Here is a 144,179-nt window from a genome sequence, read left to right as displayed (position 1 = left end):
GCCTCACATTTCTCTTTCTATTCTGGTTAGAGCCAGTTTGCGCTGTTCTGTGAAGGGAGTAGTACACCGCGTTGTGCGAGATCTTCAGTTTCTTGGCAATTTCTCGCATGGAATAGCCTTCATTTCTCAGAACAAGAATAGACTGACGAGTTTCAGAAGAAAGATCTTTGTTTCTAGTCATTTTGAGCCTGTAATCGAACCCACAAAGGATGAAGCTCCAGATACTCAACTAGTCTAAAGAAGGCCAGTTTTATTGCTTCTTTAATCAGAACAACACTTTTCACTTGTGCTAACATAATTGCAAAAGGGTTTTCTAATGATCAATTAACCTTTTAAAATGATAAACTTGGATTAGCTAACACAACGTGCCATTGGAACACTGGAGTGATGGTTGCTGATAATGGGCCTCTGTACACCTATGTAGATATTCCATAAAAAAAATCTGCTGTTTCCAGCTACATTAGTCATTTACAACATGAACAATGTCTACACTGTTTTTCTGATTAATTTGATGTTATTTTAATGCTTTTCTTTCAAAAACAAGGACATTTCTAAGTGACCCCAAACTTTTTACGGTAGTGTATATTGAATGAAGATCAATAAATATTATGTTAAACCTAAAACAAATATGCTATGAACATCATAAAAACGGACTTATTTGGAAATTGTGGAATGTGTAACATTGTGGGAATGTTCTGTGCAACCTATGTGAATATCACAAGAATATTCTTGCAACATCCCAGACAACTCCCATAACTTAATTAAATGTTCTGAGAACCTTTAAACAACATAGACCAGGTGTTCTGTTAACATGCTAGGAATGTCCTGTGCAATCCAACTTAAACATTGCATGAATGTCATCACAACTGAGCATATTTTGTGTTTTAGGAACCGATTTACCCACAATGTTCCCACAACCTAAATAAACATTATGGGAACCTTTAAAGAACATACTAAATGTGTTTTGGGAAGGTTCTTGTAACACCAGGTGAATGTTTTTTGCACCCTAAAAGAAACGTTGTAGAATTGTCCAAACAACTATACATTTTTTGTGTTTTGGGAACATATATTTTGTGATGTCCCCACAATGTTCCCACCAGACTGTTCCCACAACCTAATAAAACATTCTGGGAACCTTTAGTTTAAATGTGGTCTAGGAATGTTCTACAAACATTCTATAATCATCAGCACGACTAGACAGTTTGAGTTATTAGAACATTTGCTGCGACCTAACGAATCTTTTGGGAACTTTCACAGAATCAATTTTGGTTTGATGGGAAGACGTCAATATTCTTGTTGTCACGTCCTGACCAGTTTAGGGAGTATTTGCTATTGTAGTTTGGTCAGGACGTGGCAGAGGGTATTTTGTTTATGTGTTTCGAGGTGGTGGTGTATGTAGTAGGGTATTTGATTTATTATTTCCGGGTTTTGGTCTATGTTCTATGTTTTGTATTTCTATGTTCTTTCTGGTTTGTTGTATTTCTATGTTTAGGTTGATGGGGGGTTGGACTCTCAATTGGAGGCAGGTGCTTTCTCGTTGCCTCTGATTGAGAGTCCTATATATGGGTAATTGTTTGGTTTGGTGTTGTGGGAGATTGTTTCTTGTTTTGCCTGTGTGAGCGTGACAAGACTGTTTTGTTGTTTGTCTATTCTGCGGTTTGTTATTTTGGTGTTCTCTTTATTTAAAATAAATAACAAGATGAGCATCCACATTCCTGCTGCGTTTTGGTCTTCTGTTCCCAACGACAGCCGTTACACTTGTAATGTTTTTTGTATGAAATATCATAAATTACAAAAATGTAGCATGTTCAGAATGTGTTATTAATTACGAATAAATGCAGAAACTCCTGCAAGTTAACTCAATAATATTTTTTATCGTTTGGCAGCCCTAGTTATTACCCTAAGACCATGTACTTACCTGGTCATTTCTGTACTGTACCATAAATATAACATTTGTCAATCAAGAACATAATAAATCTATCTTAGCCTGTAACCGGCCATGAGGAGCAAAGGCAAAGTCATGCTAAAGTACCTAGACAATATAACAAATCTCTCAGCGCCGTTGCATCCTCAATAGCTCTACAAGCATCTGACTAATTTCCAGTGGCAATTAGGAGCCTATATACATTCCAAACTGCACTGCTCCTACAGCTGCTACCTCTGAGGGAATATAAGGAGCTTAAACATTAGATGTGTTCATTGGAAAGTGAGATATCAAGCCTTTGCCTCATCACATTAGTGCCAGCCCTTAAAGTGACTGTTTACCATGAGGTAGTGTTCACGGCTTTTAATGAGCTCTCTGCATGTTCTAGTATCATTCCAATTAGGCCCTCTTCTCAGACTACGGCATGATTACCACCATATGAAGCCTCAGACACCATTGTTTTAGGTACAGCAGTGAATGGAGCCCAGACTGTTTTCCCTGTATAAGCCAGCACCTGGTGAATTACACATAGTAGCATATGATTAAACAGGTATTGGTTAATTAATACCGAGGAGAGGAGTATACACATCCCTTAGGTCACATCTGTGAAAATTCATATGCGAATTGAATATTATTTTCTAGAATTGTAATTATAGACTACAGGTTGATGGAGGTTACATGCCACCACATGTTTAATGTGTTGAATGCCTCCTTTCTTACAATGAGATGGTATTCTCAAAAGAATATGGATTGACTGACGTTAGTAGTATAGATTTTGAATGACATCATTACATGTCTCCTGAGTGGCGCAGTGGTCTAAGGCACTGCATCTCACTGCTAGAGGTGTCACTACAGACCCTGGTTCAATTCCAGGCTGTATCACAACTGGCTGTGATTGGGAGTCCCATAGGGTGGTGCACAATTGGCTCAGTGTTGCCTGGGTTAGGGTTTGGCCATGCTGTAGTTGTAAACAAGAATTTGTTCTTAACTGACTTGCCTGGCTAAAAATAAAAGATCTCTGATGTGATAACAAACCATCACTAAGAATAGGCTGATCTGATGTGGTACAATTCTGGCCACTGCCATATCCCCAGCTAGCAGAAGCTATTGTGTTTCTGATCAAAACACAGGCAGGAGGAGAGTCAGCCATTTACACTGACAGCTTGCTGCTCTCACATCATGATGGCTGTTATATGTGCCCTTTATAGGACACTACTTTTTATCAGGGCCCGTATGGATCTGGTCAAAAGTAGTGCACTATATAGCACTATATAGGGAAGATGATGATTTGTCAAGAAACACACTACCCAGACAAAGAATGTATATTTTGACACAAGAGAATGCTGTGGGAGAGTATGATGGAGGACAACATTATATAGGCTACTTTAGTTATTAGCTATGTTAGTTGCCATCATCACTGACAGAAAGCAGTATTAGAATTTAATGTATAGTAGCCTATAATTCCAGAAAATGCTATTTAAACAGAGCAAAACAGGAGACATTGATAATGGCTAAACCAACACCAGATTTAGATTTAGCCTAGATTTGACACTCTTCACATGAAGAAGAGACAGGGGAAAAAATTATACAAAAGAAAGACCTTAAAAGAATCAATTTGGCAAGGTGTCTGGGAATGTGACTTCATACAGCACTGTGATTCCAACTGTCTTCCAGAAAGAGTGGGATGACTGTCTCTCTTCCACACTGACAGGCAGGCCGGGGCCAAATTGACAGTTCTTTAAAGCAGCTGACAGAAAGCGGAATTAATGAAGTCATTGCTGGACTTTAATTGTGTTAAGAAGTAAAAAAAGAAAATAATCTAATATAAGAAAAGGTTACCAAGTCCTCCATGGTGTCAGATTATCTACTTTCTATGAATATTAATGTGCCTAATGAAGACAATCTTTGCTTCATTACCTTCATTATTCTGTATTCAGGTGCCAAGCTTCCACTGCCATTGATTTGTTGTTAAAGAACAAATATGTCACGGGAAAAATGACAGTCTTACCTTTTATCTGAAATGTATCAAAATGCCTTTCTTTTCAGATGATGGGATTTTTTTGGTGTGGATTTTTTTCCATGCATATTTAATTTTCAAAAACAGATTTGAGTGTGTATGTAATCGTGGCACACTTGCAAGTAGGCTATATTGGATAAACTGGATAAGCAATATTATTTTATGGTGAATTATTTAAAGGGGGCAGAGGGAATGTAAATTCTATATGGACATTATACACTCCATTCCACTGGACAACAAATAAACAGGAAGCCACTAGAGCAAAATTGTTATAAGGGTCAATTACTGTTTAGACTTATGTTAATATTTTTTATCATACTATACTATACTATATTTCTTTCCTGATTCCAAAAGATAAACACAGCGATTCTATTGCGTCTAAGCAAATAGATATTAGAGGACAAATAGAGAATATATAAGTCTGAGGATCATCAGCTTTGCAAGGTGGGGGAATGCAAATGTTGGCCATTGTTGGCAGATACCGTTATGTGATAAGATGTTTGATGACAAGTTACGTGCTCCTTCTGCATGCTACAATATGGGCCGTGGGGGAGGGAAACACCAAGTGCTCCCCAAACTTCAATATTAACCGAGTATTATGATCGCCAGTTTCATTGAAGAGACAGAAACACAGAAATTAAAATGAACCTCGTTCTCCATGACAAGGCTACCTGAGTCCTTGTGAAGGATGAGCTATGGCTATTTCTGGAGAATTAAGTGCTGAGTCTTTGCCACAGGGCAAACCCTGAATAGCCAGGGCTGGAATTACTTGAAAAGGGACAGGACTGATGTACTCTCTACTTGTCATTGAAGGAGTGTCTTTTTTCCCAGAACTCATAGATCAACATGGAAATCGACTGACTGTACACGAGGACTGATATGCAATGGTGAAATCTTTTGTAGAAAATTATCCTCCCAAAGTCAACAAATATACAACGAGGAAATGTATGTTCCTGGTAAAAATGTATGTTTGTATGCAATATAATGTACATCTACAGTACATGTTAGATAAACTGTATGCCATTTGGTAACACATTGTGCACTCAATGTGAGTTGTAAATATAATCATCATGACATCGTTTTTGAAGGTTTTCTCAGGAAAATCTAAAAACGACATGGAAGATTGAAATCCCTGTTTTGTTCTAAACATGTCTGGCTGAGGAAGGATATACTGTCGTAATATTGATATATTATGACAGTAAATATTCATATTTGTCCAGATGTCTTTCTTTGTCCTGAATGGTTAATAAAAAGAAATAATCACCTTAGCTAATGTATGTCTTGGCGTGATGTATACAACTGTGTGAAGGATGGGAAAGTATGTACCTCTGGTCTTCGTTTTACTGCAGCTGACAGATTACTTTTTAATGTTGTGTCTTCGTCTGTACTCTGTATGTGGGAGTTCCAACTACTAAACTAAGATATTTAGTCAAACAATAAACTTTGGCCATCATCATCATCTGAATTACTGATGATGATTTGAAGTGGGTTTTTGGGAAACAGTAATTCAGGCCAAGATGATTGCGTTTGTGGACCCAATAATTTTGGAGGATCATGATTTTTTTGTGTAGTTTTATGTTTCAGCTGTCTGTGTAACAAATGGAACACACAGCACACTAATCTTAAACAATTTGGAAGAGATAACTAAGTCATGAACAATATTTAGCTTCATTGGAATGTTTGACTTTCACCATGCACAATGGCTTTTGTTTGAGATGCTGCTCAACCTCAGCCATTGTATGGCACAGCAGTCTGTGACAAATTGATTATTTTGATTCAGATACCGTTATTCTGTATTCCTGTTGAAATGTTTAAACATTTACTTCGTGTTAAGTTTAAAAAGGTTGTTCTCCTTTTCCTCATGAGGAATGGTTGAATAAGTAATTTTCTCAGCATGTTCTCAAGTTTATTGACTTCCATGTCACTGTAAATACCATTAGAATTTACGAGGAATATACAGTACACTGTATTGTAAACAATGCAGAATATCTCATCATCTTACAGTTTATTTACCTTCTTATGAATGTATGAATTAGTAGTAGTGTGCCGTTTGTTTTTCCCTCCGATCTCTGCAACGCCACAGACGACCCAGGAGACTGTAGGAAGCGCCTGATCTGAGAGAAAAGTAATGATAAGTCCTTCAACAACGCTTTTCTCTCTTCCACAAGCCTAGTCTGGCCTACCTATTAACACTTCCTTTAAATTATTCATGCTGATGGATAAAACACTTCCACAATTAATTGCATATGAGCCACCAGCACCCTCTGAAAACTACTGATAGGGCAGATACTGCAGTCACCGCATAGCCAACACCCATTCATTTACTTTGAGGCGTTTTCAGGATTTTATAGGCTCATTTGTTGCAAAACAAATATAATAGCAATTTGATACTAACACTATTATGTAAACATTGCTTTGGACTCTGAAATGAATTGTATCAGATATTTGGTAGGCTACAGTAGATACACACTGTAAATTAAGGTCTGATGGCCTCCTCCACTAATAATAAGCATTGAAGAGATAGAAAGAAAGAAAAGATAGACCCTTAAGATATGAAACTTTCCTAGCTTGTATACTGTATTCTGTTTCATGGACAGAACTTCAGAGAAAATGAGCACCACACGTCTGACATGCTCATGTAAATTAGATTAGATTAGAACCCCAACCTTGAGCCCATCCGCTATGCAAAAGGCATTTCATTTCATATATTCATTATAAAACATTCAATGGATGCAGTATTAATTGCCCTACTTATTTAAACATCTTAAAGATGGTCTGTTGGAGAGTTTTGGGATCACACTTCATACTATATACATGTGTGTTCAAATCAAACTCAGTGGGGCATCATTTTTCCCCACACCATGTATCTATCTTCTCTAAAAGCTCATATCTGGACAAAACTTTCAAACATGTCCATTTGAACAGTACCTTAGCTAATTGACTTCAGTGACCAACCACTTTCATGTAGAGTGGCAGGTAGCCTAGTAGTGTAACGGCTGTCTGGAAGAGGGAACCAAGGTGCAGCAGAGGATGTGTTCATCATTAGAATTTTAATTAAAAAAAACAAGAGAACACTACAAACTGAACAAAAACGACAGCAAACAGTCCTGTTAGGAAAACACTCTAAACAGAAACAATTACCCACAAAACCCAAAGGAAAAACATGCTCCTTATGTGTGACTCCCAATCAGCAGCAACGAGCTTCAGCTGTGCCTGATTGGGAGCCACACACATGGCCCAAAACAAAGAAATACCAAAACATAGAAAAAGGAACATAGAACGCCCACCCAATGTAACACCCTGGCCTAACCAAAATAAAGAACAAAAAACCCCTCTCTATGGCCAGGGCATTACAAGCAGTTAGAGCATTGGGCCAGTAACCAAAAGGTTGCTGATTTGAATCCCCAAGCTGATAAGGTGAAAGATTTGTTGATGTGACCATGAACAAGGCACTTAACCAACATTTTCTCCAGGGGCGCCATACTACTTCAGCTGACCCTGTAAAATCCCACATTTCCCTGCATATATCCGGTGTGCATATATCCAGTGTATGTGACAATAATAAAACATCTTTAACATCTCAGATGCAATTAAACATAAATTCACTCAAACATTTGAACCGTGATATAGTCAATGTTGTTATTAACAGTTAATAAACAAAACTTTTCTTTAGATTTCTTCCGCATTATGGGCTGTAGATTCTGTATCATCAGACAAAATACACAAGACATAAAATAATTGTATTTTCAACGACAGTATGCATACCCCCAGCTAAGGCTAATGTGTAGCCCAGCTTTCTATTGCCGTGCTGCTGAGTGCAACACCATGCATGCAGCCCAAAAGGCTTCAAATCATTGGGGAGATTGTTAGGCTTCTGTGGAAATTATGGAAATGCAGGGGGAAATGGACGAGCAACACTTCATAACAATTAATCAGAGTCCGCTGATTAATAAAGTTATATCTTTTTTTATTCTCGATGATTCAGGGGATTATCAAAAGGACACTGTCCTTGTCATATTGATTAAGAGAACGCCTCTGCAAGAGGACGATGCGCTAAAGGGAGATGCTCTCTCTCTTGCCTGTAAAATAAATATTAAATGAGAATATTAACTCGTTAACCTTGACAAGTATTTGTAATTTCCATAAGGGGGGAAAAGTGTAGCAGATTCAGCACAAAAAATGCTGTGTGGGTTTAAGAAAGGGATGGCAGAGGGGAGCAGGGTGAGAGGGACGACGACAACACACAACAAATTACAGAGAATGAAGAATGCTACTGCATGAATCCTGTCATTTTTATGGGCTGAAATGATTAATTTGTTTGTTCAAATTCTCAATTAAGGCAGGAGGAACTGTGGAGAAATAGAGGATGAGAGCACTGCAGTGCAGTGCGGTGCTGTATTGGCTTTGCTATGACCCAAGGGAAAGATACCTGATTCAGTGCATTCAGAAAATATTCAGACCCGTTGACTTTTTTTGTTATGTTACAGCCTTATTCTAAAATGGATTAAATAAAACCTTTTCCTCATCAATATACATGATACCCCACAATGACAAAGCAAAAACTGTTTAAAAAAACAGAAATAGCTTATTTACATAAGTATTCAGACCCTTTGCTATGACACTCGAAATTGAGCTCAGGTGCATCCTGTTTCCATTGATCATCCTGGAGATGTTTCTTCAAATTGATTGGAGTACACCTGTGGTAAATTCAATTGATTGGACATGATTTGGAAAGGCACACACCTCTCTACATAAGGTCCCATTGTTGACAGTGCATGTCAGGCACAGATCTGGGGAAGGGTACCAAACATTTTCTGCAGCATTGAAGAACACAGTGGCCTTCATCATTATTAAATGGAAGAAGTTTGGAACTACCAAGACTATTTCTAGAGCTGGCCACCCAGCCAAACTGAGCAAATGGGGGAGAAGGGCCTTGGTCTGGGAGGTGACCAAGAACACAATGGTCACTCTGACAGAGCTCCAGAGTTCCTCTGTGAAGTATGGTGGTGGCAGAATCATGCTGTGGGGATGTTTTTCAGCACCAGGGAGACTAGTCAGGATGGAAGGAAAGATGAATGGAGCAAGGTACAGTGAGATCCTTGACGAAAACATGCTCCAATGCACTCAGGACCTCAGACTGGGGCGAAGGTTCACCTTCCAACAGGACAACAACCCTAAGCACACAGCCAAGACAAAGCAGGAGTGACTTGGGACATGTCTCTCAATGTCCTTGAGTGGCCCAGCCAGAGCCCGGACTTGAATCCGATGAAACATGTCTGGAGAGACCTGAAAATAGCTGTGCATTTGCAAAAATTCCCCAAAACGTGTTTTTGCTTTGTCATTATGGGGTATTGTGTGTAGATTGATGAGGGAAAAAACTATTTAATCCATTTTAGAATAAGGCTGTAACGTAACAAAATGTACATAGGCCTTGGGTCACGTAAGCTACATATGTCCATACATAGGCTGAAACAGGACTAAAAATGTACATTCATAGGCTGAAACAGGGATAAATATGTACATACATAGGCTGAAACAGGGCTAAATTTGTACATACATAGGCTGAAACAGGGCTAAATTTGTACATACAGTGATATAGGCTGAAACAGGGCTAAATATGTAATACAAAGGCTGAAACTGTCACGCCCTGACCTGATAGAGACGTTTTTCCTTGTTTAGTTAGGTCAGGGTGTGATATGGAGTGGGCATTCTATGTATTTTATTTCTATGTTTTGGCCTGGAATGGTTTCCAATCTATCGTTGTCTCTGATTGGGAACCATACTTAGGCAGCCTTTTCCCACCTATGTTTTGTGGGTAGTTGTTTTCTGTTTTACCTGACAGAACTGTGCGCTTTCGTTTCCATTGTTTATTATTTTGTTTAAGTGTTCTGAGTAAAAATAAATATCAAGATGAACACTTACCACGCTGCACCTTGGTCCCCTCATTGCGACGGTCATTACAGAAACAGGGATAAATATGTACATACATAGGTATTCATATGGTATTTTTTTTTGACATAACATAGTAATATGTATATGTAAGATCAAGCAAATACAAATCGTTTTCATTCCTCATGTCATTCTGCCTACTATATTTATTTGTCCAGGTTTCTCGATCAGTTGTCTTCTATTAGAAATAAAGTGCAGATCACCACACACACACACACACACACACACACACACACACACACACACACACACACACACACACACACACACACACACACACACACACACACACACACACACACACAGCAGCCTTGGCATCACATGCACAGAACATAAAATATGTAGCTTGCACTTCTTTTTCCCCAGGGGGCCAGTGCACTTATTATTGTCAGAGTGACAGATGTTTTTCAAATGACCCGTCCCATGTGTGTTGAACCTTTACCGAAACCGTGAGAGACTATAGAATCCTCTACACAATCTGATTGAAGAAATCTCCATGAAATAAGGAGTCTCATGTGTCTGCTGGAAGTTCCACTTCTGTTGGATGCACTCGGATTGTAAAGATCTCCAGCAACCAGCAGGAGATCTCTTGACTGCAGGTCTTACGGAGGAACAGCAAATTCTAGTGAGAATATCACCAATTATACATGGACAATACAGCCACTCTTAGCTTGTACATTGGATGAGGCAGGTGCTCATATGTTCCTAGAACCTCTCTGAGATAGAGACTTCACATCGTTCTTGTCACTGATTTGACAACAATGCTGCATTTCGATGCTTATAAATGCTAAGTGTCTGTTGGGCAACCTGCCCAAAAACCCAAACAACAATCCTTTACTGTCCACTGCAAGCCTTACTCTTACTTAAATCATCAAAACATTTCCTGACAGAGGAAGTTATTGCATTTGGCATACACTACAGTTTTTTTAAGACAAAGCGCAACTCCGTTATAGTCTTTTAGACCGTTTTATGATTTTCCTAATGAAATCACAGTGTGTTTTCCAGATCAGTGCCTGCATTTAATGGTGTTGGCCACTTTTTCCTCCAACAAGGTGTCCTCTAAAAATCCAGAACGGATTGACTGGAGCCAGCACTTCACAGTGAAGTGAAAATGCTTATTAGTCAAACAATGCCCATGAGAATAATGCCAGCGTCAGCCAGTAGTGAAGGATAACTCTGTCTCCATGACACTCTGGAGCCTGTGTTCCACACCAGTCCTGCTTGAGTACACAGAGTACACACATTATGTATATGAGTAAACCATACAGTACTACAGGCTAGGCCAAGGTAAAGGACAGTCATTTTTAGCAGCACAGGCCTCTTATGAAGTATGAATTTCATGAATTTGCATACGTTTTTACTAATTCGGCTATTAGATACCTAAAGACATATCACGCTATTCATCTTGTACATCTCACTATGATTCTAATACACCAGTCCCTTGTTTGCACATGTTTAAAACAAAGAGGTATGTCAAAGCACTGCGTATTTATGGGGAACATTTGCTGCGTACGGAAAAGATGGGAATCAATTTCCCGCTCCTACTGATAATTGATGGCTTTTCTGAGTGTGCTCCTAGAGAGAAAGATGACAAGCCAGGTCTATCATAGTTGGAATGGTAGTAAAGCTGCCAAGGCCTCATTTCCTGGAAGCTTCTGACCCCTGGGCAACCCAGTGTCTCTCTTACTGCCTAGAGCCAACACTCATTCATCAACCAGGCCTGGAACAGGTCCAATGTGTCAATATCACTGTCACACATATCCTTCTATCTATATGGACTGTATGTATCTACTGTAGGTGGTGTATCTATGAATGAATCTATTGGTTATGGTAAATGTGTAAAATCACAGATTATAGATATGCACAGAGTATACAAAACATTTAGAACACCTTCTCTTTCCATGACATAGACTGACTAAATCCAAGTGAAAGTTATGATCCTTTATTGATGCCACTTGTTAAATTCACTTCAATCAGTGTAGATAGATTGCCTTGAGACAATTGAAACATGAATTGTGTATGTGTGCCATTCAGAGGTTGAATGGGCAAGACAAAATATTTAAGTGCCTTTGAATGGGGTATGGTACTAGGTGCCAGGTGCACCAGATTGAGTGTGTCAAGAACTGCAACGCTGCTGGGTTTTCCACGCCAAATATTCTGAATCAAGAATGCTCCACCACCCAAAGGACATTCTGTCACGCTTGCTCCCGCTCCCTCTCTCTGGCGCTCGAGGATGCCAGGCAGCCCATCATTACGCACACCTGTCACCATCGTTACGCGCATCAGCGCTTCATGGGACTCACCTGGACTCTTAACTTTTTGATTGCCTCCCCTATATCTGTCACTTCCTCAATATCTTCCCCGTGTCTGCATTAATGTCGTTTTGCTTCAGCCTGCGTGTTGGGCATCCATGCCTCAGACAGCTCGTCTGGCTCCCACGCCTCGGCCGGTCTGTCAGCCTCGGTCAGGTGGGACGCCGGGTGGTGCCTCTAGTGGTGGGGGTACTGTCATGCTTGCTCCCGCTCCCCCTCTCTGTTTCATGTGCGTTATTTATTAAATATTCACTCCCTATACTTGCTTCTCGTCTCCCAGTGTCTGTCCTCACACACATCCAGCCAAGTTGACACAACAGCATTGGAGTCAACATGGGCCAGCATCCCTGTGGAACACCTTGTATAGTCCATGCCATAACAAACTGAGGGTGTTCTGAGGGCAAAAGGGAGGGTGCAACTCAATATTAGAAAGGTGTTCCTAATGTTTGATATACTCAGTCTAGTTTTTCTGGTTTTACGCATTTACCGTAACATATCTATATATCTTTCTATCAATCTATTCATCGATCAATGCACAATCTATCTCTAAGAGTGGAGTTTAAAACCATAGGTTAGATATACTGCATTTATGTTTGTTTAAAAACCTCTTAAGGATCTGACCCATTTTTCAATCTTTGCCTAAAATGACATACCCAAATCTAACTGCCTGTAGCTCAGGACCTGAAGTAAGGATATGCATATTCTTGATACCATTTGAAAGGAAATTTGTGGAAATGTGAAATTAATGGAGGAGAATATAACACATTAGATCTGGTAAAAGATAATACAAACAGAAAACATGCATTTTCTTTTTTTTCTTCCATCGTCTTTAAAATGCAAGAGAAAGGCCATAATATAATATGCAGTTTAGGCACAATTTAGATTTTGGCCACTAGATGGCAGCAGTGTGTGCACAAAGTTTTAGATTGATCCAGTGAAGCATTGCAATACTGGACAACATTTTGTATCAAGTCTGCCCAAATGTGCTGAATTGGTCAATTGATACATTTTCAAGTACAAAACTATAGAGAACATACAAACATGATATGGTAATACAAAATGTAAGTTTACACAGTCCCAGGAATGTCATACATGATGGATCATTAGCTTATACACTTACTTTCACACATCTAGATGGCTGGGCAGGGTGGGTGTGGAGCCAGAGACAGCAGGGGTTCAAACTGTAGAACCAGTTCCTATATTTGAATATAAAAATGGATTTTATCAAACAAAACTATGCTACATTTTATCTCTGGGACCCTCAGGATGACGAATTAGAGAAAGATTACTGAATGTACAGTGAGAGAAAAAAGTATTTGATCCCCTGCTGATTTTGTAAGTTTGCCCACTGACAAAGAAATGATCAGTCTATAATTTTAATGGTAGGTTTATTTGAACAGTGAGAGACAGAATAACAACAAAAACATTTCCTGAAAAAACGCATGTAAAAATGTAATAAATTGATTTAGATTTTAATGTGGGAAATAAGTATTTGACCCCCTCTCAATCAGCAAGATTTCTGGCTCCCAGGTGTCTTTTATACAGGTAACGAGCTGAGATTAGGAGCACACTCTTAACCTTTTGGGGCTAGGGGGCAGTATTTGCACGGCCGGATAAAAAACTTAGCCGATTTAAACTGGTTACTACTCTTACCCAGAAACGAGAATATGCATATAATTAGTAGATTTGGATAGAAAACACTCTAAAGTTTCTAAAACTTTTTGAATGGTGTCTGTGAGTATAACAGAACTCATATGGCAGGCCAAAACCTGAGAAGATTCCATGCAGGAAGTGCCCTGTCTGACAATTTGTTGTCCTTCTAGGGCATCTCTATCAAAAATACAGCATCTCTGCTGTAACGTGACATTTTCTATGGCTTCCATTGACTCTAAGAAGGCGCCAGAAAGTGGAATGAGAGCTCTGCAGTCTCTGGGCGAAAAACAGCAGGAGTGTTTGTGAGTGGTCAGGCAGCGAACACTGACACTGGAGCGCGCGTCCACGAGAGGACTCAATTTTTTTCTTTCTCTCTTTGAACGAATACAACGTCGCCCGGTTGGAATATTATCACTATTTTACGAGAAAAATAGTGATTTAAAAAAAATGATTTTAAACAGCGTTTGACATGCTTCGAAGTACGGTAATGGAATATTTTTTGTCACGAAATGCGCTCGCGCGTCACCCTTCGGATACTGACCTCAACGCACGAACAAAACGGAGCTATTTCAATATAACTATGGATTATTTCGAACCAAAACAACATTTGTTGTTGAAGTAGAAGTCCTGGGAGTGCATTCTGACGAAGAACAGCAAAGGTAATCCAATTTTTCTAATAGTAAATCTGAGTTTGGTGAGGGCCAAACTTGGTGGGTGTCAAATTAGCTAGCCGTGATGGCCGGGCTATCTACTCAGAATATTGCAAAATGTGCTTTCGCCGAAAAGCTATTTTAAAATCTGACACCGCGATTGCATAAAGGAGTTCTGTATCTATAATTCTTAAAATAATTGTTATGTATTTTGTGAACGTTAATCGTGAGTAATTAAGTAAATTCACCGGAAGTTTGCGGTGGGTATGCTAGTTCTGAACATCACATGCTAATGTGAAAAGCTGGTTTTTGATATAAATATGAACTTGATTGAACAAAACATGCATGTATTGTATAACATAATGTCCTAGGAGTGTCATCTGATGAAAATCATCAAAGGTTAGTGCTGCATTTAGCTGTGGTTTTGGTTTTTGTGACATACATGCATGCTTTGAAAATGGCTGTGTGATTCTTTTTGGCAGGGTACTCTCCTGACATAATCTAATGTTTTGCTTTCGCTGTAAAGCCTTTTTGAAATCGGACAGTGTGGTTAGATTAACGAGAGTCTTGTCTTTAAAATGGTGTAAAATAGTCATATGTTTGAGAAATTTAAGTTATAGCATTTATGAGGTATTTGTATTTCGCGCCACACGATTCCACTGGCTGTTGACTAGGTGGGACGCAAACGTCCCACCTTGCCCAGGGAAGGTTTCGTAAAGGTTTCAAGGCTGACGTTTGGCAACTCGAACCTTCAGCTCCCTCCACAGATTTTCTATGGGATTAAGGTCTGGAGACTGGCTAGGCCATTCCAGGACCTTAAGAACGGGAAGCATATAAATAGCGCACATAGAACATGTCTACCACTTCTTAGACTTGCTTTCAATGAGAATGACAGACTACATTTCCATGTGAAATTTGGTCGGGTCTCCTAAAAAGTTAAATATTGCAGCTTTAATGATTTTTTATATTTATTTTGTTGTCATGAAAATAAAATAACCATCACAACTGTATGCATATATTATTATTTTTTCTGGAGAGGAGGGGCGACCAGGTGACTGAAGACGGGATGACCAGGCAATTAATGCGGTTGAGTGTGTTTCTGCAGTAAAATTGACTCTTAATAACGTGATGAAACTTTGTTGCTCCTTGCTGAAACAAGCAAGGTTGTTGTAGCAAACGAGTCTTCAGTTGCCTAGACAACGCACCCCTACCCGCAGCAGCACATATAGAAATAGAATGGATAGAGGGGGCTTGAAACCTCTAACCCTGGCAATTTCACTGGTAAATTCATGGGTACCCTCGCAATGGCTGCATGGTATTGTGAGTCACAAATTTCTATTGTAATGTAGAATGTTTATTCAAATGATGTTAACTGATGTGGCACATGCATTGGAATGTATTTTTTGTAATGTCAGTTGAGTTGAATCAACAAATCCCAGCACATATTGATGGGTACACTTCCTGCTTTTACTTCCTGCTTTGCTACTCGCAATGTCCGCCAGTCCACCAATTATGCCATCATTGACTTGAATGGGGACGCCGGTTTTATTCATTCTATTTTTGTGGCAGCACATGCAGCCAGGAGCGGAGGAGAGGAGAACATTTAAAAAAAAAATGTTTTATCCATGACCGTCACAGCCCTACTTATACTGTAAATGAGCGTTGATGTACTACAGGATTACTAGTCTTTAGATGCTAACAGAACAGTACCATCATATAAAGAAGTGTTGAGAAAATATAATTAATTGTCTTTGGGGCTTACAAGTAAAAAATTCAGGAGTGTAAGTTGGCGTTTTCATTATAGCATTGGTAAGCTTCACAAAATGACAGTCACGTCTTTCGGCTCTAATTTTAGGTATGTTGTCAGGTCTGCTTCATCTCTTTGATGGCATCGCTGACGATTAGCAAGACAGTGCCACACAAAACCATCTGGACAGACACACATCTCTCACTGCTGAGGGAGACAGTTTTGGGTCTGACAAAAATAAATTTCAAGGTCATCGTTGTTGTCACTTTAAAAGTATCAGGTTCCCTTGGAGACATACATATTTACTGGATGACATTGATATTGAGATGGCAGACTCACTTGATGAAGTGTTTTGGAAAATGTTACGTTTTGTTTTTGCATCTTTTACTTTCGCTTTTGTACACCAGCTTTAAACAGCTGATGATACAATCTTTTCTGTGATGGAAAATATTTTTCCCAGTGGTTTAGATGGTACAATGATTCTCTACACTATACTTGCTTGTTTTGTCACTAACTGAAATTAGGAGAACTATTCGAATTTAAGCAATCAGGAAATGGCAGAGCGATTTCTGCATTGTCTATCTTTAAGTGTCACCAACTTGGTTAGAATGAAACACCAACCAAACCCATGGCTGTCCCTGCTGATTGCATTACGTACAAAACAACCATATGACACTTCAGACTGACATGTGCTAAAGTGCATTATAGTTATAGCTGGGATAAAGGTCACGTAGCCTGCTGTTATAAATTAAATCGGACAGCTTGAGCATACATGCAGTGTCAAGTCTGAAGGAAAATCCCTTGGATCTTTTAGGGACAGACGTAGACAGACCTCGAAAGATCTCTCCTTCCTTCTTTGTGAGTAGCAGACACTTAATCATCAAATTGAACAGAGAGAGAGAAGTATTTTAACCAGTTCATTACATAAGAGATAATAGACAAGACATGGAGATGTTGTGCCTCTGTGTGAAAATGTGAAAATGCCCTTTTGATTTTCACTACTGTCTTTCTGAACTAGAAGGTTTGAAACCTGCCAGGGGTCATCAGTATTCTGCATCATGCAGGAACAGTCAACGAACAGTTCATACTGGCTAATTCATCTTTCCTTCATGATATTGTCTGGTCATCATGTAAATTTGGAGGTCTTATTTATTCTGTTTCTAGAATGTAGTATATCTACATATTCATTGCAGGCGTAATGGTCTGTCAGCTACCCTGTCCGGAAAAGGCTGTATAAGTGTGCGAGTAGCAGACTTTTGCTCAGAGGGAGAGAGAGAGACTTGAAAGGAAGGAAGCAAATTAATGCAATGCCTCATTAGCATGGTTTTATTTGACCATGCCTGCGCGGCCAATTAGAGAGCATATGTAATTTAAAACATTCAACCTAAATAGAACAAACTTAAACCAAAAACAAATTTTTCTCATGGGACTCCATCTTTGCCTTGTTTTAATTCAAATTACGTTTTCCCAGTAACACAATTTATGACGTTACTGAAGTGTATGCATATAATATTATGGGTATATTCAGGCTTAAATGCATGTAGATGGCTTATCTATGTATGGTGTAAATACCTTTGTACATTAGGTCAAGGTTAAGGCCAGAAATCACTAGGCTCACGTCTGGCTATAGCTGACATGTTTGGCTATTGCTCTTTGTAATCAATACCTTACATCCTGTCTTAAGAAACGGATGCTTGGCTGAAATATCTGTGTGCCGCACTAACGACACAACATGCAGCTCTCAGCTCAGCCCTAACGACACAACGTGCAGCTCTGACCTAACGACACAATGTGCAGCTCTGCCCTAACGACACAACTGCCCTAACGACACAACGTGCAGCTCTGACCTAACGACACAATGTGCAGCTCTGCTTGAGACTGAGTCGCAGTCAGAAATAGATTGACAGCCAGTTCGCCGATGAATCATTCCCTTACTGAAGATTTAACAGAGCATACATCACAATCACAAACAGAGACAGCAGGGACTGAAAAATGTATACAAGTAAAAGGCTGCTTGTACATAAGACACATAGCAACTGATCTGCACCAATGATAGCCTTACGACCAAAGCATGATCCAGGTCCCAAATTTTTACTGTGCAGTGGACTCAGAGCCTCAGCCACGTGAAAAATAGTAACACCTGTATTGCTTATACTGGTTGTTAAGCATTGGAATAAAATGTTGAGCAATATGCATAACCAAATGCTGGAATAATGAGACATCTGCATGTGTGGTCTCCTCCTTGGAGATGCCAGGAACGGAGCCATCTGTGAGGCTGCTGCCAGCTGTTTTCGTTCTTATAACATGTTTATTAAAAGCTGGAGTTGTTGTCCTCTTCAAGAAAAGGAAAAAAATATAAAGTATGGGTGGCAATGTCTGTCTGTGATCGGATTGTCTCCATTGTCTTCATTAGAAAAGGAGTTGGGATTCATTGTCTCCACTGTCTTCATTAGAAAAGGAGTTGGAATTCATTGTCTCCACTGTCTTCATTAGAAACGGAGTTGGGATTCATTGACTCCACTGTCTTCATTAGAAAAGCAGTTGGGATTCATTGACTCCACTGACTTCATTAGAAAAGGAGATGGGATTCATTGTCTCCACTGTTTTCATTAGAAAAGGAGATGGGATTCATTGTCTCCACTGAACTCATTAGAAAAGGAGTTGGGATTCATTGTCTCCACTGTCTTCATTAGAAAAGACGTTGGGATTCATTCTCTCCACTGACTTCATTAGGAAAGGAGTTGGGATTCATTGTCTCCACTGATTTCATTAGAAAAGGAGATGGGATTCATTGTCTCCACTGATTTCATTCGGAAATGAGTTGGGATTCATTGTCTTCACTGACTTCAATAGAAAAGGAGTTGGGATTCATTGTCTCCACTGTTTTCATTAGAAAAGGAGATGGGATTCATTGTCTCAACTAACTTCATTAAAAAAGGAGTTGGGATTCATTGTCTTCACTGACATCATTAGAAAAGGAGTTGGGATTCATTGTCTCCACTGTCTTCATTAGAAAAGGAGATGGGATTCATTGTCTCCACTGAACTCATTAGAAAAGGAGTTGGGATTCATTGTCTCCACTGTCTTCATTAGAAAAGAAGTTGGGATTCATTGTCTCCACTGACTTCATTAGGAAAGGAGTTGGGATTCATTGTCTCCACTGATTTCATTAGAAAAGGAGATGGGATTCATTGTCTCCACTGATTTCATTCGAAAATGAGTTGGGATTCATTGTCTTCACTGACTTCAATAGAAAAGGAGTTGGGATTCATTGTCTCCACTGATTTCATTAGAAAAGGAGATGGGATTCATTGTCTCCACTGATTTCATTAGAAAAGGAGTTGGGATTCATTGTCTTCACTGACTTCAATAGAAAAGGAGTTGGGATTAATTTCCAACTCCGATAAAATATGTTGATCTTTTTAAGAGATCGATACAAAATAATTCAGAGCCACTGTAAATACAGACATAAAAACTGGACAAATGTAAATCAAATATCCCTTAAGACTTATGATTGCGTTTGTATTATACTACTATATCAACTGAGTCATATCTTCATTATGCATGCATAATTATGAGATCATGAGATCAAATCAAATTACTTTCTATTTTCAGAGTCAATTAGAAAAATATTGATTGGCCACAATCAGGCAAGTGTTTGCACAGCAGGCATCCACCAACCTAAACTTCTCAAGTTAGAATCAGATCAGAACTCCCATAATTGAGGGTGGCAGAACTGCAGACCACCCTCTGTAGCTGTCAACAAGATGCGTCAGGGATGCATCCTGCCATCCTTCCTGGGCTGGGTGATGGACATGGAGAAGGAGCACTGGAAATGTCCATCAGCATCCTTTAGCCAGTGCCATGTGCTGAACAAGACAGCTCAGGTCTGAACAGACACTGACAAACCCAGGGTGGACACACTGTCGACACAGACTAAAGCAATGCCAAGAGACAAGTGACAGGTTGCTTTGATGCCTTACCTAACTGCCCACTGCAGTAGGCCCACATGCAAACAGGGAGGCAGAAATAGGCACACGGAGTGGATGCTCGCATGCTCACACACACACACACACACACACACACACACACACACACACACACACACACACACACACACACACACACACACACACACACACACACACACACACACACACACGTTATCATAAATATACCCTAAAGATACATACAGGCCATCACAAACGTTTAAACTGCAGAAACTCAGGGAGAGGCAAAACGATGTACTAACAGCAGGCCTACAGTTCAATAACATGTGCATTACATTGACATACAGCTCTAGACTAGGTAAGATGTAGAGCTCTAGATAGTGTGTTCAATGTTCAGTACTTTAACAAACAAATGCTCTTTTTCCTTTTTAAGCAATTACCTGCCACAGGGTGAACCTTATAGGATCAAGTGAAATGTTTGAGATAAATCATTAAAGACACTGACAGGGCATTTATCTTCACTCCTGCTTTACTGTCTCAAGTGCACAACACACACACACCGACATACACACATACCGACACGCACACACACCAACACGCATGCACACACACACACACACACACACACACACACACACACACACACACACACACACACACACACACACACACACACACACACACACACACACACTCCCTGAACCCAATGGGGTGTTTTTGAACAGCCCTGCTGCTTAGTCCCAGTGTGCCTCAGTGTGTGTTCTTGTAAGAACACCGTTGCATGTGTCAATCCTCCAGTGGATCCATGTTCTTAAAGCGCTTCATTTTGAAATCAAGCATGAATAATTAATTAATTTCACAAGGCTTCCTTAACGATATATTACAGGAGAGGAAATAGGTCAAGCGGCTCGATGGTAGAAATATCTTTTGAAAATTATATTATTGGGTTAAAAAGACACACTTTAATCTGGTAAAGAATAACCTAACTTCCACACTTTCTCGCTTCTCAACACCACAACCACCTTCAACCACCATAGTAAAAAAATGTACTAACATGTTTGATGTAGCCTATGCCAAAACTGATATATTAGGATTTATAAACTGGGTGGTTTGAGTCCTGAATTCTGATTGGCTGAAAGCCATGGTATACCACAGGTATGACACAACATTTTGTTTTACTGCTCTAACTACGTTGGTAACCAGTTTATAATAGCAATAAGGCACCTCAGGGTTTGTGATATATGGCCAATATACCACCAGGCACCACGTTGCGTTGCGCTTAAGAACAGCCCTTAGCCGTGGTATATTGGCCATATACCACACCTCCTCGGGCCTTATTGCTTAAATATTATCCTAAAGATATCAAGGCCATTGTTTAGTCAACTTAGATAATAGACACCAAATTTAGAATTAAAAACAACAGAGATATTTAGATCCAAATACAATATTCTTGGACATTGAGCAATGTCATTCTCTAACATGTTAGTCTTGGCAAACTTTGACAAGGATTTCTCGCAGTGAAGCGTTTGCTTCAAGGTTAGCAATCAGAGCATACAACAGTTGTCATAAATATGTGCATTTCAAATTACTCCAAATTAATATACAAAGTTCTCATGCAGCTAATTGTAATATAGTTTGATATTTTATTGAAGCTCTTTGTTCTTTTAGCTAGTTTTTTTTCCTAACTGGTTTCTATATTTGATTTTGAAATGGGCATCTGCTGTTAACAGTATGCATATGTTGTTGTTCTACCTTGAAACCTATGACTCTCAAGATGGATCACTGGCTGTCCGTCTCACATGAAATTTCAGCTTTGAATCAAAAACAGGTTTGGATTCCCTAGGCCTTCCTTCTTTCATCACGACTAGAACATTTTAATTAGACTGGCTATGCTGCTCGGTTTTGTAGCCAACCTGCGTAACTAAATAGTTGAACCAAAGATGCAAATGAGTACTGGGTTGTTGGGTTGTTGCAATATTGGAAACAGTCAGGAGGTGAAACTAACTGCTCTTAGTGAATTCCAGAACACTGAATTCCTTAAATAAGAAAACCCATGTTCAACATGAGGTCGTGGTCAAAAGGTTTTGTTTTGTTTCACATACACTATATATACAAAAGTATGTGGACACCCCTACAAATTAGTGGATTTGGCTATTTCAGCCACGGCCGTTGCTATCACACTTATCTTCGTCTTCTGACGATATTGCGAAATCGTCGTCTGAAAAGGTAGACCAAAACGCAGCAGGCATGCGGTTGTTCATTTTGAACATTTAATTAAATCAAAACGACCACAAAACCAACAAACAAGAAAACGAACGATCTACTGACAGTCTGCAAGGCACAAGGCTAACACAGAACAATCACCCACACCCACACCTAACAAACACAAACACACCCTAATATATGGGACTCTCAATCAAAGGCAAATAGACAACACCTGCCTTCAACTGAGAGTCCCAACCCCAATTAACCAAACGTAGAAACAGACATACTAGACTAAACATAGAATACATGAAAACCAAACAGTGCCCAAAAACCCCGGAATACTTAAATCAAATGCCCCTTCAACAAACACACCACCCCGAACCACATAAAACGAATACCCTCTGCCACGTCCTGACCAAACTACAATATCAATTAACCTTATACTGGCCAGGACGTGACAGTTGCTGACAGGTGTATAAAATCGAGCCCACAGCCATGCAATCTCCATAAACAAACATTGGCAGTAGAATGGCCTTACTGAAGAGCTCAGTGACTTTCAAATTGGCAGTGTCATAGGATGCGGCCTTTCCAACATTAAACAGTTTTTTTTTACAGAGACATTTGAGAGATTTTTGGACAAAAAAATGTGACTGATTGATGTCAAAGTGCATGTTTGTGCTTTTCTTGTGTTTAGCGAACATCGACTACATGTTTCATCATTGAATGAGTACATGTGAGCAACATCATTTGCAACTGGAATATGTGATTTGATTTTATAATGTTGGGGCTTTGATATCCTCAGACAGACAAAATTCTAACTAAGTATACACACATCAATGTGTCTTTGTTTACGGCCTTCTCAGCATGCAGGCAACACAATGCATCTAATTGCTGCAACACTGAAAATGATGGAAGCTTGAAGCCACAAGTGTCCACAGTTAAAAACATAATCCCACTAAAACTGGTTTGTTACCATATGTTATGGTGGTGGATCATCAGCTATGTGGTGGAAAATCCATAAGCAGCCAAGTAAGAGAGATGCAGCCGTGTAACACTGAAATGCTTGACAAAAAGATGTGAAATTGTACTATAGTGTAGACTAGTAGCAATATACTGTATATACACTGATTGTACAAAACATTAGAAACACATGCTCTTTCCATGACATAGAGTGACTAGGTGAATCCAGGTAAAAGCTATGATCCCTAATTGATGTCCCTTGTTAAATCCACTTCAATCAGTGTAGATTAAGGGAAGGAGGTTAAATATAGATTTTAAGCCGTGAAACAATTGAGACATGGATTGTGTATGTGTGCCATTCAGAGAGTGAATGGGCAAGACAATATTTAAGTGCCTTTGAACGGGTATGGTAGTAGGTAGTAGGTGCCAGGCGCACTGGTTTGAGTGTGTCAAGAACTGCAACACTGCTGGGTTTTTCACGCTCAACAGTTTCATGTGTGTGTCAAGTTGGCTGGATGTCCTTTGGGTGGTGGAGTCAACATGGGCCAGCATCCCTGTGGAACACTTTCTACACCTTGTAGAGTCCATGACCCGACAAAGGTGTTTGTACACTCAGTGTATAGCAGAGTGTATATCCCATAGACATCAATGCATGATTCACGCATGCACGCACGCACGCATGCACACACGCACACACACACACACACACACACACACACACACACACACACACACACACACACACACACCACACACAAACACACACACACACACACACACACACACACATCAATGCATGATGTACACACACACACACGCATGCACACACATAAGAACACACACACACCCCTGAACTGAGGGGAGCTGGGTGGCGGTGTACACACACACATGCTTCTTTTGAAACACACAGCCGGGACCGGGGTGGGTGTTAAAAGCTGTCAGACAGGTATGGCTGGGGTTGCATCTAAGCCGTGATTGATCACACCGGTTCAGGCCGAGTTCAGGGGAGGTCGCTGGCATTGTGGGTAAGATGACTGATATCCACATCAATGGCATGATGGAATATTATTATGAAGCCATTTGTAATGTGGGGACGGACTGGCCAGGGCAAACCAGTTTCTCCGAAAGGGTTTGTGAGATCATGTTGCACTGTGAGGACCACCGAAGTCATCCATCATATTACCTAAACCTAGTTTCTGATTATGTCATGAGTAGCTTCTCTATGTAATAGGAACACAATTTGTCTAAACATACAGGTACCTACTTACCTCAATAATCTAGTAAGGACATTTCTGGTGAAGCAGTTGGTCAAGTTCTCCTGCAGCATTGCAATTCTCAAACAGAAATTGTAGAAATGGGCGGAGATTAGACATAATTATCACTGTACAAGATATTTCCAACATATTAGAGCACAATATTACAGCACAAAACGTGTTTTTGTGAGGGTGAATGTGAAGTTGATGAACATGATGCTACGCAAGACTGAATCACAGAATACAAAGACATGAACAGGTGTTGTATACTTCTTATACAACTCTATAACCTCATAATATAGCATTTACTATGTTTGGAAGAAATTTCAGTTTTGAAATGCCTATGTCTTTCTTCCAACACCTCAGCAAAACATTGTAAAAACAAAAGGGAATTTAAATCAATGACGTCCAGTACCTTTTTTACAGTTTCTACCGGGCCATATGCTGGTGTTTTCTCTGGCCCCTGTCCCTTTAATAAGTTATTGAGCGTAACAAATGTCTGGTTTCCACTAGCTTCCATAGCCATAAAACGAAAATTGGCACAAAATAAAGTAGCTTTTTGGTCTTACTTTAAGGTTAGGCATAAGGTTAGCAGTGTGGTTACGGTTAGGTTTAATATAACATTTTAATAAGATGCATTTTAGAAATGGGCGGGGTTTAGACATAATTATGACTTAGTGGCTAGTGACGACCAAATGTCTCACTGCCATCATCAAGTCCAGGCGAGGAGGGAGGAGTTTTTAATGTTCAGTTTGTACTATGTATCGATGTTTGCTGGCATCGCCTCACCCTGCCTGCTCCTTGCGTGATATAGCCTACTGTACCATTACCCAAACGTTTTACGCTCTTCCTTCCATATATGCTATTCAATACAGGGTGCTCTCAGAACCTGACTGGCATCTATCTGACGGACGTCGTCCTATGGCTTTAGTGGACCGAAACGGAAAGAAAAGGAGAAGACAATCCGCCCTATATGATATAGGAACGGTGAAAAAAGAATAATTGTTTTGACACCTGCATTGCCCAGGCAACGTTTTCTGACTCTGGATTTTATAGTAAGAGGAAAGAAGTAGGCTACTCTGAGAGCAAAATAGAGAGTCGCTCGCTCTGCATGGACTAGTTTATTAGACCGCATACTGATTTCACCTGGACAGAGTGAGCTACGTGAACTACGAGTTAAAAATGCCTAGGAGGAAACAGCAGGCGCCGAAAAGGGCTGCGGGTAAGAGGACATTCACACGTATATTGGTCTTGAACAATATTAGATGTTATTCTTATCAAACTGATATAGCCTCTTTACTGACCCAAAGCGAATATCAAAGTGACGGTAATACGAGATGACAAAGGTGCAATTTATTCAAATATACTCGAGTCTTTTTTTATTATAAGTTAAAGTTTTCTGTTTTTGAATAAGAGAGAAATGCATAGGCTATTATGCGCACATATGTGGGGGTAATTTCATTGAATTAGTCTACTTTAGGGTTTGTAATTTAGTCCAAGTCATTCGAAAATAGTTTTACTAGAAAGCAAAAGTGGTGTGTATTGCCATAAACGATTAAGACGTGCGTAAAAGTATATTTCAGATGTGTGCTTCGGGTAGGCTATCTGAAACAGTTTAACTTACAAAGTATTTGATATCACAGACAAATGGAGAACAGAGTGAGAAAGAAGCATTTATTTTACTTTTTGGCGTGTGTGTGTCTACTGTGTTATGTGTTTTAAACAAGATGGAGAACACCTGAGACAATCATTGACAACCACTGTAACAGTGTAATGCAAATGTTATGTAAATAGTTATACCTGACTGTCACTCAGTAAACTGAATACATACAGTAGGCCTACATCATCTACAGTGCAAGGTGTAAAATATGAACAAAGCTCTGTTGCCTAAATGTAGGTGTTAGGGGTCATCAGGAAAAATATATGCACATCTTTCAAATAAGGCTAGAGTTTGTGTTGCCCTTAGTTTTTGGTGTGTGTACTTAAGCATATGTTCTCAGCGTGGCCTTTCTTCATGTCATGACCAATAGTGAAATAGTACTGTAGTGTTAAATGTCATCAGTGTGCCAATACTTGGTTTGTTATGGTGACCAACTAATTTTAGTGTTTACTAATCGGGTTACTTAAGCCAGATCGATCATTACCAAAACCATAAGGCTGTCCTACTCCTTCTTTCATCCTTTGTTACCTCACTCTGCTAAATAATTGGTGTTAATGCTCAGTAATTCAGGCCATATACGTCACTTGTATGATTAACCTTAACCTTGTTCTTTGACAGTGTTTCCACCATTGTAATAACGCACTGTAGTGCAGACCAGTGGCGTTATTAAAATAGGGACTGAAAATAATTAAGGTGATGGATATGAATTGATTGATAAAAGGTATTGTCAGTGGAGGTGGCAGGATGGGGTGGGTATAATTTGTGGAACGTTCCAACAGGAATCTGTTCCAAAAACGTCATAAATAACAAGGTTGCCAACAAACAACGCATACCAAGTTGTATAGCGGCCGAATAAGATACCGGGTACGGAGTGGGCTATTTCATCAAGTTTTCACTTACCACGTTTATTCAGAAAAATGTCTCTGGTAGCCTATGGACAAAGATTAAGAATAAGCTACGTTGGTGAGTTTATGCATATTCGGCAGCTAGTTAGCTAGGTGAATTGATCATGCTACTTTGATCATGCTACTTTGTATGTGTTGTTTGTTGGCAACCTTGTACTTTATGAAGTTTGTGGAACAGATTCCTTTTGGAACGTTCCACAAATTATACCGACCCTGCAGGATGCTGTTCAGTGGGTCACTCCTTATTATGATTGCGGATGTAGGCACCAGATGGGGATTGTTCTCTGCCAGTAATGGCGGATCTATATAGTCGCTTAAGATAGTGAAACCCTTATCTAATAGACACCCACTCAAGTGTATGGACACACACACACACACACACACAGACAGAAAATCACCTCCAAACACACACACTCATCCTTATATATATATATACAGTGCCTTCGGAAAGTATTCAGACCCCTTGACTTTTATCACATTTTGTTACGTCACAGCCTTATTCTAAAATGGATAATAAAAATGATAAAAAATCACTCTACACACAATACCCCATAATGACAAAGCGAAAACAGTTTTTGTGACATTTTTGCTAATTTATTAATAATAAAAATAGAAATGCCTTATTTACATAAATATTCAGACCCTTTGCTGTGAGACTCGAAATTGAGCTCAGGTGCGTTCCCATTGATCATCCTGTGTTTCCATTGATCATCCTTGAAATGTGTTTTGACAACTTGATTGGAGTCCACCTGTGGTTATTTCAATTGATTGGACATGAATTGGAAAGGCACATACCTGTCTATATAAGGTCCCGCAGTTGACCGCAGTTGACCGTGCAAAAACATAGCCATGAGGTCAAAGGAATTGTCCGTGGAGCTCCGTGATGGTATTGTGTCAAGGCACAGATCTGGGGAAGGTTACCAAAACATATCTGCAGCATTGAAGGTCCCGAAGAAAACAGTGGCCTCCCATCATTCTTAAATGGAAGAAATTTGGAACCACCAAGACTCTTCCTAGAGCTGGCCGCCAGGCCAAACTGAGCAATCGGGGGAGAAAGCCCTTGGTCAGAGAGGTGACCAAGAACCCGATGGTCACTCTGACAGAGCTCTAGAGTTCCTCTGTGGAGATGGGAGAACCTTCCAGAAGGACAACCATCTCTGCAACACTCCACAAATCAGGCCTTTATGGTAGAGTGGCCAGACGGAAGCCACTCCTCAATAAATGGCACATGACAGTCCGCTTGGAGTTTGCCAAAAGGCACCTAATGACTCTCAGACCGTGAGAAAGAAGATCCTCTGGTCTGATGAAACCAAAATTGAACTCTTTGGCCTGAATGCCAAATGTAATGTCTGGAGGAAACCTTGCACCATCCCTACGGTGAAGCATGGTGGTGATGGCATCATGATGTGGGGTTGTATTTCAGCGGCAGGGACTGGGAGACTAGTCAGGATTGAGGGAAAGATGAACGACTCAAAGTACAGAGAGATCCTTGATGAAAACCTGCTCGAGAGTGCTCAGGACCACGAAGGTTCACCTTCCAACGCGACCACAACCCTAAGCACACAGCCAAGACAACGCAGGAGTGGCTTCGGGACAAGTCCTTGAATGTCTTTGAGTGGCCCAGCCAGAGCCTGGACTTGAATCCAATCGAACATCTCGGGAGAGACATGAAAATAGCTGTCCAGCAACACTCCAAATCCACCCTGACAGAGCTTGAGAAGATCTGCAGAGAAGAATGGTAGAAACTCCCCAAATACAGGTGTGGCAAGCTTGAACTGTCATAGCCAAGACGACTCGAGGCTGTAATCGCTGCCTATCATGCTTCAACAAAGTACTGAGGAAAGGGTCTGAATAGTTATGTAAAATAAATATTTCCTTTTTTAATTTAATGTTTTATACATTTGCAAACATTTCTTAAAACCTGTTTTTGCTTTGTCATTATGGTGTATTGTGTGTAAATTGTGTGGGGAAACGAGTTAATACATTTTAGAATAAAGCTTTAACGTAACAAAATGTAAAAAAAGTCAAGGGGTCTGAAAACTTTCCGAATGCATTGTAATATACATACCTACATACACAAAACACCAGTCTCAACGTGAAGAGTGAAGAGGCGACTCCGGGATGCTGGCCTTCTTGGCAGAGTTGCAAAGAAAAAAACATATCTCAGACTGACCAATAAAGATTAAGATGGCCAAAAGAACAAAGACACTGGACAGAGGAACTCTGCCTAGAAGGCCAACATCCCGGAGTCGCCTCTTCACTGTTGACGTTGAGACTGGTGTTTTGCGGTTACTATTTAATGAAGCTGCCAGTTGAGGACTTGTGAGGTGTCTGTTTCTCAAACTGGAGCCTCCCACTCCTCTTTCCTTCCTGGTTAGAGCCAGTTTGTGCTGTTCTGTGAAGGGAGTAGTACAGAGCGTTGTGCGAGATCTTACATTTCTTGGCAATTTCTTTCATGGAATAGCCTTCATTTCTCAGAACAAGAATAGACTGACGAGTTTCGTAAGAAAGGTCTTTGTTTCTAGCCATTTTGAGCCTGTAATTGAACCCACAAATGCTGATGCTCCAGATACTCAACTAGTCTAAAGAAGGCAGTTTTATTGCTTCTTTAATCAGGAACAACAGTTTTCAGCTGTGCAAACAGAATTGCAAAAGGGTTTTCTAATGATCAATTAGCCTATAAAATTATTAACTTGGATTAGCTAACACAATGTGCCGTTGGAACACAGGAGTTCTGGTTTCTGATAATCTGTACGCCTATGTAGATATTCCATAAAAAAATCTGCTGTTTCCAGGGATAATAGTCATTTACAACATTATCAATGTCGACACTATTTCTGATCAATTTGATGTTATTTTTATGGACAAAAAAAATTGCTTTTCTTTGAAAACAAGGACATTTCTAGGTGACCCCAAACTTCTGACCGGTAGTGTATAATATTTTGGCCAATTCCTCCTGACAGAGCTGGTGTAACTGAGTTAGGTTTGTAGGCCTCCTTGCTCACACACACTTTTTCTGTTCTCCCCACAAATTTTCTATAGGATTGAGGTCAGGGCTTAGTGATGGCCAGTCCAATACCTTGACTTTGTTGTCCTTAAGCCATTTTGTCACAACTTTGGAAGTATACTTGGGGTCATTGTCCATTTGGAAGACCCATTTGCGACCAAGCTTTAACTTCCTGACTGATGTCTTGAGATGTTGCTTCAATATATCCACATAATTTTCCTCACTCATGATGCCATCTATTTTGTGAAGTGCACCAGTCCCTCCTGCAGCAAAGCACCCCCGCAACATGATGCTGCCACCCCCGTGCTTCATGGTTGGGATGGTGTTCTTCGGCTTGCAAGCCTCCCCCTTTTTCCTCCAAGCATAACGATGGTCATTATGGCCAAACAGTTCTATTTTTGTTTCATCAGACCAGAGGACATTTCTCCAAAAAGTACGATCTTTTTTCCCATGTGCAGTTACAAACCGTAGTCTGGCTGTCACGGGCAGATAGAACACTTGGAGGATGAGTCAGGTGCAGGAGACTGAGGTCCGTTTGAACAAACGTAATTTAATACTGCCAAGGTGCAAAATCCACATATAAGGCAGGGTGCACAAAAGTCAAATGACGAGAGGGAAGCTCCACTCTAAAAGACAAACGGGGCGCAGCCCGGCAACCCTAATGCCTAAACGATACGTAGCAAATGCAACTACGTTAAATAATTACAACCCTTACCACACGTAACATAAAACAATCCCGCGCGAATCCTAACTAAACACAGACAAACTAAATACCCCCCCACTAATGACAAACACGAAACAGGTGCAACCAAAAACAGACATAACTAACAGACACTGAAACATAGATCGGTGGCAGCTAGTAGGCCGGCGACGACGAACGCCGAGCACCGCCCGACCGAGGAGAGGCGCCACCTTCTGTGGACGTTGTGACACTGGCTTTTTTATGCCGGTTTTGGAGCAGTGGCTTCTTCCTTGCTGAGCGGCCTTTCAGGTTATGTTGATATAGGACTCGTTTTACTGTGGATATAGACACTTTTGTACCTGTTTCCTCCAGCATCATCACAAGGTCCTTGCTGTTGTTCTGGGATTGATTTGCACTTTTCGCACCAAAGTATGTTCATCTCTATGAGACAGAACGCGTCTCCTTCCTGAGCGGTATGACGGCTGTGTGGTCCCATGGTGTTTATACTTGCGTACTATTGTTTGTACAGATGAACGTGGTACCTTCAGGCATTTGGAAATTGCTCCCAAGGATGAACCAGACTTGTGGAGGTCTACAATTTTTTTTCTGAGGTCTTTGCTGATTTCTTTTGATTTTCCCATGATGTCAAGGCACTGAGTTTGAAGGTTGACCTTGATATACATCTACAGGTACACCTCCAATTGACTCAGTTGATGTCAATTAGCCTGTCAGAAGCTTCTAAAGCCATGACATCATTTTCTGGATTTTTACAAGCTGTTGAAAGGCCCAGTCAACTTAGTGTATGTAAACTTCCGACTCACTGGAATTGTGATACAGTGAAATAATCTGTCTGTAAACAATTGTTGGGAAAATTACTTGTGTCATGCACAAAGTAGATGTCCTAACCAACTTGCCAAAACTATAGTTTGTTAACAAGAAGTTTGTAGTGGTTGAACGACGAGTTTTAATGACTCCAACCTAAGTGTATGTAAACTTCCGACTTCAACTGTGTGTGTGTGTGTGTGTGTGTGTATATGTGTCTGTATATATATGCACACACACACGCGCGCGCATATATATACAGTTGAAGTCAGAAGTTTACATACACCTTGGCCAAATACATTTAAACTCAGTTTATCACAATTCCTGACATTTAATCCTAGTAAAAATGGGTATGACGCTACAAGCCTGACACACCTGTATTTGGGGAGTTTCTCCCATTCTTCTCTACAGCTGTTTTCATGTCTCTCCAGAGATGTTCAATTGGGTTCAAGTCCGGGCTCTGACTTGGCTACTCAAGGACATTCAGAGACTTGTCCCGAAGCCACTGAACCTTCGTTCCAGTCTGCGGTCCTGAGAGCTCTGGAGCAGGTATTCATCAAGGATCTCTCTGTACTTTGCTCCGTTAATCTTTGCCTCGATCCTGACTAGTCTCCCTGTCCCTGCCACGGAAAAACATCCCCACAGCATGATGCTGCCACCACCATGCTTCACCGTAGTGATGGTGCCAGGTTTCCTCCACACGTGACCCTTAGCATTCAGAGCAAAGAGTTCAATCTTGGTTTCATTAGACCAGAGAATCTTGTTTCTCATAGTCAGAGTCATTTAGGTGCCTTTTGGCTAACTCCAAGTGGGCTGGCTACTGCCTTTTCCAGAGGAGTGGCTTTCATCTGGCAACTGTACCATAAAGGCCTGATTGTTGGAGTGCTGCAGAGATGGTTGTCCTTCTGGAATGTTCTCCCATCTCCACAGAGGAACTCTGGAGCTCTGTCAGAGTGACCATCAGGTTCTTGGTCACCTCTCTGACCAAGGCCTTTCTTCCCAGATTGCTCATTTTGGCCAGGAGGCCAGCTTCAGGAAGAGTCTTGGTGGTTCCAAACTTCTTCCATTTAAGAATGATGGAGGCTACTGTGTTCTTGGGGACCTTCAATGCTGCCAAAATGTATTGGTACCTTTCCCCAGATCTGTGCCTTGACACAATCCTGTCTCGGAGCTCCACGGACGATTCCTTCAATCTCATGGCTTGGTTTTTGCTCTGACATGCACTGTCAACTGTGGGACCTTATGCAGGTGTATGCCTTTTCAAATCATGTCCAATCAATTGAATTTACCACAGGTGGACTCCAATCAAGTTGTAGAAACATCTCAAGGATGATCAATGGAAACAGGATGCACCTGAGCTTCATTTCAAGTCTCATAGTAAAGGGTCTGAATACTTATGTAATTAAGGTATCTGTTTTTTTATTATTCATAAATTGGCCAAAATGTCTAAAAACCTGTTTTCACTTTGTATTGTGTGTAGATTGATGAGTAAACTTTTTTATTTAATCCATTATATAATAAGGCTGTAACAACAAAATGTTAAAAGTTCAAGGGTCTAAATACTTTCCAAATGCACTGGGTATTTATTATTATTATTATTATTATTATTCACACACTAAATATTTTTGTCCCACAAAAATCCCTTTTCTTAAAAACAATTTGTCCCCAACCCACTATTATCCTGGGAACTTTTGAGAAGATGCCTAAGATCCCTTTACACGCTCTCAGCTGCCTCTCCTGTAATCTGGTAAATGTGTCAGCCCTTTAGAGAAATAAGCCTTCCTGAAGAGTTTCTTCATTGTTGAGGTAATTGTCTCCACTTTGACAGGCACATTCATCAGTGGCTTAATGGTCAATCAAAAGTTGGCAGGCAGTGTGTTTCCATTCTTTCCTATCCACTACATTAGGAATACTTAATCAAAATGTCTACCGGTAATGGTTGTAAAGAGTTCATGACTGACTGATCCGTTGTCTGTGCCGATAGAAAATTAACAGCTCGGCACCAGAGAGATGTTGGCCTGCAGATAAACAAATTGTGCATTAATATTTCATCTTCAAGACCTGGGATGTGCTAGCAGGCAGCTGAATATTCCTGGGCGGTGTTGTCATTTCTCTCACTCGCTTTTTTCCCCCTCTGTATTCTTGAAGGCTCTTTGCAGCTGTAACTCATTTCGCTTGATGACTTTACTGGGGCTACAGAGAGTGACGACAAATTGATTACCTGGCAGAGCAAGAATGGTGCGAAGAGAGACACGGGCTGACAGTCATGGTATAATAATATGTTTAATGATGTGTGGAAGGGAACAGGGAGAGAGGGCTATTGAAATAAGAGATGCAAGGATTAGGTGTTTTTTTTGTGTGCAGATGTAGTAGGCCTATACCTCCAGTGAAAATGTGATTTTGAAGGTGTAATGAAGAGATTGTCCTCAGCTACAGCCCATTCATTTATGGGACATTTTGTTTGAGGCGACAGACATTCATGCGAAGTCCAGTTACAGTATTAGATTTGCTCATCATTCATTGAACGTAAGGGTAACTTAAAGTGACAATTCCTTCCTGGCACACTGCAAAACACACTAAACTTTTAGATTTAGATTTAAGTCACCATACGCCATTGTGGAAACGTTAAGGAATATGGGATGGAGTATAGGAAAGCATTTCAGTGTTTTGTTTCATATGTTGCAGACACAACCCTATGACTGGAATAAATACTGTAGCTCTAGCTGTGCCTCAAACCGTTAGCCCAATTTGCTGTTAACAAGATACATTAGACAACAAACAAAGGCTTTAAGTGCTGCAGTGCCAGTAAGTTAGTGACAGTAGCTTGTGGGGATTGGCAAACTGAAAGTGATTTGTTCTGGAAACATCTTATCATCAGGGCAGATGTTGTTTATTCTAGTTCATGTAAAAAGACAAGGATGTCCAGTGCAGAAGTTTGATTTGAGTGACAAAAGATGAAAGGAAGGGCACCACCAAATATAGAAGTGATACATTTTCTGGCCTATTTTTCTATAGAAGATTATAACCTTTGCTAATTATTGTGTTTTGTACCAAAACGTGTTGACTTTGTCGAAGGTCTTGATGGCTTAGTTTTGCTCTCCTATTGAGTTGTCCTCATATTTGGTATAAGAGTAATATGGGGTGTGTTGTGTGATTTAGTAATGATAAATGCCATTTAGCAAATGTTTTTTATCCAAAGCGACTTACAGTCATGCATGCATACATTTTTCGAGTGGGTGGACCCAGCAGGAATCAACCCACAATCTTGGCATTGCAAGCACCATGCTCTACCAGCTAAGCTATAGAGATCTCATTACATTTCACGACAGTGAGGTGAGGTGACAGCAGGTGTGGATAGGTAATAGTCTGAGAGGGAGTCAGCAGGGGGGCGCACTATCTATGTGATAAGAACAGAGACTCCTATGCCCTCCAGCGGACTGATCTCTCCTCACTCTAGCTCCTCTCCTGTGTGGAAAACAGACTGTTGTGATTGGTCTCAAGGCGAGTGCCTGACTGCCTGTGCAGTGTTGCACCGTACCGCCTCAGTCTCAACGCAACTGCAGCCTGCAACTGCTCATCCACCTTGCGTTCCCTCTGAGACCTGCGCTAGTTTCCAGGCAAATTACACAATTTGATATGCCATTGGGCTGGGTGATTCATGTGGATCATGTGATCATCGGAGCAGAATTTTTTTTTAATTGTTATATTTTTTTCCTCATTAAGGCAGACAATAACTAGAATATTGGGAGAGTTTATTGTAAGCGGGCTAAATCTCAAGGATCAAGGAAATTATGCCACAGCACTGTGCTTTGTCCAGGTTCCAGATACAATGGTTTAAAGACCGAAATGGGGAAAAGACTGAAGAGTAAGGGCAGTTCATCTAAATGTACTTTGAAGATGAAAATGGGGAAGGACTAGTAGCGATAATGTAATAACACTCTGTTCCTGCTGTGTGAAGGACGTTTGTATATGAAGTACAGTGGAGGATTTCCACTTGCCGAGAGCACTGCATTCTTATAAGTATGCAAAAAGCACATTTACCCTGTACATCACCTTATAAAACACAGTTTACTCCAACACAGGAAAGACTAGGACTACCTGAGAGTTGTTGAATGAAATGTATGGTTGTAGACCTACTTTTTGGACATATGGCTCTGAAGGCAGTGCTGGATCAGGTATCTAGCGCCATATGCCTCTCAAATGGATACATCCATATAAATTCATATCTGTTCTATTTGACCCAATTCACAGAAGAATATCCTGTGTTGTATATACGATGTTCTCTCATTTCAGTTGTATACACATAATATTGTGTACGCCACATCATATTGTAAGTTACTTTAAATTGTAAAATAAATAAAAAGTAGTTGTGTGTGTAAGATTAGCATAGAGAAATTTCAAATTTGACGACAGAACCTCGAGAAACTATACCACATTTGAGCGATTCAGTGCTTTTTGAAGTTGTTTCGTTTTGAATCTTATTTAGATTTTTTGGGGTTTCGATTATATATATATGTGTATGTATGTGTGTATGTATGTATGTATGTATGTATGTATGTATGATGATGAGTGTGTGTGTGTTTTACAGAATGCTCTATGTGGATTGAATGCTGTAACAACACAGAATAAAACAACTTAATACCAGTCCCATGATGTTAGTGTCTGCCCGTTACTGCTAATCGGTTATAACCCATAATTTATTTATTCACATTACTTTAATCAAATATTTCAGTAGTTGTGTATATTACATTTGATTTATTTGATTACTTCATTATTTTATTCTCAAGTCATCAACTCATCTCTATAGAGCTGCTGCCTATACTGTCTGACAAAATCATAATTTTAGTAGTTCTTCAAAGTAAATAAGGCGTACTTTTATGACTGCTGAATACCTACTATCAATCACTTAGATTGGGTATTTTCAGGTAGAGAGACCTCGCGAAGTAACTGCTCTCTATCCCTTTCCATCATGCGTTCTTCTGTCTCTTCTCTCTCTCTCTCTCTCTCTCTCTCTCTCTCTTTCCTTTTCTTCCCCACACTAACCTAATGTGGCAGGCGTAAAAGAAACACACAGACCAGACAAGTAGGCGTGCAATGGATTATGGTCATTGTAGTTAGTTTAGCGCAGACAATGTGGTAAATTATGTCGAATTATTGGTCTGTTGGAAGCTACAACTCCCTACAACATCACACAGTTCGCAGTAGTGATCTGATTTATCTTTAGAGAAACTGTGCAATATGCACATTAAGCTCACTGAAAAAACAGACAAATAATTGAACTGATTGGTTCAATTAGTTGTTTTAAACAAAAAAATTATAAACATTTTGGTTAATTGCTCCGTGCCACTGAATGCAATAAAATCTAAAACACAGTGAAAACATTCATCTGAAGTTATCTGCGGTGTACCTGATTTGCTTCTAATCAAATCCTTAATAGGCTTAAATTAAGATGTATTATGCAAATGAACTCTCAGCAGTCACTGTCTGCAGTATTAGGAGCTAGGACAATATTGTGCTAATGGTGTGATCTGTAACAATTACAAAGGTAAACTGACTTCATACTGTGGCTTTATGCTTTTCCTAGAGGTCAAAAGGCAGTTCAATTTGCATTTAAATGTTGTTCATATTTTAGCATAGACTCTTACAAAAAAGGGTTCCAAAAGGATTCTTCAGTTGTCCCCATATGAGTAACTTTTAAAGAACAATTTTTGTTTTCAGGTAGAACCTTTTTGAGTTCCATGTAGAACCCTCTGTGAAAATGTTTCTACATGGAACGCAAAATGATTCTACATCGAACGCAAAATGATTCTACATGGAACGCAAAAGGATTCTACATGGAACGCAAAATGATTCTACATGGAACGCAAAATGATTCTACATGGAACGCAAAAGAGTTCTACCTGGAACCAAAAAGCTGACCTCCCTGGCCTATGCTCTCCATTCTCTAGACTGGGGTCAAACGGAGGCTTTTACGTTTGAAAGAATTTCACCAATTCAATCACATTTCATGTCTTGAAGAACGACTCTTGTACATTAACCTCTTAGTATTCAACTATTCAGGAATATAAAGTGGGCAAAAAAATCATGTTATTTTCAATGTCAATTACTGTATAGTGCTGTATTTGACAATCAATTCATTGATCAATCAATGGACTAAACAGAACCGTATATCGGTTTCTTCTGATTTTGGACATTTAAAACTATTTTGCTATGGTAGCTTCAGTGTATATAATGTCAGTTGATGGGCCTCTTAGTAACATATTGCAATAAACATTCATACTGAACAATATTCCTAAAATTCAATACAGCAAATGTAGTATGGTTACTCAAATCAGACTGTTTTTTCGCTCTTCACTTTCCGTTGGTGTGCATTTCAAGCCTTGAGTTATTTGCCTGCATGTGCTGAGCCAGTCTTTTGAAACCAACATCTTAATTGAATCTCATTAAATAGCACTGACAGCTTGGGTGTTCGTGTTGAATATAGAATAATTCTGCTGTGCTTGCAACTTGATTAAGAGGATTCAAGAGAACATATTATTGTATGCCTTGGTTTACTCTGGTATGTAAAATTAATAAGTCAATCATTAAAGGGAATAACTTGTTTAATTACTTTTCACCAGGCATGTACTTACTAGGTAACAGTTATGTTACTTACAGTGCATTCGGAAGTTATTTAGACCCCTTCCCCCTTTTCCACATTTTGTATTCTGTTTTTCCTCCTCAATCTACACACAACACACTATGACAAAGTGAAAACAGGTTTTTAGAAATGTTTGCATATGTATCAAAAATGTTAAAAAACAGAAATACCTTATTTACTTAAGTATTCAGATCTTTTGCTATGAGACTCGAAATTGAGCTCAGGTGCATCCTGTTTCAATGTATCATACTTGATGTTTCTACACCTTGATTGGAGTCCACCTGTGGTAAATTCAATTGATTGGACATGATTTGGAAAGGAACACACCTGTCTATACAAGGTCCCACAGTTGACAGTGCATGTCAGAGCAAAAACCAAGCCATGAAGTCTAAGGAATTGTCATTAGAGCTCTGAGGCAGGATTGTATCGTGGTACAGATCTGGGGAAGGGTACCACAAAATGTTCGCAGCATTAAAGGTTCCCAAGAACACAGTGGACTCCCTCATTCTTAAACGGAAGAAGTTTAGAACCACCAAGACTATTCCTAGAGCTGGCCGCCCGGCCAAACTGAGCAATTGGGGGAAAGGGCCTTGGTCAGGGAGGTGACCAAGAACCTGATGGTCACTCTGACAAAGCCACTCAGTAAAAGGCACGCGACAGCCTCCTTGGAGTTTGCCAAAAGGCACCTAAAAGGACTCTGACCATGAGAGTCCTTTTAAGCGTCACATCTGGAGGAAACCTGGTACCATCCCTATGGTAAAGCATGGTGGTGACAGCATCATGCTGTGGGGATGTTTTCAGTGGCAGGGACTGGGAGACTAGTCAGGATCGAGGGAAAGATGAACAGAGAAAAGTACAGAGATCCTTGATGAAAACCTGCTCCAGAGCACTCAGGACCTCAGACTGGGGCGACGGTTCACCTTCCAACAGGACAACGACCCTAAGCACACAGCCAAGACAATGCAGGGATGGCTTTGGGACAAGTCTCTGAATGTTCTTGAGTGGCCCAGCCAGAGCCTGGACTTGAACCCGATCAAATATCTCTGGAGAGACATGAAAATAGCTGTCCAGCAACGCTCCCCATCCAACCTGACAGAGTTTTAGAGGATCTGCAGAGAAGAATATGAGAAACTCCCCAAACACAGGTGTGCCAGGCTTGTAGTGTCATAACCAAGATGACTCGAGGATGCTACAGACCTGCCAAAGGTTCTTCAACAAAGTACTGAGGAAAGGGTCTAATTACTTATGTAAATCTAATATTTTATTTTATATACAGTTGCAAAAAATGTCTAAAAAATATTTATCATTATGGGGTATTGTGTGTGTGTGTGTGTGGTGTGTGTGTGTGTGTAGGAAACATTGAATCAATTTTAGGACAATGCTGTAACGTAACAAAATGTGGAAAAAGTCAAGGGGTCTGAATAGTTTCCGAATGCACTGTACGTGCCTATTAGTACTTACATTCTCATTTTCCAAGAAAATACAGTACTAAACAAATAATTGAGCATCTTAGACAATTACTGCATGAGTTCATATGTTTTTATTATCTTGTAGTACTGTATGTAATATCTTGTAGTATGTTATCTTCTAATATCCTGTTACTTTGTTATTCCACTGGAACAATGTTACCTTGGAAACTCAACATGCACAACAACAAAGTACTATGCAGTAACAGGACAGTTTGCATGCAACCCAAAATGTGAATCATTTTCACTTTATTATTGCATTTATTCATGCAGGGCACAATATATTATCTTAGCTACAATAACAGAGTCCGTAGTAGACAGAGTTATGAAAAATATGCATCCTGTATCATCTAAGCTAGCAATAAAAGGCAATTGGAATTGGTCTGTCCTTGTAATGAGAGGATGACGAATGGTATAATTTAGGGAAAGGAAATGAATGCGGGCAAACCAAAGAAATAATGATTCTGCTGCATTTTTTATTCGCCATGAAGATTCACTAATTCTGCTAAATATACCAGGAAATGTATGATCGCCAGTTAATCATTACGTATTTTCTAACATTGTTATAGTCTGGTAGTAACACAAATGATGTATGGACAATGTAGATTTGATAGATGAACAGAGCATAGATACTGTGTGTATGAAGACGAGTAGGCTACACAAATATTTTCTAAATTGAATCCATTTCTTAGCCCACTTTTTCTTCTTTTGCCCCCCCCTCCTCTTTTTTACCATTAACTCAGATTGTACTTAAGGACATTAATCATTGCAGATTCCAGTACTTGGCCCATGTATGATCTCAGATTGCAGACCTCTGATTAAACCACACAATTCAAATGGAGTGCTTTTCACCATTTTTAAGATCATGAAAAGGGGGGGATTTCCGAAGGAGATGGATCTAAAGCTCAATAATTTTGTCCTCACATGATTAATAGTAGACAGGGAGGGCTTTGTACAGGAAAGAGCTACATCTTATTGTGGGCCAAGTGTATCTAAGTGAAAGAAAACATGATGCCAAAGGCTTCCGTATGAAGTGACATGACTAATCATGAAAGGTTCACGTGGGTGTTGGATGCTGTGATGATGTCACAGATGAGATTTTGGAGACTGCAAATGTTTCATGACTGATTGGGCAAATGCGTTTCTGGCATTTCCACACAATCCTAAAGAACACCCAGGCAACTTTTTCCAAAGAAATGTTGTTAGTTGAAAAGGCAGAGGTGTGTGTGTGTGTGTGTGTGTGTGTGTGTGTGTGTGTGTGTGTGTGTGTGTGTGTGTGTGTGTGTGTGTGTGTGTGTGTGTGTTAGGGTTTCCGGTAATAGCCGGCTTTTGGCGTTTATTATAATTATTTTGGGCTAGAAATAAAATTGGTGCCAGCCAATTGTCCGGGAGAATAAGAAAAAATCCTGTTGCGAAATAATGCGTTTTAGCCTCTTCATTGATGTAAATACCAGTCGATGTAAATACATTTGACTGGTAATGCTATTCGGTCTATAGGTTAATTTGCATAATTTAGTGGAATTAAAATGGCGCGTGTGTACACAGTATATTCGTTATGTATCTTATTTATGACACTCGTACAGCATGCAGATACTGCTGCCACATCTCAAACAGCACACATATGCAATAGAAGGCAGGCTTCATCACTTTGCAATGAGCTGTAGGTAGTACGCATTTTGAAAACATACACTACCGGTCAAAAGTGTTAGAACACCTACTCATTCAAGGGGTTTTCTTTATTTTTACTATTTTCTACATTGTAAAATAATAGTGAAGACATCAAAACTATGAAATAACACATATGGAATCATCTAGTAAAAAAAAAGTGTAAAACAAATCAAAATATATTTTTGATTTTAGGTTCTTCAATGTAGCCACCCTTTGCCTTGACAGCTTTGCACACTTGGCATTCTGTCAACCAGCTTCACCTGGAATGCTTTTCCAACTGTCTTGAAGGAGTTCTCACATATGCTGAGCACTTGTTGGCTGCTTTTCTTTCACTCTGCGATCTGACTCATCCCAAACCATCTCAATTTAGTTGAGGTCGGGGGATTGTGGCCAGGTCATTTTTATTTTATTTATTTCACCTTTATTTAGCCAGGTAGGCCAGTAGAAAAATCTATGTACAATGTGTGCAAATGTAGAAGAGTAGGGAGGTAAGGCAATAAATAGGCCATAGAGGAAAAATAATTACACTTTAGCATTAACACTGGAGTGATAGATGTGCAGATGATGATGTGCAAGTAGAGATACTGGGGAGGAAAAGAGCAAGAAGATAAATAACAACAATATGGGGAAGAGGTAGTTGGGTGTGCTATTTACAGTTTGGCTGTGTACAGGTACAGTGATCGTTAAGCTGCTTTGACAGCTGATGCTTAACGTTAGAGAGGGAGATATGACTCCAGCTTCAGTGATTAAAAAAATATTATATATTTATTTTTTTGCAATTCGTTCCAGTCATTGGCAGCAGAGAATTGGAAGGAAAGGCAGCCAAAGGAGGAATTGGCTTTGGGGATGACCAGTGAAATATACCTGCTGGAGTGCGTGCTACGGGTGGGTGTTGCTATGGTGACCAGTGAGCTGAGATAAGGCAGGGCTTTACCTTGCAAAGACTTATAGATGACCTGGAGCCAGTGGGTTTGGTGACGAATATGTAGTGGGGCCAGCCAAGCATACAGGTCGCAGTGGTGGGTAGTATATGGGGCTTTGGTGACAAAACGGATTGCACTGTGATAGACTGCATCCAATTTGCTGAGTAGAGTGTTGGAGGCTATTTTGTAAATGACATCGCCGAAGTCAAGAATCGGTAGGATAGTCCATTTTACAAGGGTATGTTTGGCAGCATGAGTGAAGGATGCTTTGTTGCGAAATAGGAAGCCGATTCTATATTTAATTTTGGATTGGAGATGCTTAATGTGAGTCTGGAAGGAGAGTTTACAGTCTAATCAGACACCTAGGTATTTGTAGTTGTCCACATATTCTAAGTCAGAGCCGTCCAGAGTAATGATACTGGGGGGGCAACAATTGGTTGAAGAGCAAGCATTTAGTTTTACTAGCATTTAAAAGCAGTTGGAGGCAGTGTCCAAAGAAGGGCCAGATGTATACAGAATGGTGTCGTCTGCGTAGAGTTGGATCAGAGAATCACCAGCAACACGAGCGACATCATTGATATATACAGAGAAAAGAATTGGCCTGAGAATTTAACCCTGTGGCACCCCCATAGAGACTGCCAGAGGTCCGTACCACAGGCCCTCCGATTTGACACACTGAACTCTATCTGAGAAGTAGTTGGTGAACCAGGCAAGGCAGTCATTTGAGAAACCAAGGCTATTGTGTCTGCCAATAAGAATACTGTAATTGACAGAGTCGAAAGCCTTGGCCAGGTCGATGAAGACGGCTGCACAGTACTGTCTTTTATCGATGGCAGTTATATTGTTTAGGACCTTGAGCGTGGCTGAGGTGCACCCATGACCAGCTCGGAAACCAGATTGCATAGTGGAGAATGTACGGTGGGATTTGAGATGGTCGGTGATCTGCTTGTTAACTTGGCTTTCGAAGATTTTAGAAAGGCAGGGCAGGATTGATATAGGTCTGTAGCAGTTTGGGTCTAGAGTGTCTCCCCCTTTGAAGAGGGGGATGACCGTGGCAGCTTTCTAATCTTTGCGGATCTCAGACGATTCGAAAGAGAGGTTGAACAGGCTAGTAATAGGGGTTGCAAAAATTTTGGCGGATAATTTTAGAGAGGGTCCAGACTGTCTAGCCCAGCTGGTTTGTAGGGATCCAGATTTTGCAGCTCTTTCAGAACATCCGCTGTCTGGATTTGGGTGAAGGAGAAGCGGGGGACGGGGGACGGGGGCTTGGGCAAGTTGCTGCAGGGGGTGCTGAGCTGTTGGCCAGGGTAGGGGTAGTCAGGTGGAAAGCATGGCCAGCCGTAGAAAAATGCTTATTGAAATGATCTATTATTATTTTCGATGCTAATGCAGAATGCCACGGGATGTTTTTGTGCTGGTCAAGGGCAGTCAAGTCTGGGGTGAACCAAGGACTATATCTGTTCTTAGTTCTAAGTGTTTTGAATGGGGCATGCTTATTTTAGATGGCGAGGAAAGCACTTTTTAAAGAATAACCAGCCATCCTCTACTGACAGGATGAGGTCAATATCCTTCCAGGATACCCGGGCCAGGTCGATTAGAAAGGCCTGATTTGCTGAAGTGTTTTAGGGAGCATTTGACAGTGATGAGGGGTGGTCGTTTGGCACAGACCCATTAGACGCACGGGCAATGAGGCAGTGATCGCTGAGATCCTGGTTGAAGACAGCAGAGGTGTATTTAGAGGGCATGTTGGTCAGGATGATATCTAAGAAGGTACCCATGGTTACGTATTTAGGGTTGTACCTGGTCGGTTCCTTTAATAATTTGTGTGAGATTGAGGGCATCTAGCTTAGATTGTAGGATGGCCGGGGTGTTAAGCATATCCCAGTTTAGGTCACCTAACAGTACGAACTCTGAAGATAAATGGGAGGCAATCAATTCACATATGGTGTCCAGGGCACAGCTGGGGGCTGAAGGGGGTCTATAACAAGCGGCAACTGTGAGAGACTTGATTCTGGAAAGGTGGATTTGTTTGGGAACAGACCTGGATAGTATGACAGAACTCTGCAGGCTATCTCTACAGTAGATTGCAACTCCGCCCCGTTTGGCAGTTCTATCTTGTCGGAAGATGTTATAGTTAGGGATGGACATTTCTGGATTTTTGGTGGCCTTCCTAAGCCATGATTCAGACACGGCTAGGACATCAGGTTTGGCAGAGTGTGCTAAAGCAGTGGATAGAACAAACTTAGGGAGGAGGCTTCTAATGTTAACATGCATGAAACCAAGGCTTTTACGGTTACAATAGTCAACAAATGACAGCGCCTGGGGAATGGGAATGGGAGTGGTGCTGGGGGCTGCAGGGCCTGGGTTAACCTCTACATCACCAGAGGAACAGAGGATGATAAGGGTACGGCTAAAGGCTATAAGAACTGGTCGTCTAGTGTGTTCGGAACAGAGAGTAAAAGGAGCAGATGTCTGGGCACAGAAGAATAGATTCAAGGCATAATGTATAGACAATGTTATGGTAGGATGTGAGTACAGTGGAGGTAAACCTAGGCATTGAGTTACTGTGAGAGAGGTTTTGTCTCTAGAGGCACCAGTTAAGCCAGGTGAGGTCACCGCATGTGTGGGGGGTGGAACAAAAGGGCCATCTCAGGCATATTTAGCAGGGCTGGGGGCTCTACAGTGAAACAAGACAATAATCAGTAACCAAAACAACAATAGACAAGGCATATTGACATTAGGGAGAGGGATGTGTAGCCGAGTGATCATAGGGTCCAATGAGTAGCACTAGATGAGTCAGGGAGCCAATTCAGTAGTATCTACTATGCTAGGCGAGCTGGTGATACGGTGATTCAGACAGCGGGCCGGGGATAGCAGATGGGCATCCGGCGACGTCGCAACAGAAGAGCCTGTTGAAACCACCTCGGACAGTTACGTCGGCAAACCAGTCATGATGGATCGGCGGGGCTCCATGTCGGCAGTGAAGGGTCCAAGCCAATTGGCAAAAGAGGTATTGTAGCCCAATAATTGGCTGGTGGACCTCTTTGGCTAGCCAGGAGATGGGCCTAGCTCCAGGCTAACTGGTTCGGGACAGAGACGTTAGCCAGGAGTAGCCACTCGGATAGCAGCTAGCTAGCTGTGATGATCCGGTGTAAAGGGTCAGAGCTTGCGGTAGGAATCCGGAGATGTGGTAGAGAAAAAGCAGTCTAATATGCTCTGGGTTGATGTCGCGCTGTGCAGACTGGCAGGATTTGACCGGGCTGAGGCTGGCTGATGTCCGAGTTAATGGTGAGGACTGCTAGCAGTGGCTAACTGACTACTAGCTAGTAGCTAGTTAGCTGGCTAGCTTCTGATTGGGGTTCCGGTTCTGAAGTATAAAATAGCAGATCCATACCACATTGGGTGAGGCGGTTGCAGGAGAGTATATTCAGTCTGTAGCTGGAAAGTGAGATTAAAATATATACGAAAAAAATGATATATACACGGGAAAAGGCAAACACCCACGTCCGACTGCTACGCCATCTTGGATTAAAATAACCTTGGTCTTTTACCAAATAGGGCTATCTTCTGTATACCACCCCTACCTTGTCACAACACAACTGATTGGCTCAAACGCATTAAGAAGGAAAGAAATTCCACAACATTTAGCAAGGCACACCTCTTAATTTAAATGCATTCCAGGTGACTACAGTACCTCAGGAAGCTGGTTGAGAGAATGCTAATAGTGTGCAAAGCTGTCATCAATGCAAAGAGTGGCTGTTTGAAGAATCTCAAATATGAAATATAATCTGATTTGTTTAACACTTTTTTGATTTTGACATGATTCCGTATGTGTTATTTCAAAGTTTTGATGTCTTCACTATTATTCTACAATGTAGAAAGGATTCAAAATAAAGAAAAACCTCGAATGAGTAGGTGTTGTAAAACTTTTGACTGGTAGTGCGTACTTTGTTTGAAACCTGAACGTTTTACTACATATTATGAGGCATGTCTTACCTTGCTTCAAAGTAGCCTAGCCAAAATCAGACCATATCCGTTGAGGCAATTATTTTCTGTTATAAACTGGGTGGTTTTAGACCTGAATTATGATTGGCGGGCAGCCGTGGTATATCACACCGTATACCACAGGTATGACAAAGCATTTAATTTGACTACTCCTTCAAAGTGCGCATCAGAATTTGGTAAGAAGGACCGCACATCGTTGCACCCTCGACTTGCATGTTCTGTTTAATATTAATACCATAATCAAAATGAGATCTCTGTCATTCTGAACACCATGGGTGGACGCCTACTCAGGTTACACACCCAATGCATACGGGTCAGGTACATTTCTCAAATGACCGGTAAATTTAAATGTTCCCGGTCAATTGTCTGACGCCACATTTTCCTAACGAAAACCCTGGTGTGTGTGTGTGTGTGTGGGAGGCAGGGCTTTCGGGGATCAGCAGTGTAATACATGCCATTACATTGCCAGGGGGAGTCATTAAGGGTTAGCAGGATCCTGTTCCACATCATACTGCAGTCAAATTAATTCTGCGGTAAAATGATAATATGCATTTCAGTGGAAACCAGACCTTAATGTTCTCAGGCATTTCCACTGTTGTTCCCTGAACATACAGTGTACATATTTATTTCTACCTTACTGTTTTTCAATAAAATGTCAAATGGAAAGTGGAAAAGGGAAATATCAATACTTATTGAGCTAACAGTGATGTGATCAGGTACTGGTGGGAAGTCTTCACATTCAGATGGAATGTTAAAATGAGTCCAAAAGCCACTTTAGCTGTAAAGGACAATATTTTTTTCCCCTCCCTCTCATATCCTGAAAAACATGCTGACTCAGCATTTCCTTTTTGTTTTGATCAAAGTTCATAAGTTGTATATTTTTATCTTTAACTCTGCATTTTTGGAAAAGGACCTTTCAGTAAGTGTTTCACTGTTAGTCTACACCTGTTGTTTACGAAGCATGTGACAAATACAATTTGATTTGAATGATCTCACAGTCCCCTCAGGTAATTTTGTGAAGGAGATCACGGCCATTTTCTCCATGACAGTCTGTGGTGTAGTGTTTGGATAAGAGGGAAGCCATTGTCTGGTGGTGAAGGTGATCATGTTGGGAGTGAACCACGAGCCAGTCGTCTCCTTGGCCATAATAAGCCACAGCAATTCTCTGTCTGTGAGTCTGAGTGACATGACCAGAGCTCAGGGCTGTGGGAAGATCATCTCCACGACAATGTAACAGAGGTCACACATAGATCAAAACACGTTGCCCAGAGCCATGACATCAACACTGGACAGGCTCTTTGTCAGCTGGACAGGGTACTGCATATCTCTTCATATCTACTGGAAACATACATCTAAACAATCTGCTCCTCTATCATTGTTATGAACTGAGCCAGACTGTTTCAGTTCTGTATGTACCCAACAACAATCATTGCCTTTCTCAGTAACTTACAGTATATGCATTCATCCACAGCCCTGTAAGGCTGGCTGAACAAGGCTTAGAGACAGGGGTTGATTCAATTTGAAAAAGGGACTTTGTGATTGGCTGTTTGATACGTGAAACTGTATATCAGATGTCATATGGATGATGTAAGCAGATTAATTTATGATGTCTATTTAACACCTATATCAGTCAAGGAGTGAAGTGTTTTGGGAACACATTTGATGTAGTTTATATAGATCTGACTTTCTGTTTGTAAACATTGTTAAATGTTAAGTGCATTTCCCTTGTATTTTGACAACACCCCCTCCCCCTTCAGAATAACTTTGACTCTGAACCCCTAACCCTATTTGCCGCCACTTCCATTTGCTGAAACACAAAAGAGGCGGATCCAGAAGCGCTGAGTTATGACTCATGACTTCCTGTCCCGTCCACTCTCTTACCTTGTCAATCTAAGAGCTGTCTGCAGCTGTCAGGACACATGTACGATGGCCAAAATAACAGCTGCTATACATTTGTCTTAGAAAATCTCTTATCCTTATGTTGTTGTTGTTTTGTAGTGTGTTTGCATGTATGTCTTGTGCTCTACTGTACATATGCATTTGCAGTCCTTATACATTGTCAGTGACGTGTTTGCACACTTGTTTGTGCGTACATATGTGTTTATTTTTGCATGTTCCCTACATGCGCTATGGCAGCCCTACCATTCTGGCATGGACCCAGCTCAGAAGGTTCCGGAAGTGTCCAGACGCATCCTTTAGGGACCTCATCAGGCCCTGAATCCCCTCCCCCCCTCCCTCTCGCCTGCCGGAGGGCATTCATATTCATTTCCTCCTCTGATTTGGGGGAAACGATAAAAGGCGAGTTTCTTCCCCCCACTCTTATTTCCTGCCTGCGTTACTTCCAACACAAACCTGCACACTCATTCACATTTACATTTTTCGTATTTTTTAAATATATTTTTCAAATGTATTATTTCCCCCTAACCCTACCACCCCTCCTCTAATTGAAGTAAAGTAATGGACAACAATACTTAGGCTTCTACTTCCAGCTTATACATTCCCATTTGATTTAGACCCTAGACTGTTAATGATTGTCATGCCATGTCAGAGGGTAGGAAGAAGGAAAGCTCCATGTTAGGAGCTGCGATTACTGAGTGTAGTGTTAGTGAACTCTTTGTTGGGTGTTTTTTTTATGACATTCATCACTCCAGATATCCATATCTTAGTTGCTTCATATACTAGTACACTTTTGTGTCATCTTAAAGATGTGTTTCTCATCCTGAACTGAAAAAACCCTCTAAATTAAGTTATTAGTGCTCGATGATATAGAAATTTTAAATAAATTACTATGATTAGACTGCTGGCTGTATATTAATTTTCTTACTGAGGACGTTGAGGAAATTAATGGTAATGAAAATAAGTCAGTCATGTAACTCAACTCTGTAATTACTGGCATACTTTGATGGTGCTATATGATACAGACAGAATACGCATCTACCTATTTATCCAAAACTCAGGTATCATTACATCTTATCCAGAGCGACTTACGGGAACAATTAGGGCTAAGTGCCTTGCTCAAGGGCACATTGACATATTTTTCACCAAGTGAGCCCAACGCTCTTAATCACTAGGCTACCTTCCACCCTATCATTTACACAATATTAAGTATCCTTCCTCTAAATATGCAGGCCTGGGTGGGGTAGCTTAGCTATAGCTCTGTGACTCTGTAGGCTGTAGTCTGTATGGTTGCCATGTCAACTCTAAACACACATACACACAACTGCAGCACCTTTAGCTTTGAGAGGATGATCTCCACCTCTGGCTCAGATCATGAGGGGTCTCTGTCTCGGCTCTGTTCAGTCAGCGAGGAATGTGCTCCCTGCTCTCTGCCTCCCTCTCGCCTACAAGCACATTGAGCAGAATGTGTCTGCGGGCTTCAAACAGCCCACATTGATCATTATTCATGACAGAAAGTCATAGGAAGGTTTATGCTTATTCTAATGAGAACGGAACAGTGTGTTTCGATCTGAGTAACAGAAACGTAACTTTTTTAGTAGATAGGCATAAACCACAGTTACTGTAAAGACACCCACTTCTTCTTGTAATAGGTGGTGCGATTCATATATGCGATTGAAGTGTGGATAACGAAATACATTTCCAAGGTTGTTCATTATCTTATTTGCACATACTTTCTCTGTGTGTGTGTGTGTGTGTGTGTGAGAGAGAGAGAGAGAGAGAGAGAGAGAGAGAGAGAGAGAGAGAGAGAGAGAGAGAGAGAGAGAGAGAGAGAGAGAGAGAGAGAGAGAGAGAGAGAGAGAGAGATGTATGGGCAGCCTATACTGTATACGAGCTCTGTTGGGATGTGACTGTGTGCACCATCTTGAGTCCCCTCTCTGCAGGGGCAGCAGGCTGGCTTATGGCATCAGTAAGGCACTGGGCTAGCTGAGATTCCAGCCTGTGAGTAATTGACTTGCTCTGGTAAACTCCTCTGAATGACACAGGCATAATTCACCCTAAAAGTTTGCACTGTCACCAAGATGACCTAACTGTCTCCCACAAATATATGGGTGCAATTTTCGTAATTGGGTTTATAGCAATTCTTGGGAGAGGAGAGTGAGATTGCGATATTACTGACTTTATTACTGTAGCTGAACACCATCTAGCACCTTTCCCCTCAGTATCTCTCTATTCCTCTATTGAACACTATTGTGAAGGTTCACATGGCCCATACATTTGAGATATTACCAAAGCGAAGATTTTAAATGGTACTTACGTACAATACAGAATAGGAGGATGAAAAGTCACCATACATAATGTCTTATTACCCATGCCTACCGTATATTCTATTACTGATGTAATAATGTCAGAAATTGTGTTCCAGTTTCCTGATCCTCTGGTACATTACTGTAGTTGCAGCCCTTGGTTATTGTGGTGGTGTGTCTGCTAGCATGACCTTGTTTTCACCATTATTGGTAATTTTAAAGTAGAAATTGTGCACCAGTATTGAATTTTAAGACCACATGGAGAATGCAATAAATGTGAAAGCACGCTAAAGTGCCAAAATGCTGCATTTTGACATGTCCCTGTGTCACTTCTAGGAAGTTATGAACTCACTTTATCCCAAAATGTCACAATTATTGTAAAGCCCTAGTTGCTTTGACAAAATTATCTCTGAAGATGATTATTTATTTAATGTGATTAATTTACATCTGTCCCGCATTTTACAGTCAACCCTGTTACGTGAACTGAACACTCGTTTTAATATTGTGAAACTATTCATTTTAAAATATATATTTTTCAAAAGACACATTTGAACATCTAGTAGTCAAATCATAGAGTAAAATCAGGTGAGCTGGTTCTACTCTTTGGCAATCTCCTGGTGTTGTTGGTGGAAAACTGAGCGGGTCTAGCATAACACTGTTACACATAGGCTAGAAATGTTTTGAACAATTTCTTTGTTGTTGTGAAGGTTTCATTCAGTTGCCACTCCCTGTTGCACATAAGATTCCATTCCCCCTGTTTTTATTTAACCTCTTGAGATTGGAAAACTAGTTTTTTTATGAAGTTGAACATGTGCTCTTATTGTCAGAATGTTCAAATTAGTTGAAATCAAAAGGTTTTTTGACCAAGTTGCACTTCTCAAAAGGCAAAGAATTGGTGGAAAGAGCCATTAACATTTGAGTTGGCTTGTATTATGTTTCATGTTTGCCTTTTAGTAGTCCGGACTAAAAAGGCAAACACGTGGTTCAGTTGGTACAGCATGGCACTTGCAACGCCAGAGTTGTGGGTTCGATTCCCACGGGGGACCAGTACAAACAAAATATAAAAATGTATGCACTCACTACTGTATGTCGCTCTGGACAAGAGCGTCTGCTAAATGACTAAAATGTAGAATGTAAGAACCACAAAAAAATACACATTTTTCTGAAATGAATGATTTTACTTTACACATACAAAATAAGAATTTGTGCCAAGGACTACAAAGGATTACAAATGAGATCATGATGTATGAGTTCTTGTTGTTGAGCTATAAAGCAAAAACAAAATGTATTTAAATGTCATCTACAAAAACTTTCCCTACTAAAGCAAACAGGTTCTTTATCAATCATGGTGCATTTTCAATCGTCTTTTTTATTAAAATCAAATCAAAGTTTATTGGTTGTGTAGACAGCGTAGCAGATGTTTTAGCGGGTTCCGCGGGATGCTTATGTTACTAGCTCCTAACAATGCAGTAACATTTCAAACAAGTACAAAAAGTATATATATATATATATATATATATAAAAAATATTAATTAAACAAAATCAAGAAATGTCTGAACAAATCGAATTAACAACCCAAGTAATCCAAATGCAATCTTTACGTATATAGACCGGATGAATTTCCACAAGATACAGTTGAAGTCAGAAGTTTACATACATTATATATGTATTTCAAGGCCTACCTTCAAACTCAGTGCCTCTTTGCTTGACATCATGCGAAAATCAAAAGAAATCAGCCAAGACCTCAGAAAAAGATTGTAGACCTCCACAAGTCTGGTTCATCCTTGGGAGCAATTTCCAAACACCTGAAGGTACCACATTCATCTGTACAAACAATAGTACGCAAGTATAAACACCATGGGACCGCACAGCTGTCATACCGCTCAGGAAGGAGATGCGTTCTGTCTCCTAGAGATGAATGTACTTTGGTGCGAAGAGTGCAAATCAATCCCAGAACAACAGCAAATGACCTTATGAAGATGCTGGAGGAAACAGGTACAAAAGTATCTATATCCACAGTAAAACGAGCCCTATATCGACATAACCTGAAAGGCCGCTCAGCAAGGAAGAAGCCACTGCTCCAAAACCGCCATAAAAAAGCCAGACTACGGTTTGCAACTGCACAAAGATCGTACTTTTTGGAGAAATGTCCTCTGGTCAGATGAAACAACTGAACAAAAGAACTGTTTGGCCATAATGACCATTGTTATGTTTGGTGGAAAAAGGGGGAGGCTTGCAAGCTGAAGAACACCATCCCAACCATGAAGCACCGGGGTGGCAGCATCATGTTGCGGGGGTGTTTTGCTGCAGGAGGGACTGGTGCACTTAAAAAAATAGATGGCATCATGAGGCAGGAAAATGATGTGGACATATTGAAGCAACATCTCAAGACATCAGTCTAATTTCTACTAATTATTCTGACATTTCACATTCTTAAAATAAAGTGATGATCCTAACTGACCTAAGACAGGGAATGTTTACAAGGATTAAATGTCAGGAATTGTGAAAAACTGAGTTTAAATGTATTTGGCTAAGGTGTATGTAAACTTCTAACTTCAACTGTTTACTAAGAATGATATGTACAGCAGTAGATGCAGTATATTGCAGTGAGCTATGTCAAGAATCCAGTATATAAATAATGTAACGTACAGTAGTAGAATGAACAGCTCATTGTTGAACCCTCTCATTGGATAATTTCCCCATCTTTACTCATGTGCCAAAACATAATGTGAACTCATAAAAAATCTAATATACATAGGCTGTATAACACATCCGATAAATGGATTTTGACTCAAGCGTTTGAACAAAAACATCACTGTTACATTGCCCATGTTAGAGAGCTGATGCCACTCCCCTCTCTGGCTCCCTGTGAATACTCTCCTTTAATAGTGTGATGGTTGGTAGCTGAAAAGGTAGCTTACTTTGTGGGTTGAGGGAGAGGAGAGGTAGGATGGGGTTTCTGTGACTGGCAGCAATCAATCACTTTGTGAGTGCAGGCTAATGAAGCGGCCTGTGGTTTATTAAAGGCTAGCAGGGAAAAGATTACTGCTGGGCCTGGATTTCTCGACAGACAGACAGACAGACAGACAGACAGACAGACAGACAGACAGACAGACAGACAGACAGACAGACAGACAGACAGACAGACAGACAGACAGACAGACAGACAGACAGACAGACAGACAGACAGAGCTGCTATAGCTGACGGTTAGAAGGCCAGCCATAAAGCAGTCAAGGTGTTAACTCAACACTGGCTCCTACTATGTGACCTGGGTATATATGTGAATGCAAAGCTTTATACATTCTGTATTTTAGTAGGAGAGAGAGAAAATAAAAATGTTAGGATTTTTATTAGGATCCCCATTAGCCGACGCAAATGGCAACACATAATGACGCCATCCTGGGGTCGACACATAATGAAAAATTAATTACAGACAAAAAGGCTTTACAATTGACAAACATTTAAAATCGAATCAAATTTTATTGGTCACATACACATGGTTAGCAGATGTTAATGCGAGTGTAGCGAAATGCTTGTGCTTCTAGTTCTGACCGTGCAGTAATATCTAACAAGTAATCTAACAATTTCACAACAACTACCTTATACACACAAGTGTAAAGGAATGAATAAGAATATGTACATATAAGTATATGGATGAGCGATGGCCGAACGGCATAGGCAAGATGCAGTAGATGGTATCGAGTACAGTATATACATATGAGATGAGTAATGTAGGGTATGTAAACATTATATAAAGTGGCATTGTTTAAAGTGACTAGTGATACATTTATTACATTCAATTTTAATTATTAAAGTGGCTAGAGATTGAGTCAGTATTTTGGCAGCAGCCACTCAATGTTAGTGATGGCTGTTTAAACTGTCTGGGCTAGGGGGCAGTATAAACATACCCAATTTAAACAGGTTACTACTCTGGCCCAGAAATTAGAATATGCATATTATTAGTGGATTTGGATAGAAAACACTCTGAAGTTTCTAAAACTGTTTGAATGATGTCTGTGAGTATAACTGAACTCATATGGCAGGCAAAAACCTGAGAAAAATCCAAGCAGGAAGTGGAAAGTCTGAGAATTGTAGTTCTTCTTTTGATTCTCTATCGAAACTACAGTGTCTACAGCCTTCAGAAAGTGGTTTGAGCATTCTCCTGTCACTGGGCAGATAATAGGAGCTCAGTTTCTGAGTGGACACCCTGGCAACAAAGGGATTGGATACGCGCAGTCACGCAAGCGTGCCGTTCCTTCTTTTTCTTCTTGAATGAATATGCTATTGTCCGGTTGGAATATTATCGCAATTTTACGTAAAAAATACCATAAAGATTGATTTTAAACAGAGTTTGACATGCTTCTAAGTACGGTAATGGAACATTTTAGTCTCTGGTTCAGCGCTCACGCGTTATGCCTTTGGATAAGTGATCTGTACGCACTAACAAAACGGAGGTATTTGTACATAAATATGGATTATTTAGAACAAAAACAACATTTCTTGTGGAAGTAGCAGTCCTGGCAGTGCATTCTGACGAATATCAGCAAAAGTAAGAGAATATTTCTAATACTAATTCTGAGTTTAGGTTGCCCCGAACTTGGCGGGTGTCTGAATAGCTCACCGTGATGGCTGAGCTATGTACTCAGAATATTGAAAAATGTGCTTTCTCCGTAAAGCTATTTTAAAATCTGACAAAGCGGTTGCATCCAGGAGTAGTCTATTTTGTCAACGTTTATGATGAGGAGTATTTTTGTAAATTGATGTGCACATTCACCGGATGTTTTGGTGGGAATACATTTTCTGAACATCACACGCCAATGTAAAATGCTGTTTTTGGATATAAATATGAACTTTATCGAACATAACATACATGTATTGTCTAACATAATGTCTTAGAAGTGTCATCTGATGAAGATCGTCAAAGGTTAGTGCTTCATTTAGCTGTGTTTTGGGTTTTATTGACACATGTCCTTGCTTGGAAATTGGCTGTGTGATTATTTTTGTCTATGTACTCTCCTAACATAATCTAATGTTTTGCTTTCGCTGTAAAGCCTTTTTGAAATCAGACAATGTGGTTACATGAAGGAGAAGTGTATGTTTGAGAAAGTTAAATTATGACATTTTGTTGTTTTTGAATTTGCCGCCCTGATATTTCACTGGCTGTGTCCCGCAGGTGGGACGCTAGCTTCCCACGTAGCCCATAGAAGTTAACAGTCTGATGGCCTTGAGATAGAAGCTGTTTTTCAGTATCTCGGGTCCAGCTTTGATGCACCTGTACTGACCTCACCTTCTGGATGATAGCGTGGTGAACAGGCAGTGGCTCGGGTGGTTGTTGTCCTTGATGATCTTTTTGGCCTTCCTGTGACATCGGGTGGTGCAGGTGTCCTGGAGGGCAGGTAGTTTGCCCCTGGTGATGTGTTGTGCAGACCTCACTACCCTCTGGAGAGCCTTGCGGTTGTGGGCCAGGCGGTGATACAGCAAGACAGGATGCTCTCGATTGTGCATCTGTAAAAGTTTGAGTGTTTTTGGTGACAAACCACATTTCTTCAGCCTCCTAGGTTCTTCACCACGCTGTCTGTGATGTGTATGCCGAGGAACTTAAAACCTTCCACCTTCTCCACTACTGTCCCGTCGATGTGGATAGGGGGGTGCTCCCTCTGCTGTTTCCTGAAGTCCACGATCATCTCCTTTGTTTTGTTGACGTTGAGTGTGAGGTTATTTTCCTGACACCACACTCCGAGGGCCTCACTTCCTCCCTGTAGGCCATCTCGTCGTTGTTGGTAATCAAGCCTACCACTGTAGTGTCGTCTGCAAACTGATCAAATCAAATCAAATGTATTTATAAAGCCCTTCTTACATCAGCTGATATCTCAAAGTGCTGTACAGAAACCCAGCCTAGAACCCCAAACAGCAAGCAATGCAGGTGAAGAATCTCGGTGGCTAGGAAAAACTCCCTAGAAAGGCCAGAACCTAGGAAGAAACCTAGAGAGGAAATAGGCTATGAGGGGTGGCCAGTCCTCTTCTGGCTGTGCCGGGTGGAGATTATAACAGAACATGGCCAAGATGTTCAAATGTTCATAGATGACCAGCAGGGTCAAATAATAATAATCACAGTGGTTGTCGAGGGTGCAACAGGTCAGCAAATCAGGAGTAAATGTCAGTTGGCTTTTCATAGCCGATCATTCAGAGTATCTCTACCACTCCTGCTGTCTCTAGAGAGTTGAAAACAGCAGATCTGGGACAGGTACCACGTCCGGTGAACAGGTCAGGGTTCCATAGCCGCAGGCAGAACAGTTGAAACTGGAGCAGCAGCAGGGCCAGGTAGACTGGGGAGAGCAAGGAGTCATCAGGCCAGGTAGTCCTGAGGCATGGTCCTAGGGCTCAGGTCCTCCGAGAGAGAGAGAAATAAAGAAATAAAAATTCACACAGGGCACCGGATAATACAGGAGAAATACTCCAGATATAACAGACTGACCCTAGCCCCCCGACACACAAACCTACTGCAGCATAGATACTGGAGGCTGAGACAGGAAGGGTCGGGAGACACTGTGTCCCCATCCGACGATACCCCCGGACAGGGCCAAACAGGCAGGATATAACCCCACCCACTTTGCCAAAGCACAGCCCCCACACCACTAGAGGGATATCTTCAACCACCAACTTACCATCCTGAGAAAAGGCCGAGTATAGCCCACAAAGATCTCCGCCACGGCACAACCCAAGGGGGGCGCCAACTCAGACAGGAAGATCACGTCAGTGACTCAACTCAGTCAAGTGACGCACCCCTCATAGGGGCGGCATGGAAGAGCACTAGTAAGCCAGTGACTCAGCCCCTGTAATAGGGATAGAGGCAGAGCATCCCAGTGGAGAGAGGGGAACCGGCCAGGCAGAGACAGCAAGGGTGGTTCGTTGCCTTTCCATTCACCTTCACACTCCTGGGCCAGACTACACTCAATCATAGGACCTACTGAGAGATGAGTCTTCAATAAAGACTTAAAGGTTGAGACCGAGTCTGCGTCTCTCACATGGGTAGGCAGACCATTCCATAAACATTGAGCTCTATAGTAGAAAGCCCTGTCTCCAGCTGTTTGCTTAGAAATTCTAGGGACAGTTAGGAGGCCTGCGTCTTGTGACCATGGCGTACGTGCAGGTATGTACGGCAGGACCAAATCGGACAGATGGGTAGGAGCAAGCCCATGTAATGCTTTGTAGGTTAGCAGTAAAACCTTGAAATCAGCCCTTGCCTTAACAGGAAGCCAGTGTAGAGAGGCTAGCACTGGAGTAATATGATAAAAAATGTTGGTACTAGTCGAGATTCTAGCAGCCGTGTTTAGCACTAACTGAAGTTTATTTAGTGCTTTATCCGGGTAGCCGGAAAGTAGAGCATTGCAGTAGTCTAACCTAGAAGTGACATGATGATTGCGTTAAGGCGTGCATGGCCACACAGTCATGGGTGAACAGGGAGTACAGGAGAGGGCTGAGAACGCACCCTTGTGGGGCCCCAGTGTTGAGGATCAGCGGGGTGGAGATGTTGTTTCCTACGTTCACCATATGGGGGCAGCCAGTCAGAATGTCCAGGACCCAGTTGCACAGGGCAGGGTCGAGACCCAGGGTCTCGAGTTTAATGACGAGTTTGGAGGGTGCTATGGTGTTAAATGCTGAGCTGTAATCGAGGAACAGCACCCTTACATAGGTATTCCTCTTGTCCAAATGGGTTAGGGCAGTGTGATTGCGATTGCGTCATCTGTGGACTTATTGGGGCGGTAAGCAAATTGGAGTGGGTCTAGGGTGTCAGGTAGGGTGGAGGTGATATGATCCTTGACTAGTTTCTCAAAGCACTTCATGATGACGGAAGTGAGTGCTACCGGACGATAGCCGTTTAGCTCAGTTACCTTAGCTTTTTTGGGAACAGGAACAATGGTGGCCCTCTTGAAGCATGTGGGAACAGCAGACTGGGATAGGGATTGATTGAATATGTGTGGTAAACACACCAGTCAGCTGGTCTGCGCATGCTTTGAGGACGCGGCTAGGGATGCCGTCTGGGCCGGCAGCCTTGCAAGGGTTAACACGTTTAAATGTTTTACTCACGTTGGCTGCAGTGAAGGAGAGCCCGCAGGCTTTGGTAGTGGGCTGTGTCAGTGGCACTGTATTGTCCTCAAAGCGAGCAAAGAAGTTGTTTAGCTTGTCTGGGAGCAAGACATCGGTGTCCGCAACGGGGCTGGTTTTCTTTTTGTAATCCGTGATTGACTGTAGAACCCGGCCACATACGTCTCGTGACTGAGCCGTTGAATTGTGACTCTACTTTGTCTCTATACTGACGCTTAGCTTGTTTGATTGCCTTGCGGAGGGAATAGCTGCACTGTTTGTATTTGGTCATGTTTCCGGTCGCCTTTCCATGATTAAAAGCAGTGGTTCACGCTTTCAGTTTTGTGCGAATGCTGCCATCAAACCACAGTTTCTGGTTGGGAAGGTTTTAATAGTCACCGTGGGTACAACATCACCGATACAGTTGCTAATAAACTCGCTCACCGAATCAGCTTATACATCAAGACCTGACCACGGGCGTTTCCTGTTTTAGTATCTGTCTATAGGCAACAAAATGGAGTCGTGGTCAGATTTGCTGAAAGGAGGGCAAGGGAGGGCTTCGTATGCATCGCGGAAGTTAGTAGCAATGATCCAGAATTTTGCCAGCCCGGGTCGCGCATTCGATATGCTGATAAAATTTAGGGAGCCTAACATTGACATTACAGACTTAAATATAAAAATATTTGTAAACTGCTACTAAAGACACAAATATACCCCTCCCCCAAAACATACAGAAACATTGTGTCGTAGGCTGGAGTTCAAAATTATAGTTGACACTGCAGATTGATGGTGTCTACACTGGGAAATTCAATTTAAGATGGCAAAAGATGTTAAACTAATCACACTAAGTTGGTTATTTTATTGGTTTCTCATTTCATGTAATAGTGGTGTACACATACAGATGTAGGATCTTAATTTTAGCCAGTTTGCTACAGCAGGAGAATAATCCTACAGCAACAGGCAATGTAAATTATTATGTGGATTATAATTAATATACTTTTTTGTAGCGGTTGATACATTTTTTGTAAGGGAAAGTGGATGTGGAAATTACAAACTTCAGAAGCCTTTTTAACCTCAAATATACAAGTAAAAAAATGTCCTGCATTGCAGGAAAGTTATCATGCAACAGAGTGATCAAATTAAGATCTGACATCTGTATAGCTGGATCAGGTGTGTGAGTGTAGTACTTTTCCATTGTACAATTAACTTCCTCTGTTGAGGGGTTTTGGAGGGGCGCAATGTGTGACTTACGTGTTTTCCGTTTGCTCCCGCAGTATTCTTAAAGTTTATGTAAATTTTGCAGCAGAACTGTATTTATTTTCCAATATTAGTTTAGTGATCCCTTTCCGTAAAAACCAAGACTACTTTGCTTTGGAATGTCAGCATGTCGACGAAACATAAGGCCAAAAACATGACTTTGAGAAAACCCGGCCTACAAGACCCACTCTTATCACCACCCTCTCCTGAGTCTGAGGGCCCGGGGACTCACACTTTACCTGGAGGTACGGCTTGGCCTGGCGGCTCTGAAATGAACATTCTCGAGGCCATCAAACTACTACACTCTGAGGTAGTTGAAATGAAAACAGAGGTAGTTGCTACGATTGAGGCCCGAATACAGGAGGTTTCTGATACTTTACAAGCAGGTTTAACCATCCTGCGGAACGAGACAGTGCCAGCAATCACATCACTCAAAACTAAAACTGAATTGCACACTACAACAATTTCAGCACTGGAGACCTCTGCTACCAATGTTTCCGACCTAACTACCTCCCTGGAAGCTGATGTGAAACGCCTGGCTGCGGATCTGAAAAAGGTGCAGGAGAGGGATTCTCGGCGAGGGATTCTCTCGCCGCAATAACCTGAAACTGGTATCGGTCCCAGAGTCAGCGGAAATGCCTCGCGCCACAAATTCCGTTGCTGGGCTCCTGAAGGATGTTCTTGCCATGGATGAGAAGCCCCTTATTGATCGTGCCGACCGGTCGCTCCGCCCAAAGCCCCGGGATGGTGAGAGGCCCTGTGACATCATTCTTCAATTGCACTTTTTCCATGAGACGATGGAGATTCCCGCAATACCACTCTGAGCTTTCAAGAACAGAGCTTCTCTATCTACCAGGACTACTCCCCCACTGTTTCCAGGCAGCGCACAGCTTTTGGGCAGGCCAAACGACTACTACGGGACCATCCAGGTGTAAAGTATGGACTGCACTTCCCGTACCATTTATGGCTTTCTCATGATGGTAAAGACTACACATTTGATTCTCCGGATGAGGCTATGGCTCACATTCAATGGCACATCAAGAAGTCTTGAACTTGCCCATAGATCAGCAACTGTTGCTTGCGAACTGTGGATAGTAAGTAAGTAGCCCACCTATGGTACAATTATGTTTAGTTATAACGTACTATTCTTGTATAGTTTGGGAGTTGGCGAACCCATTCAGGCTTATTTGATGTGATCTAATGTTTTGATCATCTAGTGTGCTTGCCTTTACAAGCATTCAGTCATTTTAATTTCATTGTATTAAGGTTTTACTTAACTCCTTTGTTTCCAGGCTGTCTCATTCACCTATTCAGTTTGTTTACATGGTGTCTGTGACCTCAAAATATATTTGGTTATTTGTTTACTGCATCCGTTTGTACTGACCCAGTAAACAGTAAATATTCTGAGGTTACATGTTTTTGGGGGTCTTCACTTCAATTTTAAAGGTTTTGAACGTCATTTATGCCCAGCAAACTTTCAACGTTCCACACACGTAGTTTTTTTGGTCTTAGCTGTAAGTTGTCTTATCATCCAACTAGACAATTATAATTCTTTGATCGTCTTACTATGATTTGCTTACTTCAAATTAGTTTTTTGGCTGAGAGCCTTGATATATTTATTTTATTTTCTCTCTCAATGCCTGTTATAAGACTGGGAATATGATTATATACATCAACAAGTGGTGCCTTTGTAATATCAATTGCACAAGGGATTCACTTTTAATTTTTTTTCTCTCTTTTTGCTGTTTGATCCACTAACACAAAACGTGACTTTAAAGAGCGGGACTGTGGGTTTGGGTTTAACACCGCACTCTCACAGACATACTGTGCGAAGAAAACATGTTCTATTTACGCTTGTACCTCGTTTGGGGAGGTACTGTCTGGGATGGGGGGAGGTGGTTGGGGGGAGGAAGGAGGTTGAATTTTTCAGTTCTAATCATTCTATCTTTTTTTTTTTTTTACTGTACTTTTTCAAAGTATCTTACACCGTACATTATTACTCTGAGACTAGTTATTCTGGGGTTTTGGGGTATTCATTGCTTTTCCACTCTATGCTCTAATGATGGGGTTGTATAATGGGAGTGCTCAGGGTGCCCGAAATAATACGATCAAGTACATTTCGTGGAACATCAAACAACCCTGTGAAGCGTAAGAGGGTGCTGACACACTTAAGGGGTTTGAATGCAAATGTTGCATTTCTACAAGAGACTCACTTGAGGACTGGTGAGCACTTTAGGTATGACCTTCTCTACCATATGGGAGTCTCTCAAAGCATACTTACGTGGCCAAATTATTTCTTATACGGCCAACCATAACAAAGCTCGCTCTCAGCGACTTCAAGACCTGAGCGAATCCATAGCTACATTGGATGAGAAGTATGCTACAGATCCTCTGATCTACATAAAGAGCGCCAACTACTCCAATCTGAATTTGATGAGCTTTCTACCAGGCAAGCTGAACAGCTACTCTTGCGAGCTCGATACAGAGTGTATGAACAAGGAGACAAGGCCAGTAAACTCAGATCCGTAAATCTGATGCCTCACGGTTAATCCCACAAATAAGGATCCTGTCTGGTGCCACCACATTTATACATAAAGAGATCAATGATCAATTCAAACAATTTTACTCTACGCTATACACCTCTGAATCTCCTCAAGAACCTTTGCTGATTGATTCATTCTTTAATGGTCTGAATATGCCTTAAATTAATACAGACTCCAATGACTGTTTAGAAGAAGAATTTAGACTTGAGGAGATTGCAACAGTAGTGTCCGCATTGAAAAGTGGTAAATCACCGGGTCCGGGTGGTTTTCCAACCGAATTTTACAGGATGTTTTCTGGTCTGCTTTGCCCATTCTTGTCTCGATTGCCTTAATATCTCAAAGCTATCGCCTAGTCTTTATCAGGCTTCAATTTCATTACTATTAAAGAAAAACAAAGACCCCCTGGAATGTGGATCCTATCGCCCAATCTCTCTTTTAAACTGTGATTACAAAATCCTAGCCAAGCTCTTAGCCATCCATATGGAAGGCTCGCTGCACCAAGTAATACACCCTGACCAGACTGGCTTTGTGAGAAATAGGCATTTGTTTTTCAATATTAGACACCTTATGAATATACTGTACTCCCCAGCATCGGGGAACCCGGAGGTGGTGGTCTCGCTCAATGCTTTTGACCGTGTTGAGTGGGATTACCTAACAGCTGCCCTTTTATAGATTTGGCTTTTGCCCCAAATTCATTGCGTAGATAAACATTCTTTATTTTTCTCCCACGGCTTTGGTACGGACTAACAACTTGTCCTCTAACTATTTTCCCTTTCACCATGGATGCAGACAGGGTTGTCCACTCTCCCCCTTGTTGTTTGCTTTGGCAATCGATCCCATCGCCATCGCACTATGCTCTAATCATGCCATTCAAGGTATAATCAGGACTGGCTTAGAGCAGAAAGTCTTGCTATATGCTGACAACCGCCTTTTGTTTATCTCCAACCCTGATACCTCATTGCCACGTGCCGTATCTATTCTGAAAAAGTTTGGATCAATCTCAGGGTACAAGCTGAATGTAGGCAAGAGTGAGCTTTTTCCTGTAAATATGGCTGCTTTAACGTGCTATTTTACAAGTTTTCAGTTTAGGATTATCCAGGATCAATTCACCTACTTGGGAGTTAAATTAACAAGGAAATATTCAAATTTGTTTCAGGAAAACATTGTTGTTCTAGCAGACAGTTTGAAACTATCTTTTACTTTTTGGAATTCGCTACCTATTTGTCTTATTGGAAGGATTAATGTCATTAAAATGAATATGTTGCCCAAGTGTTTATATTTCTTTCAATGTTTACCCATTTTTATTCCAAAATCTTTTTTTAATTCACTGGATCAAACATTCATGTATTTTATTTGGGATGGCAACGGATTGGTATAAAACATTTACAGAAGCTGAAAGCATTGGGTGGTTTAGCTCTACAAAATTATCAAACATACTATTGGGCTGCAAATTTCAGAGCCCTTTTGTACTGGCTGCAGACTGAGCCTACTGGCCCTAGACCATTCTGGGTCCAGATGGAGTCTGAATCGTGTAAACCTGATGCACTTTCTTCTGTGTTGTGCTCGTCTCTCCCAGTGTCCCTAGGCAGAAGGTGTGTCAACCCAATTGTAAAGCAGTCTCTTAAAATGTGGAATCAGTTCCGTTTAGCCTTTACCCTCCGAGGCTTTTCTCTATCGGGCCCAATCAATCAGAACATTTTATTTCATCTGTCTTTAAATGATGGGGCTTTTGGCATCTGGCACTCGCTAGGCCTCTCCTCACTAGCCCAATTATTCTTTGATGATACATTTGCCTCACTTTCTCAGCTACAGGAAAAGTTAAACCTCCCCTAATCCCACTTTTTTCGCTATCTCCAGAATAGGAACTTTGTCAGAGCTAATCAAATTATTATTATTTTTTTTTATATAGCCCTTCGTACATCAGCTGATATTCTCAAAGTGCTGTACAGAAACCCAGCCTAAAACCCCAAACAGCAAGCAAAGCATGTGAAAGAAGCACGGTGGCTAGGAAAAACTCCCTAGGAAAAACTCTCTAGAAAGGCCAAAAACCTAGGAAGAAACCTAGAGCGGAACCAGGCTATGAGGGGTGGCCAGTCCTCTTCTGGCTGTGCAGGGTGGATATTATAACAGCTAACACACCTGAATTTCCCCATAGGCCTGCGAATACAGCTTTAGAGAGCATCTTTGAGCTGAACAAGCTTCCTAGGGGTGCAATTTCAGATGTATATGCAATCATTAATGACTTACAGAACCCTTCTTTGGTGCCTTGAAAGACTCGATGGGAAAAGGATTTGGGGGAGGAACTTGGGGAAGACACTTGGGAATCTGTGCTGCACAGATGTGTTGTGCTCTCTGAAACTAGAAAAAATTAAATTCAATACACGTGGGAACCCCAAACTGTTTTATGAGGCTTGGGCTCCATTCCGGTCTTACTTTAAACAGTCCATCCTCTGATGGCATTCATATTAAAACAAAAATAAGTCTGTATTTGACTCCCCTGTGACTTAAGGGCTGATGAGCATTTCTTTGTGGTTTTTTTTTTGGGGGGGGGGGGGGGGGGGGGGGGGGCATTAAGGTTGATGATGTGCCTATTGAATGTGACCTGCGGGTGCATTTTTCACCTTGCCCTGTCAGAGACTAAAATGTGAGCTTGTTTTACCTTGTTTTTTATTTTTGGTTTTGTTCACTCTTACATAAAATGATCATAATTATTTTTTTTTTTAAAGCATTGTAAACTTAGTTTTTTTGTCCAGTGGATGGTCGGTCTGTGGCCATGACTGTCTGTGAGTGATTGCATTTCTCCACCCCTATCCCTTGTCTGTTTACAGGAACAAAGGTGAGGTGTCTGCTCTGCTCCTGTACTACAGATTGCCCTTTAACCTTGGTAGCCTTCTGCCCGGTGTGTTTAACTTGTCCAAAGTACGGTATCTTTAAAGCTATTATTTTTTATATTTTTTCTAGTTGAGTATATTATTTATATTGTTTTGTGTTGTCCTGTGTGTAAAACTGAATAAACAGTTTAAAAAAAAAACATTCATCTGTTGAAGTTTATAAAAGTAACTTTTTCTTGTCATTTTTTTTCAACAAAGAGAGCATTTAAATCAAGGCATACAAATATAGTTAGGAAGACAAATGAGTAGCAAGAGAGTGAAAAATGCAAAGCAGATATTTTTCTCTTTATTTTAATGGTGGGGAAACATTACTGATGCCATTACAGAGACCTTTTATTGCCTTCTTTTTGTCCCTCAACCCGCTCGCCCAGAGGAAAGAAAACCCTTGTGGTGCAAAGTAGCCTCTTTACTTTTAAGAGATAATTTGAAGCCATTTCCAATTCATTCCCTTATCTGTCAGCAGGCTTAACAGGGCTTCCGATGCAATTACTCTACTAACTGAAATAAGGTAAAGAAAGATAACTCTGAGGTAAATCTATCGTATTAGTTGTCTGTGTTTAGATTGATACCATCAACTGAAAATGGCTCTTGCTGATAATGAACTGTAACAAAAAATGGAAAATCCTTTGTAAACAGAGATATAGGGTACATAGTTACAACTTTTCTAAAGCATTATAAATGATAACGATCAAACAAATTCATTATAACCACCAAACAAATTTTCGTCAGACATTCTAACTACATATCCTGATCGGATTTACATGTGGTGTGTGTGTGAGTCATACGTTTGCTCCCAGTATCAGGTCCAACCTGCAGGTCTCCCAGGGGTCTGACTCTGGGATGGGGTGAGATGAACTATATGGCTCCATCCCATAATCCAGACGGTAGTATATCAGCGGAATCGCAGCCGCATGGGCGTGTGTGTGTGTGTGTGTGTGAACATGCTGCTCATAAATATCCCCTCCCCCATAGGGGCCCCTCTGATGGTGATGGCGAAAGGATGTTGCTGAGTGATTGAGTGCTCCTGATCCTGGCCCTGGGCACATCCCTGTACTCAGCACCCAAATGGGAGGCCTACCGCTGAGCTGAGCAGAGCACTGGGCTGGCTGGCTGGCCTGAGGGGGCTCTTCTACTAACGCAGGCCGATCAGTCGCAGACATACAGCTACACACACAGCATAAAAGCTGCAGAAACCCTTTCTCCCTTTCAGACCTCAGACAAAGGAACACTTGCAGTGCAGCCAGCTACACCGTGAGCACAGTGTGAATGGGGTATTGTCTCATAGAAGCCTACATCTGTGGGGAGAAACATACATTAATTTATGAAATGTGAAACTTGGTGTGCTGAATTGTTTTCTTTTAGTGGAAAAACATGATACCATTTTTTTGGGGTAGATCATGTGATAAATGTGTCTTCACGTAACCTCCTTAAAGGCGTCAGCAGACTTCAGTTCGGCTGGCGGCTAGGCGAACCGAACGAGTATGCTCGCAATACTCCCTTAAAAGATTCAATAGTACTGTTTGTCCATTTTGAGACGCCATGGCCAGCATTCACTTCCTCAAAATAATCAGAATTAATCTAAGATATCTCAAGAAATCTGTCATTCATTTTTTGCGGAGTAGATCTTAGTCGCACAATTTTACATTTAACTAAGATGTTTGGTGCAGTATTTCAATAAAAAAATGTCCCTCGTTGAATGACAACAAAGAAGAATCCCTAATGTTGACCAATCACCGACGGAAGGGCATAGAAAAATGTTTGTGTGTCGGAACTGCCCTAAACAAACTCACTGAAGTCCAAACAAAAACGCCACAAAATGTCATCATAGTATATGCACAAACTCTTCTAAGCGGTTTCGGCTGGGAAGCATGCATGCTCCTTAAGTACTGTAACATTATCAATACAGTATTGTGTGCCCTGCCATTAACTTTCAGATAGGAATCTCCCCCCTCTCTCGCTCTCTCTCTCCCCTCTTGCTCTCTCTCTCTTTCTCTCCCCTCTTTCTCTCCATCTCTCTCTCTCAAACCCTCTCTCTCCCTCCTGTCTGTCTATCACTCACTCTCACAGGAATCTGAGATAATCAAGGAGCGGTAATTAGCCTTACTTGCTTCATGGTAATTGGGGGCAGGAGGATGTTGATCTTTCTCTAATGTTTTTCTTTTGTTTCTGATAATTATGTACTTTAGGTTGCTCAAGACAGCTTTTTTCCTTCAGTCTTCTCCTCAACTCGTCCCGCTGAAGTGGATAGCAGCCGTTTTATGGGCTCATGACCAATTCTGCTGTTTGGTGTGTTTTTCTACACTGATCTTAACCGTTTTGTACATAATGTCTCCGCCATGATTTCCTATGACCGAAAAGAGCTTCTGGACATCAGAACAGCTATCACAAACCTCAATTTGAATGACAATTTCTATTTCAACGAGTTCGCAGCTCTGGACGTTATGCTTACTTTGGACCAGGCCCTAATCCCTTGGACTCGAAAGAGGAAGCGACGGCGCAAGAGAGGCAGGCGAGCCGGCATCCTGACGAGACTTCGTTGGCGAACAAATAAATCACTTCTACCCTCCGTTCTATTTGCGAACTTACAGTCACTAGAGAACAAACTGGACAAGCTTGGTTCGAGACTATCCTATCAATGGGACCTGAAGAACTGTAATATTCTATGTTTCTTTTTCAATGCAACGTCAAGACTGGTCGGCAGCCTCGGGTAAGACAAACAACAGCTGGTGTGCGGTCTCTAATTAATGTTAAGGAAGTCTCAAGTTTCTGATCACCTGAGTTAGAAAACCTCATGATAAGCTGCAGACCATACTATTTACCAAGAGAGATTTCATCTACCACCACAAACTGAGGCTGACACTAAGACCGCATTTTACAAGCTGTATAGGGCCATAAGCAAACAAAAAAATGCACATCCAGAGGTGGCGATTCTTGTGGCCGGTGATTTTAATGCAGGGAAACTGAAATCCGTTTTAACACATTTTTACCAGCATGTCACCTATGCAACTAGAGGCAACAAAACTCCAGATCACCTTTACTCCACACACAGAAACACAAAAGGCAAATCTGAACATAACTCTATCCTGCTGATTCCTGCTTACAAGCAAAAACTCAATCAGGAAGTACCAGTGATGCACTCAATACGGAAGTGGTCAGATGAAGCGGATGCTAAACTAAAGGACTGTTTCTCTAACACAGAGTGGAATATCTTCCTGGATTTATCCGATAACATTGAGGAGTTTACCACATCAGTCACCGGTTTCAGTAATAAGTGTATCGGCAACGTCTTCCCCACAGTAACCGTACGTACATATCCCAACCGGAAGCCATGGATTACAGGCAACATCTGCACTGAGCTAAAGGCTAGAGCTGCTGCTTTCAAAGAGCGGGACACTAATCCAAACGCTTATAAGATATCCCGCTACGACCTCCAATGAACCATCAAACAGGCAAAGCGTCAGTACAGGACTAAGATTGAATCCTATTAACTGGCTCTAATGCTCGTTGGATGTGGCAAGACTTGCAAACTATCACGTATTACAAAGGGGAACCCAGCCGTGAGCTTCCCAGTGACACAAGCCTACCAGACTAGCTAAATGCCTTCTATGCTTGCTTCGATGCAAGCTACACTGAACCCTGCATGAGAGCACCAGCTGTTCCAGTTGACTGTGTGATTTTGCTCTCCGTAGCCGATGTAAGACCTTTAAATAGGTTAACGTTCTCAATGTCGTGGGGCCAGACAGATTACCAGGACGTGCACTCAGAACATGCGCTGACCAGCTGGCAAGTGTCTTCACTGACATGTTCAACCTCTCCCTGACCCAGTCTGTAATAACTACATGTTTCAAGCAGACCAGCCTGCCCAAGAACACTAAAGTAACCTGTCTAAATGATTATCGCCCTGTAGCACTCACTTCTGTAGCCATGAAATGCTTTGAAAGGCTGGTCATGGCTCACAACACCATCAGCCAAGAAACTCTGGACCCACTCCAATTTGCATACCGCCTCAACAGATCCACAGATTATGCAATCTCTATTGCACTCCACACTGCCCTCTCCCACCTGGATAATTGGAACACCTATGGCAGAATTCTGTTCATTGACTACAACTCCATGTCAACACCATAGTGCCTTCCATGCTCATCACTAAGCTCCATGCTTCTGGTTGGGATATGTACATATGGTCACTGTGGGGACACAGGGACTGAACAACTCCCTCTGCAACTGGATCCTGGACTTCCTGATTGGCCGTCCCCAGGTGGTGAGGGTAGGCAACAACACATCCGCCACGCTGACCCCTCCAGTACTCACTGTTCACCCATAACTGCGTGACTGCGCATGATTAAGTTTGCTGACGACACGGCAATGGTCACTGTTAGTCTACACCTGTTGTTCACGATGCATGTGACAAATACAATTTGATTTGATTCTTTTATGTTTGTTTTTTACATAATGACCCTTGCATTTCATCATCAGTCAGTAGCAGCTCAGGCATTTGAGAAAGGTTAGAGTTCAGGTATTGAAACCACTGTCTATTCCTTTTTAGGTTTAGTCAGTCAGTGCCTCAGTCCTTATGCTGAGCTTTCAGCCTGAGCATTGACACTGTCCAGGTCCGTCCCACTTGGTAAGAGACGCTGCAATAGAGAAAGGGAGAGTTTATTTCCTGTTCTTGCGAATCATATATCAGTACAAATCCCCTCTGTGCTGTTTGGCAACAGCATAATGAAGGGTGTCATTTATCATACAGGTTGAAAGAGGCTGTGGGAAAATGGATTTGAATTTTTTCTGAGGTGTGTGGATTCTCCTTAGTGGAGGATGATTAAATGCTGGAGTTTTTCAAGCGGGGATATAAGTAGCACCTTGTCTAGATGTTACTTTGTGCCCTGTTGTATTGCTTGGCTCAATCACTCATTGTATCAGAAAATGAGATTTAGATGGTTTCGTATGGCGATGAAGACAGAAAAATTGTGACATGTCGTTAGCAGTATTATTTTTAAACCTACTAGTAGGTTCATTAATAGACATTGCAGTATTTATTTGGTTGGCAATCTACAGCATTATGATCAATGGCAACCCGTCATTCAGGCCCCCACCTGTTTAGCCTAAAAAATTATAATGTATTTATTTTTGTTGTTGCCTGTTTTGCATGTTATTTTGGTATTAATATGTGTCACATATAGGTCTGCAAAAGTGTATGTATGTGTGTATGTGTGTATGTGTGTGCGTGCGTGATATATATATATATATATATATATATCCTGGACTTCCTGGCTAGACAATCTGGCCGGGCTAGACAATCTGGACCCTCTCTTTCTAAAATGATCTGCCGAAATTGTTGCAACCCCTATTACTAGCCTGTTCAACCTCTCTTTCGTGTCGTCTGAGATTCCTAAAGATTGGAAAGCTGCCGCGGTTATCCCCCTCTTAAAAGGGGGAGACACTCTAGACCCAAACTGCTACAGACCTATATCTATCCTACCCTGCCTTTCTAAGGTCTTCGAAAGCCAAGTTAACAAACAGATCACCGACCATTTCAAATCCCACCGTTCCTTCTCCGCTATGCAATCTGGTTTCAGAGCTGGTCATGGGTGCACCTCAGCCACGCTCAAGGTCCTAAACGATATCTTAACCGCCATCGATAAGAGACAATACTGTGCAGCCGTATGCATCGACCTGGCCAAGGTTTTCGACTCTGTCAATCACCACATTCTTATCGGCAGACTCAACAGCCTTGGTTTCTCAAATGACTGCCTCGCCTGGTTCACCAACTACTTCTCAGACAAAGTTCAGTGTGTCAAATCGGAGGGCCTTTTGTCCAGACCTCTGGCAGTCTCTATGGGGGTGCCATAGGGTTCAATTCTCGGGCTGTCTCTCTTCTCTGTATACATCAATGATGTCGCTCTTGCTGCTGGGGATTCTCTGATCCACCTCTACGCAGACGACACCATTCTGTATACTTCTGGCCCTTCTTTGGGCACTGTTAAGACAAGCTTCAATGCCATACAACTCTCCTTCCGTGGCCTCCAACTGCTCTTAAATGCAAGTAAAACTAAATGCATGCTCTTCAACCGATCGCTGCCCGCACCTGCCCGCCCGTCCAGCATCACTACTCTGGATGGTTCTGACTTAGAATATGTGGACAACTACAAATACCTAGGTGTCTGGTTAGACTGTAAACTGTCCTTCCATACTCACAATAAGCATCTCCAATCCAAAATTAAATCTAGAATCAGCTTCCTATTTCACAACAAAGCATCCTTCACTCATGCTGACAAACATACCCTCGTAAAACTGACCATCCTACCGATCCTCGACTTCGGCGATGTCATTTACAAAATAGCCTCCAACACTTTACTCAACAAATTGGATGCAGTCTATCACAGTGCCATCTGTTTTGTCACCAAAGCCCCATATACTACCCACCACCGCGACCTGTACGCTCTCGTTGGCAGGCCCTCGCTTCATACTCCGCCAAACCCACTGGCTACAGGCCATCTACAAGTCTTTGCTAGGTAAATCACCGCCTTATCTCAGCTCATTGGTCACCATAGCAGCACTCACCCGTAGCACGCGCTCCAGCAGGTATATTTCACTGGTCACCCCCAAAACCAATTCCTCGTTTGGCTGCCTTTCCTTCCAGTTCCCTGCTGCAAATGACTGGAACAAACTCCAAAATTCTGTCACATCCTGACCATAGGTAGATGTGATTTTCTATGGTAGAGTTGGTCAAGGTGTGACAGGGGGTGTTTTATGTTTTTCTATGTTTTCTATTTCTATGTTTAAGTTCTAGTTTTTCTATTTCTATGTTTTTTGGGGGGTGGTTGATCTCCAATTGGAGGCAGCTGGTCCTCGTTACCTCTGATTGGAGATCATATTTAAGTAGGGTTTTCTTTTTCCTGGGTTTTGTGGGTGATTATGTTTGTGAGTAGTGTTTGTTCTCCTCTGCGTCACGGTTTGTTGTTTTTCATCTATTCAGTTATTTTTAGGTACTGCATGAGTTTCACAGAGTAAATAAAATGTGGAACTATCAACACGCTGCGCTTTAGTCCCCTCTCTACAACAGCCGTGACAAAATCACTGAAGCTGGAGACTCATATCTCCCTCACTAACTTTAAGCATCAGCTGTCAGAACAGCTCACAGATCACTGCACCTGTACATAGCCCATCTGTAACTACCTCATCCCCATATTGTAATTTTTTATTTGCTCCTTTTCACCCCAGTATCTCTGCTTGCACATTCATCTTCTGCACATCTATCACTCCAGTGTTTAATTACTAAATTGTAATTTCTTCGCCACTACGGCCTATTTATTGCCATACCTCCCTAATCTTACCTCATTTGCACACACTGTATATAGATTTTTTCCTATTGTGTTATTGACTGTACGTGTGTTTATTCCATGTGTAACTCTGTGTTGTTGTTTCTGTCACACTGCTTTGCTTTATCTTGACCAGGTCGCAGTTGTAAATGAGAACTTGTTCTCAACTGGCCTACCTGATTAAATAAAGGTGACATTGTTTTTATAATAAATACAATCTAGGTTCTATGAAAATGCATATTTGGCCTGTATTTTGTGTCCAATTGTCCCATTGTCTTTCAGGGTTTACTTCCTAGCCACTGTAGACAGACATGGTCCATATCCCTACACAGCCTTCACTCTCACTGAGTGCAGGGTAGAGCAGAGGTGTGTCGGGGTGTTTTCTAAACCCAACTCGGAGTGCATGACCTTTTCCAGTAGCAATATAGTCTGGAGCCAGTATCGTGACATGTAAGGCTGCCACTGCCTGCTGAAGAAGAGTGTAGCTGCCCCTGAGGTAAATGAAAACATTTGGTTCTTGCCAGACCTGCTCAAGTCACGTCTCAACTGGGCCACATGGGCAGGCAGGCGAGCAAGCAGGCAGGTGGCACGTGTACCAGAGGAGAGGAGATCTACACTAGAGACTGTACCGTGGTGGTGGCCTACTTCTTCTACTGTCTCCATGCAGGCCAGTGCCACAACCCAATGAATCCATTTGTCTTGTTTCAGAAACACACCTGTATAAAGCATGACCTGCAGGCATTGAGGTGGGTTAACCTTCTACAGACTAAGCCCTGTCTAAACTGGGAGGGGCAAAACTGAGAACACCATCGTGTTCAAGTCTCATCTTTCCATAGAGGGGTCATAATAGTTTGTAGGCCAAACCGCTCGGACACTACAGACGATTTTGTGAGAAGACCAATTTTTTTTGGGGGGGGGGGGGGGGGGGGTGTCTCATGGTCTGACAAATACCGCTCTAGCTCTGTCACCTTTTACCACAGACGCGGAAGTACAACATTGGCGGATACGGTGGATTGAGACACATCCAATGCAAAAAAAACAATGTCGCTAGCTTAAACTGACAGATTTCTATGGGGATTTTTATGAATATGCTAATTTGATTTCTGCAGGGCGTGGACATCAACTCTAAGGGGTTTTAAAAGGTTTATGCAACATTTTGCCATGGTCTTTACAGCATTAAACCATTATCTAACTTACACTCTTAGTAAAAAGGGTTCCAAAAGGGTTCTTTGGCTGTCCCCATAGGAGAACCCTTTTTGGTTTCAGGTAGAACCATCTATGGAAAGGGTTCTACATTGAACACAAAAGGGTTCTACCTGGAACTCACTGTCTCCTATGGGGACACCCAAAGAACCCTTTTTCTAAGAGTGTACAGTATGATGATAAAAGGCATCGTACTACAGTAACCTATATGTAGTATCCTGAGTAAAATGTTTCTATAACAATATGTTCTATTGTTCTTGTGCATATTAACTTAGCATTATTGCAGTGGAGAGAATGGAAACACAGAGAATATTCTTCCTGTCATCTAGTGTAGTGATGTTCCGTAGACAGGCATGACTAATCAACCTGCTGGCCTATCTGTATTCTACTCTGAAAATTCACCATGGAGGGTTGACACTGTCACAAACTCATATCAACATTCACAATTACTGAACAGCCCCCGTATGAGTCCCTAAGGGAACCATGATTGCAATTAAAAAGCATGGGCTAAATGTAAATTAAGTAAACTACTTGAAACGGGAAACAATGAATGCTTGAAATTCCTTGACTTATAACTCTGTGCTACAATTTAACTTCCGTTTTATCTTTGTTGCCTGTTGCCCATTAAGATAATGATAATGCTTTATTTCACTGGCATACTCATTATAGTCCCTGTGTCTAAAACAAATTGCTTTGTTTTGAAATTATTGCTATTAAACATAATTATGTTAAGGATAGCTGATACTATGGTATCATAATATAAAAATTAAGATACTGTAATTTACAGCTTTCTTTTAAAATCAAACCCCCATGCAATGGTTCATGTTTATTTTTGTGTTGCTCTTCAGCTGAGTGGAATTTTGTTGTAGATAGATAAGGAGAGACGAGGAGAGCACTGCAGTTCATGGGGTTATTAAAATCAGTAGAGCAATAGCAGCTGAACTTCTGCCTATCCACCGTGATTGATGACCCAAGCCTTATTTGCTGAGGCGGAGTGTTTGTTCCTGTGTAATTGTCTACCAGATGGCTAAGCTAAGTGTTCTTAAATGCCTTTAGACCTGCAGGGGTCTGAGGTCCAAACATTTTAAGTACTAATGGTATTGTTGTTGTTCTTAACATCCTGCCGTTTGAAATGCTGTTTGAGATCATGATTCACTAGCAAGCATTGAGTTGAAATAAGTCCTCCTAAACTCCACCTACTTAATGTGTTCAACCTAGATCTTTTCCAGTGACGGTATTTGTAAAACTAAAACAGTAAGATCAAATTTTATTGGTCACATACACGTGTTTAGCAGATGTTATTGTGGGTGTAGCAAAATGCTTGTGTTTCTAGCTCCAACAGTGCAGCAATATCTAACAAGTAAGAACGTTGACAGAAGGGAAAAGAGGAAAAAACGGACTATTTGTATCCACTAGCTAGGCTACCTGAGGTAGAGGAGCCAGATTGTGTAGAAAAGTGGATCTAGGTGGCAGTGTGATCATCAATCAAAGGCCCTCAAGGGGAGCTGCAGCTAAAGCTGGGCTGAAGTGTTATCTGTCAGCTGCTTCTCTGATACAGGCCCGGAGAGGAGAGGGGCCCTATCAGCAGCCATCAGCTCATATCCCAGCTACAGAATGCCATGTAAACACGTACAAGTGCTCCTGTCAAAATAACCCCTGTCCCAGTTCAGCAGGTCACACATATTTCCACAAATGGATGGATAGTCGGTCATCCTTGTTTAGTGGTATGAAGGAGGACACGTTGCATTGGGATGTTTTACATCCTGGCTCTTCTAGATAGACGCTGCTGCCATTATTTTTTAATAATACATTGTTTTTCTGTTGGCATCAACGGCTGGTTGTAAACAACAATTCAATATTTGTAATTTATAAGGGTATGTACTGTGTGTACTGTCTCGCTCCCTCTACATCCTACTTTTGAATAAATCCACCAAGAGCTTCTCCACTGAGCCGCTACTGTCAATACCTCTCAAGATGGATAGTTGTTCTGCATGCTTGTTTATTCGGCACTGGGAAGATATATACTACCGTTCAAAAGTTTGGGGGGTCACTTAGAAATGTCCTTGTTTTTGAAAAAAACCCATTTTTTTTGTCCATTAAAATAACATCAAATTGATCAGAAATACAGTGTAAACATTGTTAATGTTGTAAATGAGTATTGTAACTGGAAACTGATGATTTTTAATGGAATATCTACATAGGCGTACAGAGGCCCATTATCAGCAACCATCACTTCTGTGATGACCTTCTAGGCAGAGTTGCAAAGAAAAAGCCATATCTCAGACTGGCCAATAAAAAGGTTAAGATGGGCAAAAGAACACAGACGCTGGACAGAGGAACTCTGCCTAGAAGGCCAGCATCCCGGAGTTGCCTCTTCACTGTTGACGTTGAGACTGGTGTTTTGCGGGTAGTTTTTAATGAAGCTGCCAGATGAGGACTTGTGAGGCGTCTGTGTCTCAAACTGGACACTAATGTACTTGTCCTCTTGCTCAGTTGTGCACCGGGGCCTCCCACTCTTTCTATTCTGGTTAGAGCCAGTTTGCGCTGTTCTGTGAAGGGAGTAGTACACAGCGTTGTACGAGATCTTCAGTTTCTTGGCAATTTCTCACATGGAATAGCCTTCATTTCTCAGAACAAGAATAGACTGACGAGTTTCAGAAGAAAGGTCTTTGTTTCTAGCCCTTTTGAGCCTGTAATCGAACCCCCAAATGCTGATGCTCCAGATACTCAACTAGTCTAAAGAAGGCCAGTTTTATTGCTTCTTTAGTCAGAACAACAGTTTTCAACTTTGCTAACATAATTGCAAAAGGGTTTTCTAATGATCAATTAGCCTTTTAAAATGATAAACTTGGATTAGCTAACACAACGTGCCATTGGAACACAGGAGTAATGGTTGCTGATATTGGGCCTCTTTTAGCTGCTATTTGCTTTCACCACTGTCCAAGAAAAAGGATGTGATGGGTCCAAGGACTGAGTAGCATCGTCCTGTCATGTGCAGCTGCAGCCACACAGCGAACAGGGTGGTCCGAGCTGAGCAAAAGTTACATGCTGCATATGCGTAGGCGCAGTACACTTGACTGCAGTCTGCTGGTCTATGGACCTGGAATGAATTTGCCTGTTTAAATACAAATATTCAGGATATGTTGAATATAAATATGCATGTTGTTTTGACCATTTTCATCATTTGGAAGAGCAACACTACTAGGAAGAAACACTGTTTAGTAGTCAAAGCTACAGTAGTATCCCTGTGACTCTACTTTGATTATGTTCCACTTTGGGCTTGGAGCCAACTGTGAGCACTCGCTTTGTTACTGTATGGATCATCTTTTAAGACCATTTAAGATCACAGTGCCCAGAGTCACAGTCAAGTAATGACTACTTCAACAGACTCAGATGTTCATTAAGCTCTTTCATTCATTCAACTTGAGGAGCACTTCTTCTTTGACATGCTTGTCTTTTTTTGTTTATCTCTGTACAGAATAAACATACCAACGGTGTTATGACAAATTCTTATTTTTATTTAAAGCAGATATGCTATTTCTGTTACTTCTGAGATCTCCCTCAGTGGTTTGAATTTGAAAAATAATTATACGAGTTGGGACAACAATAAGAAAACAGAGAAAGAAAAACTGAAACAGATGAATGACAAGCAATTACTTCAGTTGTCCATCAAACTGTTTTGATCCATTGTTGAATCAAACATGATTGATATACAGTATCAAATCTCACCTGAAAATGATTACTACTGTATTTGAAAAGCTGTTTGTGTCAGTGTGCATGTGAGCTTCTGCATTCAATATCCACGGTATTCCACTGCCACAGAGTTTCAATTCTAAATGGCCATTGTGTCTTCAGTTGCATTTTAGACTGACAAAATGTATTTTCCCAGCTGGAATGAGTGCGCTTTTGCTGTCGTTCAGCAACAACGGGGATTATCCCACAAAATGCTGTTTGTGTCTCGGCTGTCCCCAGTCTCCCTCTACAGCCATTGAATATAGGACAGTTAGGACAGTCCACCAGGCCTTGGTAATTCTGCTACATACTCATCACGTAGCCCTTTCCTCCCATACACATTATAAAACCTGGTTGCTTGGATGCTGATTGGTTGATAGCAGGGAGATAACACACAATAATTCCTGAAAAATACCATGATGCTGTAATGGCATAACTCCTTTTCAATTATCAATATGTATCCACTGTCCCCCACCCCAGCCAGGCAATTAAACTTCAAATGCCCTCGGGCGGGGGCATCTCGAAATGATTTACCCATGCTTCTTACCTAGCGTTTGGTACAGCGGGGGTTAATGTAAGCCTCACTGTCTGACTATCTGACCTTGGTAACAACGTTTCACTTTTAAGTTGCAATCTGCCCTGTACGAGTGAACGGTGCCCAGACGAGACAAGACACATTTTTCTGAGCCAAGCAAAGTCACACATCATCATCATTATCATGGATATATCCAATTAAATACCAATAGAAAAAGCAAAAAAAAATGAAAATGCAGCTAGTGTACTGTCATTCCAGTGGCATGTTTGATGTGACCAAATTAGCACAAGTTGGCTAGCTAGCCAGCAAGTTGCTGTTCATATCAACATCACCAACTACTAGCTTGCTATAATATGGACTGGCCAACCATTTACTAGTTGTTGCCTACCAGTATGTATTTGAATATTTATTAAAGTGATTCTCTGTTACTATTGTATACTTTTTAGTCAGTAGTTCTGAAAGTAGTGCTCACAAGACAAAAGTGGTCCCCAAAAATGTGTTGAGTACTATATCACATATGTGCGCCACGTCATTGCTCTCTCTCTCTCTCTCTCTCTCTCTCTCTCTCTCTCTCTCTCTCCCTCTCTCTCTCCTCTCTCTCTCTCTCTCTCCTCTCTCTCTCTCTCCTCTCCTCTCTCTCTCTCTCTCTCTCTGCTGTATGTGTGCGTCTTACTAGCTGTCAATCAAACGCTGAAGCTCACAGCTTCTGGAAAACTGTTGCTTTCAAACTAGGGATTTCGTGGCTAATTGAGGTAAGACAGTAATTCTGCTCATTAAGCATGTATGAACTACACATTGATAAATCCAGCCCAAAGTCGGAGGTTTTAAAATACTTGCTAGTCGCCAAAGTTCCGGGAACATGTCTTTAAATCATTAATTATTGAAGTTCTTGTCTCTCATCATCATCGAATCTCTGCTAGCTAGCTAACTATATAGCTAGCTAACTAGCTACATGCCAGTGATTTGTTTAGCATAGCAACGTGGAATAAATAGAATGAACAACTGGGTCAAAACATGAGAATAGAACGAACAACCAGCCCATTTGGATATCAACGTCAGAATCTCCGAACTAACGATTGGCTATTGCCCAGATTAATTTGTATGGTGGAATTTACTCAATATAATTGTTTTTAACCCTTTACAGTCGTGGGAATTGGCCTATATGGATAAGGCTAAATTGAAAAGCATACAGTATGCATAACAACGGTAGGAATTTAAAGGGAACAGTTCGGAGATAATGGGAAGATTATTAGACCAAATGTGAGTACACAACAGTTCACCTGACACAGTACTGTATCCAAAAATGTTTACATTATGTGCATTTTACATTGAAACCTGAAAATAATCTGGATACATTCAGTAACGTAAGACTAATCCTGGAAAATGTGGGGTAGCTGCAACATAAGACAAAAACATGACAAGGGTTTCAGGGGAGGACTAACTGGTGTCTCCAAGTGGTCACACACCTCTCCAAAGTGTGCACAATTCCTAAGCAATTTCAATGCACTTTTATGACTCAGAGTCTTATAAGGTATTTTTGTAGCTCTTCTAGCTGTGCCATTGAGGGTCTAGAGCGAGCACACTTGTAGTTTCATTTGAAACATAACCTTGCATCCCCACCATCACACAATTACTGTTTATACAATAAAATAAACGGTCCATTATAAATCGTAATCTGGGTTAGGTGGGCATAATTTGAAAGCTTGTTCTATTGGCAACATAAATTATAAAATATAATCTTACTCTTATGCTTTCACAATGCAATTCAGTGAAACCGTTTTTGTACTTTTGGTGAGTATAGAAAGGACTCATGAGTGCGTTCAGGTGCTTGTGCCCCGGCAAATTTTCTTCACAATTAACAGACACACACAGGCTCATTCTGTTCAGAACAACCCAGGGTATGATGCGATGTCATCTTGTAACTGTACATCAAACATAGAGACACTGTATATGATTTGGAAAGTGCACGTTTGGTTTGCTTGTTTGAAATCAAAGCAGTATTTATTATAATCCTCAACGTCTCACCTTTGAAAATACATCGAGTCATCTTAATTTATAGTGTTTCCCTCACTCAGACATTTTTATTTTTTGTTGCAAGTTGACCAATTACTGGGAAGAATGGGGGCAACTTGTCACATGCTTAAGTTCAGTCAAAACCCATAGAGTGCTGTGAAGTGCAGAGCCAGAGCTCTCACATCATGTATAGCATGTTACTGTAGAGCCACTATGTTCCAATTTAGGTGCTTATTAGTGGCCAAATCTGCTATTTTCAACCCGTATATGGGTACGAGTGCTAAAGGCTACTGAAAACATGTTGTTAATCTTTTTTTTATATGTTGGCAACCGGTTCATGAAAGCAATAAGGTCCTCAAACCCAGGAATTATTGTGTGATAACTCCATCCTAAGGGCTGTTTCACCAGCCCTTGGCTTTGCCTCGGGCCTAATAACTGCCCCTAGTCGAGAGTTATCACATGATAATTCCCGGGTTCTCATGCCTTATTGCTTAAACAACCCACCTACTAATGCCCCTGGGCGCAGTCCATTCTGTAGGCTACTTGATGACACAGTATGTCAAAGCAACCATATGCAAACAGAGATGTAGAGCAAAGTGTTACCATTAGAGCAGTCATCTCCATTTTGTTTGACTGAGCAGTGACGCAACACACAACAAAATAACCTTTTGCATGCTGAATCTTTTTGGAAAACTAGGATATGAAATTACATATCCCTCTTTCTCTCTCCCTCTTCTTCCTCTGCTTGTTAATGTCTTTCCTAGAACTTGTACAAACAGCATGTGTGTAGGACACATAAGACAGATGTTTAGGATTACTTTCACCTTGTTTGCACTTTAACAGAGCTTAGCTGATGTGGAATACCACTCATTCAACCTCCTTGCTACCTCAGGGCTTTTCTAGCCTTTCTTCCATAGAGCCATCTGTACTGGACAGAGAGTAGCTCTAACCCACGTCTCAGGCCATAATCTCCGCAAGTGGGATTTTTATCCAAAGGTTAAATAGACTGTGTTATCTTAAATACAACCAACTTCTGTTATCAAAAACTGAACTGATGTGTATTACTCTATTGAATAGGCCTCATTCAAACATGGTTTACTATTTGCATGGCTATGTTATCACTTGTGTGTAGTCCCGCTGTATGCTTTTATCAGTTTGTGCTGTCGGGTCTGTTTGCAGACTAGGCCCTCATTTATATTGTTGAGGAGTGACTATCTTTAAGCAGTGCACTTATCTAATCAGTCTGCTGTGCTTTGGGAAGCCAGAGGAAGCGGCTACGGGACAGGAGCAGGGAGAGGGGACAGGAACGGGCTATGGATGCTACTGCATCTTTAATTATCGTTGATATTGCCACAAAGAGAAAAGGAGAGAGAGAGGCAAGAGGAGAGGATAGAGGAGCAGAAGGAGGGAGGGGATAGGAAGCGAGGACCCGCCATGTTCACTTTTTAATTAAGGCTCCGTAGTGTAACTCGTCAATGTACATTATTGGAAGAATGAACGTCAATGCCATTGCTTCTTCTCCCCCTCCTTTATCTCTGTCAATGATTCAAAGACATGATTTATGGTTTGTCTCCGTCTTTCAGGATCATCCATCAAGTTCCGGCTCTGCCGCCGCGCCACCCGTTGTAAATCATTCTGAAAGCCTGTCACTCATTACCATTAACCCCTCCTCTGTCGCTCTGGTCTGCGGCTTCCTCAACCTCTTTTTTTCTCTTCTTCCCTCCCTCCTTTTCCTCCCCCTCAATGCACAACCTACAGCCACACAGGGTATCAGTTCCGTTTCACTGCCCCGTCCGTCCGCCTACCTTCTTTTCAATAAATTAACCAATGAATAAAAAGGCCCTGTACTCGTCAGGCAGGCAGCCCCTACTCCTCCTCCATTACTTTAATGCTGCTTTCATAACCTAGTGGGAAGTGGGAATTTACCACATATGACTGGGACAAATCCACATGAGCAGCCCTCCACCTGATAATTACTAGTTGGAAACTGGTCTATTGCCACGTTCACGCGCTAGTCGGGAACTAGGTAACTCAGAAATGTCCAACTTGCTAATTGGTTGAACGCAGCACCTGAATAACTACAACCAGTTAACAAGTCAGAAATTTAAGTTTCCTAGTTCCGACTAGTATATGAACACAGCATATCATCATGAGCCCCCACTTCTCCTACATGGTGACCCCTGACATTGCCTACTAAGGAAATTACCTTGATAACAGTATTTTCAGCAGTTAAATGCAACATCAAAACTTTATTTATAAAAAGCATTCTATTAATATGGTTTTTAAATGCTATAATTTATTTGCGTTTCTCAACAAGTTCAAAGCACATGAATGCATCCAACTGGTATTTACAACGGGTAAATTCCCACCTCATACTTGGTTACGAATGCAGCATAACACCACAGAAATGTCACTGCTGAGAAGCACAGGGTAATTGAGGATGTAGCACATAGAAAACATTTGTTGTGGTTTTGCAATGGAAATATTTGAACACCTATATGTGCACATAATTGTTTTACTCAGTTACATACAGTACTTAAATATACTATTTAAATCTATCGATTTAACATCCTAACAAACTAAAGGAATATCATCACAAGGATTTTGTTATTTGTATCCGGGGTTATAAAGTTACTCTGTAGTTTCAAACCAGTATTTGTGGTAGGCCCTTCCACTAAATTATATTGCTTTACTGGAAACATTAATGCTTTACAAACTGAGGCTTACACTGACACAATGACTGTACTCTTTAACCAGATCTTATAGAAAAAGGTTTTTATGAACTAAACATTGACTCAGTAGAGTGAATGTCAATCTCTCAACAATAGATCATGCGCCGCCGCAGGAAGCTTCAATTCACTAGCTTCTTTCTTTTATCATTCTAATCAACATCTAGATATCAATGCTACAGAATATCCACAAACAGCGGAAATAAGCCATGAGCCACAGTATTGAGGGGAAACTTTCAGAGATTGGGTGCCAACACATTTCACTATTTGGGCAACCATTGTTCTCAGAACGGGCTGTCAAAGTGACAATGCAGCGGCAGGCAAATCCAGGAGTTTGCGCTTTTCAGAAAAACTGCGAGCCCTAATCATTTTTGCAGGCGACATTTGACAACAAATTTGCCATTAAAATGAATGAATGGGAGGGAGGCTGGGTTGTTTTGAAGCATTTCTGCCTTTCTTACTTTTTAGCTCATCTCGTCCCCCAAAGCTGCTGCAGGTTTGGCGGGTCTGCTTCTCCCATTTACACTTGTCATGAAACAGCCTTTGGTCCCACAAGAAACAGCCTTTAGTCCCACAATAAACCATCTGACAGTACCACGCTTCTGTTGTATTTAATGAAGGGAAAAAGCAGCAATCTACTATTAATGAATTTGGAATATAAAAAAATGCCTCCCTTTGCTGAAAACGGCACAAAACTGCTTATATAGGGAAAGCCTCTTCTGGATTCCTGTCCAGATTCTAATGAAAGATCCATAGCCAGAAGAGGGAGGGAGAGTTAGTGAAATGCAGATTGTTTTAATAGAATACACACTTCACCAGGCAGCTGCAGTATCAGATTCATGATGGCCAGCGTTTTTGTGAAGTTCATGATGCTGTGACTATATACATTCACTTATCTCAGGAGGAGAGGAAATGTAACAGAGAGCGAACCATGCAGTGACAGAGGTGAACCACCAGCAGCCTTCATATTTCATGTTGTACACTGAACAAAAAATATAAATGCAACATGTAAACATGTTTCATGAGTTGAAATAGAAGACCACAAATGTTCTCATGTTGTGCACACATTTGTTTACATCCCTGGGCAGAGCCCTACAGAAGGCAAATAAAATAGAGGTTGACTCTTCCAACCCACTCCCCTCCAAATTCCAGCTCCTTCCCTCTGGCCGCAGGTAAAATAGAAAAATTAAAAAAATAGGGACAAGTACTCTTTTATTCCGAATGAAATTCTCAACTTAACAAAATGTTGGACTAATTGCACATTAGCACTTGCACTGAAATTGCAATTACCCTGCCTACATGCTTGTAAACATCCTTTGCTATTTTTTAAATATTTTTTTATATGAGCTATGTTTTATGAATTGCCTCTCTGAAGACATTAAAGTTTTCTGAATCTGTTAGTGAGCATTTCTCCTTTGCCAAGATAATCCATCCACCTGACAGGCGTGGCATATCAAGAAGTTGATTAACCTCTTGACGTTACCATACGATAGGGGGCGCCACAGCGCATTTTGGAAAAAATTCGTGCCCATTTTCAACGGCCTACTAATCAGACTCAGAAGCTAGGATATGCATATAATTAATACCTGTGGATAGAAAACACCCTAAAGGTTCTAAAACTGTTTGAATGGTGTCTGTGAGTATAACAGAACTCATATGGCAGTCAAAACCCCGAGACCGATTGAACCAGGAAGTGGAATTCTGAATTGTGGACTCAACTTCACGTCGTTCCCTATTATTCACACCGTGCGATATCGTTCATTGAGCACTTCCTATTGCTTCCACAAGATGTCGCCAGTCTTTACAAAGTGTTTTGAGCCTTCTACTGTCTGAACAAACCATCAGAAACTGTCTCAGGGAAGCTCATCTGCGTGCTCGTTGTGCTCACCAGGGTCGTGCCCTGACTGCAGTTCAGTGTCGTAACTGACTTCAGTGGGCAAATGCTCACCTTCAATGGCCACTGGCACGCTGGAGAAGTGTGCTCTTCACGGATGAATCCCGGTTTCAACTGTACCGGGCAGATGGCAGACAGCGTGTATGGCGTCCTGTGGGCGAGCGGTTTGCTGATGTCAATGTTGTGAACGGAGTGCCCCATGGGGGCAGTGGGGTTATGGTATGGGCAGGCATAAGCTACAGACAATGAACACAATTGCATTTTATTTTTATTTTAATGTACAGAAATACCGTGAAGAGATCCTGAGGCCATTGTCATGCCATTCATCCACTACCATCACCTCATGTTTTTAAATAAGCATGCCCCATTCAAGAAATTTAGAACCAGGAACAGATATAGCCCTTGGTTCTCTCCAGACCTGACTGCCCTTAACCACCACAAAAACATTGTGTGGCGTTCTGCATTAGCATCAAACAGCCCCCGTGATATGCAACTTTTCAGGGAAGTTAGAAACCAATATACACAGGCAGTTAGAAAAGCCAAGGCTAGCTTTTTCAAGCAGAAATTTGCTTCCTGCAACACAAACTCAAAAAAGTTCTGGGACACTGTAAAGTCCAAGGAAAATAAGAGCACCTCCTCCCAGCTCCCCACTGCACTGAGGAAAAGGAAACTCTGTCACCACCGATAAATCCACTATAATTGAGAATTTCAATAAGCATTTTTCTACGGCTGGCCATGCTTTCCACCTGGCTACCCCTACCCCGGTCAACAGCACTGCACCCCCCACAGCAACTCTCCCAAGCCTTCCCCATTTCTCCTTCTCCCAAATCCAGTCAGCTGATGTTCTGAAAGAGCCGCAAAATCTGTACCCCTACAAATCAACCGGGCTAGACAATCTGGACCCTTTTTTTCAAAAATGATCTGCAGAAATTGTTGCAACCCCTATTACTAGCCTGTTCAACCTCTCTTTCGTGTCGTCTGAGATTCCCAAAGATTAGAAAGCAGCTGCGGTCATCCCCCTCTTCGAAGGGGGGGAACACTCTTGACCCAAACTGCTACAAACCTATATCTATCCTACCCTGTCTTTCTAAGGTCTTCGAAAGCCAAGTCAACAAACAGATTACCGACCATTTAGAATCCCACCGCACCTTCTCCGCTATGCAATCTGGTTTCAGAGCTGGTTATGGGTGCACCTCAGCCACGCTCAACGTCCTAAACGATATCTTAACCGCCATCGATAAGAAACAATACTGTGCAGCCGTATTCATTGACCTAGCCAAGGCTTTTGACTCTGTCAATCACCACATCCTCATCGGCAGACTCAATAGCCTTGGTTTCTCAAATGATTGCCTCGCCTAGTTCACCAACTACTTCTCTGATAGAGTTTAGTGTGTCAAATCGGAGGGCCTGTTGTCCGGACCTTTGGCAGTCTCTATGGGGGTGCCACAGGGTTCAATTCTTGGGCCGACTCTCTTCTCTGTATACATCAAGGATGTCGCTCTTGCTGCTGGTGAGTCTCTGATCCACCTCTACGCAGACGACACCATTTTGTATACTTCTGCCCTTCTTTGGACACAGTGTTAACAACCCTCCAGACGAGCTTCAATGCCATACAACTCTCCTTCCGTGGCCTCCAACTGCTCTTAAATGCAAGTAAAACTAAATGCATGCTCTTCAATCGATCGCTGCCTGCACCTGCCCGCCCGTCCAGCATCACTACTCTGGATGGTTCTGACTTAGAATATGTAGACAACTACAAATACCTAGGTGTCTGGTTAGACTGTAAGCTCTCCTTCCAGACTCACATCAAACATCTCCAATCCAAAATTACATCTAGAATTGGCTTCCTATTTCGCAACAAAGCATCCTTCACTCATGCTGCCAAACATACCCTCATAAAACTGACCATCCTACCGATCCTCGACTTCGGCGATGTCATTTACAAAATAGCCTCCAATACCCTACTCAATAAATTGGATGCAGTCTATCACAATGCCATCCGTTTTGTCACCAAAGGCCCATATACTACCCACTACTGCTACCTGTACGCTCTCGTTGGCTGGCCCTCGCTTCATACCCATCGCCAAACCCACTGGCTCCAGGTCATCTACAAGACCCTGCTAGGTAAAGTCGCCCCTTATCTCACCTCGCTGGTCACCATAGCAGCACCCACCTGCAGCACGCGCTCCAGCAGGTATATCTCTCTGGTCACCACCAAAGCCAATTCCTCATTCGGCCGCCTCTCCTTTCAGTTCTCTGCTGCCAATGACTGGAACGAACTACAAAAATCTCTGAAACTGGAAACACTTATCTCCCTCACTAGCTTTAAGCACCAGCTGTCAGATCAGCTCACAGATTACTGCACCTGTACATAGCCCATCTATAATTTAGCCCAAACAATTACATCTTCCCCTACTGTATTCATTTATTTATTTTCCTCCTTTGCAACCCATTATTTCTATTTCTACTTGCACTTTCTTCCACTGCAAATCTACCATTCCAGTGTTTTACTTGTTATATTGTATTTACTTCGCCACCATGGCCTTTTTTTGCCTTTACCTCCCTTATCTCACCTCATTTTCTCACATTGTATATAGACTTATTTTTCTACTGTATTATTGACTGTATGTTTGTTTTACTCCATGTGTAACTCTGTGTTGTTGTATATGTCGAACTGCTTTGCTTTATCTTGGCCAGGTCGCAATTGTAAATGAGAACTTGTTCTCAACTTGCCTACCTGGTTAAATAAAGGTTAAATAAAAAAAATTTCAGCATGATAACGCACGACCCCAGATCTGAAAATATCCCAGTTCTTCCATGGCCTGCATACTCACCAGACGTCACCCATTGAGCATGTTTGGGATGCTCTGGATTGACGTATACAACAGCGTGTTCCAGTTCCTGCCAATATCCAGCACCTTTGCACATCCATTGAAGAGGAGTGGGACAACATTTTACAGGCCACAATCAACAGCCTTATCAACTCTATACACTGCATGAGGTAAATGGTTGTCATACCAGATACTGGCTGGTTTTCTGATCCACGCCCCTACTTTAAAAAAAATCTTTATCTGTGACCAACCGATGCATATCTGTATTCCCAGTCATGTGAAATTAGGGCCTAATGAATTTATTTCAATTGACTGATTTCCTTATATGAACTGTAACTCAGTAAAATATTTGAAATTGTAGTGTGTTGCATTTATATTTATGTTCAGTGTATATTACATTAAATACACTATGATATGTAATAGCTTATTGTCACAACACAATGTGTTATATAGCAAAGGACCAAATTATAATGTATTGGTTATTTATTTAATTTAGGAATTTTCTCTAAACTGATTCAATTCAACCCCTTTCACTTTGTAAAATAACAATATAGCAAAATCTAATTAAATACAAATCTCTGTTTGCAATCAAATTACCTGGTAAATGTATAATGCATTTGTTTTAATAGTCTGTATGTGGCAGAACTACTGGGCATCATAAAATCCCAGTCCGGTCAGACAAGTGTAGAATAATTGTCCCATCCTCCTCCTCCCAGCCTGTGGCTCATAAAAGCTTTGAACAAAGACCTAATCTGTGCGAGGCAGTGGTCCTTTAAACGATGGCCCACTTTCCCCTACCCTGCCTGCCAAACCACGCAAACATTCCTGACTGACATTCAATCAGAGAAATTTGAACCGAAGCAAGATGGTCTTTTATTAATACCTCTCTGTTTGCTTGACTGGTCAGCGCCAATATGCACGGTTTGGATGGGTGGTGTACAGTAAGATGATGGGTTCTCTCTGATAAGGGTGAATGAGGGCTAAACTGCTATTCTGCAGAAAGGAACCATCAGACCTCATCCTGTCGCTCCTGGAGAGCCATGTCACAAGCTCTTCAAAAACCAAGTGACAGAGAAAGGAGCAAGCAGCAGCACGCTGGGCTGAGTAGCAGCTCTGTCTCTCTCTCGCTCTCTCGTTCTCTCTGAGTGTCTGTCTCTCTCAGATAAAATGTTTTTTTTATTATATTGACAGTAGTATTTGCTGTTCATGATTAAATGTACTGTTTTCCTTTTCCTAAGAAAGTATTTGTTGCATTTGCCAGAAACAAAATCGTTGAACTTAACAAATGGACTGTAGCGCCACTACCAGTGAGGCAATATTCTCGTGGTTCCATCCATCCATCCAGAAGGGTGTGTAAAATGTCCCCTGCCAGCCCTGAAAGGGGGGCCCTCCTCTTCTGGTGAGATGCAACTCGAGGCAACAGTACTGCATGTGAGGCGGTGGCAGGCAGGCGGCATGGCGGCTGGCGATAGCACGGTGGCACGCTTACGTGATGACTTAGGTGCTGGAGTGCAAATTGCATTGCTCTCCTGCTATTCACTTCCAATTAGGCAGCGGGCCGAGTGATGCGTCTCGGAGCAGGAGCTTCTAGCAGCCAGGCATCAAAAAGAGCAGTGTCGCTCAGTGACATCATTGAGGGATGGAGGGGAAGGGACTCCTGGAGCTACAATAGGATGGCAGCCACAGCTTGATGTGACTAAGTGAGAATTGTGATTAGTATCGATGAAGAAACAGGGACACTGAGGAATGACAGAATTTTATTTTGGACATGAAAATCCCCAAATCAGAAAGATAAAAATCTCCAAATAAACATGCAGATTCAGCTCCTTTTTAGTCTTACAGTCTTGAAACATATTGTAGCTGTTTCAAGATCAAGTGTCAATGGTGTAGGTTAGTAAGGTTTTCAATATTTTACCTTCATTCACTAACAACATGTTGGTTGTGAATGTGGAAATATTGTTTTGATTGCCATAATTATTGTGATGATTTTTGCCCAAATCAACCGCCAGATGGTAGGGTATGGTCTGGTGTCACATTTGTGATCCTATCATATAAATCTGGGTCCATCCCAGTAGCTACATCATGCTGCCTTTAGCACAATTCACAATCTGCCTTTCTTCACATTGTCCACATTGTCTGCTTTGAAATGTTGAGGTTCTTTATTTGATCATATTAGACTATGAAATATTGAATGGGCCGGTGTATGAAAGCAAGGCATTTATCTGCATGAATAGCCCCTGTTTAGTGAAGTAGGTAATGCGCTTTAAGTATCATCCCATTCATGCATGCAAAAATGTACACTAAACTCTGTCGCATGGTTTCACACTGCAGCAGAGCCCTCAGAGAGATCTTAAAGCTGCAATATGTAACTTTTTGGGCAACATAGAAGTGTGAGTTATAGATATGTCATTCTCGTTAAAAGCAAGTCTAAGAAGTGGTAGATCTGTTCTGTGTGCATTATTTCTGAGATTCCCGCGCTTAAGTTTTGTTTTTGCATCTTTTTCAGTTTAGTACACCAGTTTCAAACAGCTGAAAATACAATATGTTTGGTTATGAAAAATATATTTCACAGCGGTTTAGATGGTACAATGATTCTCTACACTATACTTGCTTGTTTTGTCACATAAACTGAAATTAGGCTAACTATTCAAAAAAAATTGATTTCTGCAACCGCTGTATGACTGCATTCTGACTTCATCTTATGGTTGCTGGTAACATAACAGTGTTCTGGGTGTATTTATGACTGTGGGGGTGATGTACTGTATCAAGCAAAATAAATCATCTAGGCTATAGGTGGAGTGTGAGAAGGGTCGTAAAAGTAATTTAGGCCTACTTAATTTAAAATTAAAAAAAAAGAAATACAGATATTTTGTATTTTGTGTTTTGTCTATTACCTTCCAGTAATAGTTAACTGGATCACATAGGCTAGGCAGTCTGCGAACCTTGTAAACATGTCCCTTCATTTTATCGAGACAGTATAAAAGACAAACAAGTCAAATATACTGTCTGTAAAACAAGCAATGATTATTGAGTTTACAGTAAGCTATTGGCCCGGATTAAAAATGAACTCATGCAATGTCAGGAGTGTATCCAGCATCAGATTGATCTAGATAAACAGCATACTGTAACCTGACTTCAACTGACTGATATCTGTCAAATAGTACATCTCTGTCAAATATTACACAGCTGGTATGTCTCTCGGTCTTATGACAGGCTTGTGCATTAAGCGTAAGCGTAAGTTAATACTGTACATAATGATTACTAACCACTAGAAAACGTAGCCATCTTGCAGACACTATGAAGTCAACAACAAAAGTATAGTTTTAGTAGATATTTGATCAAAATTACAGTACAGTGCGTCAGCCCCCCACAGCCTCTCTTTGAGATGTCTCCCTTCACACTACAAGGACTCCAACTCCATAGAGGGCTCTGGAGAGGAACCTGCAACATATCTATCTCACTTACCTTTATTGTAGAACTGAAATCTATAGTGACAACAAATGAAACCGCTCATTTACAACAATATATCAACAAAAGTCTTGCAGAGGTTGGGGAGAAGATTTGACTCCAGAAGACACAGTCTGTAGATTGCTTTATTTGCCTGACCTGTTTTATTAACGTGTAGACTCTAGAAGCTGCATTCTTATGTGGGACACCATAGACGGACGGATAGCATAGACGGACGGCTAGCATAGACAGACGGATAGCATAGACGGACGGACGGGCCTGCTGTGTTTTTTAGTTTTTTCTATTTAGCGTGCCATAAATCCGGGAGATGAAAATGTCACAGAGCAGGTTCATTTTCCAAAGAGGTTTTGATTGCTATGAGCGTGTAATTGATTGTTCCAAGGACAGGGGGAAATCTAGAAATGTCATAACAGTCCTGCTTAGGTCGGTCCCACCGCCAGGCAATCAATGTGAAGTAAAAAGGGATATTGATTTGTGAGCAGCGAAAACTGTAGCTTGAGACAACCGGAGAGCAGTTCAGGAAAGTGGCACAGACATGCAGACCTGTCACTGGCACCTATGAATTACCCAATTTTCTGTGAAGATAGTATTACCTGGGATATTCAGGGTATTGCAGGCAGCTGTCCATTAGCTAACCCTGTCAGGCTGCTCACTGACTGCCTTGTCACTTTAATGAGGGAAATGTTGACCTTCCATGGGATAAATTTTGATATCTTTACCATTACAAAGTTAATACTAACAGGCTAATAGTGGAAGTTAAATACTGTTACTGGGGAAACGCAGACTAATTTCAGCATGCTAACTTGGAAAATGCCAAGATTGTGTCGTACATTTTTAAATGTTTGTATTACTGTATTCTGACATGTTTAATACCCATTCAGTATTGTTTTAACTGAAAAAAATAAATCATTCCTGTAAGTGTGAGAACATGATTGCTGTGTTCTAAAATTGCCTTGGCTCAGAAAATGGCTGCTTCTCCTGGATATTCAGGCCTTGTTGTGCCAGGGGTCTGTTCTAACGGATTAATGTTATAAACACCTCAAGTAGCTGTTTTATGATGGACACCGTAGGTTTTTTGACCTTTGCATATCCCTGTCTGAAGATATATTTGTAGTGACACAGATTGGAGGCTTTGCAGGGGTTTATGTCATGATAAATCTCAGCCCTGGCATGCGAACCCTCTCATTATACAAGCCTAGTTAGACTGAATGCTGCCTATACCAGACTAAAAGGCACAACATTTCCTCAGAAGGTCTATTTTGTAGTTTAGGAAACATTCATAAAAGTTGATGATCACTGAAATGATGACATCATCTGTATTATTGCATCTTGTTTATTCTTGTGCTGTATTTTGACAGTTGTAGCAATTGTAAACTACAGGTATTCAGTTGACGATTTACTACTAGGGTGGAGTGTTCCAGTATTGCATTGACACATTTTGTCATCATAAAGTTTTAGGATCTTAATTTGACACGGTTTGCTACAGCAGGAAAATAATCCAGGAAATGTGAATTATGTGGATTATGATTAATGGACATCGGTGTAGGAGTTTATACATTTTTTGTAAGAGAAATTCAAGTCTGAAATGTGGAAATTAGTGGAAATTACAATCTTCAGATGCCTTTTCAAGCCTCAAATAGACTACAAGTTTTACATTTCCTGCATCCCTGGAAAGTTATTCTGCAACAGGTGATCAAATTAAGATCATACATTTGTATCAGAGATGTAGACTACAATGTTCCTAAGTAACATCAGAGAAGGCTCTGCCCTTGCATTTGATATTGCTAATTGGCATCAACCAAGGGTTGGCAAAATGGAGTTACAAAGAGTGTGAGAAGTGGAAGTAGACAAGTGGGTATCTTGGAGACACCCATGCCTGGTGCCTTTGGATGTAGATAACCAGGGATACTGTATATAATGACAAGATGGTATTTTCTCCGCCCTAATTATGGGAGTTGTTGTCCCAAATGTGGGAAGGCAGGTGGTCTGTATTCCCGCATGGACGGGAGTGGACCTTCTCGCGTCACCTCTTTTTCACTGATATTACTTCTGATCAAATTGGCAGGAAATGCTGCTGATAATTTCTGTCAATTTCATCTGGAAATACAAAGTATACTAAATGTAGACTATTCTCACATTCTGTTACTTTCGGATTTTAATTCCTGATAATTAAGTTATTATCTTAAGTTTTTGTTTCATTAAATAGCCATGCTGAGTTTGATAGTGCTCTATGGCAGTGTAGATAAAGTTACTTGAACATAGTAAATTGTATAATCTAATTGCCATGAAATAACTATTTATCAGATGCATGTCATTGTGCTCCATTGCTGTATAATTGCTAAGTGTCTCTTAGTGAAATATTTATTAATGCTAATTCTTAATCCATGAATTAGTTAGAAGGTTCACTATCTGCATGAAGTAGGCTAAGTAAAGCTGTTTTGCTATATCTGCAATATGTCACCAGACAATCCTTGAAACTTCTACTTGAAAATGCTCTTTTATCAATCAATATTTGGTAATGGTTGACATAAATGAAAGGTTCTACGGTAATTTGAATTTGACAAAAAACAATGTGCTATAATTGACTTCTGTCCATAGTCTCTATCTAGACTTTCAAAATAGAAGACGTCAACTAGAAGCTTGTCATATACGATAGTGTTCTCGTTTATCTGTGATAACTACAGTTGAAGTCAGAAGTTTACATACACCTTAGCCAAATACATTTAAACTCAGTTTTTCACAATTCCTGACATTTAATCCTTTTAAAAATTCCCTGTTTTAGGTCAGTTAGGATCACCACTTTATTTTAGAAATGTGAAATGTCAGAATAATTGTAGAGAGAATTATTTAATTTCAGCTTTTATAACTTTCATCACATTCCCCGTGGGTCAGAAGTTTACATACACTCAATGAGTATTTGGTAGCATTGCATTTAAATTGTTTAACTTGGGTCAAACGTTTCGGGTAGCCTTCCACAAGCTTCCCACAGTAATTTTGGCCCATTCCTCCTGACAGAGCTGGTGTACCTGAGTCAGGTTTGTAGGCCTCCTTGCTCGCACACACTTTTTCAGTTCTGCCCACACATTTTCTATAGGATTGAGGTCAGGGCTTTGTGGTGGCCACTCCAATACCTTGACTTTGTTGTCCTTAAGCCATTTTGCCACAACTTTGGAAGTATGCTTGGGGTCATTGTCCATTTGGAAGACCCATTTGCGACCAAGCTTTAACCTCTATGGGCTAGGTGGGACGCAAGCGTCCCACCCGTGGTGCACTCCATCAACAGCAGGTGCATTTCAAGAGCGGCAAATTTGAATCCAAATAAATGTCAAAATTCAAATTTTTCAAACATACAACTATTTTACACCCTTTGAAAGATAAACATCTCCTTAATCTAACCACGTTTTACGATTTCAAAAAGGTTTTACGGCGAAAGCATAAATTTAGAGTATGTTAGGACAGTACATTTACAAGAATCGTGTGTAATGTTTTGTCAATTCAAAGACAGGGTCACCAAAACCATAAAACCAGCTAAAATGATGCACTAACCTTTTACAATCTCCATCAGATGACACTCCTAGGACATTATGTTAGACAATGCATGCATTTTTAGTTCTATCAAGTTCATATTTATATCCAAAAACAGAGTTTTACTATGGCATTGATGTTGAGGAAATCGTTTCCCTCCAATAACCGGCAGTCAAGTCAGCACCACAAATTAAATAATTAAAATTAGAAAACATTGGTAAAATATTATATTGTCATTTAAAGAATTATAGATTTACATCTCTTGAACGCAATCAACTTGCCAGATTTAAAAATAACCTTACTGGGAAATCACACTTTGCAATAATCTGAGCACTGCGCCCAGAAAAATACGCGTTGCGATACAGACTAGCCGTCATGTTGGGGAGATCTAAAATCGAAAATACTATGTAAATAATCCATTACCTTTGATTCTCTTCATCAGATGTCACTTCCAGGTATCACAGGTCCATAACGAATGTAGTTTTGTTCAAAAAAGCTCATCATTTATGTCCAAAAATCTCCGTCTTGTTAGCACATGATCTAAGCCCGCCGGACTTCACTTCATGAACGAGGGGAAAAAATATATTTACGTTCGTTCAAACATGTCAAACGTTGTATAGCATAAATCATTAGGGCCTTTTTTAACCAGAACATGAATAATATTCAAGGTGGACGAATGCATTCTCTTTTATAACGTATTGGAACGAGGGTACCCAACATGAACTCGCGCGCCAGGTGTCTAATGGGCCATCATCGTTCCATGGCTCTTGTTCGGTCAGATCTCCCTCCAGAAGACTCAAAACACTTTGTAAAGGCTGGTGACATCTAGTGGAAGCAATAGGAAGTGCCAAAATATTCCTCAGCCCCTGTGTTTTTCAATGGCATAGGTTTAAAGGTAATACAACACATCAGGTATCCACTTCCTGTCAGAAAATGTCTCAGGGTTTTGCCTGCCAAATGAGTTCTGTTATACTCACAGACACCATTCAAACAGTTTTAGAAACTTTAGGGTGTTTTCTATCCATATATAATAAGTATATGCATATTCTAGTTACTGGGTAGGATTAGTAACCAGATTAAATCGGGTAAATTTTTTTATCCAGCCGTGCAAATACTGCCCCCTAGCCCTAACAGGTTAACTTCCTGACTGATGTCTTGAGATGTTACTTCAATATATCCACGTCATTTTCCTTCCTCGTGAGGCTATTTATTTTGTGAAGTGCACCAGTCCCTCCTGCAGCAAAGCACCCCCACAACATGATGCTGCCATCCCCGTGCTTCATGGTTGGGATGGTATTCTTCGGCTTGCAAGCCTCCCCCTTTTTCCTCCAAACATAACGATGGTAATTATGGCCAAACAGTTCTATTTTTGTTTCATCAGACCAGAGGACATTTCTCCAAAAAGTACGATCTTTGTCCCCATGTGCAGTTGCAAACCGTAGTCTGGCTTTTTTATGGCGGTTTTGGAGCAGTGGCTTCTTCCTTGCTGAGCAGCCTTTCAGGTTATGTCGATATAGGACTCGTTTTACTGTGGATATAGATACTTTTGTACCTGTTTCCTCCAGCATCTTCACAAGGTCCTTTGCTGTTGTTCTGGGATTGATTTGCACTTTTTGCACCAAAGTACGTTCATCTCTAGGAGACAGAACGCGTCTCATTCCTGAGCAGTATGACGGCTGCGTGGTCTCATGGTGTTTATACTTGCGTACTCTTGTTTGTATAGAGGACACAGGTGTTTGGAAATTGTTCCCAAGGATGAACCAGACTTGTGGATGTCTACAAAAACATTCTGAGGTCTTGGCTGATTTCTTTTGATTTTCCCAGGATTTTCAAGCAAAGAGACACTGAGTTTGAAGGTAGGCCTTGAAATACATCCACAGGTACACCTCCAATTGACTGAAATGATGTCAATTAGCCTACCAGAAGCTTCTGAAGCCATTACATAATTTTCTGGAATTTACCAAGCTGTTTAAAGACACAGTCAACTTAGTGTATGTAAATTTCTGACCCACTGGAATTGTGATACAGTGAATTATAAGTGAAATAATCTGTCTGTAAACAATTGTTGGAAAAATTACTTGTCATGCACAAAGTAGATGTCCTAACCGACTTACCAAAACTATAGTTTGTTAACAAGAAAGTTGTTGTTGAAAAATTAGTTTTAATGACTCCATCCTAAGTGTATGTAAACTTCCGACTTCAAGTGTATATATAAAACAATCAATAAAACATGTCTCTGTACTCTGACAACACTCCCTCTCCAGCATGGGGGGGAAGAGGGTGTTTTGGAGGCCATCAATGATCTCAGTTGGCCAATCCAGAAGTCTCTCTTGTGGTTGAGGGTCATAGCACATTCGGGAATATCTGGTGTGCTGCGTGGCTCCTTGTTCTCCATGTTTGTTTTGAAGTTTTGAATCCCATGACCATCTTCATCCATTAGCTGGCAACCAGTTCACCTCTAGAGCTTGTCCTGAGGCACTTGTGAAATATTGATTTTTAAAAAAGTATTATTTTCAGAATGCGAAGGAGGATGACATTATTCATTCTATGGGCTGACCCAGTGTTCTGTAGTACTTGGAATGCTCCTTACATTCAGCATTCCATAGAGTGCCCCTAAATCAAAGGTGAAATATTACCCACATTAAATGCATAGGTGCCTAGACAAGGCCGTTGTGTCCTTTTCATATTTAACTAAAAGCACATCTGCCATAACTTCTCCCAAAATGCACATTTTCCAACATGAATAAGAGGACATATACTGCAAGATGTCTCTTCGAAAGTATTTTTTAAGTATTTTGTTTTCATATTGTGGACTGGCTAAATTTGAGAGGGACCTTAATTCAACAGAGAAGAGTTTGATTGTTTTGTATTGATAATAGTTTTACTGATTCATCTACTGTATGAATATATGATCCTCCAGCCTTGTTCAAAACTGCTTAATATGCTGTATCACAAGTAATGCAAATTATATGATGTGAAATATGTCAATTAGAAAAACTGTGTTTTAATTATCAGTTCATTGATGCAATAACATTTAGCCCTATGAGTGTGAACAAACAGGTGAATAATGAAATGGATAATTGCTGTTTATGAGCCTGTCAAGGACAATATAACAATGTGACAGATTGCCAGCAACTTCTAGAAATGTTAGATAATGATCTTGTTATAATAAATACATATATTTTCAACAATTTACTGGTTCTTTGTTGTGCTGTGATTCATGTGTTAATAATTATCCAGATTTAGGTTTACATTTGCATAAAGAATTCAAATTTCTCTGTCAAGAAAGACTATCTCACTCTGTAACCACTTAAATCGAGACAGGATACATTTCAGCTCATTTTGAAATCTGAAATGTAAGTAAATATCGCTCAGTCTTTGTAATTTACTGCAACACAATCTGGTGGATGCAAGCATGGAAAGATATTATTCAACAGAGAAAGCTTAAGTTTTTTCATTGCAAGTTCATTGCAGTTTGGAGATACTCATAATCAGTTTGGAATAGGCCACTTGCAATAACACTTAGTAAAACCCTAGCAAAAATCCATTGCATTTTGCCTGTCATTGGCCAACGATTGTTGTAAACATCTCAACATGAGGCAGGGAAACCTTTGACACAGCACTAAGTCAGTGGCCCGCCGTGAATCACAAGGAGCCGCTTGACCTCTAGTAGTTTGTTAGAAAAGTCATGTGACATCCATACTGTTGATCCTCTCATGTAGCTCAGTCCTGCAGTGTGCATGTAGCCTTGTGTGGATTACACAGATTCTTTGAAAACAGAACAAAAAAGCACACAAATCCTCTTGTTTTGATGTACTTTGCATATTTTTCCATTCTTGGAAATATTTCAAAAGCTCAGTAGTGATTGCAACTCAACTAATTTCCCTCTCCTATGGTGATTTCTTACTATTATGTTGTCTAAACAGAGAGAGGGGTCTTGTAATGAATAACCTCGTCCCCAGGCTATTGGGCAAATAAGCCTGGGATATCAACGATTCAAACTTGGCCTTAGAATTCTATGGTCACTCCCACTATGGGAGTTGCCTACTGAGTAAAGTATTTGTCATCATTTATCACATGACTGTGAGGCGTGGGGAGGGTTACAAGGAAGATGTTGTAGATTAAGACAATGCCTATGCACCGGGAGTTTCTTCCGGTCTTTCTTTATTGGCTAACGAAGGCACAGTTTGACACGTTGGTCCACCAGACTTTCATTGGTCGGAAGTGTCTGGGAACGAGATTATGTGAAGCGTAATTACAAAGATTTCTAAATTGTATCTCTCTTTTTCCTTCTTTTTCAGTATATGAGCCTGATGAACATGGCGTCATGCGAGAGACCATCCCTGAGGATGACAGAGAGAATGACACTCCAACTGAAGAGAAGACGAGTCCCAAGGCCTCAGAGGACAAAGAGGTGGACAACAAAAGCAGCTACAGCTACCAGGACTCCCCCGTCAGTGTCCTTTCCCATCAAGAAGCCGAGTTGGAGTCGCGCTTTAGCGACACCAGCGATAGACTCTCTATCTCAGACTTCAAAAGTTCCTCACCACCTGAAAGCCAGAAGGACAAGGGGAGCAGCGGTTCGAAACACAAGGATGACATGCACAGCAGCCTGGAGAAAATGAGGGCCGCCTATGCTAACTTTCTCTCAGATTCCTACTGCACAGGGATCGGAATGGACTTGAAAATTGGCAAATCTCCCAGCAAAGCTAACTGTGACAGCACCAATGTTAGCACCAAGAGTGAATTTGACTGGCATCAGGATGCACTATCCAAAACCTTCCAGCAAACACACTCCCCAAAGCCTGTGTCCAAACCCAACCTCTTCAGCTCGGTCCACCTCTACAGACAAAGCAGCAAAGCAGGTGGGACAGTGTTTACAGGGGCCAGCCGATTCAAGTGTAAGGACTGCAGTGCAGCCTATGACAGTATTGTGGATTTGACAGTGCACATGAACAAGAGTGGACATTACCAGGACAACAATCACGGCAAACCAAGCAATGCCTCCACATCCTCTTCCAAATCAAGGAAACGAAATTTGCAAGACATGGAAGGGAAAGAGGATGCACAGAAAGTTCTGAAGTGTATGTTCTGTGGCCATTCTTTTGAGTCCCTCCAGGACTTGAGTGTCCATATGATAAAAACTAAGCATTACCAAAAAGTACCTTTGAAAGAACCTATCCCAGTACTCTCACCTAAATTACTGCCACCAGCAAAGAAACGGACCTATGAGGCCAACAGACCTTGTTCTCCTGATTCTACCACAGGGTTAGCTGGCTACAGCGAGGCCCAACGGTCCGCTGCTATTTCAAATGCTAACAGTAATCGCTATGGTTATCAGAATGGAGCTAGCTACACTTGGCAGTTTGAGACATGCAAATCTCAGATTCTAAAATGCATGGAGTGTGGAAGCTCACACGATACCCTGCAACAACTCACCACTCATATGATGGTCACTGGACATTTCATGAAAGTTACAAACTCAGCCTCTAAGAAAGGGAAACAGTTAGCCCTGGATCCCTTGGTTATAGAAAAGATGCAGGTATTAGCTGAGCCGCTTGCTAACGAAACTGATAGCGATAAAGTGTCTCCAAAAACATATTCCCCAGGGGGCAGTGAGAAAGATAGCCAGAGGGAAGGCACATTGGACAAAATGGAAGAAAGTGAAGTGAAAGATGACAAGGCAGACAGTGAGGATCAAAAGGCAGGGAACAGGGTGATTAAATATCGATATCTTCGTGAGGAGGATCTGGAGCAGCAGGGATTGTCAGGTGGTGGAGGGGATATCCTCAAGTCTTTAGCCAACACGGTCGCCTCTGCAATCAACAAGGCTCAGACTGGGACCCCCAGCTGGAGTGCCTACCCCAGTATCCATGCTTCCTATCAACTCTCTGGGATCATCAAGAGCAGCACTCATCTCTCAGCATCTCCCCCCATTCAGATAAAGCACACATTCAACCACAAGCTGAGACCGATCGCCCCAAAGGGGAAGTTTCTTCAGGGTGCTGGGGGAGTTGACACTCCACAGCAACAGTATCGAAAAGCGGACACCAAGAAAGAAAAGGTTGGCATTAGCGATGGTAAAGAACGTCTGAATATTAAGTTTGATATGGTGGAGAATAATGACAGCGATTGTCAGGACGATTCCTCTACCTCTTCAAAGCTCGATGCAGACTGTCTGAATGAAGGGAGTGATGTGATCAAAGGGAAGTGGAGCCCAGATTTCTCAGACAGAGGCAAGACACCAAGCCCTCCTGCCACCGGTGGACAAAGCACTACTTCAGAGCTTGTCAATGACACCCCGGAAATACTCGGCATAAACCCTCTAAGTGCACTGCAGTTAGTTCTGAACAGCCATTTGGGTAAAGCAAATAAGCCCACCAATTCAAGATCTGAAAATAGTAAACTATCTGCTCGCTCTCAATCTATATTAGCTGAACTCAACCAGAGTATGGAGAAACCAGCAGTGGTGGATGCTACCCCTGCTAGGAACAGTGCTAACATTGCCTTCCTGTTTGCTAGCAATGATCAGCCAATAGACCTGACAAAATATAAACCTAACAAGCCAAGTTCCTCCCATCTACAACCCTTTGCCCCAATGCCACAGAAACACGCTCTGTCTGACATTGCTGACATGGTCAAGGTTCTTCCTAAAGCCACCACACCAAAAGCCTCTATGCCATCAAGGATACCCACCATGAAACTGGAAACAGACGTGAGGCGCTCTGAGGGCGTGTCGTCTGAGGTATACTCGGTTCACAAGCGCAAGGGAAGGCATTCGAACTGGAACCCCCGACATCTTATCATCCTCCAAGCCCAGTTCGCCTCCAGCCTTTTTCTGACTTCTGAGGGCAAGTACTTACTCTCAGATCTTGGTCCTCAGGAACGAATGCACATCTCTAAGTTTACTGGACTGTCCATGACAACCATCAGCCACTGGTTGGCCAATGTGAAATACCAACTTAGGAAAACAGGGGGGACCAAGTTTCTGAAGAGCATGGACACTGGCCATCCGATCTTCTACTGCAATGACTGTGCTTCCCAGTTCAGGACACCACCAGCCTTCATCTCCCACCTGGAATCACACCTAGGGTTTCAAATCAAAGATATGCGCAAATTGCCTATTGAGCATCAGACGAAGGTAGAGGAACCAGAACTGTCAAAGGCTCTCAGTGTCCGTGCGACAGAGACGCTAGTCACAGAGGAGGATGTTGACACTAAGTTCAAATGTAAGCTGTGTTGTAGGACATTTGCTAGTAACCATGCAGTTAAACTCCACTTGAGTAAAACTCACAGCAAATCACCTGATAACCATTCACAATATGTGGAAATGGATAAAGAGTAGGAGTTGTTAATTTTTGCTACCTTTTTTGTTGTTATTGATTTTTGAAACACTGGTTAGATATTTCAGCCATGTTTCCAGTAGCATTGTGTAGTATGCATAAAGACATTGAAAACATTATATTGAATATGACATGGACACACTGGCTAGACTAAACCCTAAAATGTTAAAGAATACACCAACTTATACCTTTGCACCCTTCTCAAATGCATCACCAGTAATGACATTTATTACTGCTTGAAATATAATTGCTAACGTTCGCATGCAATAGCTCTGGCTATGACTACTATTTATTTGTATAATATGTCAAGTTTCAATTGTATTATTTCAAAGACAATGTAATGGATAAATTGTAATGTTCATCTCCAATGCTACACCTTTGTATAATATGCAGCTGTTTTAAACAGGTAGCCAGACACATGTTAACACATTTATTGCACTGTACATTGAACTGTACAGTGAATTGCTATGTAAAAATGTTTTGTGTTTCAATGATAGAACAGAAAAGCACTTTAATAAATGTTAAATCACCAGTTCAGACTCAGATTCTGTACATGAACCCAACACATTTAGACAGGTTGGAAACAAGAAAAAATTAAATATAAATGTGTTTCATTTTAAAAGGATGACAGTGAGACAAATGATACCTGCACCTTTTTTTACCAATTGAAATAAAGAATTAACATTTGATACCAGACTGTGTTCATTTTAAGTTTTCATGAGTCTCCTGTACGTCTCCTGAAATATTGTAAATTAACAATATATGCGTAGATCAATGTGTGGTTGGGAATGACTGTGTTCTTCATAACAAGTAGACATTTTCTTCAGCTCTCTTATTTCACAGCTATAAAATATAATTGCCTGCTAAATTCATAAACATTTTACACAATTTATCTCTTTTCTTTCCAGCAATCAAGTCCCTCAATTACCACCACCATCAAATCTCTGTTTTATAACAGGCGGCTGACATTTGATGGCAAATGGAGAAAAGCACATGGGCGCTATGGTGATTTGAATACTGTGACACCAACTTGCCCTCTGTTGGAAATGAGCAGGCAATCACAATTGTTCATCAGATGACTCCTAATGCAGTTAAAGTATTCAGCTATAATTTCTTCTTGCATTTATAATTACTGTCATAGACCTCACACCTCAGTGAGCAGATTAAAGCTATAAATTATGTAATGCCTCGCCTCACCAATGGATCCCCTGATTCGTCTGTAGAGCCATTATGTTGTAGAGTAGCAACTTATTTTAAATTGAGACCAGCACAAATGATCTAAGATATGAGAAGATTATAGTGGAAAAATTGATTGCAATATTCAGATCATTTGTGTTTATTCATGGAAATTTAAATGTGAGATTGAATTGTCTTATTAAAGAGGAGATATGCCTCAGTACTGCTGCAGTTGTAAGCATTCAGAATGTCACAATTTTGCTTAAGTTCCTTTATCCTGTGTGAAATGAATCTAGAAATTCACTGCAGTATTGGATGTGGGACAGCAAGCGTATACAGTAGTCTGGCTCTATCAGCATAGCATGCAAGTGATCAACATTAGGTTAAGGATTACCATTGATAAAACGCTGTCATCAATGCAATCAACTGGATTGTTTCTTACCTTAATTTGGTCTAATAAGTCAAAGTCACATTGGTGATTTATTGTTACTGTACAGGGAAGTGATACACTTAGGAACACGTGCTCTTTCCATCACATAGACTGACCAGATAAATCCAAGGCTATGATCCCTTATTGATGTCACTTGTTAAATCCAATCATTGTAGATGAAGGGGAGGAGATAGGTTAAAGAAGGATTTTTAAGCCTTGAGACAATTGAGACATGGATTGTGTATGTGTGCCATTCAGAGGGTGAATGAATAGGCAAGTCAAAAGATTTAAGTGCCTTTGAACGGGGTATGGCAGTAGGTGCCATGTGCACTGGTTTGAGTGTGTCAAGAACTGCAACGCTGCTGGATTTTTCACCCTCAACAGTTTCCCGTGTGTATCAAGAATGGTCCACCACCCAAAGGACATCCAGCCAACTTAAGACAACTGTGGAAAGCATTGGAGGCAACGTGGGCCAGCATCCCTGTGGAACACATTTGACATCTTGTAGAGTCCATGTCCCAACGAATTGAGGCTGTTCTGAGGGCATAAGGGGATGCAACTCCATATTAGAAAGGTGTTCCTAATGTTTTGTACACTCAGTGTATAATCTTTAAGTGAAAGATATGTACTGTATACGTAACCATGAGCTAAAACAAGCATTCCACAAGGTTCAAATTCCATTTTATCAAACAAAAAACAGACTCCGGTAAGTGAGTTGCTAAACAATCCATTTGTGGCTTCATGATTTTTCATAGGGAATGTGTCCATTTCAATGCAGTTGATCTTTGTGCACTGGGCATGATTATTAAGATTTTTGATCTTCGTTTGCAAAATAACTGGGCACCTCAGCAATGGCTGAAGGTAATAGTATTGTATCCCTACTGCACTTCATGGACCTAAATATATGGTTAGCAGCAGGGGCGCAACTTTGGGGGGGGACATAATTTATTTTAAAAAAATGTAACATTTTTATTCAGTCCGATGAACACTCCAAACACCCTACCCGACCGCTCGGAGATGTCAGTATGGTCCTAAAGCACACCGTTGCCTTGTTTTGTATCACATGGTGCTGCACTGCATCTCTGTACTAGAGGCGTCACTACAGACCCTGGTTTGATTCCAGGGTCTGGAATTGAACCAGACCCTGGGAGTCCCATAGAGCAGCACACAATTGGCCCAGCGTAGTCCGGGTTTGGCCGGTATAGGCCTTCATTGCAAATAAGAATTTGTTCTTAACTGACTTACTTGCCTAGTTCAATAAAGGTTATAGAAAATAATAAAACTGGGGGGGACAAAAATGCAATTTCAGAATGTGGGGGGTGGGGGGGAGTTACACCCCTGGTTAGCAGAGAAAGTGGTATACACAATACTGTAAATCCAGCAGTTGTGGTGAACTGTTAAAGCTAGATTGTGTTATGTGTCATCACATTTCCTCTCATCCATGGAAATTGAATGAAGGAAAAGTAACTGTAATAAACTTTGGTAAAATATTAGTACCGGTATGTGAAATTCTCTGTCTTAGTCATATCGTGTTTAAGAAATTATTCTTGCCTAATGTTTTGCAGACAATGAAAAGTAACAGCCTGCCTATACCATGATGCGGTTTGTCTAGCTGAAAAATTGTTTTTGAAACATTTAAACTGTCTTAAGGTCTATAAATGTCATGATTCTGATTATTCATAGTCTGATGGACCCGAAACATCAGAACAGCTTACTCTCTCCACACAGGCTAGGGCTTGGAGATTCTTTTTAAAAACTGTACTAATGGCTTAGTAGAAAAATCGAATTATGCACATAAGTATGCTTGCATTGCAGAAGCAGCCGTGAAAACCGAACTTAGCAAAATTGATGCCAGCTCGCATTTGCAAATCCTTTGTCAATCTGCCATTAAACATGTTATCAAATAATGATAAGTGTACGAACCAATCAGCGCTTGGTTCGCTCTGATGTTGATGTGCTGTAATGGGACAAATGTGCATTGGAATTTGCCTGCTTGGATACACACAAAACATTAACTATATGCCTGACTTTGTTTCTTTCTATGGGTTAGACAGGGATGTGTTTTCTGCATTTTCTGTGAATCACAGAGGAAAAGAGGGTTGAAAAGCGTGTCACACAACATCATCAAAATAAGTGAATTTCATTTGTTTAATGAATTACCATGAAAATAATTACCTGTTAGAGATAAGGGACAGAGACCGAGCCCTTGAGTATCATTTCTTCTTCCCTGAAATCTTTATGATTTGTAATGTCCGTTTTTACACCATTACACCTCATTACTTCTAGGCCTCCATTTTCAGTCCTCATACTGTATGCATGACTTATTGCATGAGCTAAGACTGGATTGCAATTTTCACATAAAAGCGCTCATTGCACAGATTTTACCTATAGATGTGGTCAAAATTAGTAGCAATCTCCATTACACCTCCTTCAGTAGGCCTATCTGTCATGTTATTTATGTTAGATTGTTGTGTTGTTACAAATGTGCTAATCATATCAAACACTTGATTAATATACTTCAATACATTTAATCAATCAATTAAGTGGCATGATACTGCATATTCATCTTGAATCATCAATTATAAACTCCTTGTCATTTAGCAATTATGGCACATGCATGTCTTATCAATCATGTAACCTGATACCTGATTCTAAAAAGAAAAGATAAGGGTTGATAAAGTAGTTGAGAACAGGTGAAAACTCAGGAACAGTGCTGTATTCCATTAGAAGTCTTCAAAATGTTCTATCACAATAGTTCAAACATTGTTTTCATAATTTAGGCCTACTCATGATTTCTGCCCTCTCTTTTCTTCTAATCATCCTCTCTTCCTTGTGCTTTCTCTATCTGTCTCTTATGGTTTAACTTGTAATGGTCGTCCTTAATTATTAATTTTGTTTCATTTCTTGTTCAATGTGAAATACATAGGCCAGTCAATGACTGAGTCATGTCATTACTTCTCTGTGAGAGGAGAAGAACATTTGAAAGGCTTCACCATTGTGTCAGTCAGTCATCTGATGTCAGGGAGATTTAAAGAGTCTCCCTCCCTCTTGAAGTGCTGTATGTTGCACTATCAACACAGAGTCCAACGCAGTGGGGTGTCAGTGATGTGTATTCGATGGATGCCAAGCGAGGCCAGGTTTCCCCCCAAAAATGTACCAATGTCCCCCCCCAAAAAATAAGATCTTTCATATCTCTATATTTCATAATTTTCCTTCAATTTGCAAGGGGCTGAATGTATCTCACAGGAGAAAGCATCTGAGCAAGTGAAACTGCGCCCCTCTGTCTCTCTAAATGTAGGCCATCTATCTGATCCTGTCTTGCCGAAACGAGTATGACATTGTTGCCACCCGTAGCATTGAAGGCAAGGGAAGCCAGCGAGCATTTGGCCTCCCTTGATAAAAAAAATGTATAAAAAATTGGCCAATCAGCATTGAGCTAAACTGAGCAAACTCAACTGTACATCCCATTGAGGGCATCCGTGATTGACAGAAGAACTTGAATTGTTGCATCTCGTTGTGTTGTTGTCCTCCGGTGGTTAGCTAGTTAAAATTGGCACTTTCCTAAATTAGCCATGGATGGAGATCGGGATTTGGACTTGTGGTTTTAGTTAATTCTCCGTACTAGCCAATGATTAAAACGGCGATTTTGATCCAACCGTTAATTCATACATTGTTGTGCCCCTGGCCTGAGAGGATGGAATTTCAATATGTAGCTAGATGTAGAAGGCTAATGTTAACTAGCTAACGTTGCCCATGAATGGAAGTTAGGCTAGCGAGCAAGCATTTTAGCCAGGTAGCCTAGGACAACAAAAAATGAAAATGTGTATTGTATGACAGAGTGATAGACCGTTTCGGCAACGTGAAAGAGAGGAGGATGGTATTAGCGTTTCAAGTCTGAATTTGTCCTGCTAGGTGACCTAAACTGATACATGCTTAAACCACCTGACCAAGTCCTAAAGAGACTCCCTAAATATTTCTCAGATTATTACCAATCCCACAAGGTATGACTCCAAACACCCAGAAAAGGCTACTCTTCTTGATGTAATCCTCACAAATAATCCTGATAGGTATCAGTCTGGTGTTTTCTGTAATGACCTTAGTGATCACTGTTTTACAGCCTGTGTTCGTAATGGCTGCTCAGTGAAACGACATGTCCTGATTTGTCATAGACGCTTGCTAAAAAACTTTAATGAGCAAGCCTTCCTTCATGAACTGGCCTCTGTAAAATGGCATAGAATCAGCTTGATCCCCTCTGTTGAAGACGCTATGACCAGTGGTATTGTTAACAAACACACCTCCATAAAGAAAATGAGAAGTAAAAAAAGGTTCAGCCCATGGTTTGACCGTGATCTTGCAGTTACTCCACCTCAAGAATTGCATTTGGTGAAAGGCTCGGCACATGCATACTCAGGCTGACTGGCTCTCGTTCAGACAAATGAGAAATAAGTACACTCAGGCTATCCGGAAGGCCAAAGTTAGTTACTTTAAGGAGCAGTTCTCTCTCTGTGGGTCTAACCCCAAGAAGTTCTGGAAAACAGTTAAAGACCTGGAGAATAAACCCTCCTCCTCACAGCTGCCCATGTCCCTTAAAGTTGATGATGTGGTGGTTGTTACTGACAAGAAGCACATGGCTGAGCTCTTTATTCACCACTTCATTAAGTCAGGATTCCTATTTGACTCAGTCATGCCTCCTTGTCTGTCCAACATTTCCTCATCTCCCACCCTTTCTAATGCAACTATGCCCGATGCTTCTCCCTCTTTTTCCCCTGCCCCGCTACAAAGTTTCTCCCTGCAGGCAGTCACTGAGTCCGAGGTGCTAAAGGAGCACCTGAAACTTGACCCCCAAAAAAACATCTGGATCAGATGGTTTAGACCCTTTCTTCTTAAGATTGCTGCCCCTATCATCGCCAAGCCTATCTCCAACCTTTTAACCTGTCTCTCCTTTCTGGGGAGGTTCCCATTGCTTGGAAGGCAGCCACGGTTCGTCCATTATTTAAAGGGGGAGATCAAGCTGATCCTAACTGTTATAGGCCTATTTCTATTTTGCCCTGTTTATCAAAATTGTTGGAAAAACTTGTCAATAATCAACTGACTGGCTTTCCTGACGTCTATAGTATTCTCTCTGGTATGCAATCTGGTTGCCGCTCAGGTTATGGATGTGTCACTGCAACCTTAAAGGTCCTCAATGATGTCACCATTGCCCTTGATTCTAAGCAATATTGTGCTGCTATTTTTATTAACTTGGCCAAAGCTTTTGATACGGTAGACTATTCCATTCTTGTGGGCCGGCTAAGGAGTATTGGTGTCTCTGAGGGGTCTTTGGCCTGGTTTGCTACGTACTTCTCTCAAAGAGTGCAGTGTATAATGTCAGAACATCTGCTGTCTCAGCCACTGCCTGTCACCAAGGGAGTAACCCAAGGTTCAGTCCTAGGTCCCACACTCTTCTCAATTTACATCAACAACATATCTCAGGCAGTAGGAAGCTCTCTCAACCATGTATATGCAGATGATACAGTCTTATACTCAGCTGGCCCCTCCCCGGATTTTGTGTTAAATGCTCTACAACAAAGCTTTCTTAGTGTCCAACAAGCCTTCTCTACCCTAACTTTGTTCTGAACACCTCCAAAACAAAGGTCATGTAGTTTGGTAATAAGAATGCCCCTCTCCCCACAGGTGTGATTACTACCTCTGAGGGTTTAGAGCTTGAGGTAGTCACCTCATACAAGTATTTGAGAATATGGCTAGATGGTACACTGTCCTACTCTCAGAACATATCAAAGCTGAAGGCTAAAGTTAAATCTAGACTTGGTTTCCTCTATCGTAATCGCTCCTCTTTCACCCCAGCTGCCAAACTAACCCTGATTCAGATTACCATCCTACCCCTGCTAGATTACGGAGACATAATTTATAGATCTGCAGGTAAGGGTGCTCTCGAGCGGCTAGATGTTCTTTTCCTTTCGGCCATGGTCATCTCTGTATACCCGTCGCAAGACCCACTGGTTGATGCTTATTTATAAAAACCCTCTTAGGACTCACTCCCCCCTAGCTGAGATATCTACTGCAGCCCTCATCCTCCACATACAACACACATTCTGCCAGTCACATTGTTGAGATTTCTAGCTCACTCAGGAAAAAAAAAAAATATATATATATATATATATATAAATAGATAAAAGAGAAGCAAATGGGTCTGATGTGTTCAATTAAATGGGGAACGAGTGATTTCTTTAAGTTTCTTAGATGCTCAAATATGTTACGTTATGTGCGCATGCGTAGCTTCACTAGAGACTTAAATTACAGCACCTGGTAATCACTTCCCCGTAGACAATCATCAGGAGCACACAGCCCGTTGGTATGTAACTGCGAACTACTCAGTCTAGCATTGATGTTTAAGTCACTTATATGTTTGTGCACTGAATGTTTACCTCACTGTGTTGGTGTTAGTTGGCCGGGAGTAACTTGTAGCTCGCTGGGTGCGGTAGCTCAGCGACCCAGATGCTATATAGCATTAGGCTATTATTATCAGCCATTTGCATTGTGCTGATTGTTCGGAGCACTCTGCTGGTTTCTGGTGGCGGTGGTGATAGCGGTGGTTTGGTTCGGTGATCCCTGGTGGAGTGCCGCATTATGTTGCGTTTGTGGGTAAATCCTTTGGACGAGGCATGTGGTGGCATGGGTTCTGTGTCCTGTGACAGCGTCCATAGCAACCTGTGACGGCAGAGTCACTGTGCGCATGCTCCTCTGGCGCTGGGCATTCTGGGTGATGTAGTCGGTGCTGTTTTAAGCCAGATTCGCCACATCTTTGATGGTGTTGCAGGCTTATTTGATTTATTATTTACATTATTATTATATTACTTGAATAATATACTAAATAATATATCTGAATAATATATTGTCATTACTTGTTTGTTGTATTTCAGGTTTATGACCTGTGGTCATTTGATTTAAAATAAAATTAAGGACAAAACACGAGTCATGACATTGTGTGCTTCCTGGTGAGCCTTTTCGGAGGGCTAAATAACGAAAATCCGAACACACATTCTGTTAAAGGTCCCCAAAGCACACACATCCCTGGGCCGCTCGTCTTTTCAGTTCGCTGCAGCTAGCGACTGGAACGAGCAGCAACAAACACTCAAACTGGACAGTTTTATCTCAATCTCTTCATTCAAAGACTCAATCATGGACACTCTTAATGACAGTTGTGGCTGCTTTGCGTGATGTGTTGTTGTCTCTACCTTCTTGCCCTTTGTGCTGTTGTCTGTGTCCAGTAATGTTTGTACCATGTTTTGTGCTGCTACCATGTTGTGTTGCTACCATGTTGTTGTCATGTTGTGTTGCTAGCATGCTATGTTGTCATGTGTTGTTGCCTTGCTATGTTGCTATTTTAGGTCTCTCTTTATGTAGTGTTGTGTTGTCTCTCTTGTCGTGATGTGTGTTTTGTTTTATATTTCCCAGCCCCCGCCCCCTCAGGAGGCCTTTTGCCTTTTGGTAGGCCGTCATTGTAAATAAGAATTTGTTCTTAACTGACTTGCGTAGTTAAATAAAATAAAAAAAATACAAATTCTTATTGTCTCTGCCTTTATGCCTGAATATCACGTTCGCAAGGCATATGAATTAACTGATTATAGAGCAAACAACGCAATTATCACAACACATAGGTTGTAATACGGCTTATTTTTGGGAGGAGGTGGGGGCTTGACTTCCCCAGCGATTTCACCCACGCACCACTACTGTGGAGGGTACTCTATTACGTTGTTAAGAAGAAGAGAAAGAATGGTGACATTTTCCAGAATAACCTAACACATCTTCTTGAATGTCCTGCAGGGCAGAGCTTCAGGAGTTCATATTCTTATACTTACTTTGTCACTCTTCAAAGTGAGTCAATCTTCTCAAGAGAACATGTTATATATAGTGAGTGCTTTTTTGGCAGTTTTTATATGAAGAAAAAAATACATTTTAGCGGCGGAGAGAAAAATGTGAAGCTTGATTGTGAATGTCCTGCATTTTGCCATGGGTCGTAGATCAAATGTTGCAGTTTTAAAGCACATTTTCTGCAATTCTACACATTTTTCCATGGGTCAGAGACAAAATGTTGCAGTGTTAAAACTAAGGTAACACTTTATTTGGATAGTCCATCTGTAGATGCTCTACAGATTATCTACAGACAATCAGTACCCTTTCAACTATCTACTAACCCTATCTCTTGCTCTAACCTTAATTCCTATCCTAACCCTAAACTTAACCCTTACCCTTATACTAAAACTAACCCTAACCGTAGCAAGCAGTTGCTTATCAAAATAGAGTTTTTTGATAGTATGATCATCTGTAGAGCATCTACAGATGGAACACCCAGACTATTCAAATAAAGTGTGACCAAAACTAACTTCATCTGATTCTACTCATTTTGCAACGAGATGGAGATAACATTCAGCAGTTTTAAAGCTAATGCCCTTCAGTTCTACACATTTTTCCATGACTTAAGCCATCTTCATATGATATCTGAGTGAGAGTAACTGACAAAATCAGAGCTGAAGGTCAGGGCCACTGGTCAGGGCCACTGGGCATGGTCAGTAATTCGGCCATAATGACTACAAGGTTTTAAAAGCTTTAACAATCTTAGCAAAAAATGTATTTGACATGGGGTAATTGAGTAGTTCAGGGGACGATAAGGTAGCTAAGGTGAAACAGTTCCTCCCGTTTATCCAATATTCTCCTATTTGCTTTGGATTGTGTGATTATTTTCAGCCAGACATGTACCCTCTATTCAAATCCTCTTAATTAAAATATTGTTAAAAGTCCACATTTAGCATTTCTGTATTCCCCTTCCAAAGTTTCTTTTTAAACAGGATGAGTTTGCCACAGAGAAATGTGGACGAATTTCAGCGTAGGAATGCATGACCAACATTTTCATTGCCATCATTTACTGGAGGAGAAAACGAACACTTGATTGCCAGCAGTTCATCAGTGCATCCTTCAAATGTGTCACCCAGCCTGCCTCAAGGCACCATGCTGGCTCAAATTGAAGCTGACATGTCCCAAATATGAACACAACAAATCACACATTTTTATTGGAGCCTAATCTGCAGCCTAGCCCCCTTGCAGATGTCAGCACAATCACGGACGCCTCTCTAATTCCTGCCGACTGGCTGCTTGTGCCTCCGAAGCAACTTCGGACTCACAGACCAAACACTAATGGCTGGGCGCCAGAGATGAGGGTGACACCTATGCTTATCAGATGACTTTAATACACTTGTAAAGATGTGTGGGGAGAGAGGGAGGATTCTGCCTCGGTAAATACATGGTTTAGATGTAAATAGAGCTTACATCTGCAACAATGTCTGTGTTCAGTCAAATCAAATGTGGTTGTTTGATGGAAGACAGTGTGGGTGCGAAACCAACTCTGAATGTAGCTATATTGTCTGTATGGTATTTGGTCAAAAGCATTAAACTAAATATAATTTTCAAGGCATTAATGAAGCCTTTATAAACCCTTTATAAGGCCTACAGTTGAAGTCGGAAGTTTACATACACCAAATACATTTAAATTCAGTTCTTCACAATTCCTGACATTTAATCATAGTAAAAATTCCCTGTCTTAGGTCAGTTAGGATCACCACTTTAATTTAGGAATGTGAAATGTCAGAATAATAGTAGAGAGAATGATTTAATTTCCGTTTTTATTTCTTTCCTCACATTCCCAGTGGGTGAGAAGTTTACATACACCTGATTAGTATTCCTCCTGACAGAGCTGCTGTAACTGAGTCAGGTTTGTAGGCCTCCTTGCTTGCACACACTTTTTCAGTTCTGCCCAAACATTTTCTATAGGATTGAGGTCAGCGCTTTGTGATGTCCACTCCAATACCTTGACTTTGTTGTCCTTAAGCCATTTTGCCACAACTTTGGAAGTATGCTTGGGGTCATTGTCCATTTGGAATGCCCATTTGCCACCACGCTTTAACTTCCTGACTGATGTCTTGAGATGTTGCTTCAATATATCCACATAATTTATCATCTCATTTGTGAAGTGCACCAGTCCCTCCTGCAGCAAAGCATGTGCATTGTTTGTACAGATGAATGTGGTACCTTCAGGCGTTTGGAAATTGCTCCCAAGGATGAACCAGACTTGTGGAGGACTACAATTTTTTCTGAGGTCTTGGCTGATTTCTTTTGATTTTCCCATGATGTCAAGCAAAGAGGCACTGCGTTTGAAGGTAGGCCTTAAAATACATCCACAGGTACACCTCCAATTGACTCAAATGATGTCAATTAGCCTATCAGAAGCTTCTAAAGCCATGACATAATTTTCTGGAATTTTCCAAGCTGTTTAAAGGCATAGTCAACTTAGTGTATGTAAACTTCTGACCCCCTGGAATTGTGATACAGTGAATTATAAGTGAAATAATCTGTCTGTAAACAATTGTTGGGAAAATTACTTGTGTCATGCACGAAATAGATGTCCTAACCGACTGGCCAGAACTATAATTTGTTTTCAAGAAATTTGTGGAGTGGTTGAAAAACGAGTTTTAATGACTCCAACCTAAGTGTATTTAAACTTCCGACTGTATATATGGATTTTTAAGAAATTATTCATAACAATATATCCTTTGTAGCAAATTATTTATGCTTGATGATTATATGTCTATGATTAGATTGATGAAAAACAGAAAGATGAAGTTTTGCTTTTCAACCGCTCTTCTGTACATTAGGCCTAAGCTGTCTAAGAGCATACAGAGATAAATAAAAAGGATGGGAGGATGAATGCAGGCCCAGTGTTTTCTCTGCACCTCTTGCCCTCCTCTCCTGTCATCTGTTGCCCCACAGCAGGCCAGAGGTTGTTGGCGTTGTGCTCACTTGTAATCCGTCTCACTGTCAGACGAGCAGCTCCTAGGTCACCCGTCACTCAGGGTTGACGGCAGAAGATTTAAGCCATTTCTCTCAGTCTGTAAACACAGGCAGAGTTCACATAGCAGGCCCAAATCGAAAGAACAACCTTCACTAACCACACCATGGCCTGAAACCACTGGCCTCAGGACAGGTGCATGACCCACAAGAGCAGTTTTACATTTAGAGCACGGGTTTGAAACGGTTCAGGAAACAGAACCAAAAACTGGAAAAGAAATACATTTTTCAAGGAACAGAACCAGAACTGAGAAGGAAAGTGATCTATACTTTTCCCCAACAGAACCGTTATTTTAAAAGCATATGAACTGGTTAATAACGCTCTTTTTCATGTTCCGAGCAGTTTTTTCCAGTCCCACAAAAAAACGCAACAGAGTGCCTATGCAAAGCCTTCACTGTCACTAAGAAACGTATTCTTTTGTCTGCCTGCCTGCCAGATGAAAATCTTTAGGAGTGCGTGTGTGTGTGTGTGTGTGTGTGTAGGCTACCTGCCCCTCCCCCTCCCCCTCCCTCCAAAGCATGCATAGTCTACTGCAGCTACTGACGTTATAGGTGTGATTCAGAAATTAGGGAGAGAGATTTTTAATTAGAGAACAATGGATTAACTTTTTCAATTATAGTTAAGGATACTATAGTTATCACTTTCACATTGGATTAACTACAAAAAGTAAAGATGTGTTTTTATTTTAATTCTGGTGCTGCTCTGCACACACAAGCTTGTTAGCTAGCTCTGCTCTAGCTCTTGAAAACTCTAGGCAGCATTATGTGTAATGTAATGGAACTGAGAGTCATGATCAAGGGCTAGCTCCAGTCAAACGTTAGTTAAGCCAACTCTCTGAAGTTCAAAGACATTCAAAGTTCCTTCATAGAAACAGCACCTCCGTAGGTATAATTATGTGGGCTAAATTCACTAGTCCTCAACTGGCAGCTTCATTAAATAGTACCCGCAAAACAGCAGTCTCAACGTCAACAGTGAAGAGGCGACTCCGGGATGCTGGTCTTCTAGGCAGAGTTGGAAAGAAAATCCATATATCAAAACTGGCCAATAAAAAGATTAAGATTAAGATGGGCAAAAGAACACAGACATTGGCCCGACAAAGGCCAGCATCCCAAAGTCGCCTCTTCACTGTCAACCAAGATCGCGTAGCAGTGGGGATGTCTGTTTTGATTGTCTTGTCCCGTCCCTTGTATATATAGTTTTTCTTTGTATATATTTCATATATATTGGTATAATTACTTAATTTTTTATCTCATTTTCCATCTACGGGCTGAACTTACTCTCCTGCAACCCGCCTCACCCAATGTGGTATGGATCTTTCTATTTTTACACTTTTGAACCGGAACCCACTTCTGAAGCTAGCCAGCTAACTAGCTACTAGTTAGTAGTTAGCCTGGAGCTAGCCTCTTTCTAGGCCCATCTGCCAGCTAGCTGAAGAGATTCCATCAAGCAATCCCTGGGCTTCAATTACCTCTTTTGCCAATTGGCCTGGACCCTTTGCTGCCGAAACGGAGCCTCGCCGATCCATCACGACTGGTCTACCAACGTAACCGTCTGAGGGGGTTTCTGTCCCGAAGCAACCACCGTTAGCCTGGAGCTAGCCTGGAGCTAGGCCCTTCTCCAGGCTAGTCAAAGAATTCCATCAGATAATTCCTGGGCTTCAATACCTCTTCTGCCAATTGGCAGGGACCCTTTGCTGCCGAAACAGAGCCCTGCTGATCCATCACGACTGGTCTGCCGACGTAACTGTCCGAGGGAGTTTCAACAGACTCTTGTTGCGACGTCCCCATGAGGCCCATCTGCTAGCCTGCTGCTAGCCCCGGCCTGCTAGTTGTCTGAATCGCCGTGCCTCCAGCTCGCCTAGCTACTTACAGGGCCCTATGATCACTCGGCTACACATGCCTCTCCCTAATGTCAATATGCCTTGTCTATTGCTGTTTTGGTTAGTAATTTTTGCCTTATTTCACTGTAGAGCCTCCAGCCCTGCTCAATATGCCTTAGCTAGCCCTTATGTTCCACCCCCACACATGCAGTGACTGCACCTACCTCATCGTCACTCAATGCCTAGGCTTACCTCCACTGTACTCACATCCTACCATACCCTTGTCTGTACATTATGCCTTGAATCTATTCTTCCGCGCCCAGAAACCTGCTTCTTTTACTCTCTGTTCCGAACGCACTAGACAACCAGTTATTTTAGTCTTTAGCCGTACCCTTGTACTACTCCTCCTTTGTTCCTCTGGTGATGTAGAAGTTAACCCAGGCCCAGCAGCCCCCAGTATCACTCCCATTCCCCAGGCGCTCTCATTTGTTGACTTCTGTAACCGTAAAAGCATTGGTTTCATGCATGTTAACATTAGAAGCCTCCTCCCCAAGTTTGTTCTATTCACTGCTTTAGCACACTCCGCCAACCCGGATGTCCTAGCCGTGTCTGAATCCTGGCTTTCCATCCCTAACTATAACATTTTCCGACAAGATAGAACTGCCAAAGGGGGCAATGTTGCAATCTACTGCAGAGATAGCCTGCAGAGTTCTGTCATACTATCCAGGTCTGTGCCCAAACAATTTGAGCTTCTACTTTTAAAAATCCACCTTTCCAGAAACAAGTGTCTCATCGTTTCTGCTTGTTATAGACCCCCCTCGGCCCCCAGCTGTGCCCTGGACACCATATATGTGAATTGATCATCCCCCATCTATCTTCAGAGTTCGTACTGTTAGGTGACCTAAACTGGGACATGCTTAACGCCCTGGCCGTCCTACAATCTAAGCTAAATGCCCTCAAGCTCACACAAATTATCAAGGAACCAACCAGGTACAACCCTAAATCCGTAACCATGGGCCTAAGACATTTTGCAACAACTTTGGAAGTATGCTTGATGTCATTGTCTGTTTAGAAGACCCATTTGTGACCAAGCTTTAACTTCCTGACTGATGTCTTGAGATGTTGCTTCAATATATCAACATAATTGTCCTGCCTCATGATGTCACCTATTTTGTGAAGTGCACCAGTCCCTCCTGCAGCAAAGCACCCCCACAACATGATGCTGCCACCCCCGTGCTTCACGGTTGGGATGGTGCTCTTCAGCTTGCAAGCCTCCCCATTTTTCCTCCAAACATAACGATGGTCTTTATGGACAAACAGTTCTATTTTTGTTTCATCAGACCAGAGGACATTTCTCCAAAAAGTACGTTCTTTGTTCCCATGTGCAGTTGCAAACCGTAGTCTGGCTTTTGTTATGGCGGTTTTGGAGCAGTGGCTTCTTCCTTGCTGTGCAGCCTTTCAGGTTATGTCGATATAGGACGCGTTTTACTGTGGATATAGTTACTTTTGTGCATGTTTCCTCCAGCATCTTCACAAGGTCCTTTGCTGTTGTTCTGGGATTGATTTGCACTTTCCGCACCAAAGTACGTTCATCTTCCTGAGTGGTATGACGGCTGAGTGGTCCCATGGTGTTTATACTTGCATACTATTGTTTGTACAGATGAACATGGTACCTTCAGGCGTTTGGAAATTGCTCCCAAGGATGAACCAGACTTGTGGAGGTCTACCATTTTTTTCTGAGGTCTTGGCTGATTTCTCTTGATTTTGCCATGATGTCAAACAAAGAGGCACTGAGTTAGAAGGTAGGCCTTGAAATACATCCACAGTTACACCAATTGACTCAAATGATGTCAATTAGCCTATCAGAAGCTTCTAAAGCCATGACATCATTTTCTGGAATTTTCCAAGCTGTTTAAAGGCACAGTCAACTTCGTGTATGTAAACTCCTGACCCACTGGAATTGTGATACAGTGAGTTATAAGTGAAATAATGTGTCTGTAAACAATTGTTGGGAAAATTACTTGTGTCATGCACGAAGTAGATGTCCTAACCGACTTTCCCAAACTATAATTTTTTAACAAAGAATTTGTGAAGTGGTTGAAAACGAGTTTGAATGACTCCAACCTAAGTGTATGTAAACTTCCAACTTCAACTGTATATTCCTGATCTCTATTATGGCTAAGTAGCTCCTATTATAGCTACATACTGACTTAGAATATGACTTACAATATGTGGACAACTGTAAATACCTAGGTGTCTGGCTAGACTGTAGTCTCTCCTTCCAGACTCACATTAAGCATCTCCAATCCAAAATTAAATCTAGAATCAGCTTCCTATTTCGCAACAAAGCCTCCTTCACTCATGCTGCCAACATACCCTCGTAAAACTGACTATCCTACCGATCCTTGACTTCGGCGATGTCATTTACAAAATAACCTCCAACACCCTACTCAGCAAATTGGACGCAGTATATCACAGTGCCATCCATTTTGTCACCAAAGCTCCATATACTACCCACCACTGCGACCTGTATGCTCTCGTTGGCTGGTCCTCGCTACATATTCGACGCCAAACCCACTGACTCCAGGTCCTCTATAAGTCTTTGCTAGGTAAAGATCTGCCTTATCTCAGCTCACTGGTCACCATAGCAACATCCACCCATAGCGCGCGCTCCAGCAGGTATATTTCACTGGTCATCCCCAAAGCCAATACCTCCTTTGGCCGCCTTTTCTTCCAGTTCTCTGCTGCCAATGACTGGAACGAATTGCAAAAATCACTGAAGTTGGAGACTTACATCTCCCTAACTAACTTTAAGCATCAGCTGTCAGAGCAGCTTACCGATCGCTGCAGCTGTACACATCCCATCTGTAAATCGCCCATCCAACCAACTACCTACCTCATCCCCATAATTGTTTTTGTTTTCCTGCTCTTTTGCACACCAGTATGTCTACTTGCACATCCTCATCTGCACATCTATCACTCCAGTGTTAATTGCTAAATTGTAATTACTTCGCCACTATGGCCCATTTATTGCCTTACCTCATTACTTCATTTGCACACACTGTATACAGATTTCTCTATTGTGTTTTTGACAGTACGTTTGTTTATCCCATGTGTAACTCTGTGTTGTTGTTTTTGTCGCACTGCTTTGGTTTATCTTGGCCAGGTCGCAGTTGTAAATGAGAACTTGTTCTCAACTGGCCTACCTGGTTAAATAAAGGTGAAATAAAAAAAATACAGTGCATTCGGAAATATTCAGACCCCTTGACTTTTTCCACATTTTGATACGTTACAGCCTCATTCTAAAATTGATGAAATTATTTTATTTCCTCATCAATCTACACACAATATCCCATAATGACAAAGCAAAAATAGATTTGTGAAATATCACATTTACATAACTATTCAGACCCTTTACTCAGTACTTTATTGAAGCACCTTTGGCAGCAATTACACCCTCGAGTCTTCTTGGGTATGACGCTACAAGCTTGGCACACCTGTATTTGGGGAGTTTCTCTCATTTTTCTCTGCAAATCCTCTTAAGCTCTGTCAGGTTGGATGGGGAGCATTGCTGCATAGCTATTTTCAGGTCTCTCCAGTGATGTCCGGGCTCTGGCTGGACCTCTCAAGAACATTCAGAGACTTGTGCTGAAGCCACTCTTGCATTGTCTTGGCTATGTGCTTAGGGTCATTGTCCTGTTGGAAGGTGAACCTTTGGCCTAGTCTGAAGTCCTGAGCACTCTGGAGCAGGTTTTCATCAAGGATCTCTCTGGACTTTGCTACATTCATCTTTCCCTCGATCCTGACTAGTCTCCCAGTCCGTACTGCTGATGAACATCCCCACAGCATGATGCTGCCACCACCATGCTTCACCGTAGGGATGGTGCAAGGTCTCCCCCAGAGGTGACTCTTGGCATTCAGGCCAAAGAGTTCAATCTTGGTTTCATCAGACAGAGAATCTTGTTTCTCATGGTCTGAGAGTTCTTTAGGTGCCTTTTGGCAAACTCCAAGCAGGCTGTCATGTACCTTTTACTGAGAAGTGGCTTTCGTCTGGCTACTCTATCATAAACGCCTGATTGGTGGAGTGCTGCAGAGATGGTTGTCCTTCTGGAAGGTTCTTCCTTCTCCACAGAGGAACTCTGGAGCTCTGTGAGAGTGACCTTCGGGTTCTTGGTCACCTCCCTGACCAAGGCCCTTCTCCCCCGATTGCTCAGTTTGGCCAGGCAGCCAGCTCTAGGAAGAGTCTTGGTGGTTCCAAACTTCTTTCATTTCATGGGGACCTTCAATTCTGCAGAATTCTTTGTTACCCTTCCCCAGATCTGTGCCTTGACACAATCCTGCCTCGGAGCTCTACGGATAATTCCTTCGAACTCATGGCTTGTTTTTTTTGCTCTGACATGCACTGTCAACCGTGGAACCTTATGTAGACAGGTGTGTGTCTTTCCAAGTCATGTCCAATCAATTGAATTTACCACAGTTGGACTCTAATCAAGTTGTAGAAACATCTCAATGATGATCAATGGAAACAGGATGCAACTGAGATCAATTTCGTATCTCATACTGCTGCAAAGGGTCTGAAAACTTATGCAAATAAGGTATTTCTGTTTTTTGTTGTTAATACATTTTCAAAAATAAAAAAACAGTTTTTCTTTGTCATTATGGGGTATTGTGTGTAGATTGAGTTTTTTTATTTAATACATTTTAAAATAAGGCTGTAATGTGGAAAACGTCAAGGGTTCTGAATAATTTCTGAATGCACTGTAGCTACAATGGTGGCTACATTACTTACTATTACGGCTACATGGCTACTATTATGCCTACATAGTGTGGCAGACGGCAGTGAGAGGTGAGGGGAGTGGTAATTGAGGAGAGATATCTTGCAGGTAGCTGGCTCCACCCCCAAGCCTTATATGGACTTCCTGCCCTCCCTCGTTAAGCCAGGGAGTGCTTGGGGATAAAGGAGGAAGCAGCCTGCACAAAGGGGCAAAGGAGGTGAGAGACAAGAGAGGTATGTAGAGTGAGAAAAACGAGAGCAAAATCTGTGTGATTGCCCGTTGTGACCTGGACTGTTGGACTGTGTACCGGACCCGGACCCTGTGTACCGGACCGGATTGGCTGAGGACCTGAGTGTGAGGATTACCCCTGGAAAACAGAACGGACAAAGAGAATGGTGATTGGTGAATTCTCCCTTCTTTCCCCGTGTATGAAAATCCCTGATAAACTTCCCCTTTGCATTCTATTTGTGCTACTGGTTCCTGTTTTGTTATTGAATTGGTGATGTGGAAACCCCACACCCTTGATCTTGCTACAATAGATGCTATATGTGCTACTGTAAATAGCTACTATAGCTAATAGCTACGTAACCTGACCTGCAGGTATAGTCACTCAATCAAGACATCTATATGACAACTGTGAAATGCAGGCCTCCAAATACAATTTCTTTGCTTCACTTTCAGCACAAATAATCATCTTATGTCATAAAATAATGTGAACAATCAAATTGTCAGACAGCTCCCACTCTGAGCTCTCATCATCCTTCTCCCAAGCATTTCTATTTAAGTGTTCTGGGAAGTACATACATTTTGTTTTAATGACGTTTCTCAAGTTGACTGATCTGTAATGGAAGCTGTTCCAGTCCAAGTTTTTCTTTCTACCTTGTTTCTTCTTTGTGTGACTCTCATATACGGGACTTTTCTCCCATTAAAAGAAAGTGTAGAATATTTCATGTAAAGGTAGACTTAGCAACAATGCATCATCATACAGACCTCAACAACATATTTTAAATATAGCAAGACTGCCCCATAACATCACCAAAACATCTCCAAAAATGTCCCATAACATCCCCATAACCTCTCCAAAGCCTACCCCATAACATCACCCTAACATCCCCATAATGTTTCCACAACTTCTGCATAATAGTCCCATAACATACCCATAATTTTTCCAGAATGTTCCCACAACTTCCACGTAAGGTTCCCATAACAGTTTAGGTTTTATTTATTTGCACCAAAGAAAAGGGTGAAAGACAAAACAGTGTGCAGGTGAGGTTGGAAGCCCAAAAAGGCTTATATAAAAACCACACCATAAATATATCTCCACAATATTCCCTTAATATCACCATACCATCCCCACAATGGTCCCAGAACATCACAACATCCCCATAATGTTCTCACAACATCCCCATAATGTTTCCATAACATTAGCATAATATTCTCATTATGTACCCATAACATCACTATAACATCCCCATAAAGACCCCATAATGTTCCAATAACATTACCATAATGTCACTGATGTTCCCATAAAATCACCATAATGTTCCCATAACATCACAACATTCTCATAATGTTCCCATAATGTTCCTATAATGTCCCACAAAACATTACTATAATGTTCCTATAGTGTCCCCAAAACATCATCATAATGTACCCAAAACATAACCATAATGCTCCCAGAATGTCCTCAAAAAATTGCCATATCATCACTATAACAAACACATTTCCAAAAACCTTGAAAGGCATTGTCATGAGCTCATGCTAACAAGCATGATACAACTGCATGTACTCAATAACCACTCATAAATGAATAGGTTACAGTATACCAAATGCTACTTACTGAAATGGAAGTAGCCAACGTGAGTAAAACATTTAAACGTGTTAACCCTTGCAAGGCTGCAGGCCCAGACGGCATCCCCGGCCGCGTCCTCAGTGCATGCGCAGACCAGCTGGCTGGTGTGTTTACAGACATATTCAATCAATCCTTATCCCAGTATGCTGTTCCCATATGCTTCAAGAGGGCCACCATTGTTCCTGTTCCCAAGAAAGCTAAGGTAACTGAGCTAAATGACTACCGCCCTGTAGCACTCGCTTCCGTCATCATGAAGTGCTTTGAGAGACTAGTCAAGGACCATATCACCTCCACCCTACCTGACACCCTAGACCCACTCCAATTTGCTTACCGCCTCAACAGGTCCACAGACGACGCAATCACCATCACACTGCACACTGCCCTAACCAATCTGGACAAGAAGAATACCTATGTAAGAATGCTGTTAATCGATTACAGCTCAGCATTTAACACCATAGTACCCTCCAAACTCGTCATTAAGCTCGAGACCCTGGGTCTCGACCCCACCCTGTGCAACTGGGTCCTGGACTTCCTGACGGGCCGCCCCAGGTGGTAAAGGTAGGAAACATCTCCACTTCGCTGATCCTCAACACTGGGGCCCCACAAGTGTGCATACTCAGCCCCCTCTTGTACTCCCTGTTCACCCACAACTGTGGCCATGCACGCCTCCAACTCAATCATCAAGTTTGCAGACGACACTACAGTGGTAGGCTTGATTACCAACAACGACGAGACGGCCTACAGGGAGGAGGTGAGGGCCCTCGGAGTGTGGTGTCAGGAAAATAACCTCACACTCAATGTCAACAAAACAAAGGAGATGATCGTGGACTTCAGGAAATAGCAGAGGGAGCACCCCCCTATCTACATTGACGGGACAGTAGTGTAGAGGGTGGAAAGTTTTAAGTTCCTCGGCGTATACATCACGGACAAACTGAAATGGTCCACCCACACAGACAGCGTGGTGAAGAAGGCGCAGCAGCGCCTCTTCAATCTCAGGAGGCTGAAGAAATTTGGCTTGTCTCCAAAAACACTCACAAACTTTTACAGATGCACAATCGAGAGCATCCTGTCAGGCTGTATCACCGCCTGGTACGGCAGCTGCTCCACCCATAACCGTAATGCTCTTCAGAGGGTAGTGAGGTCTGCACAACGCATCACCGGGTGCAAACTACCTGCCCTCCGGGACACCTACACCACCCGATGTCACAGGAAGGCCAAAAAGATCATCAAGGACAACAACCACCCGAGCCACTGCCTGTCCACCCCGCTATCATCCAGAAGGCGAGGTCAGCACAGGTGCATCAAAGCGGGGACCGAGAGACTGAAAAACAGCTTCTATCTCAAGGCCATCAGACTGTTAAACAGCCATCACTAACATTGAGTGGCTGCTGCCAACATACTGACTCAACTCTAGCCACTTTAATAATGGAAAAATTGATGTAATAAATGTATCACTAGTCACTTTATATAATGCTTACATACCCTACATTACTCATCTCATATTTATATACTGTACGCTATACCATCTACTGCATCTTGCCATCTTGATGTAATTAAATGTATCACTAGCCACTTTAAACAATGCCACTTCATATAATGTTTTCATACCCTACATTGCTCATCTCATATGTATATACTGTACTCTATACCATCTACTGCATCTTGCCATCTTGATGTAATGTATCACTAGCCACTTTAAACAATGCCACTTTATATAATGTATTCATACCCTACATTACTCATCTCATATGTATATACTGTACTCTATACCATCTACTGCATCTTGCCTATGCCGTTCGGGCATCACTCATTCATATATTTTTATGTACATATTTGTATTCATTCCTTTACACTTGTGTGTATAAGGTAGTTGTTGTTAGGTTATATTGCTTGTTAGATATTACTGCATGGCCGGAACTAGAAGCACAAGCATTTCACTACACTCACATTAACATCTGCTAACCATGTGTATGTGACAAATACATTTGATTTGATTTGATTTATTGAAAGCAGTGAAATTGACCCGAAACACATCAAAGACATGGCAGATGTCGTCAGCCATGCAAAATCAATGAGATGTCAAAATCAAATAAAAAAATCTAATCACATTCTATTTGTAACATGCATCATAGACAATAGGTATAGACTAACAGAAATAGTGGCACAGTGAACAACAAATACAAATAACGTGTAAAAATAACATGGCTATATATAGGGAAGAGAAAATAACATGGCTGTATACCGAGTCGATGTGCAGAGGTACGAGGTAATTGAGGTAGCTTTGCACTATACATATATACTGAACAAAAATATAAACGCAACACGCAACAATTTCAATGATTTTACTGAGTTACAGTTCATATAAGGAAATCAGTCAATTGAAATAAATTCATTAGGCCCAAATCTATGGGTTTCACATAACTGGGCAGGTGCACAGCCATGCGGGGGACTGGGAGGGCATAGGCCCACCCACCAATCAGAATGGGTTTTACCCCGGAAAAGGATTTATTACAGACAGAAATACTCCTCAGTTTCATCAGCTGTTTGGGTGGCTGGTCTCAGACAATCCTGCAGGTGAAGAAGCCAGATGTGGAGATCACGGGCTGGCGTGGTTACACTTGGTCTGCAGTTGTATGGCTGGTTGGTCGTACTGCCAAATTCTCTAAAATGACATTGGAGGCAGCTTATGGTAGAGAAACTTAAAATTCTCTGGAAACAGCTCTGGTGGACATTCCTGCAGTCAGCATGCAAATTGCACTCTCCTTCAAAACTTGACACATCTGTGGCAAAACTGCACATTTTAGAGTGGCCTTTTGTTGTCCCCAGCACAAGGTGCGCCTGTGTAATGATCATGCTGTTTAATCAGCTTCTTGTCAGGTGTATGGATTATCTTTGCAAAGGAGAAATGCTTGCTAACGGGTGGAAACAAATTTCTGCACCAAATTTGAGAGACATTTTATTTCAGCTCATGAAACATGGGACCATGCTGCGTTTATATTTTTGATCAGTATAGGTAGGGGTAAAGTGACTAGCAGCAGCGTATTTGGTGTGTGTGTGGTGTGTGTTGTGTGTGTGTGTGTGTGTGTGTGTGTGTGTGTGTGTGTGTGTGTGTGGTGTGTGTGTGTGTGGTGTGTGTGTGTGTGTGTGTGTGTGTGTGTGTGTGTGTGTGTGTGAATGTTATGTGGGCGTGTGTGTATGTTGGAGTGTCAGTGTAAGTACAGTATGTTTGAGTGTGTGGTTAGAGTCCAGTGTGTGTGCATAGAGTTAGTGCAAAAAAAGGATCAATGCAGGAAGTCCGGGAAGCCATTTGATTAGCTGTTTGCGGTCTTGTTTAGAAGTCTTATGGCTTGGGGGTAGAAGTTGTTCAGGGTCCTGTTGGTTCCAGACGTGGTGCATAGGTACGTCTTTGAACTTTTTTGGTCCTTCCTCTCTTACACCGCCTGGTATACAGGTCCTGGATGGCAGGGAGCTCGGCACAGTGATGTACTGTAACATATGTACTACTCTCTGTAATGCATTGCGGTCGGACACCAAGCAGTTGCCATACCAAGCTGTGATGTAGCCAATCAAAATGCTCTTGATGGTGAAGCTGTAGAACTTTTTGACGATCTAAGGGCCCATGCCAAGTCTTTTCAGCCTCCTGGGGAGGAAGAGGTGTTGTCCTGCCCTCTTCACGACTTTGTTGGTGTGTTTGGACCATGACAGATCCTTAGTGTTGTGGACACTCCACTACGGCCCTGTCGATGTGAATGGGGTGTGCTCGGCTTTTCCTGTAGTACACAATCAGCTCCTTTGTCTTACTGACATTGCTGGAGAGGTTGTTGTCCTGGAACCACACTGCCACGTCTCTGACCTCCCTCATCGTCATCGGTGATCAGGCCTACCACGTTGTGTCATCGGCAAACTTAATGATGGTGTTGGAGTCGTACGAGGCCACGCAGTCGTGGGTGAACAGGGAGTACAGGAGGGGACTAAGCACGCACCTCTAGAGGGGCCCCCTTGTTCAGGGTCAGCGTGGCGGATGTGGTGTTGTCTACCCTCACCACATGGGGGCGGCATGTCAGGATGTCCAGGATCCTGTTGCAGAGGGAGGTGTTCAGTCCCAGTGACCTTAGCTTAGTGATGAGATTCAAGGGCACTATTGTGTTGAACACTGAGCTGTAGTCAATGAACAGCATTCTCACGTAGGTGTTCTTTTTGTCCCAGTGAGAAATGGCAGTGTGGAGTTCAATACAGATTGCGTCATCTGTGGATCTGTTGGGGTGGTATGGGAATTGGAGTGGGTCCAGGGTGTCTGGGATGATGATGTTGATGTGAGCCATACCCAGCCTTTCAAAGCATTTTTCATGGCTACAGATGTGTGCTATGGGGCAATAGTCATTTAGACAGATTACCTTGGCATTCTTGGACACAGGAACTATGGTTGTCTGCTTGAAACATGTAGGTATTACAGACTGGGTCAGGGAGAGGTTGAAAATGTCAGTGAAGACACTTGCCAGCTGGTCAGCTCATGCTCTGAGTACGCGTTCTTGTAATCCGTCTGGCCCTGCGGCCTTGTGAATGTTAACCTGTTTAAAGGTCTTACTCACATCGGCTAATCGCACACCCATTCAGTGCCAAGGCATGATGTTTGAACATTTTTCAACAAAGAATCAAACCAATAGACAATATCTGCAAGGAAACTGAGACATCTTTTTACAGACTGCCACATCAAAACGCAGAAAGCCTAAAGGCTTAAAATAATACAAAAAGTCTAATCAGACGAGCAATCCCTGATGTTAATGAAGGTGTCACACATTGCACAAAGAAAGTTGTGCCTGGCATTCTTCCATTTTTCGGCTGCCTACACCAGTGACATTTCATCTCACATTCAAAGAGCGCATAGGCCCTTAATGAAATGCATAATTAACATATTCTAATTGTGCTGAGCACAGTGATGGTTTTGACAGAGCTCACTTTCCATGTCTAATTCAATGCTAATTTAATCTGTTCTTTTCCCGCCGACATGACCTTTTCTTGATTGAGTTTCACCGCACAGAATTTTTTGATGGATTGATTTATCAACCTCTTGGATTGCAACAAAAGCAGCAATTTCAGACAGAAAAAAAGAGACGGTTCGAGAAAAGTAAGACAATGGAGACACCAGACATGAAATTAGGTGACAGGAGAGATGGGAAAAAAAGACATTAATTAAAATGGAATAAAGTCAGGCAACCTGAAACTGTGTCCATCAGTGATATATTAAGTTATAAAAGCATTCCTCGGTGACATACAGTACCAGTCCAAAGTTTGGACACACTACTCACTCAAGGATTTTTCTTTATTTTTACTATTTTCTACATTGTAGAATAATAGTGAAGACATCAAAACTATGAAATAACACACATGGAATCATCTAGTAACCAATAAAGTGTTAAACAAATTAAAATATATTTTAGATTTTAGATAGTGGGACTATCATTTGTTTTTCAACAGGACAATGACCCAACACACCTCCAGACTGTGTAGTGGCTATTTGACCAAGAAGGAGAGTGATGGAGTGCTACATCAGATGACCTGGTCTTAACAATCACCCGACCTCAACCCAATTGAGATGGTTTGGGATGAGTTGGACTGAGGAGTGAAGGAAAAGCAGCCAACCGTGCTCAGCATATGTGGGAACTCCTTCAAGATTGTTGGAAAAGCATTCCTCATGAAGCTGGTTGAGAGAATGCCAAGAGTGTGCAAAGCTGTCATCATGGCAAACGGTGACTACTTTGAAGAATCTCAAATATAAAATATATTTTGATTTGTTTAACACTTTTTTGGTTACTACATTATTCCATGTGTGTTATTTCATCGTTTTCATGTCTTCACTATTATTCTACAATGTAGAAAATAGTAAAAAATAAAGAAAAACCCTGGAATGAGTAGGTGTGTCCAAACTTTTGACTGGTACTGTATGTTGTCTCTTGAATATTTAATTCTAGCTGATCTAATGGGACACATTTTCGCAGTCATTTAATCACACTTGCTGAACATTACTTAAGCCATTCAGCTGGCTTACCTTTAAGAGAAGGATTATTGGGAAAACTTAAAAGCTTCCTTTTACAAGAAAAAGGAAGACCAACTCTATTCATGAATCTTCTAAATCTGAATATTTACTAAAGGTTGATGCTGAAGAGACAGCTCAGAAGACATCCCCTACTTGAGACTGAAATAGGGGTTTTAAATATGTCAATGTCTTGCAATCCAGCACCTCTCCTTTTCTATTGTGCACAATACACAACATATTCAACCAAAATGTGAAAGCCTATGGAAGTATTACAACCTGTTTTCTCTTGTGTCATTTTGAATGATTCAAGTAAATGGACTAGTCTTTTTCTGAACCATATTATGTTGTGTGGACATTACAATGCAATATGAATCTTTGGATAAATGTGAGGTTTTTACAACAGTAAATGCCAAATTGACACAGTGTTCCAAGGTCCTTCCAATGGCTGTTTCTAATCCTGGTCCTTCTCTAAGTGAAAATATTGGTATTGAAATTGGGTGCAGAAACTGGGAATCCTAGGAAATGTGCAGCTGTCCGTCAGTCAGTCAGTCAGTCAGTCAGTCAGTCAGTAGCAGGGATGGGGGGATTATGCAGGGCTCAGAGCGGTAATTGAACACCGCCGGGCCCGCCCTCATTTACATCTCTCCCTTCTGCCGCATCTTTGATTGGCAGCTGTACATGAAATGCCACATCAGTTGAAAGTATGTTGTGAGCTGGCACTAACAATCCCGTGACTCCGGGGAAACCTGCCATATTGTAATTTGGTTATCAGGCATGAAGGAAATAATTCTAATTGCCAGGAAATGTGAGGCAGAATAAATACTTCATTGCTGCAAGTTGCCCAGGGTGACAGTTCTTATTTAATATACAAGAGTGTCCTGTTGCCTGCAGGATTTGGAGAAGGGAAATTAAGGGAAATGAAGGGAAGCAAAGGGAATGAGGGGAAGGGAAAGAAAGGGAAAGGAAGGGAAGGGAAAGGAAAAGGGAAAGGTGAAAGGAAGGGAATGGGAAGGAAAGGAAAGGAAGGGAAGATAAAGGAAAGGTAGGGAAGATAAAGGAAAGGAAGGGTAGGGTAGGGTAGGGAAGATGAAGGGAAGGGAATGGAAAGGAAAGGAAAGGAAAGGGAAGGAAGGGAAATGAAAGGAAGGGAAGAGAAAGGAAAGGAAGGGAAGATGAAATGAAGGGAAGATAAAGGAAGGGAAGGGAATGGAAAGGAAAGGAAGTGAAGGGAAATTAAAGGAAGGGAATGAAGAGAAAGGAAGGGATGACAAGGGAAAGAAAAGGAAAGGAAGAGAAAGGAAGAGAAGGAAAAGGAAGGGAAGATAAAGGAAAGGAATTGAAAGGAAGGGAAATGAAAGGGAAAGGAAAGGAAGAGAAGGGAAATGAAAGGAAAGGGAAATGAAAGGAAAGAGAAAGGGAAGGGAAGAGAATGGAAGGGAGGGGAAGGTAAGGGAAAGGAAGGGAAGAAAAGGGAAGGGAAGTGAATGGAGGAGAAGGGAAGGGGGAGGAAAGGAAGGGAAGAAAGGAAGGGAAGGGAAGAGAAAGGAAGGGAAAGGGAAAGGGGAATGAAAGGGAAGGGAAAGGGTAAGGCGAAGGAAGGGGAAGGAAGGGAAGGGAAGGGAAAGGAAGAGAACGGAAAGGGAAGGGGAAGGAAGGGGAAGGAAGAAAATGGAAAGGAAAGGAAGGGAAGGGAAAGGAAGGGAAGGGAAAGGAAATAAAAGGAACCGAAAAGAACAGAAAGAAAGGAAAGGAAATGAAAGGGAAGGGAAAATAAAGAAAAAGGAAGGGATCGGGTGGAAAGGAAAGGGTGAGGGGAAGGAAGGGATTGGAAGGGAAACAGAAATGAAGGGAAGAGAAAGGAAAGGGAATATAAAGGAAGGGAAGGGAAGGGAAGGGGAGGGAAAGGAAAGGAAATTAAAGGAAAGGAAAGGAAAGGAGGGAGGGAGGGAGGGAGGGAGGGAGGGAGGGAGGGAGGGAGGGAGGGAGGGAGGGAGGGAGGGAGGGAGGGAGGGAGGGGGGAGGGAGGGAGGGAGGGAGGGAGGGAGGGAGGGAGGGAAAGTGATACCCATCAAGACAGTCGTGAAGCGGGAAGGGAAGGTAGTGGAAAGGGGGGAAGGGGGAATGGAAGGAAGAGAAGGGAAAGGAATGGCAAGGGAAGGGAAAGGGAAGGAAGGGAAGATAAAGTGAAGGAAGGGAAGGGAAGGGAAAGGAAGGGAAAGTAACAGAAAGGAACGGAAAAGAAGGGAAGGAAGGAAATGGAACGGAAAGGAAGGGAAGGGAAGAGAAAGGAAGGGAAAGGAAGAAGGGAAGAGAAAGGGAAATGGAAAGGAAGGAAAGGGATTGAAAGGGAAGGGAAAGGATAAGGAAAAGGGAAGGAAAGGAAAGTGAAGGAAGGGAAGGGAAGGGAAAGGAAGGGAAAGTAACAGAAAGAAACAGAAAAGAAGGGAAGGAAGGAAATGGAACGGAAAGGAAGGGAAGGGAAGAGAAAGGAAGGGAAAGGAAGAAGGGAAGAGAAAGGGAAATGGAAAGGAAGGAAAGGGATTGAAAGGGAAGGGAAAGGGTAAGGAAAAGGGAAGGGAAGGGAAGGGAAGGGAAGGGAAGGGAAGGAAGGAAGGAAGGAAGGAAGGAAGGAAGGAAGGAAGGAAGGAAGGAAGGAAGGAAGGAAGGAAGGAAGGAAGTAAGGAAGTAAGTAAGTAAGTAAGTAAGTAAGTAAGTAAGTAAGTAAGTAAGTAAGTAAGTAAGTAAGTAAGGAAGGAAGGAAGGAAGGAAGGAAGGAAGGAAGGAAGGAAGGAAGGAAGGAAGGAAGGAAGGAAGGAAGGAAGGAACGGAAGGAAGGAAGGAAGGAAGGAACGGAAGGATGGAAGGCTGGGAAAATTAATTGAAGGGAAAGGAAAGGGAAATGGAAGGGAAACACATCAAAACAGTTGTGAAGTGGGAAGGGAAGGTAGAGGAAAAGAAGGGAAGGGTGGAAGGGAAGGGAAGGTAGAGAAGGGAAAGGAATGGCAAGGGAAGGGAAAGGAAAGGGAAGGAAGGGAAAATAAAGTAAAGGAAGGGAAGGGAAAGTAACAGAAAGGAACGGAAAGGAAGGGAAAGGAAGGGAATGGAACAGAAAGGAAGGGAAGGGAAGGGAAGAGAAAGGAAGGGAAGAGAAAGGAAGGGAAAGGAAGAAGGGAAGAGAAAGGGAAAGGAAGGAAAGGGATTGAAAGGGAAGGGAAAGGGAAGGGAAGGGAAAGAAGGGAAGGGAAAGGAAGAGAACGGAAAGGAAATTAAAGGAAAGGAAGAGAAGGGACTGAAAAGAACACAAAGGAAGGAAAAGGAAGGGCAAGGAAAGAAAGGAAGTAAAAGGAAAGGGAGGGAAAAGAGAAAAGGAAGGGAAGGGATGGCAAGGAAAGGGTGAGAGGAAGGAAGGGATAGGAAGGGAAACAGAAATTAAGGGAAGGGAAATGAAAGGAAATATTAAGGAAGGGAAGGGAAAGGGAAAGGAAAGGGAATATAAAGGAAGGGTAGGGAAGGGAAGGGAGGGGAAGGAAGGAAGGAAGGAAGGAAGGAAGGAAGGAAGGAAGGAAGGAAGGAAGGAAGGAGGAAGGAAGGAAGGAAGGAAGGAAGGAAGGAAGGAAGGAAGGAAGGAAGGAAGGAAGGGAAGGGGAAAATAAATTGAAGGGAAAGGAAAGGTAAAGGGAAAGGAAACACATCAAGACAGTTGTGAAGAGGGAAGGGAAGGTAGAGGAAAAGAAGGGAAGGGTGGAAGGGAAGGGAAGGGAAGGTAGAGAAGGGAAAGGAATGGCAAGGGAAGGGAAGGGAATGGAAAGGGAAGGGAATGGAAAGGGAAAGGAAAGGAAAGGAAAGGAAGGGAAGAGAAGGGACCGAAAAGAACGTAAAGGAAGGGAAAGGAAGGGAAGGGAAAAGGAAGGGAAAGGAAAGGGAAGGGAAAAAAAAGAAAAAGGAAGGGGAGGGGTGGAAAGGAAAGGGTGAGGGGAAGGAAGGGATTGGAAGGGAAACAGAAATTAAGGGAAGGGAAAGGAAAGGAAAGGAAAGGAAAGGAAAGGAAAGGAAAGGAAAGGAAAGGAAAGGAAAAGAAGGTGAAGGAAGAGAAGGGAATGGAAAGGAAATTAAAGGAAAGGGAGGAGAGGAGAGGAGAGGAGGGAGAGAGAGAGATATAAATAGAGAGAGAGAGATAAATAGGGAGAGAGAGATAAATAGGGAGATACATAGGGGGAGATAGAATGAGAGAGATATATAGGGAGATATATGAGGAAGAGATAGAGAGAGATGGGGAGGGAGGTACATAGAGATTCATCAATGTAATTATACATAAATACCAGGGTTAAGAGAAACTGAGTCAACTTACACCCTTCAATTGAATGAACTGGAAGGTATGACATGATGTGTGGATTATTTCTCAAGGGGGATAGGAGCTTCTCAATTCCAAATGCCTTGGTGTGGGTGGCTCAGACAATGATCGCTGTGGTTGGGCTATTATCCCCTGTGTCAGCAAGGATCGCCCTCACATCGCCGCTCGTCTGCATCCATGCCACTTTGTGAAAGATCATTAGCCTGGTTGTCAATTTCCCCCTAACAGCATCTGGATGCTATAATTACATCCTTCTCAAGTCCTCATATTGTCTTCATACCATTCCACTGCAGGACTGAAGACTGGATAGTCTGGAGAATGCATAAACGCTTTCTGAGTTGCTCCCCCATTTGTTTAAGGAAGGTTATGGGGAGCACGAACGGTACAGTTGGCAGGCAAATTGCATAACGTAAATCGGAGCAAAAAAATGTGTATATACAGTATATGTAAACCTTACACTATGTGGTTTCACACTGTACCATGGCTCACAAAGACGTTCTGTCAAGAGAGTTTGTTTCCGGTCTTGTAAGGTTTCATGTACTGCATCTACATGGACATTCATAAAATATCTGCCTTTTTCAGTTTTTTACTTTCAGACTTCAGCAAGAGAGCACTATTAGAGGCTGACAGACAGACAGGCTGAAACTGACAGATCAGTCAAGGCTCACCGTTTCCCTGGTACCTCTTCATGTCTGGGATCACTAAGGGCTGAAGAGTGGTAGTAGAGGGGTTCAATGGTGGGGCATTTATCTGCTACTTGGTCAAACAGCGCTGTATGTGAATTGACAAACTCAGGGCATCATTAGTACTACAGATGTAGGTGCTTCATTTGAGCCAGTTTGCCACAGCAGGAAAATAATCCTGCAGCAACGGGAAATGTGAATTATTATTTGGATTAAAATTAAAGGACATTTTTCGTAAGGGAAAATCAAGTCTGAAATGTCAAAGTGGAGGGGTGGTATCTCACGGGGGGAGTAGATAGTATATGTCTGGCTTCAAGGTGTTGTTGCCCCAGGTTACTTTATGTCTGGTCTGGTCAGTCAGTTGGTCTGCTGGTTGATCCCCCTCTAAGGGTCAGACAGAAGCAGGGAGCCCCATTGTCATTTCCAGTCTGTTACAATCAGCTCACAAGGTGATCTGTACATTTTAGGGGAACAAAGGTATTGGGATAAATTCACTTAAATGTGTATTAAAGTAGTAAAAAGTTAAGTAATTGGTCCCATATTCATAGCACACATTTGTTCGATGCAGATAATTGTTTCAGATAATTTTGTGCCCAAAAGAAATTTATGGTAAATAATTTATTGCGTCATTTTGGAGTGACTTGTATTGTAAATAAGAATGTAATATATTTCTACACACTTCTACACTACTGTGGATGCTACCATGATTACAGATCATCCTGAATGAATCCTGAATAATGATGAGTGCACAATATCATACCCCCAAGACATGCTAACCTCTCACCATTACAATAACATGGGAGGTTAGCATTTTTGGGGGGGTATAATCATTATTGACGATTCATTCAGGATGATCCGTAATCATGGTAGAATCCACATTAATGTAGAAGTGTTTATAAACTTTGTCTAATCTTATTTATAAAAATACCCTCAAATTATTGCTGACAGTCTGCACTTTAACCTCATAGTCATTGTATAATTTCATACCCAAAGTGCTGAAGTAGAGAGCCAAAACAACAAAAAGTGTGTCACTGTCCCAACACTTTTGGAGCTCACTATATGTAAATATGTGATATGTGACATCAACATGTCTCAGGCTTCTTCTGGGGTATATCTTAGGCCACTTACCACTCTTCTGACCCTCTCCTTTGAACGTTTTTTCATAAAGACTCACAAATCAAAAGATATCAACATAAATCAATGCACCTGCGGACCAGTTTTCAGTCATGAATATGTCAGGTTAGGGTTGGAGCTAAAAAGAGGATGGGGATGTCAGGATTTGTAGGGCTGGTGGTTACTTTGTTCAGAGTTATGTGCAGTGGTGTATTTTACGTATCTTATTCATTATCTTGGCTTGTCCTCATACCTATCTATGTATTCATTTATGTATACTATTTATTTATTTAAACTATTTATTTAATTATACTATCAATGTATTTATAGCTCTCTTTATACCTATCTACAGTGAGGGAAAAAAGTATTTGATCCTCTGCTGATTTTGTACGTTTGCCCACTGACAAAGAAATGATCAGTCTATAATTTTAATGGTAGGTTTATTTGAACAGTGAGAGACAGAATAACAACAACAAAAATCCAGAAAAACGCATGTCAAAAATGTTATAAATTGATTTGCATTTTAATGAGGGAAATAAGTATTTGACCCCTCTGCAAAACATGACTTAGTACTTGGTGGCAAAACCCTTGTTGGCAATCAGAGGTCAGACGTTTCTTGTAATTGGCCACCAGGTTTGCACACATCTCAGGAGGGATTTTGTCCCACTCCTCTATGCAGATCTTCTCCAAGTCATTAAGGTTTCGAGGCTGACTTTTGGCAACTCGAACCTTCAGCTCCCTCCACAGATTTCTATGGGATTAAGGTCTGGAGACTGGCTAGGCCACTCCAGGACCTTAATGTGCTTCTTCTTGAGCCACTCCTTTGTTGCCTTGGCCGTGTGTTTTGGGTCATTGTCATGCTGGAATACCCATCCACGACCCATTTTCAATGCCCTGGCTGAGGGAAGGAGGTTCTCTCCCAAGATTTGACGGTACATGGCCCCGTCCATCGTCCCTTTGATGCGGTGAAGTTGTCCTGTCCCCTTAGCAGAAAAACACCCCCAAAGCATAATGTTTCCACCTCCATGTTTGACGGTGGGGATGGTGTTCTTGGGGTCATAGGCAGCATTCCTCCTCCTCCAAACACAGCGAGTTGAGTTGATGCCAAAGAGCTCCATTTTGGTTTCATCTGACCACAACACTTTCACCCAGTTGTCCTCTGAATCATTCAGATGTTCATTGGCAAACTTCAGACGGGCATGTATATGTGCTTTCTTGAGCAGGGGGACCTTGCAGGCGCTGCAGGATTTCAGTCCTTCACGGCGTAGTGTGTTACCAATTGTTTTCTTGGTGACTATGGTCCCAGCTGCCTTGAGATCATTGACAAGATCCTCCCGTGTAGTTCTGGGCTGATTCCTCACCGTTCTCATGATCATTGCAACTCCACGAGGTGAGATCTTGCATGGAGCCCCAGGCCGAGGGAGGTTGACAGTTCATTTGTGTTTCTTCCATTTGCGAATAATCGCACCAACTGTTGTCACCTTCTCACCAAGCTGCTTGGCGATGGTCTTGTAGCCCATTCCAGCCTTGTGTAGGTCTACAATCTTGTCCCTGACATCCTTGGTGAGCTCTTTGGTCTTGGCCATGGTGGAGAGTTTGGAATCTGATTGATTGCTTCTGTGGACAGGTGTCTTTTATGCAGGTAACAAGCTGAGATTAGGAGCTCTCCCTTTAAGAGTGTGCTCCTAATCTCAGCTCATTACCTGTATAAAAGACAACTGTCCACAGAAGCAATCAATATTTTATTTGAACAGTGAGAGACAGAATAACAACAAAAAAATCCAGAAAAACGCATGTCAAAAATGTTATAAATTGATTTGCATTTTAACGAGGGAAATAAGTATTTGACCCCCTCTCAATCAGAAAGATTTCTGGCTCCCAGGTGTCTTTTATACAGTTAACAAGCTGAGATTCGGAGCACTCCATTTAAGAGTGTGCTCCAAATCTCAGCTCGTTACCTGTATAAAAGACACCTGCGAGCCAGAAATCCTTCTGATTGAGATGTGGTCAAATACTTATTTCCCTCATTAAAATGCAAATCAATTTATAACATTTTTGACATGCGTTTTTCTGGATTTTTGTTGTTGTTATTCTGTCTCTCACTGTTCAAATAAACCTACCATTAAAATTATAGACTGATCATTTCTTTGTCAGTGGGCAAACGTACAAAATCAGCAGGGGATCAAATACTTTTTTCCCTCACTGTATGTATTCATTTATGTATACTATTTATTTATTTAAACTGTGTATTTATACTATCATGTATTTATAGGTCTCTTTATACCTATCTATGTATTCATTTATTTATACTATTTACTGTTTTTATACTTTATTTATACTTTCTATGTATTTATACCTCTCTTTATACCTATGGCATTGCCAGACTAAGTTATGTCGATTGCCTGTGAAGATGGGATATCTTGGAAGCACCCAAGGAGATTTAGCCTGTAAACTATTATTTGCAAATAGAGAAGGATCCCAATGTGCACACACTGGTTGAATCAACATTGTTTCCAAGTCGAAATGATATGGAACCAAAGTGGAATAGATGTTGAATTGACGTCTGTGCCCAGTGGGAAAGTTTTTAAGATGTGATCTAGTCGGCTTTCTAGTTCTAAACCCCTAATTCCGACTGACAAACCATCTCAAATCATGTTTTATTATGTTAGATTTATTCTACTCTTTTGAATATTTTTTTTTATTGTAAACAAAGCAAATGAGAATTAAGCTTTTTCAACCCTGAGGGTCATGAGCCTGAAACTATGAGCGTAGCATACTCATAACTCCTACTGTATGTTTTGATTGTAAAATTATAGTTTATTTTAATTTTATTTAACCTTTATTTAACCCCTGTGCGGACATCCAGCGAAAAATCCTATCGCCATTAGCATAACAAAATGTAATACTTTTTTTTTTTCAACTTTTTTTTCAAATGATATCGTTTTATAGATACACCTCTCCTGAATCGAACCACGTTGTCCGATTTCAAAAAGGCTTTACAGCAAAAGCAAAACATTAGATTATGTTAGAGGAGTATATCGTAAAAGTAGCCACATAGCCATTTTCCGACCAACCACATGCATCACAAATAACCAAAAAACAGCTAAATGCAGCACTAACCTTTGACAATCTTCATCAGATGACACACCTAGGACATCATGTTACACAATACATGCATTCTTTTGTTCGATAAAGTTCATATTTATATATAAAAACAGCATTTTACATGGGTGCGTAACGTTGACTAACTAACTATTTTCCCTCAAATGCATCCGATGAAACAGCGCTACAATTTACTAAATTACTATTCGAAAACATTTTTAAAATGTAATATTGTTATTCTAAGATTTATAGATGAATATCTCTTGAAAGCACCTGTAATGCCAGATTTAAAAATAACTTTACTGGGTAATCACAGTGTGCGATAAAAGGGGATGCGATACTCAGAACAATAGACTAGCAATACAGGTCAGCGCCATCTTGGAACATTTACATTTACATTTAAGTCATTTAGCAGACGCTCTTATCCAGAGCGACTTACAAATTGGTGCATTCACCTTATGATATCCAGTGGAACAACCACTTTACAATAGTGCATCTAAATCATTTAAGGGGGGGGGGTTAGAAGGATTACTTTATCCTATCCTAGGTATTCCTTAAAGAGGTGGGGTTTCAGGTGTCTCCGGAAGGTGGTGATTGACTCTGCTGTCCTGGCGTCGTGAGGGAGCTTGTTCCACCATTGGGGTGCCAGAGCAGCGAACAGTTTTGACTGGGCTGAGCGGGAACTGTGCTTCCTCAGAGGTAGGGAGGCGAGCAGGCCAGAGGTGGATGAACACAGTGCCCTTGTTTGGGTGTAGGGCCTGATCAGAGCCTGAAGGTACGGAGGTGCCGTTCCCCTCACAGCTCCGTAGGCAAGCACCATGGTCTTGTAGCGGATGCGAGCTTCAACTGGAATCCAGTGGAGAGAGCGGAGGAGCGGGGTGACGTGAGAGAACTTGGGAAGGTTGAACACCAGACGGGCTGCAGCGTTCTGGATGAGTTGTAGGGGTTTAATGGCACAGGCAGGGAGCCCAGCCAACAGCGAGTTGCAGTAATCCAGACGGGAGATGACAAGTGCCTGGATTAGGACCTGCGCCGCTTCCTGTGTGAGGCAGGGTCGTACTCTGCGAATGTTGTAGAGCATGAACCTACAGGATCGGGTCACCGCCTTGATGTTAGGAACAATCGCATATCAAATCTAGTCTTGTATACTATTGTCAATAATCCCTTACCTTTGATTATCTTCATCCTTAGGCACTTCCAGGAATCCCAGGTCCACAACAAATGTATTTTCGTTTGAAAAAGTTCATCCTTTATGTTCCATTAGCTTGTTGTTGTTAGCGCGTTCTGAAGGCTGCACCAAAAGTTCCGACGTGCGCGGGGCTACTCTTTGAACAAAATGCATTTTTTTCTTATTTAGGTTCGTTCAAACATGTCAAACGTTGTATAACATAAATCTTTAGGGCCTTTTTCAACCAGAGCTCCAATAAGATTCAAGGGGGACGATTGCATTGTCTTTATAAACGTTTCGAAAGGGGAGGGTAACCAGGGGTGCCGGCGTCATAATGGTGATGGCCCTCTCCGTGTGACCACGTTCCACAGCGTGTCATTCTGTCAGTTTTCACAGTAGGAGACTCAAATCACTTTGTAAAGACTGGGGACATCTAGTGGAAGCAATAGGAAGTGCTCAATGAACCATAGCTCACGGTGTGATTAATAGGCAACGTGATGAAGTTGAGTCCGCAATTCAGAATTCCACTTCCTGTTTCGATCTGTCTCGGGGTTTTGACTGCCATATGAGTTCTGTTATACTCACAGACACCATTCAAACAGTTTTAGAAACGTTAGGGTGTTTTCTATCCACAAGTATTAATTATATGCATATCCTAGCTTCTGAGTTTGAGTAGTAGGCCGTTTAAAATGGGCACTAATTTTTTTCAAAATGCGCTGTGGCGCCCCCTATCCTAGGCGACCGTCTTAACTAGGCAAGTCAGTTAAGAACCAAATTCTTATTTACAATGACGGCTTACACCGGCCAAACCCGGACAACGCTGGGCCAATTGTGCGCTGCCCTATGGGACTCCCAATCACGGTCGGTTGTGATACAGCCTGGATATATATAATTTTTAATATTAAAATATACAACATTGCCTGATTTGATTGGACAGTCTACAAAAACATACAGAATCCAAAACACTAGCCCAAAATTATAGCAATATGTTGGCTTTTGTCACAAATCTTGTAATGTTGTGGACTTCAAAAATATTGTCCTTACTGACGCTTGACGCAGCCATGGTAGGGCAACATTCTTCCACACCTCATATTTGTTAGACATCAAACATTTTCCTGCATGGAACCTTTGGCAGTAGCTCTGGGCTGCCTGCGCATTCTGAGAAGATAGAAGAAAATAAAACAGCGTATCTAAACCAGGTCAGTCATGAATTGTATCACCAACTGTGTAACTTTGTCATAGTGTTCCAAGTTTTTGCTGAACCTGAATATATACAAAGTTTCATTCAAGATTGAGACCTCATATCACCATGTCAACAATAGGCTACTATTTCCTGTCTGTTTTACAAATCTGTGATCGTAATTTATATTTATAAGCAAATAACAGCATAAATGTATTGTCAATTGCCAACATCAATGCTTGCTGAAGTATCCTTAATAGGGAGCTTAACAATTGTGGAGAAAGGCAACCTTCACAACTTTAAAGCACACATACAACTTCAGATCAATTGATTTTAAGGTGCAGTGCAGCAAGAACTGGCCATACTAAAACTCAAAACTAAATCAACATTTCAAAGTCTACGGAGCTCTCTACTTTTGAGACGGCGCACAGAGGAGTGGATTGGCAAGACTTCATTAACATGGTTTAGAAATAGGCAGCTCACTGGTCCACCTTGAAAAATAAAGGGGATACTTTATCAGATTGATTATCTTTACAAGACTGAAGAATAACCTTTCTTCTTCCACTCAGAAGTTGAAAAATAAATACTCTTGAACATAAAAGGCAGTCATAATTGACACGTTACATCCATGTAAATAGATCAAACCGGAGAGAGACTTCAATGAAATAACCTTACAGTGTGATGGAGAGACGGGAGCTGGGTTAAGAGAAGAGTAGGCCCAATTATGCGTTCAGATTTCCCCCTTATACCACTCTGGTCAACAACAAAAAAGAGTGTGAACTCGCTGGAGAGTGGAAGAGTTTGGAATGAGAAAGCTAAATAGAAAGAAAAGAGAGAAAGGAAGTTTGACTGACTCCTTCAACGAAGGAGATCTGTGGACATGTCAGTTGATTAGTGCTCTTGATTAGCATTTATAAAAGGCCCCGGCACTCCATTATTTATATTCCTATTTAACCATGATTTGGTGTGATTAATCTTGTCACTTGGCCTGATTGACAGGGTCAAGTCTTCATATTCCATTTTATAAAAAATTAAAAAGGGAAATAAAACCCTAGATCCCTGGATGTGTCAGCTTCCCTCCCACAAAGTTCTATGTAATATAGAGATACGTGTTCTTACGCACCCATCCACCGAACCTGGTAACGATTCTCTCCTATGTCCCTCTCTCGCTCCCTTCTCTATCTCTCTACATGTCTCTTTGTCTATCTCTCCCCTCTCTCTACCTCCCTTCTCTCTCCCCCCTCGCTCACTCCCTTGTCTCTCTCTCCTGCTGTCTTGTCATCTGATAGGTCAGGAATGTTTTAATTTTAAGGATAGATTCTGCCTGTCACGCAAGGTGGCATGATTGCGTGTAGTTCAGTAGATGAGACGTGAAAGGTGTAAAATAAGGAGATGAGATGTGAAGGGTGTAAAACAAGGAGAAGGAGATGTAAAGGGTGTAAAATAAGGAGATAAGATGTGAAGGGTGTAAAATAAGGAGATGAGATGTGAAGGGTGTCAAATAAGGAGATGAGCAAGAGTACAAAGAGGAAAGAAGTGCTCTCTTTATTTCACAGATTGAATGAATGTGAATAGAGATTAAAGCAGGGGATCCACTGAGATGTGATATTAACCCTTGATTACTAATAAATCTCAGAGTCGGAAGCAGAAAACAACTGTTTAAAAAAAATCTGACCATCCGTAATGGTAATTGTTTTTGGAGAGTATAGGCCTGGGCCTGGATCACATTTCCCTGAATATCAACGTACCATGGTGGTAGCAGGCTAGCAGCATAAATGGCTGGGGATAGGTGACTACATTATTAACCATGCTGAAAATGCTAACAGAAAAAGACTGAGACATGATCTGAAATTCAGCAGCTTGGTTGCATCAGAGACTACTAACCTTTCTGTTAGATTGGGCTGCCTCCACAAGGACAGTGGCCTTGAAAATAACAATTAAAATGCAGAAATTAATGTTCATGGGGGATATTGAAATACTGTATGTCATGTCTTACTATTGCACTGTATTTTTAACATACTAGCCAGAAAGACCATTAGGTTAAAAACATTTTATTAGTTCATGATCTGACGAGGGTTGGAGAGCCCTGATATAGACACATATTATCAAGCAGCCATCCAGAGAAGGAAACAGGATATCTCTTCATTTAGACCTGCTGTTCACAACTCAGATGCAGGAAGTGTATCGCCTCAAACGGAGGGTCTGCATCCCACATAGCACCTGATTCCTTATATAGTGCACTATTTGTTACCAACGTCCAAAAGCATAGGGTGCCATCTGAGTGTGTAGATGTTCACAAGATTAGCGATAATTAAGTGAGGACTCGTTTGTATATTAACTTATCTTAAATAAGTGTGAGTTCAATTCGTTTTTTTGTCATATTATTTTGCAATATGATTTTCATGAAGTGTCTATTTCATTAGATTTAAAGTCTTGAGCATTTAGATTTGGGGGATTTTTCTTTTTTGACGGCTGATGCCTAAAGCCATAGCCTCACCCTCACTAGACCACAGTAGCACAATACACCATGCAATAATAACAGACACTAAAATAAGGTTTTGGTGAAGGTTTATGGGAGTTTTTAGATGGTCAGTGAAATCTCTAACAGAGGCATTTGTGCAGTATTCATATCACAGTCCACAACCTAGATAGAATACTACACAGGTAAGGGCCTTATATTCTCCTACCTACATGTATGTTCAGGTTGACGTTTCATCTTGTCCTGGAGGCAGAGCTGAGCGATTTCCACCTAGATGGGCCAGCTGCAAAGTAAAAATTAGCCATACAGTATATTTTAAAATGTGCTTTTTGGTCTTAATTTAAGGTTTAGGATAGGAATAAAGTTAGCATTGAGGTTAAGGTTAAGGTTAGGATTCAGTTTAAAATGAGATTGTATGACTCTGTGGCTGTGCCAGCAAGTGACTACCCTGAAGAGCTGCCTCCAGTACGAGTCATCCCAATATATGCCAACATGCTACCTATGTGGGCATGACCATGACAAGATGCATACAATTACACATGTACCTTGTCTCTCCTTTAACGCATAGTCACACATCTGATTTGCACCTAGTTCTCCTGGATGGACAAACAAGGGAGGAGGAGGGCAGATAAAGTGACAAATAAAGTGGCGTAATGAATCTAAAAGACATACATTACATTCATTCAGATCAAACACACTCAGGAGCGAGTCATGCTCCGGTAAATCTCTGTCAGGGCTGCCAGGCTACAGGACGAGAAGGGGTGAACCTCTAACCTCTGACAGGGCTGCTTGGATACAGCAGGGGAAGGGATTAACCTCTGACCTCTGACTGGGCTGCTTGGATACAGCAGGGGAAGGGATTAACCTCTGACCTCTGACTGGGCTGCTTGGATACAGCAGGGGAAGGGATTAACCTCTGACCTCTGACAGGGCTGCTTGGATACAGCAGGGGAAGGGATTAACCTCTGACCTCTGACTGGGCTGCTTGGCTACAGCAGGGGAAGGGATTAACCTCTGACCTCTGACTGGGCTGCTTGGATACAGCAGGGGAACGGATTAACCTCTGAACTCTGACTGGGCTGCTTGGATACAGCAGGGGAAGGGATTAACCTCGGACCTCTGACTGGGCTGCTTGGATACAGCAGGGG

The 144,179-nt window shown here is 41.5% G+C and overlaps 1 protein-coding gene across 1 annotated transcript; it reads left to right on the top strand.

The window, feature by feature from the left end:
• Positions 1-25,338: 25,338 nt before the first annotated feature.
• Positions 25,339-102,658, top strand: LOC106572632 (teashirt homolog 2). The gene is made up of 2 exons (XM_014146989.3): positions 25,339-25,842; positions 98,928-102,658. The coding sequence occupies exons 1-2, from the start codon at positions 25,803-25,805 to the stop codon at positions 101,969-101,971; spliced, it is 3,084 nt and encodes a 1,027-aa protein (XP_014002464.1). The 5' UTR covers positions 25,339-25,802; the 3' UTR covers positions 101,972-102,658.
• Positions 102,659-144,179: the final 41,521 nt, after the last annotated feature.

This window comes from Salmo salar, chromosome 15, assembly GCF_965601325.2.
Source record: "Salmo salar chromosome 15, fSalSal1, whole genome shotgun sequence".
Taxonomy (NCBI): Eukaryota; Metazoa; Chordata; class Actinopteri; order Salmoniformes; family Salmonidae; genus Salmo; species Salmo salar.
Note: the sequence above shows the minus strand (reverse complement) of the source record. Positions and strands in the feature narration are given on the sequence as shown.

Excerpts from the sequence above, each read along its gene's own strand:
- LOC106572632 (XM_014146989.3), top strand. The coding sequence starts at position 25,803 with ATGCCTAGGAGGAAACAGCAGGCGCCGAAAAGGGCTGCGG. Across the intron at positions 25,843-98,927 it reads GGCGCCGAAAAGGGCTGCGG|TATATGAGCCTGATGAACAT; the intron begins GTAAGAGGACAT and ends CTTCTTTTTCAG.